The sequence below is a fragment of the Sus scrofa genome, chromosome 10, assembly GCF_000003025.6.
Source record: "Sus scrofa isolate TJ Tabasco breed Duroc chromosome 10, Sscrofa11.1, whole genome shotgun sequence".
NCBI classification, from domain to species: Eukaryota; Metazoa; Chordata; class Mammalia; order Artiodactyla; family Suidae; genus Sus; species Sus scrofa.
In genome coordinates this window covers 23,419,322-23,557,606 of record NC_010452.4, presented here as the reverse complement: position 1 = coordinate 23,557,606, position 138,285 = coordinate 23,419,322, and the positions used below count along the sequence as shown (strand labels likewise).

General features: G+C 58.6%; 3 protein-coding genes across 3 annotated transcripts in view; 2 read left to right on the top strand and 1 right to left on the bottom strand.

Annotated features, from left to right (window-relative positions):
- Positions 1–53,906, top strand: part of CACNA1S (calcium voltage-gated channel subunit alpha1 S) — a 64,097-nt gene extending 10,191 nt beyond the window's left edge. The window contains 46 exon segments of the mRNA XM_021064504.1: positions 6,016–6,155; positions 8,370–8,512; positions 8,628–8,780; positions 9,634–9,839; positions 11,033–11,136; positions 13,714–13,859; positions 14,291–14,372; positions 15,552–15,712; positions 19,052–19,277; positions 19,801–19,856; positions 19,859–20,007; positions 21,220–21,340; positions 22,010–22,124; positions 22,904–22,997; positions 23,623–23,692; positions 24,266–24,398; positions 25,293–25,422; positions 26,247–26,306; positions 27,527–27,581; positions 27,584–27,632; positions 28,054–28,141; positions 28,471–28,578; positions 30,465–30,517; positions 30,764–30,910; positions 31,311–31,512; positions 31,880–31,895; positions 31,898–32,037; positions 34,288–34,398; positions 35,317–35,400; positions 41,317–41,373; positions 42,186–42,314; positions 42,497–42,562; positions 43,167–43,258; positions 43,801–43,960; positions 44,881–45,008; positions 46,188–46,284; positions 46,653–46,755; positions 47,889–47,990; positions 48,225–48,349; positions 49,684–49,812; positions 50,408–50,658; positions 52,194–52,279; positions 52,995–53,086; positions 53,273–53,413; positions 53,514–53,709; positions 53,712–53,906. Coding sequence (XP_020920163.1) covers positions 6,016–6,155; positions 8,370–8,512; positions 8,628–8,780; positions 9,634–9,839; positions 11,033–11,136; positions 13,714–13,859; positions 14,291–14,372; positions 15,552–15,712; positions 19,052–19,277; positions 19,801–19,856; positions 19,859–20,007; positions 21,220–21,340; positions 22,010–22,124; positions 22,904–22,997; positions 23,623–23,692; positions 24,266–24,398; positions 25,293–25,422; positions 26,247–26,306; positions 27,527–27,581; positions 27,584–27,632; positions 28,054–28,141; positions 28,471–28,578; positions 30,465–30,517; positions 30,764–30,910; positions 31,311–31,512; positions 31,880–31,895; positions 31,898–32,037; positions 34,288–34,398; positions 35,317–35,400; positions 41,317–41,373; positions 42,186–42,314; positions 42,497–42,562; positions 43,167–43,258; positions 43,801–43,960; positions 44,881–45,008; positions 46,188–46,284; positions 46,653–46,755; positions 47,889–47,990; positions 48,225–48,349; positions 49,684–49,812; positions 50,408–50,658; positions 52,194–52,279; positions 52,995–53,086; positions 53,273–53,413; positions 53,514–53,709; positions 53,712–53,776 — 5,361 coding nt within the window. The 3' untranslated portion in view covers positions 53,777–53,906.
- Positions 66,526–112,610, top strand: KIF21B (kinesin family member 21B). Its single transcript, XM_021064269.1, is given in 38 exon segments — positions 66,526–66,561; positions 66,619–66,779; positions 80,014–80,063; positions 80,066–80,235; positions 80,625–80,807; positions 82,964–83,113; positions 83,193–83,265; positions 83,268–83,326; positions 83,635–83,796; positions 84,086–84,201; positions 84,635–84,830; positions 86,177–86,366; positions 86,749–86,812; positions 86,980–87,180; positions 87,503–87,584; positions 87,896–88,013; positions 88,695–88,886; positions 89,333–89,532; positions 92,962–93,069; positions 93,446–93,514; positions 94,397–94,629; positions 94,763–94,910; positions 95,014–95,208; positions 95,308–95,409; positions 96,488–96,653; positions 96,769–96,820; positions 96,968–97,025; positions 97,693–97,898; positions 97,986–98,060; positions 99,848–99,961; positions 101,302–101,340; positions 102,785–102,921; positions 103,986–104,166; positions 105,197–105,361; positions 105,571–105,688; positions 106,644–106,814; positions 107,310–107,509; positions 108,955–112,610. Coding segments are annotated over 38 exon segments (4,995 nt in total). The 3' UTR covers positions 109,010–112,610.
- LOC110255593 lies at positions 121,312–124,337 on the bottom strand. The gene is made up of 5 exons (XM_021064268.1): positions 123,964–124,337; positions 122,933–123,301; positions 122,661–122,819; positions 121,530–121,631; positions 121,312–121,443 (listed from the first exon to the last, which is right to left on the bottom strand). Exons 1-5 carry the CDS (start codon positions 124,192–124,194, stop codon positions 121,312–121,314), a joined length of 993 nt encoding a protein of 330 aa, XP_020919927.1. The 5' UTR covers positions 124,195–124,337.

Below are 138,285 nucleotides of genomic sequence, written 5' to 3'. Positions count from 1 at the left end.
CATGAGGATGTGGGTTTGATCCCTGGCCTTGCTCACTGGGTTAAGGAGCTGGTATTGCTGTGGCTCTGGTGTAGACCAGCAGCTGCAGCTCCGATTGGACCCCTAGCCTGGGAACCTCCGTATGCCGCAGGTGTGGCCCTAAAAAGACAAAAAAAGTAAAGCAGCAGTGGCCGATCAGCCGGCTCTGCGCACTGGCTGTGAGGACCCCCCGGTGCCCCCCCATCCCCCCCAGCCTGAGTTCCCTACAAGCACTGGCTTCCCTCCCCCTCAGTCAAATCCAGTTTGATTCATTGAAGCAGATGTGCCTTCAAGAGTTAACTAGGAGTCAGATGCCCTAACCCCCCAGCCCAGTGCCTTGACCCGAGGCTGGGAGGGGGCGCAGCTCCGTGACTGCAGTAGCCGGGGCTCCCCTGAACCCCAGCCCCGATCAGCCTACTGGGGTCTTTCCGTGGCCTCGGCAGGTCCCAGCCCTCCAAGGGGCTGCCAGGCCAGCCTCCTTCAGGCCTTAGTGCCGGGGTGGCTGTGTGGTTAGACAGGGAGACTCCGATGAGCAGGGGAGCCCAGCCCGCTCCCACCGCTTCCGCCCAGAGCCTGGGGCCTGCAGGGCCAGGATGGACTCTGGACATAGAGACCGTGGGAGGATGGGGGAGAGGCGCGGTCCAAGCCTGCTCTTTTCAGCCCAGGACTTTGGGAGGATCTGGCTTCCACGCCCCCAGGAGCAGGTGCAAGGCCTGTAGGTCGGGGCTAACCATGGGCCCCAGTGAGAGGCATGTCTGGGGCCGGATATTTGGTAATCAGGCCCCTTCCTTGCAGGGAGCTGGCATCAGAGCCCTCCCCTCACAGTCAGGCAGGCTCATGGCCCCCCACAAAAGTCAGGAAGCCCAGGGCAATGTCTCCCTGGCTCTGGTGTCAGAGCTTGGAGTCTCCCATCTCTCTTCAGGAATAGTGATCATGAGATGGCACCTGCCTTTGAAGTGAGCAGTGGCAGAGATTGTATTCTCCTTTGTTTGTTCATTCAACTAAGTTTTTCTTTTCTTTCTTTCTTTCTTTCTTTCTTTATTTATTTATTTATTGTCTTTTTAGGGCCACACCCATAGCATATAGAGGTTCCCAGGCTAAGGGTCGAATCGGAGCTGTAGCCACCAGCCTACACCACAGCCACAGCAACATGGGATCCAAGCCATGTCTGTGACCTACACCACAGTTCACGGCAATGCTGGATCCTTAACCCACTGAGCGAGGCCAGGGATCGAACCTGCGTCCTCATGGATACTAGTCAGATTCGTTTCCACTGAACCACAATAGGGATGCCAACAAACTTAAGCACCTACTGTGTGCCAGGCAGTACTGTGTTCTTTTTTTTTTTCTTTCTTTCTTTTTTTGTCTTTTTGCCTTTTCTAGAGCTGCCAGATCCTTAACCCACTGAGCAACGCCAGGGATCGAACCCGCAACCCTGTAATTCCTAGTCAGATTCGTTAACCACTGAGCCATGACGGGAACTCCTCCAGTACTGTGTTCTTTAGAGCAGAGCTCTGCAGATGATCTGTGAGGAAAGACCAGTTTGTTACTTTTAAATCTCAGCCAGGTGAGGACTGACCCCATTGCAGCAGGCGATGGGTGGGCAGGGGGGCACCGCCTATGCCAAGGGGGCCTCGCCCTGTGGCTTTCATGAGCCCAGGCTGATCTCTGCTCCACCGCGTGCCAGAGGTTGGGACATGTCACTCTGATGGTTTCCAAATGCTCCTTCTCAGAGTCTGCACATTGCTCATCTCAGTGTGACAACAGTGGACCAGGGGCACTACACCTGTGTGGCCGTGTGTTCGAGACGCAGGTGACAATGCAAAAGCTCTGGACTGTGCAGTCAGGTCAGGGGAGCAGTCAAAGGAAAGAGGGAGACGGGGCGTGGCCAACGGTGACACCTGCTGACAAAACTCAAGCAGAGAAGAAAACCTGTGGGGGAGGGGAGGAGGGTCTAGAGGGTCTTGGTGACAAGGTGACATTGGAGTTGGGGTCGAAAGAAAGAAGACAATAGCCATGGGGCTGGCTGGGAAGGACATTCCCGGCAGAGGGAACAGCAAGGGCGAAGCCCTGAGCCCTAGGTGTATTTAGTGGGGTGTCGGGGAGCCACGCCCAGGGAGACCCAGAATTTCCTGGCATGTGTGTGTGGGGGGGGTCCCAACCACAAAACCTCCCCTCATGCACCACCATGGGGACTCTAGAAAGCTGCCTGAGGGTGACCCTTGCCTCCTCCCCAAATCCCTTTGCTGATTGGGGGTGTTACCTCTTCTGCCTGGCAGAGAAACCATGGGGCCCCTCGCTGGGCCTCGTGGTCTCAGGCAGGCTCCAGTTTGAGGGAGCAGGACCATTATGGGTTGGAGGGGCCCAGGATGATCTTGCCTCGTGGGGTCAGAGGGATTTGTGCAGATGAGAGGGCTGCATGGATCATGGGCCTTGGGGACAGTCCAGGCAGAGGGGCCGCTGTGAGCAGGGACACAGGGACACCGGGAGAGCCAGGACATCACTTGGGACCATCAGTAGGCAGGCCAGGGGGTCAGGGAGTTGTGCGGCCCCAGACAGGGTTTGGGCCAGGCCATGGTAGGGTCTGTACAGAGCAGGGGCCGAGGTGACAGGGGAGCAGACAGCGAGTTTGGGGGCAAGTGGTGCGGGGCGCAGAATCCAGGGGGATGTAGTGGACATTAGGGCACAGAAAGGCCTGGACTCGAAGGGTGGCGGGGCCCGGACAGAGCAATGAGGGAAGACAGGCTGGGACTTCTGAGCCTCAGAGGGGTCGGGCGAGGCAGACACCCCCACAGGACAGCCTCCCCCCGACCCCCGGGCGACTCTGCAGGGAGCAGCCATCATCTCAGTTTTACAGATGAAATTCATGGACACTTCGGAGCTGCCCAAGGAAGCAGAGCTGCCGAGAGAACCGTTACACCCTAAGCCTCCTGTGTCCACCTGCAGGTGGGGGGCAGCCAGAGGAAGCGGGGGTGTTTCAAGTTCATGGCTTGGATCTTGGAGGGATGCCAGGGGCTGCCCAGATCATCCAGGGTAGGACTTGGTAAACCCCCTAGTGTAGACAGCACAGGCTGCACCTGAGGTGACACGGATGGCACCATTCCTATGATGACGCAGGAAGGGACACACCCCTGCCTCTCCTGAGGGCGGGCGCGGGCCACGGGCACACCCAGGGCTCCCACAGCAGGTGCTCTAACCCCAGGTGCTCCAGGGTGGGTGGGGGAGCTGGGGGGCCCCCGGAACCGGAGTGACCCCATCTGTAGCCCATGGCCCTTGACAACTCCCTGGGGGCCAGGCGGCAGCGGGACAGGCAGTGGCAGGTGCAGGCAGCCCTCCCGGGCACAGGGCCGGCCGCCGGGGCTGTGAGCTCTGCAACTATTTTGGGCCCTGTTTTCCCTCCCCCACCCCCATTTCTGCTGCCTCGCGCCGGGGTGGCAGCCACTTGAACACTTAAATGCTGACTTGACTCCCCTGCTCCTTTACCTTAAAGCTGTGTCTGACTCCCAGAAAGCCTGCCCTGCAGGGGAATGGACCCCCCACCCCACCCCACTCCCAATAGGGAGCTTCCTGGACCCCCCCTCCTTGGTAGTGCCTTTCCACAGAGCCATTGACCCCCAGTTCCCACCTAGTGTCAGGTCAGGCACAGTCCCTGCGTGGGCCACTTCGTAGACCGTGCAGCTTTGCCTTTAATCCTGCATAATTGTTTTCTTTTTCCTTTTAGGGCCACACTCGCAGCATATGGCAGTGCCCAGGCTAGGGGTCGAATTGGATCTACAGCAGCCGGCCTACACCACGGCCATGCAGCGGGGGATCCGAGCCACGTCTGCGACCTAGGCCATAGCTTGTGGCAACGCTGGATCCTTAACCCACTGAGTGAGGCCAGGGATCGAACCTGCATCCTCATGGATACTAGTCAGGTTTTTAACCTGCCGAGCCACAATGGGAATGTCATATCCCATATGATCATTTTCTGGAAGGAGAAAGTTTGGGATGGAATTAGGGGCGTGGTTAGGGAAAAGCAGGCTTTGTTTGCATATGCCTCTGTTTTCCTCTCTGTCTAGAAGCAGAAATTCAGGAAAATTCTCTGCAGACCAAGCTGGGAGTTTTTGGGGTCCTCATCCCTATTAATGAGTTATTGGGGACCTGGTTCCTTTCTTCCCAAACCTATCTGCTTAGACGGAAAAGCAGGAGTTCCTGTCGTGGCTCAGTGGAAATGAGTCTGACTAGTATCCATGAGGTTGCGGGTTCGATCCCTGGCCTCACTCAGTGGGCTGAGGATCCGGTGTTGCCGTGAGCTGTGGTGTAGGTCGCAGACGTGGCTCAGATCTGGCATTGCTGCGGCTGTGGTGCAGGCTGGCAGCTACAGCTCCGATTCTACCCCCAGCCTGGGAACCTCCAGATGCTGCGGGTGCGGCCCTAAAAAGACAGAAACAAAAACAAAACAAAACAAAAAAAGAGAAGTAAAAAAAAAAAAACAACCAAAAAAAAAAAAAAGAGAAGCAAAAGTTGAGTCCCTTCCAAGTAACTAGCGGGGTGGCCCAGATAAGTAGCAGCTTTGCAGTTTGCAGGGTGCTGGCAGAGAGGCCTGGGGTGGGTGTGGGTGACTGATGGTGACACAGGTGTGGGTGTGGGGCCCAGACATTCTCGCAGCTCGGCTCCGGGGGATGCGGTTCTGTTCTCTGTATGTGTTCTTGGCCGCAGCCCCTTCCGGGGCCGGCTGGCATAAGGAGGCCTGGCTGGGGCAGGCAGCACAGCGCTCCTGGAAGCTGCGAGCCTGGCTCGATGGCTGCAAGGACAGCGGCATCAGCCTGGAGCCCTGACAGAGTGACCTGCTTCTTTAGAAATAGCTCTCTCTCCTGGGCCCAGAGGAGAAGGAAGGGTGACCAGGCCAGGGACAGGGTGACCAAGAGAGTTGGGCCACAGCCAACAGCCTGGAGGAGTTGGCAAGGGTGGGGGAGGGGGACGGAGCAAAACCCTTGACCTCTGACCTGCAGGGCATCCTCCACGCCATGTACCTCAACTCCCCTACCCTGCGTGATAGTGCTGTGCCCTTTAAGTGGCTGCCTGCAGGCCGCCGGTGTGGTGGGTGGGTGGGCTGGGCAGGGGAGGTTACAGAAAAATGAATGAAAGCTAAGACCCTGACCAGCCAGGAGGGCAATCTGAAGTCCTGAAGGACCCCCCCCCCCAATCAGGCCTCAGGACAAAGGAGAAAAAAGATGCCCAACAGGAACCCCCTGGGGCCTTCACTTTGAGGACTGCCCAGACTGCTCACTGATTCGTTCAATTCTAGGCCCAGGAAGCAGAGTCATGAGAAAATGAATACAGGGAGTTCCCGCTGTGGTTCAGCGGGTTATGAACCTGACTGGTATCCATGAGGATGTGGGTTTGATCCCTGGCCTCACTCAGTGGGTAAAGGATCCAGCGTTCTGTGAGCTGTGGTAGGTCACAGATGCAGCTGGCATCTGGTGTTGCTATGGCTGTGGTGTAGGCCAGCAGCTGCAGCTCCAATTCAACCCCTAGCCTGGGAACTTTCATGTGCCACAGGTGTGGCCCTAAGAAAAAGCAAAAAAAAGAAAAAAAGAAAAGAAAATGAACAAATCCCCCCACACATGAAATCTATATTCTAGTGGGCGAGATAGAGCTTGAACCAGAGGGAGCTCCCTGGCGATACCGTGGGCTAAGGACCTGGTATTGTCGCTATTGTGGCACAGGTTCCATCCCTGGCCTAGGAACTTCCACGTGCCCCAGGTATGGCCCCAAACACACAAACAAAAGACCCAGCTAGAAACAGGTAGGACATTTTGGCCAGGGATAAGCTAAGAACAAGTGGAAAGAGGAATAGAAAAGCTCAGAGGTCACTTCCGTGTTGGGACCACGTGGTAAAGGGAGGGGCTGGCAGCGGGGGCGGCCATCCAGGCAGGGGTCGCCGGGAGCAGAGGCTGTGGTGTGTGGCCCGAGGAGCAGGGGGCAGCTGAGCGATGACCACCTCGCCTGCAGGAGAAGCTGGAGTACTTCTTCCTCATCGTCTTCTCCATCGAGGCCGCCATGAAGATCATCGCCTACGGCTTCCTGTTCCACCAGGACGCCTACCTGCGCAGCGGCTGGAACGTGCTGGACTTCATTATCGTCTTCCTGGGGTGAGGCCCGGGTGGGGATCGGTGGGTCCCGAGGCAGGAGGGGACCCAGCGTGGTGCAGGCCACGGCCCCACGTGGAGCCACTGGGGGCGGGGCAACCCACAGGTGCAGCAGGGGGAGGGGGAGGGCACAGCGGGCACAGCCTCCCCTGCCCAGGCACCGCCAGTGTCCTATTCTTTTTTTTTTTTTTTTTTTTTTTTTTTGTCTTTTTGCCATTTCTTCGGCCGCTCCTGCAGCACATGGAGGTTCCCAGGCTAGGGGTCTAATCAGAGCTGTAGCCGCCAACCTATGCCACAGCCACAGCAACGCGGGATCCAAGCCGCGTCTGCAACCTACACCACAGCTCACAGCAACGCTGGATCGTCAACCCACTGAGCAAGGGCAGGGATCGAACCTGCAACTTCATGGTTCCTAGTCGGATTCGTTAACCACTGCGCCACAACGGGAACTCCGAGTGTCCTATTCTGCTCTCATCACACGGAATTGCAAATGCCTGCATGGTTCCAGGGCCTGGCCGTTTCCGGGGGCTCATACGTTTCTCAGCCTTGACTCTCACCTACGCGCAGATTCCGTGGACCTGTATTGAGCGCCTGTTGTTTGCATCCTTTTTTTTTTTTGTCTTTTTGCCATTTCTTGGGCCGCTCCCGCGGCATATGGAGGTTCCCAAGCTAGGGATCTAATCGGAGCTGTAGCTGCCGGCCTATACCAGAGCCACAGCAACTCGGGATCCGAGCCACGTCTGCAACCTACACCACAGCTCAGGGCAACGCCAGATGCTTAACCCACTGAGCAAGGCCAGGGATCGAACTGGCAACCTCATGGTTCCTAGTCAGATTCGTCAACCACTGAGCCACGACAGAAACTCCCTGTTGTTTGCATCCTTGAGAACAGGTGTTTAATAACCTGTAGGAGCCTGTTCAGTGGCCATAACCAGATGCCACAGACTAGGGTCTAAAACCACAACAGTGTACTTCCTGGCAGTTCTGGAGGCTGGGGGTCCAAGGTCAAGGTGTTGCCAGGTCTAGTTTCTTGGGAGGGTCCTGTCCTTGGCTTACCTATGGCTGCCTTCTTGCTGTGTCCCTAAGCAGTCCTTCCTCCATTCACATGCACCCCTGGTGTCTCTGTATGCATCGAATTTCATCTTCTAAGGACACCAGTCAGATTAAATTAGAGCTCACTTTAACTGGCTCCTTCTCACTTCATTTCCTCTTTAAAAGTCCTGTCTCCAAATACGGCCGCATTCTGTGGTCCCAGAAGTGAGGGCTTCAGCAGGTGAATTGGGCGGTGGGGGTGGGGAGGGTCATGACTGAGCCCATAACGTCGTGTTGAATAATCACCACCTAATTATAGCAGCAGCGTTTATCAGGCACTGACTCTGTGCTGTGCCTGTAACATCTCATCTGATTCTTCCAACAATCCTCTTATGTTCTCCATTTAAGGACGCTAAGGCTCAGAGAAGTCTAGCACCTCACCCAAGGTCACACAGCTAGCCAGTGGCAGTGCCAGGACATAAACCAAGGCCCCCTTGCTGCCCTTCAATTCAGTAAAATTAAGTTGTCATCTGCTAATTGTCCAGTGCTGCTTTAGGCACAACAGGGAAAAGAGGGCAATTCTGGGAATCAGCCTCTGCCCTGATGGACTGACTGCCCTGGCTGGAGGCCAAGGCCAGTGTGTATAGATCAAGTGCACACAGGGCACCGTTGTCTCACACGCAGTGCAGCTCAGGGGCGGGGCTGGGGGGGGTAGTTCCGAAGAAGGACTTGAGATGACTTCAAAGGATAATGGCCATTTGAGTCAATTGGGAGCCAGGAACACAAGGGGCTTTGTCAGAAGAGCAGTGTGGCGGGGGCGGGGGGGGGGAGTGGCTGAGGGAGACCAGCCCACCAAGTGCACCTGCCACTGGGGGGCTGTATGCAGCCTGCAGGCCTGACTGGGGGTGCCTGAGGCTCACGTCCCTGCACCCTCTCTGGCCCCAGGGTGGACATCACATATGGACCCACCACCTTTCTCACTGCCTGGAATGTGGCCTCAGAATCTTTTCTAAAGTCCCCAGACAGGCATCCCCACATCAGAGCCAGTGCATCATCCGTGCCCCCCACCGCCCCAGCCTGGTCTTCCCACAGGTCCCTTGTGCATGGAGGGGACCCAGGGTCCTCGACCCGGCGCAGTGGCTTAGCTGCCCGCTGGCCCTCTGGCCTCCCTCTCGTCCACTGTAGGGTCTTCACTGTGATCCTGGAGCAGGTCAACCTCATCCAGAGCAACACAGCCCCGCTGAGCAGCAAAGGCGCTGGCTTGGACGTCAAGGCACTGAGAGCTTTCCGCGTGCTCAGACCCCTCCGACTGGTGTCCGGGGTGCCCAGTGCGTGGCAGGCCCCTCCCCCCTTCCCCCTCCCTACCCCAGGTTTTGGCCCCTCTCTCTGGGAGGGCCAGGAGACCCAGAGGGGAGATGAGCCCTCCCTGCCTTTCCCCCACAGGCCTGCAGGTGGTCCTCAACTCCATCTTCAAGGCCATGCTGCCGCTGTTCCACATCGCCCTGCTTGTGCTCTTCATGGTCATTATCTATGCCATCATCGGGCTGGAGCTCTTCAAGGGCAAGATGCATAAGACCTGCTATTTCATTGGAACGGGTGAGCTGCCGGGGCTGGGCTCCGGGAGGGCTCCTGGGGTGTCTCGAAGGGGGTCCACCCAAGCCACCAGAAGCCCCCAGGATCAGGCGGTTGCTCCCACACCCGGGAACCTGGGGACAAAGGAGATTGGGGGGAAACACCTGTCCAGGGTCCACGGTCAAGAGGAGTGAGCAGCAGGGGCCGGGGCAGAGTTTGCTCTGAGGCGCCCCTGCCCCAGATAAGGGCACTGTCTGGGCTCTCTGGTCACCCGTGGATTAAGATGCAGGCGGTTTGGGATCCACCAGAATTGCCATCTGCACTTGCCTGGGAGAAAAGGGACCCAGGATGTCATCCAAATGGCAGGATTTTAGGGACAATAAGAGCATCATGCAGGGGTTCCCTGGATGCTAAGGCAGACCTGCCCCGAAGCTGGATGTCTGTCCAGCACATCCCAGCCCCAGGGGTGCCCTGGTTTCAGTATCCTGGAAGGATGCTGGAGTGCCGGCAGAGGCCCCGCCCACAACTCCGCCCACAGCTCCGCCCAGCCAGGCGCTGCCTTCTTTTCCAAAGCTCTGTGGGTTCAATCACACCAGCTTCAGGAGCTGTGGTTCTAAAAGCTATGCCTCCAGAGAGGCCCAGGGTCCGAGCTACTGCCCGCTGGCTGTACCCTAACCATACCCCTATCCGCAGCCGTGGCCGTGTCCTCACCGCAGCCTACTGTCATTTATACCACGCTCTCCCGCAGTGCTGTCCGGGTCTGCCGGGGGCATCTTAGGCCCATCTTTCCCGCTTCAAACTGTTGTCTCGACCCTCCCCCCATTCCCCCCCTCTCCGGGCCTTGCCCGGGGCTCACCTGCCCTCCGCCCACCCACAGATATCGTGGCCACTGTGGAGAACGAGAAGCCGTCGCCCTGCGCCCGGACAGGCTCGGGACGCCCCTGCACCATCAACGGCAGTGAGTGCCGGGGCGGCTGGCCGGGCCCCAACCACGGCATCACCCACTTCGACAACTTCGGCTTCTCCATGCTCACGGTGTACCAGTGTATCACCATGGAGGGCTGGACCGACGTCCTCTACTGGGTGGGTCTGGGGCTTGTCAGGAGCGGGCGGGCCTGCAGTCCCAGGCTGAGGGTCTGCTGCTTCCCCTTCCCACCCCCCTACCCCACATCTTCTGGGCGGGGCCCCAAGGTACCACCTGCCAGCGCAGCCCCGAGATTGGGTGGGGATGGACGCCAGGCGCTCCCTGGGTTCTGGTCTCAATTCCTAACTTCTCCCTAAGCTTGGCTCTGGGTGGCTTACTCCTCCTGGCCCAGAGTCTCAGATTTCCTGAGGGAGGAAGGGCCCTTCGAGTCTCTTCTTGCTGCTGGACCAGACTGCTTCCCCATAAAAATACTACTGGACATCAGGTTCCCCTTCTGTACCATAAAAATACTAACTGCATCATAGGGTAGTTATGATGGTTAGTGGGGGAATAACTGAGTTACCACAGTAACGCACTCAATGCTGCAGAAGCTCTCTTCCTGGTGAAGGTTGCTTATTTTGTGTTACTAAGAGCTCGGTGGCATTTATTTGCTCCGCCAACAATGGAAGGCATGAATCCCACTTTCCAGATAAGGAAACTGAGGCTCAGAGAGGTTCGGTAACTCGGCCACTGTTGGACGGATGAGAGACAGAGCCAAGAATCAACCTTTAATCCACCTGGCTGAAATCTGAGGCTCCAGCCACAGGGGAGACACTGCCCTCGGGGGGATTTTGTAAACCTGCCAAATGCTTTGCAAATATAAAGGATTAGCATGACCAGTTCTCATCATGCTAATGACGGGATGATGATACTAATTAAATGTTTCCAAGGGCTGTCGGGGGTGTTATCTCACCTGTGACCAGCCTGTGAGGCACCAGCTCATATCCTCACCCCAGGAGGCAGAGGGGACAATGCTCAGAGAGGCCGAGTGCGACTTGGTCACAGAGGTGGTTCCTGAAGGAGCCGGCCAAGCGCAGGCCATGGCTTTTTAGTGTTTCTTCTACTTTGAAAAATCTCGCCTGTAAAGGAGCCGACTGGAGGCTTAGTCTTCAGGACAGGGCAGGACAGGGAGCCAGGACGGAGGAAGGGAGCCACCAGCAAGGCTACTGTCCCAGGTCCTCTGGCTAGAAGAGGCTCCCTCCTGGGACCAGAGGGCCTCTTTCCTTGCCTCTGGGGTCAGGTGCGGTGAGGGGCTGGTGTGAGAAGGGGTTCCTTGTGTTGGGGGTGGGACTCACACCTGCATCTGGACCAGGTCAACGATGCCATTGGAAACGAGTGGCCCTGGATCTACTTTGTCACCCTCATCCTGCTGGGCTCCTTCTTCATCCTCAACCTGGTGCTGGGCGTCCTGAGCGGGTAAGGGGCTCAGAGGCAGCTGGGAGAGGGAAGAAGAGGGGGAGGGGGAGGGGAGAAAGAGGGGGGGGGGGGGAAAGGGGGGAGGGGAGGGAGAAAGAAGGGGAGGGGGAGATGTGGCTTAGAAGCCCACTCCTCCCTGGGTCCCCTTTAGCCCAGCACATGCTCCCTATTAGCAAGGAGGAGAGCAGGAGCCCCCCCCCCCAACTCGTCACGTTTCTCTCTTCTCCCCAAGGCTTTTCCATCCTCTCTTCCTTCCATCCCCTGCATGAAGCCCCCAGGATCCCAGCCTCCTGTCCCTGCACGGGCTGGGCTGGGCTAGGGCTCAGCCCTGAGCCTGGCCTTTGGGTTGAGCACACATTCTCATGAGCAAGAGGGCCCAAGTTTAAACCCTTGCATTACTGCTTGGTGGCTATGTGACCTGTGCCTCATTACCTAACCTTTCTGGGCCTTATCTGTCACATAGGAATAATTCGGTTCCTGTTTCGCAGGGAGGATTACATGAATTAACATCTATAAAGCGCTTTGAACAGGGTCCAGCACATCATAGGCGCTAAGTATTCATGGGCATCATTAACAAGAGCTGTTTTCCTGTGACGGCTCCGCCCCAGCCGCAGCAGGCAGCCTGGAGTGGCCATCAGCCCCCTTCTGCCTTGCCATCATCCACTCCAGAATCCCAGGCGCTGGACACACAATCCAGGGGTCTGGGGACTTGGATGGGAAGAACTTGACCTTTATTTGTATTAACTCTCACTGAAATTTGCCTTTTCCTTTCATGGAGAATGCAGGCAGCAAGCCACAGTGGCAGCAGCACTGCCAGAGACTTGTCCTAATAGGAATGACAATTGTTGCAAAGAACACTGCTTTGAAATTGTGATAGTTATTAGACTTTCGACTACATCTTGCTAATTAATGAATTAATAAAGAAGCACATATAGGAGTTCCCATTGTGGCTCAGTGGCTTAAAACCCGACACAGTGTCCTTGAGACACAGGTTCAATCCCTGATCTTGCTCAGTGGGTTAAGGATCTGGTGTTGCTGTGGCTGTGGCTGCAGAATAGGCCTGCAGCTCCTATTCAACCCCTAGCCCAAGAACTTCCATATGCTGCAGGTGCGGCTATAAATGGGGTTGGTAGATGCAAACTATTGCATTTATTTATTTATTTATTTATTTTTGTCTTTTTGCCTTTTCTAGGGCTGCTCCGGTGGCATACGGAGAGCAGAGGCTAGGGGTGGAATCAGAGCCGTAACCACTGGCCTACTCCAGAGCCACAGCAACATGGGATCCAAGCTGCATCTGCAACCTACACCACAGCTCACAGCCACACTGGATCCTTAACCCACTGAGCAAGGCCAGGGACCAAACCCGCAACCTCATGGTTCCTGATCAGATTTGTTAACCACTGCACCACAACAGGAACTCCAGAAACTATTGCGTTTAGAATGGAAATGCAATGAGATCCCACTGTACAGCACAGGGAGCTATATCCAATCTCTTGTAATGGAACATGATGGATGAAAAATATCATGAGAAAAGGAATGTATATATGTGTATAACTGGGTTAGCTGCTATACAGCAGAAATTGACAGAATGTTGTAAATCAACTGTAATACAATTTTAAAAAAAAAAAAAAGAAAAAGAAAGAAGCAAATATAGGAGTCCTCTTTGTGGTGAAGCAGAAATGAATCTGAACAGGATCCATGAGGAAGCATGTTCCATCCCTGGCCTCGCTCAGTGGGTTAAGGATCTGGAATTGCCATGAGCTATGGGGTAGGTTGCAGATGTGGCTCGGATCCCACGTGGCTGTGGCTGTGGCGTAAGCCGGCAGCTACAGCTCCGATTCAACCCCTAGCCTCTGCTGCAGGTGTGGCCCTAAAAAGCAAAAAAAAAAAAAAAAATTTTTTTAAAGAAGCGTATATATTATCACAATTTCTTTGTATTTCAATAGCCACACTTTCATGAAATCCATTCCTCTGTCAGGCTGTGGTTTTATTTTGAGCATCTTATAACATAGGCTTCCTGGGATCACCAAAGGGGCCAGGGCACAAAACAGTGAAGAGCAGACCTGGCCCCTGCCCCAGGGAGCCCTGCCCGGCTGGATCCCCATCCACCCTGCTTGGGTGCCCAGGGCTGCCTCTGCTGCTGTGAAGGCTCGCTGACCCATGGGGGACCTTGTGTTCCTTTCCTTGCTGCTAGTTGCTTCTAGACCCAGGAGCATTCCCCCAGGCCTTCAGTCTGGAAGTAGAACTCAAATCCCCAGGCAGCTGAATGGGTCAGGGCAACAAGGGAGGGCAGAGGTCCCAGGACCGATTCTGAAAGCAATGGATGGTGTGTCTCTAAGCCCATGTCCAATGTCACCCAAAACAAGGAAGGAGAAATGAGCCGGGATGAGAAGAGATGCAGGAGTGGCCTGGGTCCCAGAGGGCAGGGCTGATGAGGGGGACAGGGGCTATCCCTCAGCCACCTCAAAGGGCCCCTGGACCCCAGGTGACAGCCGGGCCAGAGGGAGGCACACGTCCAGCCTGGAATGAGCCCCCTCATCCCAGAAGCATCACTCTCCCCACCTGCTCTTCCTGCAGAGAGTTCACCAAGGAGAGGGAGAAGGCCAAGTCCAGGGGAACCTTCCAGAAGTTGAGGGAGAAGCAGCAGCTGGAGGAGGACCTCCGGGGCTACCTGAGCTGGGTCACACAGGGCGAAGTCATGGACGTGGACGACCTGAGAGAAGGTGGCTGCTGCGGGTCACGGACGGCACCCCCACCACCACCAGAGCTGCCCTGGCACTTGGCACCCAGAGAGGCACTTCCCAATATGACCCCCCCCACCTGCGTCCTGGGCCCCTGGGGCAGGGACAACATCACCACTTCGCAGATGAGAAAGTCCTGGCCTTAGAGGGTGTGCCTGACACCTGGCAATGGGGGCGCCAGCTGGGCACAAGGCCCTCCCGGAGCGCAAAGGACCAAATTTCTGAGCTGTCCCTTGTAACCCTCCCTCCCGGCAGATGCAGGGGACCTGGAGCTCAGGAAAGCGCAGAGGGAGGGGTTCAGGCCCACCAGGCCCACAGTCACAGGTGTCCCCAGTCCATGGGCCCTTCCCAGGTGTGTCCAGCCCAGAGGGACCCAGAAGCCTGGCCAACTGTATGTACCTCTCTGTCCCCAGGGAAGCTGACTTCAGATGAAGGTGGCTCCGACACCGAGAGCCTCTATGAAATCGCGGGCTTGAACAAAATCATCCAGTTTGTGTGAGTACCAGCCTAGCTCCCGCTCCTCCCAGCCCCCCAGCTCCCCAAGACTTGGAGTTAAAGCGGGCACCTCCCCTAGGTGGCTTTGGGTCACTTTCCCTTAGTGCAATCAGAGGACACTCAGCAGCTGCCCTATTTAGACTCCGCATAAGGCAGGAACAGGGAGCCGGGGGTGGGGTGGGATGGGGTGGGGTGGGGGTGATTAGTCCTGAAAACCTCTGCTCCAGAGGGGGAGGCTGGGGCTATAGAGAAGCAGCAGAAGCATCTCAGGCAGGGGGCTGCAGACAGGATGCTAGAAGCTCGGGTGCCTTTGTCTCAAGAGGACCATGTGTTCGTTGATGGGCTGCTTCCTTTTGCAAATTCATACCTCATGGTGGTTTTGAAAGACCCAACAATAAATACATCAAAGAAAAGATGAGGGCCCCTCCCCTGCTGCCCTTCCTAGAGGTAACCATGGTAACAGATTCGAATCCCTCCAAGGCCTCTTCTACGCTTTCATCTCTCTTACACGGGCTCACACACGGGTGTGCACACAAACACACACCCTAGGTTTTTTTGGTTTTGTTTCCGCTTTTTGCATGGTGGGGTTTCTCATTTAACCACAGTCACTTTGGAGCCAAAAACAGTACCCAACACACAGCGGGGCTTGGTGGATAATTGAAAACGATCCACGTATAAACTAGTAACTGACATTTTTATTGTAAAATGATCTATGGATGGCAACTTTATACGCACATAAACCTCTTTTTTAAGACTTTCTCAGGAGTTCCCGTCGTGGCTCAGTGGTTAAGGAATCTGACTAGGAACCATGAGGTTGTGGGTTCAATCCATGGCCTTGTTCAATGGGTTAAGGATCTGGTGTTGCCATGAGGTGTGGTGTAAGTTGCAGACGGGGCTCAGATCCTGGGTGGCTGTGGCTGTGGTGGAGGCTGGCAGCTGTAGCTCTGATTCAGCCCCTAGCCTGGGAATTTCCATATGCCGCAGGTGTGGCCCTAAAAAGATAAAAGACAAAAAGAAAAGACAAAAAGAAATCAGTCTGCCTCTGCAGCTCACCTCGTTGGCTCCTCCGAGTGGCCAGAGGAGGGAGTGGGTGGGCAGGCTAAGCGTGGCTGGAGTTGGCTCCCCTGAAAGCAACCTCGGGAAGGTAACCTTGGCCCCATCCCCCCACCTCCTCCGCAGCCGACACTGGAGGCAGTGGAACCGCATCTTCCGCTGGAAGTGCCACGAGGTGGTGAAGTCCAGGGTCTTCTACTGGCTGGTCATCCTCATCGTGGCCCTGAACACCCTGTCCATCGCCTCGGAGCACCACCACCAGCCTCTCTGGTTGACCCACTTGCAAGGTGAGACATGCGCTGGATGCCCAGCCGGCGGCACCTCAGGTTTCGAAGAAGAGGTCAGTAGATACGGACATTGTTTTCTAGAAATTCTAGGCAGTGGGACTCTCCCCCTCATGACATTACTGGGGACTGGGGACAAGGACACCACCACTTAGGGACCAGGAGCTTGCTTGCCAGGAGTCTGGGTAAATGATTCCAGTTACAGACCCTGGATGCACAGATTACCGGCAATTGAGCACTTTGTGCATTCAAGTTCAAGTTCAACTCCAGAAACAGCGGTCATCTGCCAACTATTTATTGCACATATGCTCTATGCAAGGCCGAGAAAAGAACCTGAGATACACAGAGAGGAACGTACGGCTCTTGCCCTCGGAGGCTTTGTTAGCCAGAGAAGAAAACAGACTCCACTTACTGGTATCAGGTCGGTAGAAGCAGGGCTGTGATGGAGGGGAAGAGTTCCCACTGTGGCGCAACAGGATCGGCAGTGTCACTGCAGCACCAGGACGAAGGTCCGATCCCCAGCCTGGCATAGGGGGTTAAAGCATCTGGCGTTGCCGCAGCTGTGGCAAAAGTCATAACTGCAGCTTGGATCTGATCCCTGAACCGGGGGCTCCATGTGCTGTGAGGCGACTAAAAATGAAAAAAAAAAAAAGAAAAGGAAATTCCCATTGTGACTCAGCGGAAAGGAATCTGACTAGTATCCACGAGGACACAGGTTCAATCCCTTGCCTCACTCAAGTGGGTTAAGGAACCGGCATGGCCATGAGCTGTGGTGTAGGTCACAGATGTGGCTTGGATCTTGCATTGCTGTGGCTGTGGTGTAGGCCAGCAGTTGTAGCTCCGATTCAACCCCTCGCCCGGAAACCTCCATATGCTGCAGGTGTGGCCCTAAAAAGACAAAAAATAATAATAATAATAATAATGGAGGGGAGGTTGGAACTCTGTGAATTTTAAAGACTGGGTAGACAAGCCCCACCCTTGTCGAGGGTGGAGGGAATTCCCATGGAAAGAGCAGCAGATGCAAAGATGTGGGGACATAGGGCAGGGCGCTGAACCCAGGAGCCACAGAACTTGGTGTGTGACTGAGAGCCGGTGGCTGTGTTTGCTCACACACTTCGGTGAAGTGTCAGGACTTTAAACTGCAGCCACTGGGAAGCTGAGGAAGAGTTAGAAGCAGGAACGGAGTATGATCAGACTCAAGTTCTTGTGGACCGTGTGGGAGGTTGATCAGTCAGCGGGTTCCTGTAACAGGGGATCCTTGCATGGGGAGCTCCGGATGGTGACCAGGAGTAAAGAAACCTGTCCCCTGTCCCTCCAAGCACTGCCTAAGCCATGATAGCAGAATTCCAAAGAGAGAAAAGGAGGTCTCTGGTGGCAGAAATGAAGAAGCAACTTGGAGCTGCAGCAGGGGCTCGTGAGTTGACCTCCAAGAACATTCTAGACCTAGACCCCAAAGGAGGGCTGAACACCCACACAGAACAGGAGACAGGGCCAAGGGTCTGCAGAGGTGGGGCTGGGCTGACCACCACACAGAGCCTGGGCCGGAGGGGTGGGGGCTGCCCCAGGTGAGGATGTAACAATCTCGCTGCCCATGTCCGGGGACAGCTGGGAGCTTCTCCCTCTGGTGGCTCTGGAGGAAGGAAAAGCATCTCAAAGGAAACAGCAAAATCCAGTCTCTGCCTATGCAGGTGTGGGGTCCAGCTTGCACATCCCTTGTGGTACAGGGATCCTAAAGGCAGGACCAAGGAACATCAAAGCCTCGGGGCACACAAGTGAAACCCTGAGGGCACCCAGTGGAAGCAAACGTGATCCACCCTTTAAGGCCACTTTCCCACCAAGGCAGACAGAATTCCTCCAGGGAAAAGTGTCTCCCAAAGATGGGCTTGCAAAAGAACTGCCAACCAGATAAAGGGCAGGGCCACTCTAGGAAGAGTGATCAGCATGACCAACAGGAGCTAGTGACCCCAAGGGCCTGAGAGTAGAACAGCAAGGAAGACTCTATGTTTAATATGATGGCAGAGATTAAAAGAAGGAAAAGAGCTAGAAAAGAAGACTGTGTTTTTCTATGAGAATGAGATAGGAAACTACAGATCAAATGCAGGCATCTATGTATCCATCCATCTATTCGTCCTTCCATTATCCATCCACCCATCCATCCACTCATTATCCATCCATCCACCCATCCATCCCATCCATCCATCCATCATCATCCATCCACCCCATATCATCCATCCACCCATCCATCCATCCATTCATCCATCCCCATCCATCCATCATCCATCCCCCCATCCATCATTATCTATCTATCCCCCATCCACCATCATCCATCCACCCCCATCCATCCCCCCCCATCCATCCCCCCCCCCCCCCCCCCCCCCCCCCATCCCCACCCCCCCCCCATCCCTCCATCCATCCACCCCCATCCACCACCCCATCCCCCCCATCCATTCATTATCCATCCATCCATCCATTCATTATCCATCCATCCACCCATCATCCATCCATCCATTATCCATCCATCCACCCATCCATCCATTCATTCCTTGTAACCAATTTCTTGAGAGCCCCCGAATGTGTCAAGTATTGCCAATGCATTGTCCACGACCGAATGTGGGCAAGATGTGAACACTGCCCATTGAGAGGAGTCAGAGATGAATTTGAGTTTCCTGACCCACACAGATAAATGGATGGTAGTTCCCCTTGCTGAGATGGGGAAGGCTGTCAGTGACCAGGTATTTGGGGTGGAAGGAAGATGGCCAGTTCCCATCAGCTTAGTCTTGGGCATGTTAATTGAAGGTGCCATTGAGACATCCCAATGAGATGTTGAGAAGGCAGAAGGAAAGTAGGTCTGGGACTCAGTGGCGAGGTCTGGGTTGAAGAATTAAAATCTAGAGTATTGGTAGGCATGACCAATGACACTAGACATCACTAGCTCCCCAAAGGACAGCGTGTACTCATATACACGGCTAAGTCCAGCACTCAGGGGAACCTAGGGGATACACCTGCAAAGGGGCACAGGAGAAGTCCAGAAGGATGTGGTGTCCGGGAAGCCAAGGAAAGAATATTTGAAAAAGCAAGAGGCTGCTCACCAGTGCCCATGCTTCTAGGAGGATCCCAAGGAAACAAGGTTAAGATGCTCGCGGGATGGTGGGTGGGGAGAGGAGGGGTGTGTTTGCCAAGACAGGGTGGTTTAGCTTCTCAGAAATCTAGATTGTCCCTTCAATGGTGAAAATTCACCAGGTTTTACTGGATTTGGAGGGTAGGTTGCCTTGGAAACGTGGGGAGGGGGTCGGGGCAGGACGGGGAGGGAGGGTGGCACTGAGCCGCGTGGCCACCCCGCAGACGTGGCCAACCGGGTGCTGCTGTCCCTGTTCACGGTGGAGATGCTGATGAAGATGTACGGGCTGGGCCTGCGCCAGTACTTCATGTCCATCTTCAATCGCTTCGACTGCTTCGTCGTGTGCAGTGGCATCCTGGAGATCCTGCTGGTGGAGTCGGGTGTCATGACGCCCCTGGGCATCTCGGTGCTGCGCTGCATCCGCCTCCTCAGGATCTTCAAGATCACCAAGTGAGCGCCCCGTGCCCCCGCTCTGCCCCGCCCCCTAGAGGTCACCTCCGGCTCAGCAAGAGGAGGGACCTTCCTCTTTCAGCTTCTCTCTACTGCTCTCCTGCCTCTTGCCATGGGCTATGGCCATGGTGCAACGAGGGGGCGTGGAAAAGAGGGAAGAGGAGAAGATGAGACTGGGAGAGAGAGGGAGGAAAGGAAGATGAAGTGGGGGAGGAGAAGTAGGGGGAGCAGAGAAGGGGGTATAGGATCATCGCCTGAGCTGGGCTGCGCTGGGCACGGAGCTCAGGATGCACAGCCAAGAGTGGTCCTTCCCTCGTGGGGTTTGTAGTCTCGTGGTGGCAGCAGAAGCTAAACTGCCCTCATCCTACTAAACAGAATGAAATGACAGAATGAGCTATGGCGAAGAAGCTGGGCACCCCCTGAGATCCAGGCAGCCCCTTCCCCTGCGTCCCACAGCCCCAGCCTCCCTCCCTGCAGCCCCCCAGCCTCAGGAACCCCGGTGGGGGCCGCCCCCCTCCTGCAGGTACTGGACGTCTCTGAGCAACCTGGTGGCGTCCCTGCTCAACTCCATCCGCTCCATCGCTCCCTGCTGCTGCTGCTCTTCCTCTTCATCATCATCTGTGCCCTGCTGGGCATGCAGCTCTTCGGGGGTAGGTACGACTTTGAGGACACAGAGGTGCGGCGCAGCAACTTCGACAACTTCCCGCAGGCCCTCATCAGCGTCTTCCAGGTAGGCTGTGCCAGAGGGCCAGAGCCTGCTTCTCCCCCCTCTGAGATCAAGGCAGGTACCACCTCCTCCAGGAAGCCTTCTCTGATCCGATGTCCCTCTCCGCAACCCCTCTTCCCCACCACCGCATCCGCTGTCTGTCTCCTGCCTGTCTGTCTCCTCCAGGCTCCAGAGCCTGGTGCTGTGCCCAGTGTGTCCTATTTGTCCTCATCCCTGCCCCAGCAGAGTGCTGGCCCACAGTAGGACAACAGTGCATGAGTGAAGGGGTTGGTGGGTGGCAGCTTTCTCTTCCATGTGCTGACAGTATCTCTGAGCCCAAGGTCACAAGGTGGCCCGTCCCTCCCCAGTGAGAGCCCCAGAGGGACACACAAAGCACATCCTACTGCAGAGACACAGCTCAGCCAGTGCTCACTAACGCCACCTAAGGGAACGCGCCTGGACTTCCCAGGCCCTTAGGCCATAGCCGCCTCCCTGGGGAGCTGCCCCAAGCTAGAGACGCTCCTCTTGTCACAGCCACTGCTCAGGGGACCCTCCTCTAATTGCCAGCGGGAAGGCACTCTGCCAAAAGGCTGACCTGCCACCTGGCGCACCCTCTGTCTTCCACCCAACCCCAGCTGCTCGGACTTGGTGTCCTTCAAGGCACCTGACCGTTCATGTTCTTTGTGGCAGCTGGAGGGGCTGGAGGGACAGGGGTGCCACGGGGGCAGCACAGTTAAGCCTGGGCATTAGGAACAGAGTGTGGGGAAGCCGTGACCCCACCACCAAACCCCTCGGCCCAGAAGAGCCAGCAGCGAGGTTTTTGATGAAGTTGAGGAGAACAGGGACTTTCACCCTGTGCGGGGATGACGACGAGAGGACAGGTCTGGGGGCAGCTGCAGAGGTGGGAGGGGACTTTCAGACAAGGCGGACCTGAAGTTCTCATTGTGGCTCAGTGGTTAACAAATCTGACTGGTATCCATGAGTTGCGGGTTCGATCCCTGGCCTTGCTCAGTGGGGATCCGGCGTTGCCAGGGACTGTAGTGTAGGTCACAGATGTGGCTTGGATCCCGTGTTGCTATGGCTGTGGTATAGGCTGGTAGCTACAGCTCCGATTTGATCTCTACCCTGGGACCCTCCATATGCCACGGGTGTGGCCCTAAAGAGACAAAAAAAAAAAAAAAGCCAAGGCAGTCCCCAGAGAAGATGCTCTAGTCCCTCTGTGCCTCGTCCCGGCAGGTGCTGACAGGGGAGGACTGGAACTCGGTCATGTACAATGGCATCATGGCCTATGGCGGCCCATCCTACCCTGGTGTGCTCGTTTGCATCTATTTCATCATCCTCTTCGTCTGCGGCAACTGTATCCCCCCCGGACAGGTGCAGGGAGCAGGCAGAGCCTGGGGAGGGGGCTGGGCTTACAGTGGGGGGCAGGGTGCCCAGGCCCCCTGTGGGGTGCACTGGGGCTCACTGGATGGGGAGATAGGACTGGGCAGGTAGCTTCATGGGTACGGCTGCAGGATGGTGCTTCCAGCAGGGAAGCACAGGTGATGAGAGATGAATCAGTCCCAAGAAGAAGCGGACCTGGAACAGGAAGGACGGGCTCTGCTGAAGAGCCATGAAGGTGGTGGGACAGTCAGGGCCAGAGGTTGGGGGCAGGCAGCAAGAACCCAGGGACCCAGGGGGTTTGAGCGTGGTCAGGTGCAGGGGCGGGGGAGACGGGACAGGACAGCTGGCCATGCCCCTGGGGACTGATGCCTGCAGGGAAGGGAGGGACGAACCTGCCCTGAGCCTGTGTGACTCCCCTCCCCTTGCGGGGCCACTACCCCACAGCCAGCACAGGAGCTGGGGTCAGTCCTGGGCCGGAACAGAACAGTGTTCAAAGGCCACAGTGGGTGGGGGCCCATCATGGGCCCCCCGCAGGCTGCCTGCCCTGAGGTCCTACCCCCAGGCCTGTGCCCTCCCCCGGGGCAGCTCTGGAAGAGGGACCCCAATGACCCCACCACCAGAGCTCCTTAGCAGGCGGCCCCAGACATCCTGCTCAACGTCTTTCTGGCCATCGCGGTGGACAACCTGGCGGAGGCGGAGAGCTTGACTTCTGCCCAGAAGGCCAAGGCTGAGGAGCGCAGGCGCAGGAAGATGTCCAAGTGAGCCAGGCACCGCCCAGTGGGCGGGACCTGCGGGGCATTGGGCGGGGCCTCCCTGGGGGCAGACGCCAAGTCCCCTGGGGTGTCTGGAGGGCAGGATGAGAGGGAACCGGGGTCCAGGGTCCCTCCCGCCAGCCCTGCTGCAGAGTCGCTGCCCTTCCTGGCTGGGGTCCCTTCCTTGTGCTGAGTCCCAGGCTCCAGTGAGTTTGCAGGTTAACCCTTCGCAGCCTGGGACCCTCCCCCTGGGAGGCGAGGCAGGGTGGGTCTTCCAGACAGTGTTTCTCAAACTCTAACTGTGAAGGAACCGCCAGGAGATTGTATGAAAATACTGACTTGGATTCAGGGGGTCTGGGGCGGGGAAGGGTCTGCATTTCCAACCAGCTCCCAGTCGGAGATGCACGGAGAGGTTCTAGGCACAGACCTGCTTCCTCCAGTGTCTTTCCAGGGGGAGGAAGAGGGAGACAGAGGCCTGCCTTGGGGTCCAGACCTTTCCTGAGAGTGGAGCCCTCTCTTGAACCAAACCAGGCTCCCCATGTCTCAGGAACCAGGTCAAAGTCAGCTCCGCCCACTCGCCGCCCACCAGCCGCTGGCTGTGGCTGACTTGGGGCCTTGCCAGCCTGCTGTCCTGCTCCCCTCTCTGTCTTGCTCCTCCCTCCACGGCCCCACCCACCTCCCCAGCCCATGGGCCAGGTCTGCCGAGGGCATCATCAGGCCGAGCCCGTTCCCCAGAACCTTCTAGCTGGGGTTCCACTCTGGGCCTTCTTGGTCTGCTAACTCAGGGGGCTCCCTGACAAGTCAGAGGAAGAGAAGACGATGATGGCCAAGAAGCTCGAGCAGAAACCCAAGGGGGAAGGCATCCCCACCACTGCCAAGGTGAGCCCTTAGGTGCGGGGCAGGGCCGCAGAGGGCTGTGTGCCTGGGTACCAGCCAGGTGACGGCAGCTCTGCTCCATCCTGGGAGAGTCAGTGGCCACAGCTCCCTCAGGGAGTTCTTTGCACTGAGAGCCACAGATGCCCTAATCCGGGAACCAGACTTGCTCTGAGTCCCAGCGTCACACCCAAGTCAGGTGTCCCCTGCCCCCTTGACACCCCTGTTCCAAGGAGAGGAAGCAGAGCTCAAGTGGACCGGGTCCTGGCCTGGGGAGCAGAAACAAGCAGGGTGGCAGATGCACAGGCTCAGAGGGCTGGGTTCTGGCCTGGGGACCAAATATAGGCAGGGGTGGCAGGTGCATGGGCTCAGAGGGCCAGGATTCTGGCCTGGGGACCAGAAACAAGCAGGGGTGGCAGGTGCACAGGCTCAGAGGGCCAGGGCAGCTCAGGAAGCCTGTCTGATCTTTCTGGCCCTGGCTTCTCCTTTGTAAGATGGATGGACCTTAACAGCACCTGTCTCCCAGGCTAAGAGAGGCTTAGGTGAGCCGGCACCTGCGTGCCCTCCAGCCCACGTTCAGCACTGGGAACAGCAGCTTTGGTTTTCATCTTCCTCGTGTTCTTTCCTACAGCTGAAGATCGATGAGTTTGAATCCAACGTCAATGAGGTGAAAGACCCCTACCCCTCGGCCGACTTCCCTGGTGAGAGTCCTGGCACAGGGGTGGCACGTGCTGGGGGACTTCTCCCAGGACGGAATCCCTCTGTGTTCCCCACTGGAACAGCTTCTGTGCTGAGGACCTGGTTTTAAAGGAGCACAGACACTTGCAGGCATATGTATCTTCCAGTCCAGCCCCACCGGCCACATGGAGCAGATCATAGGTGGGGGGGCGGGGGGCTGGGGCTCAGGAAGGACAGAGGCCCGCCTGGTGACACGGAGGATCAGGGCAGAGCCAGGCCCAGAGGCAGCCCTCATCCTAAGCAGGGCCCCTCCTCCTCCAGCTTGTGAGCATCTGAGGGGGTGGGTCCAGCCCTGACACCATGCCATGCCAAGGCTCCTGACCTTGCTTCTGGCCCCACCTTTAGGGGTTCTGAGCCAGGCAGTTGAGTGGACAGCCCAGATCTGTGTGCCACAGGAAAGGGAGGTGCCTGGGTGCAACTCTGCTGGTGCCCTGGTGCGCCGGTGCTCTCTGATGCTTGCTGGCTGCTGGGGCTTCATGGCCCAGAAGCCAGCGGAGCATGGAAAGACACCCCAATTTCTCTCTCTCCTCCCTTAGGGGATGATGAGGAAGATGAGCCTGAGATCCCAATCAGCCCCCGACCACGTCCCCTGGCTGAGCTGCAACTGAAAGAGAAGGCCGTGCCCATTCCAGAAGCCAGTGCCTTCTTTATCTTCAGCCCCACCAACAAGTGGGTGGCCCCTTGGCAGCGGTGCTGGGTGGGCAGTGGAGCTCTCAGAGAGGGCTGCTTCCTGCTTTGAGAAGCCCCTTCTCCTGACTCTCTGGGCCTACAATTCAACTATGAGAAAGTCTTTCCTTTAGCTTAAGATCTCATGCCCCATTTAAAATGCTTGTATGTCCAGGGGGGAGGAATGCTTTCAGCCTCATCAGTTACTACACCTAAGAGGGTTACATATGGCTGTTCCTATCTGAGAGTCATTTTAGGTAGGACTAGGCAGTGAGAGCTGCTGGGGCTGTAGTTCTCACTAGCTTCACATTTTACATCTTTAAAATACAGACTATGGGAGTTCCCGTCATGGTGCAGTGGTTAACGAATCCGGCTAGGAACCATGAGGTTGCGGGTTCGATCCCTGGCCTTGCTCAGTGGGTTAAGGATCCGGCGTTGCCGTGAGCTGTGGTGTAACAGATGCAGCTCGGATCCTGCGTTGCTCTGGCTCTGGCATAGGCTGGCAGCTACAGCTCTGATTAGACCCCTAGCCTGGGAACCTCCATATGCCACGGGAGCGGCCCAAGAAATGACAAATAGACCAAAAATTAAAAAAAATAAAGTACAGACTATGGTACTCACGGCTCTCATCTGTCTGCCTCATGGGTGGAGGCGGACTGTCCATCCCGCTGTTCTGGTGGAAACCATGGGAGGGGGTGGAGTATTGGGAGAGGGTCTGGTCAGGGGGTGGGACGGGGACTGCAGGGACAGAATGTGGGGCCGGGCCCTGCACGTCCAGCCAGAGACCATCTGGATACGGCCTCTCCTCCTCCACTGACCGGGAGGGAGGTATCCAGGGATGGAGGCTGGTGGTGAATGCCCAGATCCCTGCCTCCTGGCCTCCCCCCGCCCCTGCAGGATCCGTGTCCTGTGTCACCGCATCGTCAACGCCACATGGTTCACCAACTTCATCCTGCTCTTCATCCTGCTCAGCAGCGCCGCGCTGGCCGCCGAGGACCCCATCCGGGCTGAGTCCATGAGGAACCAGGTGACAGAGGCTAGCCCAACACCTTCCCAACTCCAGGCCTCAGTCCCCTGCACTCCCCACTCGGATGCCCAGAGTTCAGCTGTATCCCCATCCAGGATAAGCGTCAGAGTCGCTTAGAGTTTAAATCCCTGGAGGGCCAAGACTGCCCAACCCACACTTCTGAACAGTGTTGTCACAACACAACAGCATAGACAGGCTCTTGTTGCTGGGTTTTAGAGGTGATGACAGTGGTAATGGTGATAGTGGTGGGTGGTGATGATGGTGATGATGGTGATGGTGAATGGTGAATGATGGAGTGGGTGTGAGGGGTGGTGATGGGGGTGATGGGGGGGGGAGGGGGGGGTGGGGTGATGATGGGGATGATAGTCGTGGTGATGGTAATGGAGGTGGTGGTGCTGATGATGAGGATGGTGATGATGATGGTGATACTGGTGCTGATGATGATGGGGGTTATGATGGTAGTGATGGTGGGGGTGCTGATGATAGTGGTGATGATAGTGGCAGTGATGGTAATGGAGGTGATGGTGCTGATAATGAAGATGGTGATGATGATGATAGTGGTGATGATGATGGTGATGGTGGGGGTGGTACTGGTGATGGTGATGATGGTGATACTGATGATGATGATGATGGGGATTATCTTGGTGGTGGTGATGTGGGTGGTGACAATGGTGATGATGATGGTGATCGAGGTGGTGGTCATGGTGACGATGGTGGTGGTGGCAGCAATGATGAGGTGCCAATGGTGATGGTGGTGACGCCGAGGAAGATAACGATGCTCTCATTGCTCTGCCTCTTCTCACTGACCCCTGCCCTGTCACCAGATCCTTGGGTATTTTGACATCGCGTTCACCTCTGTCTTCACTGTGGAGATTGTCCTCAAGGTGAGTGACAGCTGTGAGATCGCTGGGTGAGGGGCATCTCCAGGCCAGGGACCCAGACCTGTTTACACAGCTGCATTCCTTAGGGGCTGAATTGCAGGGAGGAAGGAAAAGCAGGAGGTGGCTGAGGGCAGCAGGGAAGGACCCACAGGACCCAGGAGACCGGGTGCTTCAGCTCACAAGCTGGAGTATAGGGGCCAGCGGGGGGCTGGGTGGAGGCACATGGTCCCATCCTTCTCAGCTGTGTGCCTCTCTGCAGAGCGCCCTCTGTGCCCGGAAGCCTTAGGCACTGTCTTCCACAGCGACCACACAGTTGCCTAAGAGTAGACCCAGGAGCTGTGATTTGTTCCCAGACCTTTGTTATCAGAGACTGCAAGGCGACCCCCAGGGTCCCAGAGAAGGGACCTGGTGGGGTTTCTGGCAGCTCTGCCCACTCGTGGCCCTCCCATCCCTCATCTGCAGCTCATCACCTGGGTCACACCATCATGGTGGGGGTGGGGGCAGAGGCCTCCCGTCTGTGACTGACACCCATAGCCCCAGCCTTCACCTCCATGAACCAGGAGGGGAGGGGGAGCTTTGTGGGGGGCAGTGGGACCAGGACAGGCTCAGCATGAAATCAAGACAGTCTCTCCTTTCAGGGCCGCCATTACTAAAGAGTTGAGCAGAGGGAGATGGTGGCTTCCCTAAGGTCCAGAAGACTTCCCAGAGGTGGTGACATTAGAGTTAGGCCTTGACGTTGGACAAGACTTTCCTAGGCAGAGAGCAGGGGCAGGGCAGGGGGACAAAACCATGGCAAATGCATTGAATGGCAATGTGGGGGACATGCTTGGGAGGAGACAGTGGCCCCTCTGAGCTGGGATACAGCAGGTGTGCAGAAGATGTGGGCTCCTTTTTTTTTTTTTTTTTTTTTTTTTTTTTTTTTTTTTTTTTTTGTCTTTTTGCCTTTTCTAGGGCCACTCCCGCAGCATATGGAGGTTCCCAGGCTAGGGGTCAAATCAGAGCTGTAGCCACCCGACTACACCAGAGCCACAGCAACTCGGGATCCGAGGCGTGTCTGCGGCTGACACCACAGCTCACGGCAATGCTGGATCATTAACCACTGAGCAAGGCCAGGGATCGAACCTGCAACCTCATGGTTCCTAGTCGGATTTGTTAACCACTGCGCCACAAGGGGAACTCCGAGGTGGGTTCCTCTTGACCCAGGACCCTGCCTGTCTCCCCAGATGACAGCCTACGGGGCCTTCCTGCACAAGGGCTCCTTCTGCCGCAACTACTTCAACATCTGGACCTGGTGGTGGTGGCTGTGTCCCTCATCTCCATGGGCCTTGAGTGAGCGGGGCCAGGGCCAGAGCGGGACCCCACCTGCTGTTGGCTTGTGGGCATGGAGATACAGGGGAGGGTCTCCCAGGGCCACTGAGGGGGTCGGGGGTCCTTGTTTTGTCACTGGCTGGACTGAAGTGACAAGGCTGAGTGGGCAGAGCGTGTGCTGGAGACCAGGAGGAGATGCAGAGAGGGGGGGTGGTCCTCCCCCCGCCAGGGGGCCCCGGCCCTGGTGCCTGGGTGCCCCAGTCTGCGAGCAGCCCTAGGGGAAGCCCTAATGGTGCCCCAACCAGTCCAGCCCAGGGGCAGGTGGCCCCTCCATCCTGGGGCAGAGCGCACGCGGCATTAACAGGAGGGACGGGGAGGCGGGCGCTGGTGTGCAGAGCTGGGGGCAGGAGGCGGCCCTCAGCCCCACCCTGGCTGCCCCCAGGTCCAGCGCCATCTCCGTGGTGAAAATCCTGAGGGTGCTGAGGGTGCTCCGTCCTCTCCGGGCCATCAACAGAGCCAAAGGGCTGAAGGTGACCCCAGGGAGGAATGGGGAAGGGAGGACCCTGGGGAGGGCCAGGAGGATCCTGGGGAGGGACATGCCCTGCAGGACCCCAGGGAGGGACAGGGATGGAGGACCCTGGGGCGGGGATGGGGCCGGCAGGCCTGACTCCAGACACGCAGCCCAAGCATTGTTGGGACCATTCCATCTCTTTTGTGTCCAAGGAGGTGGCTGAGGCTGGGCAGCCGTGCCCCCACAAGCCCCTCTGCCCCCAACAAGCTGGGCGCCCCCCCCCACCGGCCCTCTGGGCTGGGACAGCCCTGGAGGGCTGGGAGGTGCTGACCGGGCTTCCCTCCCCAGCACGTGGTGCAGTGCGTGTTCGTGGCCATCCGCACCATCGGGAACATCGTTCTGGTCACCACCCTCCTGCAGTTCATGTTCGCATGCATCGGCGTCCAGCTCTTCAAGGTGAGCCCCGCCTGCTGCTCCGGGGCCAGCCCTCGGCCAAGGTGGCAGCCGGTCCATACTCCCCGCAAGCAAAAGGGGTCCCGCATCTTGAAGGCAGCCGTCCTGCCGCACAAGCTTAGGGCTCAGCTCTCCTGAGTCTGGGTTCGGCTCCTAGGTGACACCCGCCTCCCCCTTCCCCGGGCTCTGCCAGCATCATCACCACGGGTACCTGCTGCCTCGCTGGCCCTCCCGGATGAAGGTCCACCTACCAGGCCTGCCGCACCCTCCCTGCTACCACCCACCGCCCCTCCAGTCCTGACGAATGCCGCCCTGCCCCCGCCACCCCGGGCCTCGGCACTGCGCATGCGCATACCCATCGTTGTGTCTGGCGTGGGTCGAATCCACACGGAGCCTCCGCAGGGGGGTATCCATCACCTCCCAGCCAGGAGCTCCCCTCTGGCTCTCACTTTCTGGGGAGAATCTATCTTCCCCCACGGAGCCCACCCCTGGATGCCTCTGGCTTTTAGATCACCTGCGGGATGCAGACATGGACACCTGGGGACACGTCCATTCATGACACTTCCTTCTAGGGCCTGGTGTGCTCCCGCCCCAAAGCACCATCTTTTAAATCAGGATTACGTACCTTGATCATTCTCCACCTGCAAGCGGCCCCTTACATTCCCTCACTCATTTAGCAAACACTCCGGAGACTTTTCTTGGTTCTGGGCCTCTACTAGGGCTTGCGGGCCAAAAAGTAAAGCCCACAAGGCCCTCCCTGTGGGCAGGGGTGAGCATTCAGGGTGGGGCTCCCAGAGGACCCTCAGGGGGGCCCAGTCCTGTTGGTCACTGTCCTGGAGGTGGGGAGCACCCGGGCTGAGATAGCTTAGCCTCAAAACCTAGCGCATCTAGCGCTCTGCATGTGGCCGTATCCCCAGCTCCAGCCAGCGGCCCCCCACCCTGACCCCAACCCCACTTCCACAGGCTGGGGGCCCTGAGACCACCTCAACCCCCAGCTCCCTCTGTGCATTCGTTTGTCATTACCGGACCCCCAGTTCCTGCTCAGATACCAAACATGGGGTATAGGTGGCATTTACATCACGGTAATGCCCTTGTCACGTGCCTCTGTGTTATATCAGGAGATTAACCCTGCTGTCCATGCTGGAGCCAGTGTTTGCTTTCAAGTGCCCAGAAACTGGCCTGCCTGCTTCTCCCCAGTGTCCCCTGTGTCCCCTTCCGTCCATTCGATCTGGAACATTAAGGGTGAGGTGGTAGGACAGGAGCCTGCAGGGAGGGGCGGCTGCGCTGTCAGCTGGTCCTGTGTCCTGGGCTCAGGCATCTTCCTCTCCGGCCTTTGCGGGAAAGATTCCAACTTAATTTAGCCACATTGAGACCTAACAATCAACTCCCTTTGTTCAAACAAATTCTGCGGGTGCCCAGTATGGGATGGAGATCAAAGGAGAAGCCACCCGGGCTGAAATCAGCAGAGGGATCAGAGCCCCTACCCAGCCCTGGGGTGTGGGGGGCTGTTGGGACGCCTGCTCCATTTCCAGATGAGAGATAAGCTGCGTCATCTGGGCCCAACTGGGCTCCATCCCTGGGCCACCCCAGGGGCCTGAGAAGGAAGGTGGGGGAGGAGGACACTACCTCTTCTTGCTCTGTGGGGGGAGACCCCGCAGTGGGGGACAAGGCCGGGGCTCCAGATGGGGGAGGGGAGCCCCAGCTGCACATGTGTTTCCCCTCTGCAGGCCCAGCCTGGGGCTCCCAGCAAAGCTCGTATCTAAGAAGCTGGCACCCAGCCTCCCAGCTGTCTGCCTGGCAGGGAGGGAACAGTGACCCAGGCCCTCCCTTCCACCCCATCCTTCAGTTCTGTTTCCATGACAACCTGTCTCCCTCTTTCCTGAATGCAGGGGAAGTTCTTCAGCTGCAACGACTTGTCCAAGATGACGGAGGAGGAGTGCAAGTGTGTGTGTTGGGGGGGGGGGCTCTGGGGCGGGGGCAGGCAGCCCTTCCGCTGGGGGAACTGGGGGACCTGAGTCCCTAGGCCCAGAGAGGTGCTCACAGAGGCCCCCTGCCTTGGGCACTGAGGGGAGGGTCCCTGGTCCCGATCTGCCCTGCTTCCGCATGCTCACCGCCCTAACCCAGAGGAGGCGGTGAGGGATGCGCATGCGCACAGCACGGTGACCCGGCCTCCCCACCCCCACTTCAGGGGCTACTACTATGTGTACAAGGACGGGGACCCCACGCAGATGGAGCTGCGGGCCCGCCAGTGGATACACAACGACTTCCACTTCGACAACGTGCTCTCAGCGATGATGTCACTCTTCACAGTGTCCACCTTCGAGGGGTGGCCTGAGTGAGTGAGGGCGGGGCCCGGCCCACACGGCCACGGGCCGGGCAGTGCCCACGGGCCGCCTGGTCTACTGCACCCCGGGGTGCCAGCGAGCTGCGCCGGCTCCCACGCTGTGTGCGCAGGGCTGCTGTGCTCACCTCACCCCAGAGACAGCCTGCCCGGGGCTCCCACGGCTGTGGCCCTCTGCCCACCGGGGGCCCAGCCGAGTGATGGGGAGCATCAGGCATCCTCAGAGAATGGCTGGCAGGCCCCTTCCAGGCTCCAATGCAGCCTTTCCTCACGTGGTCCTAACTTCCCCATCATGTGAGGGTCCAGAAGGCCCCCCGGGTCCCCAAACCTACCCTTCCCGGCCTGGCTCTGCCTCATCACACACCTCCCCCCTCCACCCCCCTGCTCGCCCCAGGCTGCTGTACAAGGCCATAGACTCTTACGAGGAGGACAAGGGCCCTGTGTACAACCACCGCGTGGAGATGGCCATCTTCTTCATCATCTACATCATCCTCATCGCCTTCTTCATGATGAACATCTTCGTGGGCTTTGTCATCGTCACCTTCCAGGAGCAGGGCGAGACCGAGTATAAGAACTGCGAGCTGAACAAGAACCAGGTGCCCGGCCACCTGCTCCAGGCCTCCTGCCTGCAACCACGGCTCTGGCCAGGGACAGGGGCCCTTGGGCTGGGGGGCGGGGGTGACCCCGGGCCCTCCCCCTGGACGCCCAGATCCCACTCCAACCCTTCTCTGCCCCGGGCGGTGCACTCGGTGGTCAGGGGGAGCCCTCGGGACATCCAGGGCCCAGGGCTGGGTGGGGGCTGAGCTGGAAATGGACCGTGATTGGCTCCTGGGGCACCCTCTTCCCTCCACAGCCCACAGGGGCCCCTGGCCTGTGGAAGGCAGGGTCCCCCAGCCCGGGGAGGAGGGAGGGGCGGGGGAGAGGGCCCTGGGGTGCTGACCGGCCTGTCCTGTCGTGTCTCAGCGCCAGTGTGTGCAGTACGCCTGAAGGCCCGCCCCCTCCGGTGCTACATCCCCAAAAACCCTTACCAGTACCAGGTGTGGTACGTGGTCACCTCCTCCTACTTCGAATACCTCATGTTCGCCCTCATCATGCTCAATACCATCTGCCTGGGCATGCAGGTAAGGGCCCTGGGACCAACGCCGACGGGCCCAGGACCCAAGCAGGGCAGGGGAGGCGGCTCCCGACTGGGGGCCCCAGCACACTCTTCCTGGCCCTGCTCTGTGCCAGTAACCACGGTGAGGTGCCCTACAGGTGGAAGAGGTGAACTAGACGCAGGCCCTGGTGCCAGGGGCTCAACACTTTCTTTTTTTCTTTTTTTTTTTTTTTTTTTTTTTTTTTTTTTTTTTGTCTTTTTCCCTTTACTAGGGCCGCTCCCGTGGCATATGGAGGTTCCCAGGCTAGGGGTTTAATCGGAGCTGTAGCCACCGGCCTATGCCAGAGCCACAGCAATGTGGATCCGAGCCACATCTGCGACCTATACCACAGCTCACAGCAACGCTGGATCCTTAACCCACTGAGCAAGGCCAGGGATCAAACCTGCAACTCATGGTTCCTAGTCGGATTCGTCAACCACTGAGCCACGACGGGAACTCCGGGGCTCAACACTTTCTTAAGGAGGTCACCCACGCATACACATGGTTGTGGCCATCCTAGAACCAGGAGAAGTCCAGGCAGAAGAACGGGGCCGTGTGGGAGAGACGAAGTGCTGCTCTGTTTTCCTCCTGCTGTTGCAAATCTGGAGGGTGGCGTTGATTGGAATGTTGACTCCAGTCCCGAGAAAAATGGGTTTCATGTTCACAGAACAGGTGTCTCTGAGATGAGCACCCTTTATACACAAGGTTATAATCAGCAGCATCGTGGGAGTTCCCGTCGTAGCACAGTGGTTAACGAATCCAACAAGGAACCATGAGGTTGCAGGTTCGATCCTGGCCTTGCTCAGTGGGTTGGGGATCCGGCGTTGCAGTGAGCCGAGGTGTGGGTCGCAGATGCAGCTTGGATCCCACGTTGCTGTGGCTGTGGTGTAGGCTGTGGCTACAGCTCTGGTTCGATCCCTAGTCTGGAACCTCCATATGCCACAGGAGCGGCCCAAGAAATGGCAAAAAGACAAAAAAAAAAAGTCAGCAGCATTGTTATCCAGCCTTAATTAAGCATCTGACCATGCACACCCTGTATAAATAGAATTGCACCTCGAGGCTCCCTGGCTCTGGAATCCCAGGTTCTCCCAACAACACAACTACACGTTGCCAGGTGGGGAGGATTGTAAAGGGAGCCATGGAACCAGCAGGCCCAGGGTGGACAGAGGCTTACAAGCCGCAGCTCAAGTTCAAGCCCGAGCTGGGCAGCGGAGTCCAGCAGTTCTGCCAAGACAGAGTAGGGTGAGGCAGCTGGCAGAGCCTCTACCTGGGGAGGTTTTGTGGAAGGAGTGGGGTTTTGTCAGCTTTCTTTAAAAGAGATGAGAGGGAGTTCCCATCGTGGCTCAGTGGAAACAAATCTGACTAGCATCTGTGAGGATGCAGGTTCAATCCCTGGCTTTGATCAGTGGGTTAAGGATCCGGCATTGCGGTGGCTGTGGTGTAGGCCAGCAGCTATAGCTCCGATTTGACCCCTAGCTCAGGACCCTCCATATGCTGTGGGGGTAGCCCTAAAAAACAAAAAAAAAAAAAAAAAAATAAGAGGGCATTCCCCTCGTGGCTCAGCAGGTTAAGAACCAATATAGTGTCCATGAGGATGTGGGTTCTATCCCTGGCCTCACTCAGGGGGTTCAGGATCCCGCATTGCCATGAGCTGCGGTGTAGACTGGCAGCCGCAGCTGTAATTCAACCCTTGCTATGGGCACGACCCTAAAAAAGATCAAAAAAAAAAAAAAAGTGATGAGGGATTCCTGGGAAAGGTTATAGGGACACAGATTTCAGGAGGGTGACAGAGGCAGGTGGATGGGGCTAAGGCCATTGCTTAGGGCTGCCTCTCAATCTCCAGGCCACACGCAGGCATGTGGGCCTGGTTATCTCAGGCCCCACCTGCAGGCAATGGTGGTCCCAGCCTGGAACCAGAGCTCTTCCCTCCTGGTCCTGTGCCAAATGGCTCCATAAACTCCTATAAGACTGTCCCTGAGCCCGCTAGGGGCCTCCCTCCTGGCTTCCAGAAACAGACGTGTGCGTGTATGGCTAACCCTGCTCACAGATGGGGGTCACCCCCACCCCCAACTTGGGGTCCTTCGGAGGAGAGGGTATGGCCATCGGACCTGGTAGGATTCCAGACGTGGCCGGAGCAGGCTCCGTTTTCTGAGATTAAAGAAGGGAGGACAGGGGCCCAGGAAGAGGGGGCTCCGGGAGTCATCCCGGCCCCAGCCCGTCCTGTGCCCCCCACAGCACTACAACCAGTCGGAGCAGATGGACCACATCTCAGACATCCTCAACGTGGCCTTCACCATCATCTTCACGCTGGAGATGATCCTCAAGCTCATGGCATTCAAGGCCAGGGTGAGTCCCGGGACTCCGGAGGAGCAGGTGCGGCCGGCAGGGTGGGGCTTTCCCACAGAGCCCTCCACAGCCTCCTCCTACAGGAAGTCCTCCCTCCAGGAGTGCTGCTCCACCGCCAACACCCCACCTCCCAGCCTGCCGCCCCTACCTTCAGCCATGCAGGCTGCCAGAACTGGCCACCGCCCCTTTTTGAGCCTGGCTTATGTCCCCGCCTTCCCTAAGCTTCTGAAGAGCAGCCCTGGGGGCTGAGGGCTGGGCAGGGTGTTGTGCTATGCCCTCAGTTCTTTTTTTTTTTTTTTTCTATTTCTTGGGCCGCTCCTGCGGCATATGGAGATTCCCAGGCTAGGGGTCTAATCGGAGCTGTAGCCACCGGCCTACACCAGAGCCACAGCAACGCAGGATCCGAGCCGCGTCTGCAACCTACACCACAGCTCATGGCAATGCCGGATCGTTAACCCACTGAGCAAGGGCAGGGACCGAACCCGCAACCTCATGGTTCCTAGTCGGTTTCGTTAACCATCTGCGCCACGACGGGAACTCCTATGCCCTCAGTTCTCAAGTCCACTCCCTTGTGTTGGGTCTGCCTATGATCCCCAGGCCCGGCTTCCGGGGGGTGGGGGTAAAAGACTCCCTCGTATGGACCAGGACCCTGACTCCTAACTCCCAGTTACACTGCCCTCCCCTGGGACCCCTTTATGCCCTGGAGGAAGGGGAGCCCCTGGAGCATCCATGGAAAGTGGCCTCACGGCCCACCCCTACGGGCCCAGCCCTTCTGCATCCTCAGACATGGACCACTGCCCTCAGCTGTCAGGGGAGCTGCTTCCCCCACAGCTCACCCTGGGGACCCCTCCCCTCGTGGCTATTTTGGGGACCCCCAGCCTCTCCCCCACAGCTCATCCTAGGCCCCCCTCCCTTTAGGGCTATTTTGGGGACCCCTGGAACGTGTTTGACTTCCTGATTGTCATCGGCAGCATCATTGACGTCATCCTCAGTGAGATCGACGTGAGTACCGAGTGGGCGGAGCCATCGCTGGGGTGGGGGCTGAAGGGCTTGTTCAGGGCACAGACACTTGTGGGGTACCCACTGCCTCTCTAGCCCAGCACCCTGGGTGATAAGGGCTGTGATCCTGCAGAGCAGACGCCTCAGATGTATGCCAGCACCATAGTGGAGGGGAGAGGTCCTCCCTGCTTGGGGCAGTCAGGGAAGGCTTCCTGGAGGTGGCGCCATCTGAGGGGGGACCTGCTGGGTGGGGCAGTCAGGGAAGGCTTCCTGGAGGTGGCACCATCTGAGGGGGGATCTGCAGGAAAGGGAGATGGAGAGGGGAATGAGCACCACAGGCGGGGCTGCTGCAGGAGGGGCCCAGGAGGGAGACGGAAAAACAGAAGTTCAAGCACGTGAGGCTGAAAAGGAGTGAAGGGGACACGGTTGAGAGGCAAGTGGAGGGGCTTGTCTTGTGTAGCTGGCGGGGGCGGGGGTGGGGGGTCACTGGAGGCCTTTGAACAGGGCGGTGGAAGGACTGAAGCTACACTTCTGATATGTTTATCTGGAGGTGAGCTGCAGGAGGTGAGAAAGACGGTGACAGGGTTAGGGAGGCGGTCACCCATTGACTCTGCAATACTACTGAGTGCCTCCCGTGTCTGCTAGAGATGTGCTGTGAACGAGAGTGTGGGCAGAAGCAGTAAAGACAAACCCACCCTGTGGCAGGTGGGGCCAGTAGGTGTGAGGAAGAAAAGTCCAGCAGGTGGAGACTTGGGGGGAAGGGGTGGAGGTGGTGTCGGATGGTGCAGAGGGCAGCCCTGCAGGAAGCATGCAGTGGTGGCCGGGGGGTGGTCACCCTGCAGCAGGAAGGGAGCCACAGCCCGAGAGGTGTGGGAACGTGTGGGCCAAGTGTGAGGACCAGTGGGAGGCCTGGCAGCCGGGGTGGAAACTCAGGGCAGGGCCAGATGGTGCGTATGATCTTAGGTTCTGTTCTGAGGGAGCTGAGAGCCTGCTGTGACTTGAGTCCCCAGAGGATCCCTCCAGCGGCTGTGTTGAGAGGAAGCTGCAGGGGACACTAGGGTGACCCAGGGAGAGTGGTCAGGAGGCACTGTGATGACCCGGCCAGGGATGGCGGTGGCCAGGCGCGAGCTGCACAGGGGAGAAGTGACTTCAGGGTGAGAGGAAAAAAATCAATGTTGATGAGAAGGATTTTGCCCAAGAAACCAAGCTTCCATCTAGTGAGATGTGGAGACTCCAGGAGGAGCAGGTGTGGAGCAGAAAGGCGGGGTCCTGCTTGGGGCATGGCACTTTAGGATGCTGTCACCCCGCAACTTACTGATGGTGCCCTAGTCACAAACCCGTGGCCTTGCTGGCTTGACTCTGGGGGGCAAAGGGAGACCCCGAGCAGGCTTGGATCTGAGAGCCTGCAGCACAGAGGCTGCGCCTGCTGGAGATTCACCTCCAACTCTAGAGTGAACTGGCACTTGGAGTCGAGGCAGTGGGTGAGGTCACCTCCAGAGAGACGGCGGTGGCGGGCAGCCCGGGGCTGCTCCAGTATTTAGGGGCTGGGAGGGAGGAGGGGAGGGATGGGCCACTGACGCAGGGGGATGGAGAGAGGGTCCCAGAATCAGGAGCCCAGTGCATGCGGGAAACCGAGAGAAGACAAAACGGGCAGACAGGAGCTGAGCGTCTGCTCCATTCGGGCATCGGGGCCAACGTGCCCTGGGAATCTCGGGGCAGCACGCCCGGCTGAGTGGTTTAGGAGAGGCAGGGCAGGGTGCCGTCTGGACCAGTCTCTCTGGCTATTTTGTGACAAAGAGAAACAGCCTAGCAGTTGGGGGAGAGTGTGGAGCCAAGGAGAGTTTTCCTGAAAATGGCAGAAGTGACAGCACCTCCTGGCAGGTGGAACTAGGAGGCAGTGAGGATGTAAGACCCTGTTGTGGGGCGGAGGGGGGGAGGGGTCCTGTTCCCAGAACCGTAGTCACCCTGGCAGGGTCAGGGCTGGACGTGGGTGGGAGCATGTGCACCCCCCAGGCTCAAGGGTGGGGGGCAGGCAGCGAGATGAGTTGAGGGCCGCCGGGGCCTCCGGGAAGGAAGCCAGCGCGTCCAGGACACTCAGTGTCTCAAAGGGAAGAAGGACTGGGGGCATCCCCAGGATTCTGCCCTGGCACTGAGGATCGGGTGCTGATGTGCAAGTGGGGACGGGCTGCCTATCGTTGGGAACGTAGCCCAGGAGCTGAGGGTCACCGCCTCCAGCACGTGGCAGCCACTCCATAAACAAAGCCAGGGTGGGGCCAGATGGTGCCCAGTGTGGAGATGCCGCCAGAGTTCAATCCAAGCAAGGCCACGGGTTTGTGACTAGGGCGCCATCAGTGAGCTGCGGGGTGACAGATGGCGACCGTGGGGCTGGCACCAGTTTTAAGGACAGAGGGTGACTCGAAGGCCAGGGAACAGCTTCACGGGAGTCTGGAGGGAGGCGGAGACTGCAGGTAGTTCATTTTAGGGAAACGGAAGCTGTAGGTGGGGCCAGTACAGAGGAGCAATTCAAAATCATGAAGAAGAGGAGTTCCCATCGTGGCGCAGTGGAAACACATCCGACTAGGAACCATGAGGTTGTGGGTTCGATCCCTGGCTTCGCTCAGTGGGTTAAAGAGCCGGCGTTGCCGTGAGCTGTGGTGTAGGTTGCAGACGCAGTTCAGATCCTTTGTTGCTGTGGCTGTGGTGTAGGCCGGCGGCTATAGCTCCAATTCGACCCCTAGCCTGGGAACCTCCATATGCTGCAGGTGTGGCCTAAAAGGTGAAAAAAAAAAAAATGAAGAAGAGGTTGTAGTGGAAAGCTATTAGGGTTTCATAGGAGGCAGGAAAGGACATGACTCAGAACACTGGAAAAAGATGCATGTAAGACCGAGGCGGTGAGAAATATGAAGTGGGGAGGGGGCAGGGCATGGGGAGGGGGCAGGGGGGCGTCCATCCTGGGTGTCAGAGAGCAGGCAGAATCCTTGTGGGAGGCAGGACAGTGGGTGTGACACCACTCTGAGGGACAGCCACCGTGATGAATCCACTGCAGGAAGAGAATGGGTGGCCAAATGGCCAGGAGGCAGGGACCAGGGGTGACTGCTCAGTTTCTCCCTGGAGTCACACTTGGCAGCCCTGGAGTCTGGGACAAAGGATCAGATTCCAGCATCACTGTGGGCTTGAGGGCCAGCATGCTGGGTCTCTCAGTACAAGTTCCCAGTGCATGGGGCCCAGGAGCCGGACTGGGAGGGGACAAGGTCCAAGAGCTGGACCAGGAGGGGAAGAGGCCCAGGAGCTGGATCAGGAGGGACGGGGGCCCAGGAGCTGGACCAGGAAGGACAGTGGCCCAGGAGCTGGACCGGGAGGGGAAGAGGCCCAGGGGCTGGACCAGGAAGGACAGTGGCCCAGGAGCTGGACCAGGAGGGGAAGAGGCCCAAGGGCTGGACCAGGAGGGGAAGAGGCCCAGGGGCTGGACCAGGAGGGATGGGGGCCCAGGAGCCAGACCGGGAGGGGAAGAGGCCCAGGGGCTGGACCAGAAGGGACGGGGGCCCAGGAGTTGGACCAGGAGGGATAGGGAGGTGGGGAGCAGAAATGAGGCCTGGAGTGGGAAGAAAAGCAGCAGGGCACCAGGGGAAGTTTCTGCCAAAGGTCCACATTAAAGATCCCAAGGATGGAGCCCTCCAGGGTAGCCTCCCGAGGATCTGAAGCTGAGGTGGCTGCTGGGTGAAGGAGAGGAGCAGGGGAAATCAAAGGCAGCTTTCCCCCAGGGCTGAGCACCTGCCAGCTGCATCCCGGGAGAGGGTGGGAAAGAGCAGCATCCTTCCCAGCCTCTGACAGTGGCCGTGGTAGGTCTGCCCCAGGGGGCTCAGGACAGGACCAGCTCCAAAGCCAAGGCTCCCCGATGAGCCAAGGCTGAACCTCCTGGTGGGGGAGGGGAAGGAGAAGGCCAAGGATGAGGGAACAGCAAGGGACAAGTCTGGAGGCTGTGAGGAAGGGGCCCCTGCTCCTTAAAGGCAGAGCCTGGCAGGGAGCGGTGACTTCTGACTGTCAGGGGCAGGCCTGGCTGGGGGTCTTGTTCACCCTGTGTGCAGGGACAGACAGAGCTCCATCTGTGTCTAAGCAGGCCTGAGGATGGCACAGCCGATGGGGATGGGGTTCTGGGCAGATCGGGGTGCCCTCCCTGTCTCTGTGTGCGCATCTTTCACGCTCAGGTTTCGCTGGGAACCAGCACCTAAAGCCCAGGGGTTCAAGGCAGCATTTCTTGCCAGCACAGTCACAGCCCAAATGACAAACAGTTACTCCCTGGGGTTTGAGGTCCGTGGGGGGGGGGGCAGGACAAATCAGAGCAGTTTCTTCGGTGGAGGAGGGCTGGAGGGCACTGTCGGTCACCATTTGAATTTTAGGGACAGCAGGTGTCTCTTACCAGTACCGTTTGCTTGAAGTCACGTTAAGACTTTGAATTTAAATACTGATTTTTGGTGTTTCCTTTGTGGTGCAGCAGAAACGAATCCTACTAGGAACCATGAGGTTGTGGGTTTGATCCTTGGCCTTGCTTAGTGGGGGTTAAGGATCCAGCATTGCCGTGAGCTGGGGTGTAGGTTGCAGACTTGGTTCAGATCCCGTGTTGCTGTGGCTGTGGTGTAGGCTGGTGGCTACAGCTCTGATTCTACCCCTAGCCTGGAAACCTCCATATGGCTGCGGGTGCGGCCCTAAAAAGCAAATAAATAAATAAATACTGATTTGTATCGTTGCATATATCCAGGGAACAGCCTAGGGCAGCACTGTCTGTTAGCATTTCCAGCGATGAGAGCAATGATCCACTTTGTCTGGTGCAGTAGCCACAAGCCACACATGTCTATTGGTCACTTGAAATGTGGCCATTGCCACTGAGATGAATTTCCAAGTGTGTGTGATTTTCACTGCAATCCAAATAGCCACGTGTGCCTGGTGGTACCCTGCTGGCAGCACAGGCCTGGAACACGGCTTGTCACCCCCGGCTGCACAGGGCTTGTCACCCCTGGCTGCACGGTTAAATCGCCTGGAGTTCATTTACACCTCGAAGCCAGGTGCAGCCTCCAGGGGCCGACTTAATCGGCCGGGGTGGGGACCCAGCAAAGGCGTATATATTTTTAAAATGCTCTGTGTGATGCTGATAGCAGCCTGGGTTGAGATGCAGTGGTCCTGGTAAAGGCTGCCCGGGAGAGTGTTGCTTGGTGGGGAAACCAGCATTCTGGGAAGCAGCCTCCTCCCCACAAAGACCTAGAAGATACAACCATGCCTACCCCATCCCAGGACTCCAGAAACAGGGCTTCTCCTGAAATGGGGCTGAGGGAGAAGCTCAGAGTAAACAGGGAAAAGGGCTCCCACACACCCCCGCCTGCCCTTTAGAAGCCCCCGAGTTGGAAGCCTTGGTCCTCCTCCCAGGCGGAGGCAGAGGTGCATCCATCAGCTGGGGTTCTCAGACACCCTCACAGGGCCTCTGCCCCTGGAGGATGGGTCCTCCGTAAGGGCCTGAGGGGCACAAGGGCGCTGGCCAGCACCCCTGGACTTGGGGCGGTGGGTGTGGCTCCCCCTGTGACAATGAGTACTAGGTCCCCTTGTGCCCCACCCCACCCCGATGGCCCCAGCATCACAGGCCCCAGACACTTGGGCTGCATCTTGGAGGGACCTGTCCGATTTCGGTCCTCCCTCCTCTTCTGCTCCCCTGCCCCCAGCCTGTCGCCTCCCTGTCCCCAGCTTCATCCTCACACCCACTGCCCCTGCCCCTACCCTGACCGGCAGCCTTGGGGTCTTCGCCCCCCTGCCTCTCTGCCTTGTTCTCTCTTTAACTCTTCTGTGGTCTGTCCTTTCTGACGCCTCTCCTCACCTCCCACCGTTTCCTCCTCCTCCCCTCTCTCCCCCCTCCCCTCCTCTCTCTCTCCACAGACTTTCCTGGCCTCCAGCGGGGGACTGTATTGCCTGGGTGGCGGCTGCGGGAACGTTGTAATTCCAGGCTGCATGAGCCTGCCCTGCTCGCCCGCCAGCTCTGCCCTGCAGCATGCATGCGCCGGCCTGGCCGCTGGACTGCATGGGGCGGATGCACTCAGGGTCCCCTTTCCCCGAGCAGGCCCCAGAGGGTCCGGGTTGGGGTGGGAGGGGGTCTGTGCCACTAGAATGTGCATGGATGCAACAGCTTTCTTGGAGCCCTTGGAAATGGGGCCTCTGCTGGTGGGAACATCCAAAGAAAACCAGATGGCACAGACCCTTAGTGACAGGTCGCCAACACCAAGCCTATGGGGACACAGGAAGCCGGGCAGGGGTCTCTCCCCAGCCAGAGTCATCCAGTGTCTAAGGCTGGCACGGATTCAGAGGCCGGTGGGCTGGGACAGCCATGTGCTGGGCGGTGTAGGGCGGGGAGGGCCATTGGATTGATGGCCACTGAGAGCTGAGCTTTGGGGAGACTGTGCACTGGGGGGGACCCCGGGGAGCTCCCGGGGTCCTCAGCTGAGTGGCCGCTTGCGGAGGAGGCGAGATGAGGCAGGAGCCCCAGAAGGGCAGGTGCTGGGCCTGGCTGCCGCCTCCCCGCCAGGGCGGAACGCCTGTCCATTCACCTGCACTGCTTGGTGCTCAGGCCACCCCGTCTCCAGCTGAGCAACCCCAGGGCCCTGAGCCCAGGGAGGGTCAGCAGGGGCCACGGGGAGGCTGGAAGTGCCCCCACCACGACCTGTCCCCCACACACTGCCCCTCCCGCTCGCCTGCCTCCACCCCTGCCCCCTACCCCCGCCCCGGACTTACCCTGGGGCTGCGCCCCGCAGGACCCCGACGAGAGTGCCCGCATCTCCAGCGCCTTCTTCCGCCTGTTCCGGGTCATGAGGCTGATCAAGCTGCTGAGCCGCGCCGAGGGCGTGCGCACGCTGCTCTGGACCTTCATCAAGTCCTTCCAGGTGGGCGACCCCGCCCACACCAGGCGCCCCGCCCACCAGGCGCCCCGCCCACCGACTCCACCCCGGTCTGCGGTGGCCCTGGAGCCTCTGTAGACTTCAGTGCAGTCCAGGGAGCAGACTGGGGCGCGTGGTGCCTGTGAGCTAAGGGAGATGACCCTAAGCCTGCGTCCCCACTCCCGCAGGCCCTGCCCTACGTGGCTCTGCTCATCGTCATGCTCTTCTTCATCTATGCTGTCATCGGCATGCAGGTGAGGAGCCAGAGTGGAGGAAGCAGGTTGTCCCCAGCGTTAGCTGGGCAGCGTTAGGCAGAAGCAGCCCAGGAGGGACCAGCAGGCAGCCCGACAAGGGCCAGATTGGCCTCCAAGCCCCTTCTAGAAGCTCCGGTGGTCTTAGGCCACTTTTCCTCTCCTACTCAGCTCTCAGATGGGAAAACTGGTCGTCCCTCCCCCCAAACTCCCCCTCCCCCGATTCTTTGGCTTGAGGGGAAGAACTTCACCCAACCTCAAAAATGCAGGTGACCTCGAACAACACAAGTGTGAACTGCCTGGGTCCACTTATACTTGAATTTTAATAAACACATGCTACGGCACCGCATGGCTGGTTGAAGTTGCGGATGCGGAATCGCAAATATAGAGGGCCCAGAGGCTGACTCTAAAATTATGTCCTTGCATTGCTCAAGGGTCAGCCAGCCCAGTTACTTGGCTTAAGGTCTGACATGGCCTGAAGTGGAGGTGCTTGGAGGAGGCCGGGGTGGCGGGGAGGGGGCTGGGGGGCAGTGGGGAGTAGGTCAGGTGAGAGATGAGCTGGGGGAGGCCTACCCACGGCCAAAGTCGAGCTCTTTGTGGTTTGCAGATGTTTGGGAAGATCGCCATGGTGGACGGAACCCAGATAAACCGGAACAACAATTTCCAGACCTTCCCCCAGGCCGTGCTGCTGCTCTTCAGGCACGAGGCGCCCACCCCTGATCCCCGCTGCCCTGATCCCCCTGGCCTGGCCCTGCTCTGATCTGCAGGAGACAGGCTGGCTTCCTGCTGGGTCCTGCAGCTCGAAAGGCCCAAGACTCTGCTGTCCTTTTGCAGGGCAGCTGTGCTTAGCACTGTACAGCCAGCACCACTCTTTAAGTCATTGTGCCCTGGGCCCTTCCCGGGAGCCAGCCAGTCCTGAGTAGGGTCTTGCAGACCCGCAGGCTTGTTGCACTGAGGTGGGGAACAGGTGGAATGTCCCTGGGTGGGAGGGTGAGGTCCTGGGTCACAGCTCCCTGGGTCAGCGCTCTTCCTTCCCCACCTGTGACTTGTCTTGTGCTGATTTTGCCACTTTTCTTTGCTCAGCTCCTGCCTGAGGTGCCCCCAAGAGGGGTAGAGCTGGGGGTGGGGGCACAGGGGAGGAAGCATGTGAATCCTGGGTCCCAACCCCTGCTCCCAGTGGCTGGGCTGCTGGCCTCCTGCGGGGCCACCAAGTGAGAGCCAAGGGAGCCTGTGCCTTCCAGGTGCGCCACGGGTGAGGCGTGGCAGGAGATCCTGCTGGCCTGCAGGTATGGGCAGCTGTGCGACCCCGAGTCAGACTACCTCCCTGGGGAGGAGTATACCTGCGGCACCGACTTCGCCTACTACTACTTCATCAGCTTCTACATGCTCTGTGCCTTCCTGGTGAGCGCATGCGCGGGCCGGGCGGGCAGCCCAGGTGAGCCCAGATGCACGGAGATGCACCTGCTGAGGCAGGAGGAGGAGGGACTGAGCACCTGGACACAGGAGACCAGGGCTCTGGCTAGAGTGTCCCTGTCCTGGTCATCCTAGGTGTGGCTTCATTTTCTGAGTGCTTCTGCAGGCTCCATAGGCATTGCTAAAACGGTTTCCTTTTTTTTTTTTTTTGGCTTGCAATTAGTAAGCAAAAACATTTAGTGAGGTTCTGCCCTAGATCGGTAGGGGCTTCCAGTAAATCGGCTTGCTACACCCCCTTCCTTGAGAGAGAGGTTGCCGCCTGTGAGGAGGGTGAGCCCTGGAAACCAGATCCCGCAGGAGGTCACGGGGTTGGAAGCAGGGCTGCTGTCTGTGCACGGGGGAGGCAGAGTTCCCCAGCGGCCCCAGCCCTCGCCCCTCCACTCCTTTTCTTTCCTGTGTTCATTCCACTAAAACCATGTTTGAGCATCTGATGTGTCTGAGGCCCTGGGCTCAGTGCAGGGGACAGAAATATGACTAGGACACAGCCCTGGCCCTGAAGGGGGTCACTGGGTGCCAGGGGTCCGGGTGCATGAAACCTTGCATTTCAGAGGCACACCCGCCAATATAGGGCAGGCAGGAGGAGCAGGGGCAGCGTTCAGTGGGGACTGGTGTGGCTCTGGGTGTGGGCGAAAGCCCGGGATTGGGGTTTAAAGGATGAGCCCAAGAGTCCCAACAGAGATAGGACCTGGACTGGATCAGAGAGAACCAGGCTGCCCACATGTGGATGCCGTTGTCCAGAAGGGCCTGGGCCCCGGCAGGGACTGTGCAGGGAGAAGCCGGACCCCATACTCATGGATACACCCAGCCCCCGCCCCGTCCCTGTGCCACCCCCTGTTCTCCTCCTGCAGATCATCAACCTCTTTGTGGCTGTGATCATGGACAATTTTGACTACCTCACCCGGGACTGGTCCATCCTGGGCCCACATCACCTGGACGAGTTCAAGGCCATCTGGGCAGAGTACGACCCAGAAGCTAAGTGAGTCTAGTCTCAGGCTCTGTGCTGGGCCCTCCCTCAACCACCTGCCCCTGTTCTAGACCCTGTCTGGGTGTCCGGGTGTCCGATGTCCGGTGTCCAGCAGGAAGTCACTCTCCTGTCTCACAGGAAGAGCAGGCTTTCCTCCTTTTATGGCCTGAGGCCCCAGATCAGAGGATGGAAGTTTCTCAGGTCAGGGGGGCATCCCCCAGCCCCCAAGCACAGAAGCCCCCTTGCCTTTATTGGGAAGTGGCCATCCAGCTTCACTTGGACACTTCCAGGAGCAGGGAACTCACTCCTTTGCCAGACACTCTAGGCCTGGCTACTCAGCATGTGGTCCACTGGCCAAGCAGCTGAGCCCCTGGAGCCACCCCAGACTGAGCGAATCAGAACTCGCATTGCCCTTAACCAGACCCCTGGTGCATCTGTCTGCCCTTTAACCCTGGGGAGCACAGCGGCCTTAAGTTCTTCCCAAGAACATGATACGCTCACCTCTGATGACCGTTTCCCAGGTGTCAGGTGCTGTGCCAACCACGACACACTCCTTACAACTCTTGACACCACCTCTCGTCTCCACCAGTCTCTGGATGTGGGTCCACCTCCCTTGATCCATACCCTCTACTTCTATTAATACAACCCAAGAGCCTCCCGTCAGCTTGACTAAAACTCAAGGAAGGCTCCACTGTGGGAAAAATGAAATCCAGGTTCTAGGCTCAAGGTTCCTTATCTGAAGGGTCTCTGGCCTCTTATCACCCCCACCCCCCAAAAAGAGAGCCCATTCCTGGTGGAAATACTGTTTCTTCTTTTAAAAGGAACCTTGGTGGAGTTCTCGCTGTAGCACAGTGGGTTAAGACTCTGACTGCAGCGGCTTAGGTCACTGCAGAGGTGCGTGTTTAATCCCCGGTGCAGCACAGTGGGTTAAAGGATCCAGTGTTGATACAACTGCAGCTTGGATGCAGTCCCTGGCCTGGGAACTTCCATATGCCACAAGTGCAGCAATAAAAATAATAATAATGAAAAATTTAAAAATAAAAAGGAAAGTTGGGGAGTTCCCTGGTGGCTCAGTGGGTTAAGGACCTGGCCAAAAGAAAAGGGGGAAATGTGGGAAGAGATCCCTGGCTCCCCTTGATTCTCTGAGCAGGAAGGGCTGCCAGGTACACCAGTCTGGGTGCCCTCCCACAGGGGCAGAATCAAACACCTGGACGTGGTGACCCTGCTGAGAAGGATCCAGCCCCCTCTGGGCTTTGGGAAATTTTGTCCACACCGGGTGGCATGTAAGGTAACGGGGAGCTGCCAGTGAGGGGCGCCTCGCCCCGCCCAGCAGGAGGCACAGGTGTCCTGGGGGTGGGAAGCTGGCGAGGCCAGGTCAAATGAGTCATTTCAGAGCAGTGGTCTCCTGGGGGCCCGCATCCATCCCTGGGACCCGAAGTCTAGGTAGTGTCCCCCCACTCACCTTCCCCTCCCCTCCTAGGGGACACCCTGGTTGGTCAGCACCTCAGCCCTCCTGTCCCCTCCCCTCCAGGGGACACTTGGTTGTCAGTCTCCCCAGCCCTCCTGTCCCTGCCCCTGCTGGCCCTCAGACCAGGTAAGGATGACCACCTGGCCTGGTGGTCCCAGCGCAGCAGTGAGCCCCCCTCTCCCACACAGCGGCTGGTGGGCATGAACATGCCCCTGAATAGCGATGGCTCGGTCACCTTCAATGCCACCCTCTTCGCCCTGGTCCGAACAGCACTCAAAATCAAGACGGAAGGTGAGGGCCTTTCACGGGGGCTGAGTTTTTAGCAGATTCTACCAGGTTCTCTGAGCTAAAGGTTGGAATCAAGAGTCGTGGCTCAGTGGTTAACGAATCCGACTAGGAACCATGAGGTTGTGGGTTCCATCCCTGGCCTTGCTCAGTGGGTTAAGGATCCGGCATTGCCGTAAGCTGGAGTGTAGTTGCAGACGTGGCTCGGATCCCGAGCTGCTATGGCTGTGGTGTAGGCTGGCAGCTACAGTTCCAATTTGACCCCTAGCCTGGGAACCTCCATATGCTGCAGGAGAGGCCCAAGAAATGGCAAAAAAAAAAAAAAAAAAAGTCATGGGGGAGTTTCCTTGGGGTGCAGAAGATTAAGGATTTGGCATAGTCACTGCAGTGTTTCGGTTTGCTGCTGTAGCGCAGGTTCGATCCCTGGCCTAGGAACTTCCACATGGCCAGGAAAAAAAAGTCACAGGGAGGAGCAGAGAGAGGACACAGGCTATGGTCGCCAAGTCCTCATGCCCTCAGGACTCAGAAGGAGCCCGAAAATTCTGCAGGACCAAGGTCACCATAGATCTGTTCCCACACAGCTGTGTCTGATCAGGGCCGGGGAGTGAGTGCACAGGCGTGGGGCCCCCGGTGCAGCTCTGGACCAGAGCTGCTGGGCAGCTGCTGGGCTCCCGCTTGGCCCCTCAACCCTGAACTTGCAGGTGCCCACCTGCCAGCCAGGCAGCGGGGTGGGAGGGGGAGAGTCAAATGGGGCTGCCCCTGACCCCTCACGCAGGCACCAGCCGCATCAGAACCCCTTGCAGGTCGTGGGGACCATGGCAGGCATTGAGGAGGCCAGGTCAGGGTGGACAGAGGCGGCGCAGCAGGAGGGCTCCCTGGTGGAGGCGGGCGGAACAGAGGCATGGAGCGGGGGTCAAAGGCTGCTGGGGAGAGGGCCGACAGGAAGGGACAGTGGCCTGTGGGATCACTGTGTGACCCAAGGTCGATCCCTGCAAAGCCAGTGCCCGCATAGCAGCTGCCACGAGGGAAAACCCCCCAGCATGTGCTGAGTGAGAGGTCAGGAGTGCTAGGTGGCTTTGTCAAGCTCCATCGGCTCGGCTGGGTGACTTCAGGCTGCTCCGCCTGTCCCTTGCTGGCAGGTAACTTTGAGCAGGCCAACGAGGAGCTGAGGGCCATTATCAAGAAGATCTGGAAGAGAACCAGCATGAAGCTCCTGGACCAGGTCATCCCGCCAATTGGAGGTGGGTGCGGCATGGGGAGCCCCGGTCTAGAGGCAGCCGAAGAAGGGGGCCGGGCGCCTCCAGGGTGCCCCTTGGGAGTCTGCTTGGTACACCCCCTGGCAGCCTCAGGTGCAAACTGCCCGCCGGCCAGTCGGCAAGAGGAGGCTGGCCTGGGGCGCCCGGTCCCGGCCTCACGTGGTCCCCATATGGACCCCGGCATCTGATGCCCACTGGCCCCTCTTGGCCCCTCTGCAGATGACGAAGTGACAGTGGGGAAGTTCTACGCCACGTTTCTCATCCAGGAGCACTTCCGGAAGTTCATGAGGCGCCAGGAGGAGTATTATGGGTATCGGCCCAAGAAGGACACCGTGCAGATCCAGGTAAGCCCGGATCCAGCCCCCAGCTCCAAGGAGCTCCAGCTGCTCCCTGTCTGTGTTCTTGGGGACCAGGGGTGAAGGCCAGAGGGTGGGAGGGGCCAGGACGAGGGGTGTCAGGTGACAGCCCTGGATGGCCCACCACCGTAGATGCTCCAGCCTCATGGGAAGAACTGGGAACCCTTCCATCCCTAGATGATACAAGAGAGAGGCTGGGGTGGGATCAGAGCAGTGGTCCACAAGGAAGGCAGATTTGCTGGGGGGAGGGGAGGTGCTTGAAATGACCCATTGGGTATGCAAAGAAATGCAGAACTCTGTTATACTGCCTGTTTTTATGTGATGCATAACGCACCTGATGGATGCAATTATATATTTGGATGCAAATTATATATATGAATGCAAAAATATATTTTCAATTATATACTGAAAAAATATATAATGTATTTGGGCTGTGTATTTCACAATTTATTTCAATTTTTGCTTTACAGAAATCTCACAAGTGTAAACATTGCACGTATAACACAAAAACCTTCTTTTCACGGATCGGATATGGTGTTGCTATGACTGTGGTGTAGGCCAGCAGCTGCAGCTCCAATTCGACCCCTAGTCTGGGACTTCCATATGCCAGCAGTGTGGCCCTAAAAAAGCAAAAAAAAAAAAAACACATTTTTTTTCCCCAGAACCATTTGAGAGTCATTCCCAGTGTTCCATCAACCCAGAGCACCTTAGCCTGTATTTCCTGCAAACCATGATGCATACGCATGAAGCAGCCATGAAAATCAGGAAACCGATGCACTGCTGCCACAGAATCCTCAGGCCCCATGCAAGTGTCACCAGTGGTCCCATAATGTCCTTTGTGGCAAAAGGGTCCAGCGTTGACAGATCAGGGGCGTGCATCTTGGACAGGAATGTCCCAGAAGTGAGGCTGTGTTCTCATTGCAGACTGTCAGGTGACACCAGTCTTGTTTTGTCCTGCCACCGATAACAGGAAGTTTGATTAGCTCAAAAAATGGTACTTAGGTCACGTGCAGTCAAAAGAGGTCCTTTGTTCAGAAGATGGTACTGAGTGAAAGGATGTCCCAACCCAGAGGCCTGGGCAGCTGCAAAATCCCCCGTGACGCCCAGAGAAGATGCCTCTCGGGAGCCATGGGGGTTGGACTGAACCCGAGGCCAGAGCCGGAGCCCCGGCACACTGAATGAGAAGGAAGTGGTGGGGCTGGAGCTGGCCTTCTGAAGGCTCTGGTTGCTGAGTTAGAAACCAGTGTGGACTCACTCGTGGAAAGCAGTCTCTTCTGCCCTCTTGGCCTGGAGGAGTCACTGAGTCCCTTCTCTGTCCTCAGGCTGGACTGCGGACCATCGAGGAGGAGGCGGCCCCTGAGATCCGCCGCACCATCTCGGGAGACCTGACCGCGGAGGAGGAGCTGGAGAGGGCCATGGTGGAGGCCGCGATGGAGGAAGGGATATTCCGGGTGAGCGAGGCCATGGCCTCCCTGGGACCTGTGTGTTCAGGCACAGGGGCAGCAGAAGGCTGGAAGCCCAGCCTCACAGAGGGGAGGCTGAAGACGCCCGCCGCCCACATCAGGGCTCAGCATCCACGATCCACCTGCTTGAGGGAGGGGGGTCCCATAGCGTGCCCTTCCCACCTTCCTGTGCCAGCCTGCCCCCTCCCCACCCCAAACCCCAGGCGACATCCATCCATCAGATGCCCTGCCTGCCTCCCATCACACTGGCCTCAACCCTTAGCTCTGTCTCTGTTCCTTGTGACACCAGAGACCTGAAGGTCCTTCACGACCCCCTAGTTAAACCTCCTTGGGTTATTGGTGAGGAAATGGTGCCCCCAGTAAGTTACCCTCGGAGGTGAGAATAAAGCCATCCCTCCAGGCCATTTGGGGCTCTGTCACCCTGCATGTCCCATCCGGATGGCTGGTCTCCCCTACGGTCCCTTTGGTCTCCCCTGTCGACCCCATGAGACTCCCACAGCCCAGTCCATTCTCCTCTGACCTGTTGCCAGTGCATCATCCAGGGTGGCCCTGCTCTCAACCCCTCCCTCTGCTCCTCCCCCAGCGGACTGGAGGCCTGTTTGGCCAGGTGGACAACTTCCTGGACAGAACCAACTCTCTGCCCCCCCACATGGCCAACCAGAGGCCCCTCCAGTTTACTGAAATCGAGATGGAAGAGCTGGAGTCCCCCGTCTTCTTGGAGGACTTCCCTCAGCATCCAAGCACCAACCCCCTTGCTCGTGCCAACACCAACAACGCCAACGCCAACGTTGCCAGTGGCAACATCAGCCATAGCAACAGCCAGGCATTTACCAGGTAGTGGTGGCAACTGTCAGCCTGGGCTGTAGGGGCAGGCATGGTTAGTGGGTTCTGGGCCTCTGGGGGGCACTGCAAAATGTGGAGGGTGTGCTTTGCTTGCCTTTGTGCCCTTCCGGACCCAGCCTGAGCCTTGAGTCTGGCCTGGAAGGCAGAGATGCCTGTGGCCAGCAGGGGGCAGCCTCGGGACAGCATTGGCTGCAGCATCTGGCAGTTCTGTCCTCTTAGCAGGTGTGGGAAGGAACACGCTGGGTTAGGAGAGGAAGGGTACTTTGTGCAAACACCTGAACAGTTAAGGCACAAATGTTGGATCTGGGTTCCAGGCGGCCCCAGTCTCGCCAACCCCAGGCTATAGACTGAATATGGACCATGATGACACAAGTGTCGGGAGAAACGGGATCAGCCAAGGGTCTCAGCGACTGTAGCCTCTGGGGTGGGCTCCAAGCTGAGCTTCTGTTCTGGACAGGAGGCCTGAGGACTAGGGGGCCCTCTGGCCTGGTGAGGCTGGGGTCCCCCCCCCAACCCCATCAGGAACAGGTGGGACACAGTAGGGGCCAGGGGAGTCAGTACTTCCCAGGTGGGGCTGCTATACCCTCTTCCAGCCAAAGACCCCTGGAATTCAGCCCACAAGCCTTGAAGGGCACCTGCACCATGAGGTCACACAGACCCGGGCTCCGCCCTTAACGTCTTCTTGGGGGATGTGTCACATGATCCGACGACAGCCAAGTAACATCAGAGTTGGTCCTGCAAAGGCAGAGGGCATCCATCACCATGGGCCCAGGACACAACCACTTAGGAACATTGAGGGGGCTTCCAGAACCATGGACTCGGGGTGGGACACCCCACGGCCAGACCTTAGAGCTCCAGGTGACCCCACGCACAGCCAGGTTAAGACGCAGTGTCCTGGAGTTCCCTTTGTAGTCTCCTATGTAGAACCAGATGTAGTCTCGGTGAAGATGTGGGTTCCATCCCTAGCCTCGCTCAGTGGGTTAAGGATCTGGAGTTGTTATGGCTGTGGCGTAGGTTCCAATTCGACTCTTAGCCTGGGAACTTACATATGCCCTAAAAAGCAGGAAAAAAAAAAAAGAGTTCCCATCATGGCTCAGCAGTTAATGAATCTGACTAGCATCCATGAGGACGCAGGTTCGATCCCTGGCCTTGCTCATTGGGTTAAGGATCCAGCATTGCCGTGAGCTGGGGTATGTAGGTCGCAGATGTGGCTCAGATCCTGCATTGCAGTGGCTGTGGTGTAGGCCAGAGCTGCAGCTCTGATTCGACCCCTAGCCTGGGAACCTCCATATGCTGCGGGTATGGCCCTAAAAAACAAACAAAAAAAAAAAAAAGTGTCTTCAAGAGTGTGAGGCGCATCTGGGCAGGTTTGGGAGGGGCAGAGGGAAGACCAGCCAGATGGGTGGGCATCGAGCAGAGGATGCAGGTCTAAGAGAGGAGGCCGGAGGGGGGAAGGGTGTTGGGGCCACAGAGGGCAGGGTGGCAGGGGGCCAGCAGCCCCACTCAGTGCCCTGCTTCTTTTCTAGTGTCTGCTATGAAGAAGAGTTCCCAGGAGAGACAGAGACACCTGCTGCCAGAGGAGGAGCTTTCAGCCAGCCCCGGGGAGCCCTGGGTCAGTGTCTCCTGTGCTCCCAAGGTGCTGGCCCCCTCCCAGAGAGACCAGGGAGCCCTGCTCCTGTGTACAGCTGGGGAGCCTGTTCAGCAGGGCTGGGAACCTGTGGTCATGGGAACCAGCGCCTCACCCAGGCGAGGACGGGGGTGCCAACTGAGCAAGGTCCTCACCCGGGGCTGGGGGTGTCACCTAGAGACTGAGCGAGGCCCCTAACCAGGCAGAGGGGGGTGCCACCTAGGGACTGAGGCTGTAGCGAAGGGGCGTGCACTGCAAAAGGGCCCTCCCCGCACAGCCAAAGGACCACCCTGGGCACACTGGCACCCAGCTCTGCCCTTCGGCAGACAACCTGGCAGTCTCTCAGTAGGTCCCAGACTGCTGTGTGTGACAATGGGAGCCCTGAGGGTGCCTGTCCTGCTTCCCAGCACACACACACAGACATACACACATACATGCATGCACAGACACACACACACAGGCACAGACAGACAGACACACACACACACACATAGACACACACAGAACAGCTTGGCCAATGCCGGTCAGACTCTGGCCTTGATCCGCCCCAAACCCTCAAGAATAGACGCTGGATTGGCTGGGTTTCTAGGACCTCAGGAGTCTCAGGATGGGGCTGGCCGGCCCAGGAAAGCTCTGTGGACCCAGGGCTGACCAGGGCCAGGAGTCAGCAGCCGTCTTGCCCTCCCCCGCCTGCCCACAGGACCCCGCAGCACCTCCCATGTGGACAGGCCACAGGGACGGCTGGCCCAGAGACCCACGCCCGGAGCCCAGGCACCTCCCGCCCCCCGTCAGGTAACAGGGCAGAGGCAGGAGTCAGGTCCACGCAGAGGCCTGGAGGGGCTGGTTCAGTGTCTGTAGCAGACGGCACAGGACTGGGACCTTTGCTCCCTGGGGTCCTGGCTGGGGCTCCTTCTGAAGAGGCGGGGCTCCTGAACCCCGCATCCCTGAGGGGACTTTGCTTCTGTGCATTTGGAACAGCACACAGGGGCCAAGACTCCGGTGCCCAAGGCGAGGAGCTGCATGCCAGGCTCCCTGCCAGAGGAAGCGCCCCCCAGAAGTAGGACCGATGACGGGACCCCCCAGAACCCTGCTCCAGCCATGGCCCTGCTGATCCGAGAGGTAACAGGGGAGGGCTGGAACCGGGCTGCACCCCAGGGTGGCCTGGGGTGGCGGGGGTTGGGGATGGGCTCCCACGACCCCACCCACCTCCTCCCCACAGGCTCTGGTTCGAGGGGGCCTGGACACCTTGGCAGCCGATGCTAATTTTGTCACGGCCACGGGCCAGGCCCTGGCAGAGGCCTGCCGGATGGAGCCGGAGGAAGTGGAGGTGGCAGCAACAGAGCTTCTGAGGGGCCGGGACCAGGGATGCCAGGCCTCGGAGGGCGTGGCCCATGCCACGGGCCCGCGGCGCCCTGGTCCTCCCTGGACAGCCTGGACCAGCTCCAGGGCTCGCGGGAGACACTCATTCCCCGCAGGCTGTGAAGCCTGTGGTCCCCATGGGCTCAGAATCCGTGAGACCAGGTGGAGGGCTGGGGTGGAGAGGGGGAGCCCAGCACAGAAGCTCCCCAACCCCACCAGCTAAGGGGACAGGCCGGGCGGGGGTTGGGGGAGGTCAGGAACCACCTCAAGTCAGGAGGGAGCCTGACAGCCCCTCCCCCACCAGCTAGAGGCCTGATTGGGTGGAGCTTCTGGTGCCACTGGAAGGGGCCCGGGCAGTGCCAACAGGATATTAAAGTCTCCAGGCCTGTGACAGGACACCTGCCTCTGTTTGTCTCCTTGGGGGGGAGGTCCTTCTATACTCTCTCTCCCCTCCCCCACTCCCGCAGAGGGGCTTCTGGATTGTCCTGCAGGAGGCAGAGAGGGCCCATTGCAGAGAGCGAGGTTTCTCCTGAATGCCCACGGCCGGCTCCACCGACCATTCCTGCAGCCTCGACTGGACTCCACTCCCAGCCTTGGAGAGCAAGGCACCAATGTCCACCTCCCCTCCCCTCCCCACACCGGGGAGCAATGAGTGACAGGGGCTGCTGGCCACGGAGTCCCCCTGCATGCCACCCACGCCGGGCTCAGGATGCCCTATTGGCAAAGCACCTTCACACACAGTCCACTCCATTCTCCCTCCAGCCCGCGATGGGGGTTTAGATTTCACATTAAAGAGGCAGCATCAGCATCAGCACAGAGAGGTGGTGAGACGGGCCGTGTCACTTCGCCCGAGAGGGGCAGAGTCAGTCCTCCCCTCAGCAGCGCCCCCAGGTGGGCTCCTGGCCACCCCAGACTTGGACTCGCATCCCCGCGGTGTCCTGCAGAGATCGGGCCCATCAGAGCAGCCACATCCGCTGTCTCCATCCCCAAACCTCAACACCAGCCACCTGCCACACTCCACCCTCAGCGAGAACAAGTCCCCTCCTGCACAGCTGAGGTCCCTGCTTCAGCGTCTGTCTCCAAACTGAGGACAGCCCGCCTTGCATCTCGCCCCCTTCCCTTGACCCAGGGGGGCCGTTTCTCCTCTTCCAGCCCGTCCCACCCCCTCCTCACCCGCCTTCCTCCATCGGCTCTCCACAGGGTGTTTTTTTGTTTGTTTGTTGTCTCTTGTCTTTTTTTAGAGCCGCACCAGTGGCACATGGAGATTCCCAGGCTTGGGGTCTAATCAGAGCTGTAGCTGCCGGCCTACCCCACAGCCACAGCAACACCAGCTCCAAGCTGCATCTGCGACCTACACCACAGCTCATGGCAATGCCGGATCCTTAACCCACTGAGCGAGGCCAGGGATTGAACCCACGTCCTCATGGATGCTAATCGGGTTCGTTAACCACCGAGCCACAATGGGAACTCCCCAATAGGGTGTTTTCACCAAACAGCACGACCCGGAAGCCTGCTGTCCACCCACCCACCCACCCGGTCTACCTGCCATCTGCCTGTCATCTATGTGCCATCTATCCTCCTGCCATCGTCTGTCTAGTTTGTCCCTGAGGACTGAGCCTCTCGCCAGGGCCATCTCCCTTCCCCATCCCACGTCTCGTCTGCCTCCTGCCCCATCCCTTTGCTGAAACGGCGGCACCCAGGCTCTGAGGCCCCACAGTCCTCAGCTCGCTGGGTTTCTAGGCAATGTGAGGTACCATTTGCCTCTCCCTGCAGGGCCTGCGTGCCATGCCTGGGATCGCCAGGGTCCCTCCCCTTCCCCATGCTCTCCCCACCCCATAACCTCCCGGCCCTTCCGCCTCTGGGGGAGGACCCCCCAGGATTCTGTACGTCCCCCTTCCTGCTGGGTGAGCCCCTGGATGCTCCCATCAGCCTCCCACCTTAGTCTGAGGGTCCCCAGCCCATCTCTTCCAAACCCTGGATCTGTGCAAGTTCTGCTGCTCCTGGGCAGCTCCGCAAATGTCCTGCTTGTGCCCTGAGTGGACCTCATTGTCATCATTGTCCCCAAACCCTGCCACCCCTCATGCTGTGGACCCCAGGGACCCCTCGCTGTTCAAACCGAGATTCAGTGTTGCTTGGACTCCTACCCTCCCCCACTGTGCCCCACGGATCCCCTCCCAAGCATTCCTCAGACCTGTCCCCTTCCTGGTGACTTCCCTGACAGCCCTCCTCCCTGCCCCGTCTGTTGTGACAGCCTCTGAATGAGCTCCCAGCCTCTCTCTTCCTCTCGTCCTGAGCCTCGTCCTTATAGATGGAGAAACCTACTGTCTCATCCCCTCGCTTAAAACCCTTAAGGCTCCAGCCTCAGAATGTCGCACAGAATGCTTGCCTGGGCTGACAAATGGCTCCAGATCCAGCAGGCCCCCGCTCCCGCCCCCTGCCCTCACCTTTGAGCACCGGTCCCCACAGGGAAACTTCCAGAACCCTCAACCTGGCAGACCCCTCATCACCTTCCACCTTTCGGCCTCGCCACTGCTTCCTGCAGACAGCGACCCCAAACGCCCCCAAACGCTGCAGCCAGACCCAGTGACAGGCACACAGTTCCCCTTCGAGGCTGGGTCATAACTGCGCTGTAACAGCAGTTACTTTACACCTGCCTGAGGCCAAGTTCCACGAAAGCAGGACCAGGTCCACCAGGTCGGTGCTTAACCCCTGCAGGAAAATGCTGAGAAGTGTGTCCCCCGCCTGGGGACGCCCGGTCCGGTGTCACCTGCTCAGGGCTGCAGCCTTGCCGTCCTCACTGTCCAGGCCCCGGGAAAGAGGGGGTGGTGGGTGGGAAGAATCTGCCTCCAGGGGCGGAGGCTGACTCCTGGGCTCCACCCACACGCAGCTGCTCACTTCCCCGGCTCCACTGCTGCAGAAAATAATCCACTGCCCAGGATGGCTGAAAGCCTAGATAATGTGGTACATACTGAATGCGCTTTATAAGCATGAAACGTCTGCAAGAGGATATTTCCATTTACAGGTGGGACTGGAGCCCCTTGTAGCCATCCAAGATCTACGGGATAGCAACTACCTGGCAGGCCCTGTGCCAAGTGCTCTGCATATATTAATTTTTTACTCCTTTTTTTTTTTTTTTTTTGTATTTTTGCCTTTTCTAGGGCCGCACCTGTGGCATATAGAGGTTCCCAGGCTAGGGGTCTAATCAGAGCTGTAGCCGCTGGCCTACACCACAGCCGCAGCAATGCGGGATCCAAGCCGCGTCTGTGACCTACGCCACATGGCAACGCCGGATCCTTAACCCACTGAGCGAGGTCAGGGATCGAACCCGAGACCTCATGGTTCCTAGTTGGATTTGTTAACCACTACGCCACGACGGGAACTCCTCCAATTATTTACTCCTCTTAATAAGCAGTAATTTTATCTTCATTTTGCAGATAGAACATGGAGAGGGTGAGTAACTTGTCCCGGGCCCCACAGCTGGAAAGAGGGCCGAGATGGAATCGGCTCAGGCACTGTAACATATGGCTCCACGGCCCTAACGGCTGCACCATCTGGCAGGTCTGTGGGGGGCCTCCCAGCATGAGTGACGGGTCTATGCGTGCACACCGGCTCTAAGGAGCCTTCCTGCCCACGTCTCCCCCCGCTGCCCTTTCAGAAAGTTCAGGAAGTTTCCTCTGCAACACACAGGACATTGTAATTTATCAGAATGTACAAAATCTTGCCTCTCCTCAGCTCCCCTTCAAATAATCTGTGAGCTAGGAGTTCCCATCGTGGCACAGCAGTTAACAAACTAGTATCCATGAGGACGTGGGTTTGATCCCCGGCCTTGCTCAGTGGGTTAAGGATCTGGCGTTGCCATGAGCTGTGGTGTAGGTCGCAGGTGTGTCTCAGATCCTGCGTTGCTGTGGCTGTGGTGTAGGCTGGCAGCTGTAGCTCTGATTCGACCCCTAGCTTGGGAACTTCCATATGCCCAGGGTGCAGCCCTAAAAAAAGACTAAAAAATAAAAATAGAAATACAAATAATCTGTGAGCTGCCAGGATTATTTACTCAAATAAGGCACAAAAGGAGCACAGTGGGGAAGGCTGAGGGCAGGTGGGGGGAAGCAGGGATGGACACTGAGAGGGGGTGAGCCGGCGGGCCCCCTCCTCTCCACATGGACCACCCAAAAGAGTGTCCCCAGAGGGGCTGTGCCACCTTCTGTCTCCTGGGGCTACTGGCCAGGCAGTGTCTGCTGCACCCCTAGCTTCTCCCTTCCAGTTCCTGCAGATTTGGGGACTTGCTTCTGGGTGAGAGATCTGCCGGAAGGGGCGGGGTGAGCTGGCGGGAGGGGTGGGCACAAAGCTGGGCACAGGGACCAGGGCAGCCCTCCCTCCCACCTGGAAGGGGCAGAGCTCAGATCTCTGGAAGGCCAAGGAGCCCAGGCCCCAGTGCCAGTCCATCCTCAGAGGGACAGATCCCTGGCTCTGGACTTCATTTCCAAGTCCTGCCCTGGACGGGCTGAGAGAGTCTCAGAGGAGGGGTGTGTCCGCCCTCTGCCTGGTGACAGAGCAGAGCCATTCAAGCTCCTGCTCCCCCTTCTGTAAAATGGGGACAATTGCTACTTCCAGGCACCTGGAAGGCATGACTGGCACCTTGGGACGATCCAGCCCCTTGTGAGATGAAACGATGCTGTTTTGATTCCTTCAGAGGCTGGCTATTGAAGGAGCCAGATGTTAAGACGGGAGGGGCTAGGAGTTCCCTGGTGGCCTAGGGGTTAAGGATCTGGCATTGTTGCTGCTGTGTGTGGGTTCCATCCTTGGCCTGGGAACTTCCATTTGCCTTGGGTGTGGCCAAAAAGAGAAAAGGTGGGAGGAAGCTGAGCTCACAGGCATCCTGGGCCTCTCACTGGCTGTTCTTGGCACCCAGCAGGTGGCAGTGAGGGGGAAGCTCAGTACCTGTATTCACTGAGAGGGAAGACCAGGGGGTTGGGGGAAGAGGGACATGGCACTGTGACTTTAACTGTCCATCCAGGAGGCTTCTTCCTCCCTCCAGGGCCCCCACGTCTGTTCTTTCCACCCCCAGGCTGCGTGGTCTGGGGTCGGGGACAGACCTGGGCCTCCCCTCCCTCCGGGCTTCTGCTAATTCGTGTTCTGACTCAGAGTGGTGCCACCCAGTGCTGGCCTTCTCTCTGGAGCCTCCATGGCAGCTTGGAAATCAAAGAGGAGGAAAGTTACTTCATGCATCTTCAGACTGCCACCCCCTCCCCCGCCCCCGTCCCTAACTTTCCTCAAGGCAAAGGTCCCCACTGTCAGCTGTCCAAGCATCAGGAATGTGGGGGAGCTGGTGGCTGGGCAATCCAAGGACACAGATGGATTTTTTTTTTTTTTTTTTTTTTTTTTTTGCTTTTTAGGGCCGCACTTGCAGCATATGGAAGTTCCCAGGCTAGGGGTCAAATGAGAGCTACAGCTGCCGGCCTACATACACCACAGCCACAGCAACACCAGATCCGAGCCACATCTGAGACCTTCACTGCAGCCCACAGCAATGCTGGATCCTTAACCCACTGAGCAAGCCAGGAATCGAACCCACGTCTTCACGGATCCTAGTCAGGTTCGTTACCGCTGAGCCATCATGGGAATTCCAGATTGAATGTTCAAGAGATAATTTCACCCCATGCCAATGCAGGCTGTCACGGCCTTTGAAATTTCCCCAGGACCTTCGGGTAAGATTCATTGCCCAGGCTGCCTGGGGTGCCATCCTTACAGTTTTCAGCCTGGCTGCAGGTTTGGCTAGCTGGCGCTTCAGAGGTTAACCCTGTGTGGGTCCCCCCCCACCATCACCCCCATCCATCTCCTCCTATTTTTAAAGTGGGAAATGCTTCTTTGCCAGCAGCCTGCTCTGCAGTGTCTGGCTGAAGCAAGTATCTATTAAAATCCAAGGAAATGATGCATCCTCGGGGACTGGAAATCAATGCTCAGAGGCAGGGGGGTTATTTGTTAACAAGAAGTGAGTTCCTGTCGTGGCTCAGTGGTTAGTGAATCCAACTCGGAACCATGAGGTTGCAGGTTTGATCCCTGGTTGCCGTGAGCTGTGGTGTAGGTTGCAGATGCGTAGGCTGGCAATTAGACCCCTAGCCTGGGAACCTCCATATGCCGTGGTGCAGCCCTAGAAAAGACAAAAAAAAAAAAAAAAAAAGCTAAAAAAAAAAAAAAAGAATAGCAGTTCAATCTTATTTTTATTTACCATGCACATATGGCTACATGCTTATCATGAATATGTAGACTTCTATTCTTCTTCCTTTTTTTTTTTTTTTTTTTTTTTGGTCTCTTTAGGGCTGCACCTGCGGCATATGGAGATTCCCAGGCTAGGAGTCAAATCGGAGCTGTAGCCGCTGGCCTACACCACAGCCTCAGCAACACCAGATCCTTAACCCACTGAACAAGGCCGGGATCGACCATGCCTCCTCATGGATGCTGGTCAGATTCACTTCCGCTGAGCCACGATGGGAACTCCTAGACTTCTATTCTTAAGGAAGATACATACACATGAAGAATCAGTCAGTGAAAAGTTGTAGATTATTACATGAGTTAGTAAAAGATTGAGTTTCCTCATTCTAAGGGAAGGAGTGTTTTCTCAATTGAAATATGGTTGATTTACGGTATTGTGTTAGTTTAGAAAGTGACCTCTTTTGAAATCATTTTGGTAAGTGATAACATCATTATCTGCACAGATGGCACAACTGGATTTTTTTGTGTTTTGTTGTGTGTGTTTTTAGGGCCAAACCCGTGGCATATAGAAATTCCCAGGCTGGGGGTCGAATCAGAGCTAGAACTGCCAGCCTACACCACAGCCACAGCTACAGCAGATCCGAGCTGTGTCTGCAACCTACACAACAGCTCACGGCAATGCCGGATCCTTAACCCACTGAGCGAGGCCAGGGATCGAACTCACAACCTCATGGATACTTGACAGTTCATTAATGCTGAGCCTGGACAAGTCTTTAAACAGCATCCCTTTCCATCACATGGTGCTAAAGGCGGTTCAAACCTGCGTCCTCATGGATGCTCGTCAGATTTGTTTCTGCTGAGCCCCACCAGGAACTCCACAACTGGGTTGTTTTGAAAGATGTATAGATGGCGGAGACATGGGCACCACTGGAAAGGATATGCCCACCCCTCCCCACGATCTCTGGGGCCTGTTGTAACCCGCCCCTCCCCTGATGGGCACCCCTGCCAGGCTGCTCCCTGTTGGCATCTTCTAAGCTTTCACACCAAGGACTCACACAGCCTGGGTTCTTCCTGGGCAGGTTTTCTGTGATTGTCTTGCTATGTTAGGTACCCTTGTCCTGTCCCTTCCACTGCTGAGTAGCATCCATCGTGTGACAGCCAGAATCTACCCTTCATCTGTGATGGACATTTGGGCTGTTTCCAGTTTGGGGCCATGAAAAGCTGCTAGAGCATCCACATCTGAGTCCATGTGGCCCTTGGCAGCAGGTGGCTTCCTAGGACCCTCTGCTCACTGTCCCAGCCCAGCAGCTGCCAAGGCCTCTCCATCCTTCTCCACTGGGATCCGACACAGGAGGAAGCAGGAAACCAGCTTGCTTGGGTCGGAACCCCTTCTGCCTCTGGGGGGCGCGACCTTGGGCAATTCTCAGTGGCCTTGGTTTCATGGAGATGATCACTGTCTCCCTTTTCAGTGCCCTGTGTCACCGAGGACTGAGTGCCAAGGGAAAGAGTGACGTGACCAGGCCCAGGCTTTGGGTTGGGGTCAGCACAGGTGCCTCTTGACATCCACCTGCAGGACCGCTTCCTGGACCAGCGATGGGACTTTTCTTTTTTCTTTTTTTTTGTCTTTTTGCCATTTCTTGGGCTGCTCCCGAGGCATATGGAGGTTCCCAGGCTAGGGGTCGAACGGGAGCCATAGCTGCCAGCCTATGCCAGAGCCACAGTGATGCGGGATCCAAGCCACATCTGCAGCCTCCACCACAGCTCACAGCAACGCCGGATCCTTAACCCACTGAGCAAGGCCAGGGATCGAACCCGCGACCTCATGGTTCCCAGTCGGATTCGTCAATCATTGAGCCACAATGGGAACTCCCAGACTTTTCTAATTGCTTCTCAGAGTGGATTCTGAGGGTCCCCCAAGGCACAGCCCAGCTGGCCGAAGGTGGACATGAAACTGTGCTCGTTTCTAAGTCCCTAGGGCCCAGCAATCTGCGAGCATTATGGGGATGGGGCCAGGTGGAGGCAGAGAGGTCGCTGTCCCCTCCGCCTGCCTGCAAGGGTCTGAGTTGCCCAGGAGCCCCAGCGCCCTCCATGCGTCTGAGGTAAGCAGGCAGCATCCTGGAAGGCTCTGAGCCCCTTGGCACCTGCACAGACCGGAATTCTGGCTCCGAGCTCTACTCAGGATGAACATCAGTCAGGGCAGGGCGGGCTGGCTCTGCCAAGGCAGCCCACAGCTCATGATTTCAGAGGCTTCGAACAATAAGTTCATTTCTCACATACGCTCCAGAAACAACATGAACCTGGCGTAAGGTGCCAGGGTGCGGAGCTTCCATGGAGATGTGGTACCGGTCCTGCCCACATTGGGCTAAGGATATCACAGGCCACCCCTGACATGACAGGGAGGCCACGCCAGCCCGCCTTGTGCCACAAGGCGGAGGGCCGGAAATATTTGGTGGAAAGCAAAATGACCGCGACGCCAGCCAAGTGACCTCTGAGCCCATTTCCTCTTCTGCAAAATGAGGGCAAACAGTATTTGATCCCAATTGTTGTGAGGATTCAAAGAGGAAACCCTTGACACAGGGGAGCACCGGGGTGAGTAAAATAAAACTCAGATGCCTCCCAGGTGGCCCCCATCCGTGATCTGACCCTCCCGCCTCCAAGGGCCCCTCCATGGAGAGGCCAGCAGAGCCTGGACGCTGTCCCCTCCCAGATCGGCGCTGACCCCTCGGGCAGGCAGACTTCACCCCGTGTCCTCACTTCCTGTCCCTCAAAGGATGTCTTGTGACAGATTCGCCCTCTGTGCTGTCAGAGGGCAGGGGCGCACAGACGGGATGGAGCGTCTGGGGGAAACGAAGGAAATTCATCTCCATCCTGTGAGAGGAGCCTTGAGCTGGTGGCCCAACCCAGGTCACCCCATTTTGACCTCATAATAGCCCTGTGATGAGCGGGTGTGGCAGTCCTCATTTTGAGGGGAACGTCGCCAGGGGCAGTTACATAACTTGCCCCAGGTCCCACAGCTCCAAGTAGCAGAGCTGGAACGAGCCCAGATCTCTGACCCGGAGACGCCACCCTCCAGCTCCGTCTTCTGTGACTCGGGTTCATGCAAACCGTAAACTCACATGTGGCCCCGTCTCGTGTTCAGCCTTGAGGTCCTACCATGCTGTGGTGGGAACTGCCCCCTCGGGGACGCCTAGGGCCAGCTCAGCAGTCACTGTGAGACTCTGGACACGTCTTGTCTCCTCTCTGGGCCTCATTTCTGCACCTGAAAATGACGCGGTTGAACCAGAGACTCTTGGGCTCCAGGTTTCTGGGATGTGGCGACTTGCCTGCACCCACATCCTCGGTGGCCCTAAGCCTGCATTCTGAGAAAGCGCTGCAGAGCAGGAAGATGGACAGCGATCCCGTGCTTGAGGATATGTGGTGTATCAAACCCTTGCTAACATTAGAAACCAAAAATAGTTGCTTTTTCTCTATTTTTTCCTAAAGCCTTGGGGGGGAGTTGTAATCCGCAGGGCTCTCTCTTCTCTGCTATTTATAACAAATTCTGGTTTCCTCTAAGTCTGTCTCCTGCAGCAGAGGAAGTCAGGCTGAGCCCTCGCTGGGCTGAGGCCCCTGTGTCTGCACCCCGATAGCCCCTGTCTGGGGTTCTGAGCCCAGGTGCCAGGCAGGGCTGGGGCTGGAAGCCAGGAACCCTGAACTCCCCATCCCTAGAAGTTGAAGTCAGCGCTCAGAGTTCCCCCCAATGCCAGTGCCTGGTGCTAATTCTAAAGGGGAACCACAGGACGGATTCAAGTTCAGAAACCACCTCTGCATCATTTCTAGGGCCTAAGGACAGCTCTTGGGTGTGCGGATTTGTTACTATAGGGTTGCTGTGAGAACGAGGGATCCGGGCTCTTGGATGGCTGCCCCCAGTTGCTGCTGGAGTATTTTCAACACAGCAGCGTGGGAGTTTCCCAACTCAGAGAGGGCCCCCCAACTCCTCAGGCTCCCATCTGCCCAGACGCCCACCGCTCCCTGCCAACAGCTCCTGTCAGCAGAGGTGATGGGGGCCCAAGACGCCTGGGGGAGGAGCTCGGCTCAACTCCAACTCCTGTCCCGTGGGGGAGGAGGGCCAAACATGGGCTAGCATGCATGCATCTGTGTGTGTGTGTGTGTGTGTGTGTGTGTGTGTGTGTGTGTTGGGGGTGGAGGGACACATGCATACGGGCAGCTGATGTAGAGAAGCCTTAGGATTTGGGAAGGAGGAAAAAGGAGAAGCAAACAGGAGGCAGAGGGGGTGGAGTGGGAATGTACAGAGGAGGAAGCTGGGCGCTGCTGAGGCTGGACACAGGCTGACAGGGCAGGCACATCCTAGTGCCAGCCCCCCCCCAACCCCCCCGCCACGCTGACTCTCTTAACTAAATCTGCCCAGGCTGCAGTTTAAGCCTCTTCACTACCAACTCAGATCCCTGTCTGATTTCCTCGCCTCCAGCAGCAGCGCCCGAGAGGCAGCCGCCCAGAGGCCCTGACCTCTGGGAGGCTTGAGTTTCCAGCACACGTGCCTCCCAGCTCCTCCTGGTTCGACACCCCTGTGACCTGGAGGGATGTGGAGGGGGTGGGGGCAGCGCTTCTGGCGCCATTTCCCAGCAGTGAATCTATGAGTCAGAAGGGTCACCTACTCTCAGAAGTCAGAGGGGACTTCCTGGAGGCAGGAAACCAGAGTTGGGCCCTGGAGAAGCCCAGAGTCTTGTGGGCAGGAGGGCAGCTTTGCAAAATACCGCACGAGCCTCCAAGAGGACAAAGCCTGGAGTCAAAGCCTGTGTCAGCCCAGCTCTGTCCACCAGCCCAGCTCCCGTCCCTGCACAGCTACTGGAAGGGATCTGGGAAGCCTGGAACCGGATGCAAAGTTCAAATCCGGGATCTGCCGCTTATATGCTGGGTGAGACTCAGTTTCCCCATCAGCAAAAATTAAAAAGAATACAGCCTAGCTCACAAGGTCATGAGCATGAAATGAGAACATCCACGTCGGGCTCCTTGCTGGTTGGAGAAGCTCCTCTCATATTAGTCTCCGCCCATCTCTCACTTTGGTTGGATGGACTCAACACTCTGCTGGCCTCCTGCCCCGGGAGGGGCAACTGCTGGCCCCAGAGAGCCCGTCCTCCAGATTCAAATGCTAGTGAAAGGTGTGGGGTCCCCCCCAGGACCTTCCCTATCCCCCTGCCCCTCCTCCATCCTGGAAACTGCTGGCAGCTGCCGCCTGTTTGCCAGAGGATGGGGTGGAGGTGGGGAATGGGTTTGCTCTTGAAATTACTTTGGTTTGGGGGCTACGGATGGAGCAGTCATCTGTGGGGTGGGTGGGGGGAGGGAACGAGAGGAGAGTGGCACCCCAGACACTGCTCATCCCCTAACCCACAGGCTTTTCAAAATCTCCGATGTGGTTTCATCAGCTGAGGGTGATGCAAGAGGCCTGGAGCCAGGCTCCCCTTCCTCCCTTCCCCTAGAGAGCTTCTTCCACATCTGGAGCTGCAGCTGGGTCCTCCTCTTGGGCTCCTTCCAGGGAAGGGAGCTGGCTGAAGTGAGAAAAGGGAGGGCAGCTGGTGAGGGGCCCCGTGAATGGCCCCAATGTTGGAGGTGGGGGGCAGGGAGACGGGCGAGCTCAGAGGGAGGAGAGGGGGACTGGAAAGGCACCTCCGACTTTCCAGGGCAGCCTCCTCCATCACCGGGCCCGGGGCTCCCTTAGTCTTAAAACCCACTTGAAGGCAGAAGGCAGCAGCCCTCAGTACCCCCCTCCCACTGCCTCCCCCTCAGCCTCTACTCAGGTGCCTGGAGCTGAGTACTCCCTTTGTTTCTGTCCCCCAGGGGCAGCTCAGGCCTCCCACACTTACCCTCTGCCCCAAGGCCACTCAAGCAAAGGGGTAGGGGGAAGGGGGTCATCTATGGGTCAAAAAAGTCACTGGAGCCTCGTGGTCTCGCCGAAGGGAGGGGGGGACATCGGGGCTAGGAACTTGGCCCCAGATCAACCTGAGATGAACTTTAAAAGCTGCAGGGTGTGGGTGGAGGGAATTTCAGTGAGACAGTAGCAAGAAACCCCCTCCGTAAAAGTTGGCAATTCACTGTAATACATGCAGAAGGGAGGCTTTCCCGGCGGGCGCCTTCAGAACACAAAACCGCCAGTCGCTGGGAGACGCTCAGCAGAGAAGCCCTAGGCCGGGAGACCGGGTTCTTACCCACGCTTAGCCACTAACTCCTGTGTGACCTTGGTAGTTCCCCTCTCTACGTCCAGGCTTCCGCATTTAGGAGCGGGGGTCCCACAGAGGCTGCAGGTGTGCATCCCTGGGGGCCTAGGCTCCAGCGTGGTCAATTCTCGGCCGGCGTCCTTCCAAGCCCCAACCCTGGCCATCCAACCAACCCCCCCAACAAGTGCGTGGACGCGAGCCGAGGGGTCCCTTTAAAGGCTCCGGCCAGCCCCTGCTGCCGGCTCTGGCCTACGATTGGTGGGGCGGGCCCAGGGGCGGGGCTAGGGCGGAGCCGAGGCTGATTCGGGGGCGGAGCCTTCGCCGGGCCGGCCCCCGCCCCCTTTGTTCCGCGGCTGCAGGCGGCGCGGCGGGGCCGGAGGTGCGCGCGCGGCAGCCGCGCGGTTGGAAGCGGGTCGCGCCGCGGGCTGTCATCTGGCTCCGCGCCGCCGCCCGATGGCGCGAGGGGGCGCGCGGGCCTGGTTCCGGAGAGCCTCCCCCAGCCGCGGGTGAGCCCTCCGCCGGCCCCCGCGAGTATGTCACCTCCAGCCGCAGCAGCCTCCGTCCGCAGCACCCGCGCCCCCGCCTCCCGCAGCCGCAGCCGCCGCCCGGGGCATCGGCCCCCAGACCCCCGCCCCTGATCGACGCGGGACCCAGCGCCGGAGCACCATGGCCGGCCAGGGGGACTGCTGCGTCAAGGTGGCCGTCAGGTAGGACGGGCGGAGGGGCGCGTGCGCCGAGGGCTCGGCTTTGTCTCGCGTGGGCGCGGGACTGGACCCCGGAGTCCCGGGGCACCGTTCGACCCACCGCCGGCGCCCGCTGAGGTCCGGCGGGCCGGGCTGGAAGGCGCCGCGGGCTGGAGGGCGCCTCGTGCTGGCCTGGCCCCCGCAGAGATCCGCGGTCCCGGGGCGGCTGAAGGTGGCTTTGTTTGGGTGGTAATTTCGAGACCCTCTTGGGAGCCCTTAATGATCAGAAAATCGAATAAACAAGGAAATCCGGTATTTCACACCCAGCCCTGGCCCAGGCCAGAGCGTCTGTGTGTTTCCTCTTCGCCTCCCCACGGGCTGCTGTCTCATGCGGGGACGTTGGATGGGGGGATATTTCCCCGCATCCGCATGGGCCAGCCGGTTCTGCCCGCTCTTTCCAGCTGGGAAGGCAGCACGCCACCCGGGGCTGGTTCCACAGACAAAGATCGAGTGCAGGACGAATGGGAGGGCTGGGATGGGGCCTTGGCCCTCCTAGGGGAGTGGCGGCTTTGGAGAGAGCCTGGGGCCGGGGAGGAAGGATGGGGTGTATCTGAGGTTCTGCCTCTGAGAGGGCAGGATGCTGATGCCAATCCTAAGGCCCTCAGACAGAACCGACTAGGGGAGAGCCTCAGTGGCTTACCTGGGACTTAAAGGGACATCCTGGCAGAAGTGAGGTGGGCAGAGGACAGGACACCCAGAGGTGCAGGGTGAGAGAGACGGTGTTCTTTGTGTTGGGTGGGGATGCTTCACACCACGGGCGTCACTCTTCCGGTTTTTGATTTGGTTTTTTCTCTCTGAGAGGCTCTCTTGGTGGGAGAGTGCCAATCTGGGACTGGTCACCAGCACAGGCAGTGGTACAGAGCATCACCCAGCCCTGTGTGACAGGGTGGGGTCTGCATCCCGGTCCAGGGTGGGTCTGAGACAGGTCTTTAAGCTTCCTTGGTTGTAAGTGACCCAGATTCTAGGTTTCCGAGGCCATCACTCTGAGATGCCCTTTCTGCTCCAGGACAGGTGCCCCTCCCCCCAACCCCAGACACCTGGCCAGCCCTCTGCAGCCCCAGAGAGGGTCAGTGGACCGCTGATCATAGCTCTGGGGTTGAAGGAGAGCTGCCCAGGTGCCTTTCCCCCTGCACTCCCCGCTGCAGTCAGAGTATTGCTGGGCCCTGGACAGCCCCAGACAAAGAGGGGCCGCAAGGTGCCTGATGGGCCGCCCAGGGCGGGGCCGCTGCAGGGCTGACTTGGTGGCGGGATCCTATAGAAGCCTAGGGCCATGTGCACGGTGGGGTTGGGAGTGAGAAATGTAAATGAGACAGCTGCAGCAGAGTGGGGGAGCCTGGGCATCATAAAAGGGAAAGTGAAATCCGGCTGGGAGGAAGGGGGCTCGGGGTGCCCCTCCCAAGGGGCTTTCCTTCAGACTCCATCTTACTGGAGAGAGCCGAACAAAGCCCCCCTCCCCCACCTCCGTCAGGGCCCCCAGGCTCGACTGGGGCGTGGTAAGGTGGGGGGAAGCCCCTGGCCTTGGCCCTCTGTGCACAGGAGTGAGGGACAGCTGGTGTCCCCTTCCCACCACCATCACCAGAAGGTTCCCAGGACCCGTCCCACTTAGAGGGCATTGTGCCTGCCCACATCTCCCAGCAGGAGGCGTCATCTCTGCTTCCACTTGCCCTGGGGGTCCAGATGCCCTCACCCCTTACCTCCCTTGCTGATCTGGATGGAAGGGTGAGGAGGTTTGAGCATCAGAAGAGTCAGGCTTTCAGGGGTTCCTGGAAGGTGAAGGTCCCGCCCATGCCCCCCTCCAACCCCAGCAGAGTGTCCAGCCCGGTACACGCCAGACCTCAGTGGGCAGCTGCCCGTGGAAGGCAGACAATGCCTGGACAGCACCCAGTTTCCAATCAAAGAGCTGAGGACAGGACTGGACTGGGGCTGGGGCTGGGACCGGGAGCAGATGGTGCCACTGGGGGGCTGCAGGGGAGAGGTCTTCATGTCTTGGGATCTCCACCTTTCCCTACCCTCGGAAATCACTTGTCCCACTTAAAGGGCTGGGTGGTGGGCCAGAGCAGGGCACTGCTGGGAAGGCCAAGGATTTGGCATTGCCAAGGGCCTGCTGGGCACCACATTCAGCTGTCTTTCTGACTTGCTGAAAGCCCTTTCTTATCTCTGAGTCCTCATGAGAATAATTTATGGCCAGCCCTGGGGCCGAACTCTTAAGACCGGGAGGCTTGGAAGGAGACAGACTTGGTCTGGTGTGTGTGTGTGTGTGTGTGTGTGTGGAGGTCAGGGGCTGCTAGCCTAGGGAAGAAGTGCCATGCCCAGGGCCCTTGGCCTTGTCACCTCTGGATGAGGGTCAATGCTGGCTGTCTGCAGATCGCTGTGGAGGAGGGGGAGGCCAAGGCTGGGCAGGGCCAGGGGTGGCCACTTCAGGACTTTCTCGGGACCTGGGGCAGTGGGATAAGAGAGAAGGTTAAGATGTGAGCAGACCCCAAAGCTCCACCCCAGGCCACCCTGGAGTCTACCCGGCTGCCTCTGAACTCTGCACCAGGGATTGGCAGGCCAGCCCCTCCAGCCTGCCCTGTGATCCCTTTATCCATTAATCCCCTTGTAGATAAGGACTCAGCTCCCTGGGCCCTCAGCTGGCTGCCAGGGAGGTGGGGGGCAGCCTCTACCTGGGGTGGGGGTTTGCAGGGTGATGCTGGGGAGAGCTGACCTGCCTGCAGAAATGCAGGCCTGCCTAGTAGGGGTGGGGGGAGAAGGGGAAGGGGGTGGCGGTGAAGAAATGCAAGCAGGCAAAGTCGAGACTGGGGAAGGAAGTCAGGTCACGTGGTGTGTTTCTTTAAAACTAAGACCCTTTCAAGCCCCAGCTCTGAGCCCCCAGCATGAGGGGAGCCCTCAGTGTGGCCTAACCCCCTCTCCCCTTATCTTTGCCTGGTTTCCTTAAGTTTCCTTCCTTCGTCAGCTAAGAAGGGGGGTGAGCTCTTGGGGCCCCCAGCCCTCCATCCCTGGACACCACAGGGTCAGGCAGGGGCTGGGACACGCCAGTCAGGAGCCCAGGGGCAGTGCTGGATGGCAACCTCCCCCCCCACCCGCCTTGCTGCCTCCCAGGGGTTACACCTGCAGTTAATGCCCTGGCTCCAGGCTCCTGTGAAGTCAGTGTCTGAATTTTGAATCAAGAGAATTGATGGCTTGAGACAAAGACACTGGAGACAGAAAAAACTGAGTGAGGCTGGGGTTGCGGTGCTTTTGGAGCTCCCCCCTTGCTCTGACAGAGCCCAGAGCCACTCAGGGCCACCCAGTGCCCTCTGCGGCCCCTGTTGATCAGTTCAGAGCTGGGAAACAGAGGCCCAGGCAGAGGAGACCTGAGCCGTCTCGGGGTGGCCTCCTGCAGCAGAAATAGGGCTTATGTCATCACCAGGAAGCGGAGTGTAGAAACCACAAGGCCCCGGAAACGTGCCCCTGCCCTGCACGCCTGATTGGCTCTCAGCCTTTGAAGACCTCATGGGGCGGGGTCGGCAGGGGCTGAGGAAGTGGCAGAATGACATGTGCCTGGCACTCTTACCCTTAGGGCTCTGGGGCAGAGGGCAGGGCTGGGGCCCACGAAGTGCATCATTCCCTGGGTCATGGGGGTCATGGGGTTCCCTTTCTGTTTCTCCTTCTGGGCCTCAGTTTTGCCCGCTGTAGAATGGGAACGGCCGGCTTGATCTGGTTTGTTCATCTGGGAAGAGCAGCACTTTGGATGCAGGGAAGGTAGGATCCTTAAAGGCTGAGTCCTGGGGAGTTGAGTTTGAATGAAATGTTTTAAAAACAAGCCCTGGAGCTCCCATCGTGGCTCAGGGGAAATGACTATGACTAGCCTCCATGAGGACGCAGGTTCGATCCCTGGCCTCGATCAGTGGGTTAAGGATCCGGCGCGTTGCCGTGAGCTGTGGTGTAGGTTGTAGGTTGTGGCTCAGATCTGATGTTGCTGTGGCTGTGGCATAGGCTGGTGGCTACAGCTCTGATTCAACCCCTAGCCTGGGAACCTCCAGGCATGGGTACGGCCCTAAAAAGCAAGTAAATAAACAAATAAATAAATAAATAAATAAAAAGAAGCCCTAACCCAAAGCATACCTAAGAGGTATCTGGGTTAATCCACAGTTACTGTTAGGTAAAAAGAATTCACCTCGAGGAGTTCCCGTTGTGGCACAGTGATTAACGAATCCAACTAGGAACCATGGGGTTGCAGGTTGGATCCCTGGCCTTGCTCAGTGGGTTAAGGATCCAGCATTGCCATGAGCTGTGGTGTAGGTTGCAGACATGGCTCGGATCCTGCATTGCTGTGACTGTGGCGTAGGCCGGTGGCTACGGCTCCGATTAGACCCTTAGCCTGGGAACCTCCATATGCCGTGGGTACAGCCCTAGAAAAGGCAAAAAGACAAAAAAAAAAAAAAAAAAAAAAAAAAGAAAGAAAAAGAATTCACCTCAAGCCGGGATTGACTGATTGACTGATTGATTGATTGACTGACTGCAGGAGGGACACTGAGCTGGGAGAGGGCTGAGCACTTACTTCCTGCACACTCCATGTGTGCCAGACGTTGTGGTGTTGTCCCACTCAGCCCCATGGGAGCCCGTCGAGGTGATGGATGTCATTCCCATTGGAGAGATGAGCACAGGTTCACAGCACCAATGGAGGCATCTGAACTTGAGCTTGAATGTGAACCCAGTCCATCTCCTTCTAGGCACATGCTCCTCGCACAGGGGATTAGCTCTTTGCTGTGGTCCCTGTGCCACTGATTCCTCCTTCCTCCGATGCTTTCTGCGTACAGTTGCTGTGACTGTGAACGTGGGAGGTGCTTGGGGAGGCCTGTGGGGCTGTGCACATGTGACGAGTGAGGCGGTCCGGGCCTTCCTTATGGGGCTGCCTGTCCCCGTGTGCCCTTGGCTCCCCACCCGTGCTGGCCGCCCCTGCATTTGGGGTGCTCCTCCCTCTCCACTGCATGGGAGCCTCCCTTTTTCACGCAGCTAGCTGCCCGTGGAATCTGTTTTCCTTCCTAAGTGCCACCTTGACCCTCCCCAAGGAAGTTCTGGGATAGCCAAGTGTCCTCTCACTGCCCTCAACCCCAGTGTCCTTGGGCTCCTCTCAGTTTAACCTCCAGACAGGCAGCTACTTAGGAGGAAGCAGGGCCTGAGAGGCTGCTGGGCTGGGCTGATCAGCTACACCTCTGTCCCCTGGTGGGGGAAGGGATGGGGAGTGGGGGGATTGGAGGTGAGGCGGTCATAGAGCTTGTGGGGGATGCTGGCGGGTGGCAGCACCGTTGGCTGCAGGGTCCTTTCCTCTGGGGCAGGCCCTCTCCCCGTCAGCTGTTCTGGAATGCAATGCCACCGAGTCCTGTCCCTCTGCTGTCCTCACTGGAAGCCTCCATCACAGCCACCTCTCCTTCCTCTAGGCTGGACTGGTCCTTCCTGAGGCTGGAGTTAAGGTGCCCTGAGGGAACCCGGGCCAGTGGATGGGGAGAGGCCCAGGCCCCGCACGGCCGGCTGCTCAGGCCAGGCGCCTGTTGCTGTGCATTCCTCAGCAGGGGAGGGTCCCCAGGGCCCAGTCCCCACTGAGCTGTCCCTACCAGATGCAGATGCCGGCACAGCTCAGGGCTCTGCAGCGTCTCCTGGGAGGTCATGGGAAACCCCTGCCAGATGCCCCGGAGGCGGGGGGGAGGCGCGAGAGTGATGCTGAGCAAGTCTGAGCAGAACGCCCCTTCCCAGGCCCGGCTGCCTGCGTGGCAAAGGACAGGGTCTCCCCCCACCCCCACCCCGGCTCCTCCTTGCACCCCTGCTCCAGCCCCTGCCACCCCACCCACTCTGTCCAGCTGCTTCCTCCCCTGTGCCCACTTTAGCGTTTCCGGGGTCTTAAGCTCAGCTGAGGTCCTGAACCCAGCTGAGGTCCTGAGGCGGGGGGGTCGGGGGTGGGGGTGATGGGGGGGAGGGGGAAGACTCCCTGGCCCTCCCCCGTTGGACTGCTGGTCCCAGGCATTCCTCAGAAGTCAGTGGCCAGAGCCCTGGGATGCACGGAGAGAGGGCAAGGTTCAAGGCTCTGACCCCACATCCTGGAGGGGGGGAGGGAGGTCTGAGGCTTCCCTGAGTAGGTTTCCTCTGAGTGTCCGCACCCCTACTCTGGGAATGTGCATGGGGGCAGAAGCCAGGCAGAGGGGCAGGCAGACCCCTTTCACCAGGCAGGCCGGGGCCTTGGAAACCCATGCTTTGACCCCACCGTACAGAGCCTTCTTGTTTGGGGGTTCAGAGCCAGTCTTCTCCCCGCAGGCAGCCTCAGGAGAGTTGGGCTGAGAGAGGACCTTAGAAGCCCGGTGGGGAGTTCCCGTTGTGGTGCAGTGGTTAACGAATCCAACTAGGAACCATGAGGTTGCGGGTTCGATCCCTGCCCTTGCTCAGTGGGTTAAGGATCCGGCGTTGCCGTGAGCTGTGGTGTAGGTCACAGACGCAGCTCAGATCCCGCATTGCTGTGGCTGTGGTGTAGGCCGGTGGCTATAGCTCCGATTCCACAGCTCCATATGCCGTGTGAGCGGCCCAAGAAATGGCAAAAAAAAGGCAAAAAAAAAAAAAAAAAAAGAAGCCCGGTGGGAGGCCACCAAGGCCCTCTGGCCCTCTCGGGGCTCCCACACTGCACCCCTGCAGCTGAAAGGGCTGGTGCCCCACGCTGGTCCATGTTGCAGCGAGGACCCGCCTCCAGGGGAAGACGGCTCCCCTGTGCCAAGTCAGCTAAAGCCCCCGGGTGTCTGGGAGCCAGACTCCCCCGAGAGAGCAGGGATTTCGCTTCCAGCCTCCTTCCCAGAGCTGGCAGGCTGCCATGGGGGAGGGGGAGGGGATGCCCTTAAAGTGGGTGCACGCGGCCTCTTTGTGCCGCGGAGGACTCAGCAGCGAGGCAGCCTCCTGGGTCCTCAGCCCCTGCCGCCACTGCCCAGGCCCCAGCTTTCTTCTCTGCAAAATGGGAAAATGCCCCCCACCCCTCACTCCCGCCCCCAGCAGCCAGCTCTGGGACTGTGGGCAGCTATGGGCAGATGCTTTCATGCCAGCCAACCTTTCTCCGGGCCCGGGGCTGCTTAGAGGATGCAGTGGGGCAGGCACAGTCAGCTTGGTTTGAATTTCATCTCCACCACTGAAGTGTGTGACTCTGGGAGTTCCCGCTGTGGCGCAACAGGATGTGCAGCGTCTCTGCAGCGCCAGGATGCAGGTTCGATCCCCGACCCGGCACAGTGGGTTGAAGGATCCAGCCATGCTGAAGCTTGGGCAGAGGTCACAAGCGCAGCTTGGATCTGCTCTCTGGCGCGGGGACTCCATATACACGGGGTGGCCAAAAAAAAAAAAAGTACGTGACTCTGGGCTTGTTAAAATTCTCCTTTCTGAGCCTCAGTAACATGGTCATTACATGTGTTCACCCACACAAAGGACCACATGTAGAGTCTCCAGAGGTCCCAGGCATTGTCCTCATCAGATGAGCATGCATGGTATCAGTGGCTGTGATTCCAGGGGAAAAGGGTTGCAGACGCCAGCACCCCTCTTCCCAGGCAGGAAGGCCCTTCTGCTGGCTTATCTGAATCCCTCCCTCTGGAGCCAAGCTCCCTTTCAGGCCGGCTCTGCCAGTGATGAGGACAAGCTGGTCCCTGGCAGATCAGCCATGACTCAGTGACTCCACGTGCCAGGCAGACAGGAGGTCACAGGGCTCCTCCTGGTGTCCCCACCACACACACACACACACACCACACCCTCCCCATGCCTCTGACCCACACACATACACACACACTTCCACGAAGGAGGCCACAACAGCCTGGCTCTAGCTCAAGCATGCCGACTGCAGGCTGTTGTGAGGCGGGATGCTTGTGGAATTTGGGAGCCGTAGAGGCAGCACACCCTCACCTGTCCCGGCACCCCTGGGCTGTCCCTCTCACCTGGGGGCTCCTCTTTAGGGTCCCAGCTAGGAATTAGGGGGTCCTGAAGGAGGGAAGAGCAGATAGGCTTATACCCCTGGGCTTTTTCCAGAGGACAGTGATCTTGGCCATCTAAGGCAGATCCTGGTCCGGGTCCGTGGTTCTTCTCAGAGTCTTCAGGGTGGGGCCTGGACAGTGTCTCCCAGCCTGGAAGTCAGAGTGACATTCCTCACCAGCTGCCAGCTGCAAACGGGCTGGTTCTCCCCACCCTCCTTCTGCACGGAAGGGCTAGGAGAGGTGGGCTTCCTAGACCTTGTTACTGATGACCTCTGTGACCTGGAGCTAATTTCTCCCTGAGCCTTCATTTGTCAATGGAATGTGTGAAAAGCGTCTTAGGTACAAAGCCTAGCAAAGAGACATCTTGCTCCTTAAGTGCGGGTGGTTACTCATTGGGGAATTGAGTCTGCAGGAGGCTGGGGGGCGGGGGGTGTTCCAGGTGCCAGCAAAGAAGAAATTAGGAATCACAGCCCATACACCATAATTGCATGAATTTTCTAGGATTCTGGACCAGTTCTTGGTTAGCTATTTTCCTATCACAGCCTGTGACCTCTCAGCGACAAGTCACATTCTGCATCCGCCTGGGGCGGCTTCCCTGGGAGCTTGGGATAGATTTGGGGGCTGGTCAATGAGGGATCAAAGGAAGGAGTGTAGCGCGCTGACTGGGCAGGTCGGATTTCACCTGAGAGGCTGAGCCACACCCACCGCTCCTCCCCCTCCCCCAGCCCAAAGCTACTGGGCGGAGCCCTGGGTATGATTGGCCGGCTTTGTGTGATGTCACTAAGGATGGGGTGGGGGAAGGGGAGCTGGCCTCCTAAGCGGGGGGAGGGGAGGGCGGGGCTCCCCGGCTACCCTTTGGGGTGGGAGCTTTTCTCCTTGGCAGTCTCAGCATCCCTCCCGCCCCCTCCCGCCTCCTCCTGTCCCCTCCGTCCTCTGCTTCCGCTCTGTCCTCCTGGCTCCCCGAGGAACCCAGAAACTGCTGAGCTCAGCTCTTCCCGCAGCGCTGGGCTGGGGCTCAGGGCCTTTGTCCCCCGCCACAGGGACAGAGCGCGGTGGGGGCGGGGGGCACCACTGACCCCAGCACAGCAGCTCCGCCTCAGTTGCGGACAGAGGAAGCCCGGCAGCGCTGTGCCAGATTCCGCCTCTGAAAAGCTCTGGCCCCTTTCTCTGCGCACCCACCCCCCACACCCCCGCCTGCTCCCCCACCGCCCTCGTGGGGTTGCTAAGTGGCGAATAGACCCAGCTCTGTTCTGCGAGATTCCGGGCCTTTCTGAGCAGGGCTATCTGCCGGCCCCTCGCTGCGGGACCTGGAGGAGTGATGGGAGAGGTGGCGCTTGGGGTGAGGTGCCCATGGGTGACATTCGGGGGCCTCTGGACAGAAATGACCCTGGACATTGCACCCACAGCACTTTACTGATAAAAACAGGGAGCACAGTTTGTCAATCTGAGTTTTGCAGATAGTGCGTTAAATTGTACTGGGTCACTGAGTTTCTTCACGCCCCCAAAACCTTGCCCTGGAGGTGGGTACCTCACTGATTGCAGCCTGGTTCTGCATCTGCCCCGAAGCTCCTAGCGCCTACGGTTTCCTTGGATGCCCCTGGCACCTGGTTTCCCTCCCTGCGGCCCTCCAGCACCCCAGGGATGAACAGGGCTGGAGCAGGGCACGGGGTGGGGGTGGGGGTCCTGCCCTCCTGCCACCCGGTGGGGTGGGAAGCCCCCTCCTCCTCCTCATCTGGGCTGCTGTTGCTGGCAGAGGGCAGCCCACAGAAGTGACCTCTGGGGGCGGGGCAGGAGAGGAGCTGCCAGAGGGGAGGGTGATGGAGTTCTCAGAAAGCTAAGATGCTGGAGTTCCTGTTGTGGCTCAGTGGTTAACGAATCTGACTAGGATCTGACTAGGATCCGACTAGGTTGCTGGTTCGATCCCTGGCCTTGCTCAGTGGGTTAAGGATCTGGCATTGCCATGAGCTGTGGTGTAGGTTGCAGATGCAGCTCAGATCTGGTGTTGCTGTGTCTCTGGAGTAGGCTGGCGGCTACAGCTCCGATTGGACCCCTAGCCTGGGAATCTCCATATGCCACGGGAGCTGCCCTAGAAAAGGCAAAAAAAAAAAAGAAAAAAGAAAAAGAAAGCTAGGATGGGGAAGAGATGGTCCAGATGACCCAGGAGGAAGCAGGGGCTCCTGGACCACAGGAGGGTGGGGCAGAGGTGCCTCGGGGCCGCCTTTCTCTCCCAGCCCGGTCTCCTGCCCACGGGGCTGGGGCTGGAGTTCAGGTTCCCCAGGGCAGAGTGTGGTGAGAAACTCCAGCTGGTCTGTGGGCCCCTGAAGGTCTGGTGCCCAAGCCCTGGCTGACACATGCAAGTCGGCTCCGGCTCCAAGTGGTGCTGTGGAGGAAGTTTATGTATCAATCTGGGGATCAAGTTTCCCGGGCAGGAGGCAGCTGGAGACATGAGGAGCCAGGCTTCAGGCTCAGTCCTAGCAAGAGCCGATGCCCAATTTGCCTGTATTTGCTGTGTGTGGCTTAACTGCTTCAAGCCTCAACTTTCCTCTATGGACAATGGGTGTTGAAATCCTGAGATCGCATTCAGTATGGGAGACAGGCTGTGGCAGGTGCCTGACAACCATGCCATCTTCACCCACTCTGCTGCTGTCCCTAGGTGCTCGTTCAAGGCCTGTTCCCGGGACTAAGGCTGCCCCCTTGTCCCAGTCAGTGGCTCATCCTGGGCTCCTGTCCTCTGTCTCCCAGCTGGTCCCTTTCTCTGGGTAATAGTACTCACCCCCTGGCACCTGCAAAGCACGCTCGTGCTTAAAATGGGCCCGCGTGTAGCTGGCCGGCTCTCTGATCACATCAGACCTTGTGCCAATGTGCTAGGCCGGCTGAGGGCCCCAGGGTGAACCACCTGGGTGACCCCCCCCAACACCCGGACCCCCTGGGGCCCCGACCTCCTCGCTCTGTCCACAGACTGCTCCTCTAGCACTCTCTTGGTCCTGGGGCTGGTGGGTGGAGCAGGAGGTGGCCCCTGGTGGACAGGCTCTGCCCAGCAGGCCTGCTGCTCCCCACCCACTCCCACCCCACTCCCACTGTCTCTAGGGATCCTGATTCAATTTCCTCCCATCACCAGCATTGCCATCTGCTTGTGGTAATTAAATGGTATTTGAACTGGATCCAGAAATCTCATTGCAGGCGGCCCGCATGGCAGGGGAGTGTCTTTGGGAGCTGCTTCTGACCAGCAAAGCTGGAGGGTCCTCAGAGGCTGCCCCCACCAGACCCTCAGTTCCCCTGGGGAGGAAGTGTTTGGTCCTGGGTTGCACAGGCCCAGCTCCTTATTCCCACCAGGTGCCCGGTCCCCTCTGAGGTGTGCCTGCCCTCCCCTCGGCACACTGGGCCCTGCCCCTCAGCCACTGGATGCGCAGGAGCATTGCAGAGACAGGGCATGTGCTGGGCTCAAACCCCGCACTGTCCCTGCTGCCTGGGCGTTGTCCGTTTCCTCGCGTGCAACGGGGACAGGAATGCCCCCTTGGGTGTGGTCGTGTGTGTCAGCGTTTAGCGGTGGGAGCACTGTGGGCTGAGGGTCTTACTGGCGGGTCAAGTTTCTGGTCTGCAGGTCCAGAAGCGACAGGTGGAATCCACACCTCCCTTCCCAATCAAAGCCATTCGGGGGCGGGGGTTGGTGACTGAGAAGCTGGGTTCTAACTTCAGCCTGGCTTGGAACAGCTTGGGGTGGGGAGGGGTGGGAACCACCCTGGGCATCAGGTCCCTGCAGCCTCCATGGGGAAGGCCAGGCCACCATCCAAGGGTGTGAATTAGGCCTGGTGTCACCCGCCCTGGCCCCCCGGCTGCCAGCCCCTCACAGCAGAGTACAGGTGGCACCTCACCTGGACTGCGGCTCTGGGCAGGCCTTGGGAACAGGGACAGGATGGCGGCTGGAGGGCCCAGCTCTGCCCGAGGCGCCCCTGGACCCTGGCCGCCTGCCGGCCTGGCCCTCACTCTTTTCTTCTCTCTGTAAACGTTGGCTTAGGGAGAGGGTGGCAGACAAGCAGCCCATTGTGAGTGCCCGGCTGAGGGGCTGAGTTGCACCAAGCCCCTTACTGTAGGCGCTGGGGGGTGCTCTCTGCCCGCCCCACACACGCATGCTCACTGACTCACACTTGGTTGCCATGGGGACCCCATCCGGCAGTGGCTGCTCTGAAGAGGGGAAGGAGTGGGGGACGGAGGCGGCTCTGTCCCGGGCTGCGCCCACTTAGCCCTGATGCCACTTCTTGCCGCTTTACCAGGGAGTCCCCAGGGTCTGGGATGTGGGCCTCCCTGTGGCTGGTGCCCCTGCTAGAGGTCCCTGCCCTCTGACTTGCGCTTGACGGGGACTGCAGGGTTGTGCCTGGTCTGGCCCTCTTGGCTCCCAGAGAGGAACCAGAGCTTGTGCCTGAGGTGTACCTCTGGCATTGGGGTCAGGGGGCTTCTGAGCTGGAGGATCCTGCAGCCCTGCAGGCCTGCAGAGGCCCTGGCCTCCTCCAGAACGCAGCCCTGGGCCTGGCCCTTCCTTTCCACACTGATCCTGGGCTCTGCCTCCCCGGAAGGGACCAGCCCTCTTCTGTCCCCCGCTTGGTGGGGGGGCACCCCGTTCAGTCTCAGGCATGTGCTTTGATGTCAGTCAGACCTGACTAGCATCCTTGAGGATGCCGGTTCAATCCCTGGCCCCACTCAGTGGGTTAAGAATCCGGTGTTACCTTGAGCTGTGGCGTAGGTCACAGACATAGCTCTCTGGATCCTGCGTTGCTGTGGCTGTAGGCTGGCAGCTACAGCTCCGATTCGATCCCTTGTCTGGGAACCTCCACATGCCACGGGTGCAGCTGTAGAAAAGAAAAAAACAAATAACAAAAACCCTCTCAGCCTCTGTTTTCTCATCTGTAAAATCAGGCCAGTAATTCCTTCCTGCCAGGTTTATGGTAAAGAATATCTGAATTCATGTAGGTCAAATACCTGTGACATCGCTTCGAAATATAGAGTGCTTCTAAAATGTGAGCAGCTGCTGGCTTGGGCCATGATGACATTGCTATTACTCTCCCTGTTATTGTATGATTACAAAGCCACCCTCCGCCTCAGCTTCCTTCCTCCTCCCACTTGTGGGGCAGGAGGGGTCTGGGGGAGCAGGCGCTTGGCAGGGGGAGCAGGGAGAGCCGCTGACATCCCCCCCCACCTGCCAGTGGGTCTGATCCAGGCCCCTCCCACTCCGGCAGGATCCGGCCCCAGCTGTCAAAAGAGAAGATCGAGGGCTGCCACATCTGTACCTCGTCACCCCGGGGGAGCCCCAGGTTCTCCTGGGGAAGGACAAGGCCTTCACCTATGACTTTGTCTTCGACCTGGACACCTGGCAGGAGCGGGTCTACTCCACCTGCGTGAGCAAGCTCGTGGAGGGCTGCTTCGAGGGCTACAATGCCACGGTGCTGGCCTATGGGCAGGTAAGCCGCCTCCCCCACTGAGGTCACCCCAGCTCTGGGTCTGCTCTCTGAGCAGGAGAGCGGGGGAGAGCCGCCCTCAGAGCAGCTGAGATGCAGCTGCAGCTCTGGCTGTGGTCGAGGGGCTGCAGCCGCTGGCCTTGGGGGCTTGGGCAGGGGGGTGGGGGGGCCCGTCGGTGCGAACAAACTGGCCACGGGGCCGGAGGACTGTCAGAGCAGACTCCGCAGAGGGTGGCTTTGCAGCCGGGCTGGGTGGGGACCCCCGCTGGCTAGGGGAGAACTTAGCCAGAGTCTGGGGCTCGCTGGCGCCTCCCCCCACCCCACCCCCCGGGGTGCTGGGTAACCCTCCTTCCATCTTCCCTCTTCCATCTCTTCCATCTTTACCAACGCAGACGGGGGCTGGGAAGACGTATACCATGGGCACTGGCTTCGACATGGCCACGTCGGAGGAGGAGCAGGGCATCATTCCCAGGGCCATCGCGCACCTCTTTGGGGGCATCGCCGAGCGCAAGCGGCGGGCACAGGAGCAGGGCGTGGCCGGGCCTGAGTTCAAAGTCAGCGCCCAGTTCTTGGAGGTACCGTGGCCTCGCGGGGGGAAGGCAGGGGTGGCAGGACCATGGAAGCTGGGCTCCCCGCCAGGGCTACGGGAAGAGCCCTGGGAGCCACGGGGCGTCTGCAAGTGATGAGTTTCAGTCAGTGAGGACCTGTAGGATCTCTTCACATCCTGACTGGTTACAGCTGTGACACTTACTAGCCCCGTGACCTTGGGCAGGTCATTTCACTGCTCGGCAAAATGTGGGTGGTGATGTCTGTTTCCTTGGGGGTTTTAGGGGATGACAAGGAAACACATGCCTAGCACCTGGTGACAACTCCGGTTCTCACCCCTTCTTCTGGCCCCTGCTGGGTCCTTCCCAGCCTCGGAGTGCCTTGTCGTGTCTCTTCTGGCTCAGGTCCTTCCTGACACTCTGAGCTTTTCTGACCCCAGGGCTGTAAAGTGCTCCAGAGGGGCCTTTCTTGCATCCGGCCCTGCCTCTCTCTCTGAGAGAACATCAGGGCGCCGAGCTGGGCTTTGGGGGTGGGGAGGGGACCTTTGGCCTGAAAAGGGGCCACTCGGAAGCATATCTAGGAAGGCCGGTGGATCTGGGTACTCCTCAGGAGTGCCAGGTTGACCAGGGTCCCTCTAGGACCCCTGAGCCAGGCAGCCACAGCATCCGAAACCCCTCCCCGCAACCCCTGCCCAGCCCTGGAGCATTTGCTGGGTGTGGGATTGCCCTGAGCTCTCGCCCCCTGTCTTGTGCTGGGACTGCACCCGAGTTGTCCTCCTGTGAGGGACAGACATGGCCCCAGCCCTCTCTAGGTCCCCGTGTCCCACCCCTGCCCCCTGCCCCAGCATTGTGTTCCCTCCCCCCGCCCCACCCCGGGGCATACAGCATGGCTGCTTCCCCTTAGCAGACCTGTATTTAGACTTGAGAGTTTCTCTCTGTCCTCCTTCTGATAGAGTCTGCCTGTGTGTGTGTGTCATGTGTGTCTGTGCGTTTAAGTGTGTGTATGTGTATATACATGTGTGTATGTGTGTCTCCATGTGTATGTGTATGTATACGTGTGTGTCTGTGTGTACGTATATGTGTATGTGTGCATGTGTGTGTCAGTGTGTGTATATGTGTCTCTGTATGTATGTACATGTGTGTATGTGTACATGTGTGTGTCTATGTGAGTGTGTGTCTGTGTATATGTGTGTTTGTCAATGTGACTGTGTGTCTGTGACTTTGCGTGTATATATGTGTATGTGTGTCTGTGGGTCTCTGTGTGTATGTGTATGTGTGTGTCTCTGTGTGTATATGCGTGTGTGTGTGTGTGTGTGTGTAAGTTCCCTCATCTCTGTTTTCCCCCTCTCCATCCTTCTGCCATAGACACCCCAAAGAGCAGGGCAGTGCCTAGAAACCCCATGCCAAAGGGTGAGCCACAGGGATTCAATGATGCCAATAGACAGACAGACACCAAGCCCTCCACATCTGCACCAATCCCTTCCGTTTCCTCTTCCCCTTCCTGTGGGGTATTTCTGTCCCTTTAAGGCCATCAAAGCCTCGGAAGTCCAAGGGCTATGGCCTGCCCCCTCCCCTCACCGGCTTCTGTGGGCTGCTGCCCCGCCCCTTCCCCGCCCCTCCCTGTCCCCAGCCCCAGCCGGGGAAACTTTCCCTGCCAGAGATTCCAAAGGCATGAGTCGCCAAGACTGAGACATCTCTAGTGGGATGGCCGCTCCTGGTTATGCCACCTCCTGCACGGGTGTCCCCAGGCTCCCCAGAGGCCCTCTATCCTACATTACCCAATCCCTAGGTCTCCACTGAGCACCCCCACCCCTCTCTGGAGCCATCATCCCACCCCCTCTTTCCCACCCAGTCACGTCACAGGATGTCCCCTTACCACTGTCACATCCTCTTCATCTCCATGAGGATTCCAGCCCCCTGTCCCCTGCAGGTCCTTAGCCCCTGCCAGGGCTGAGCGCTGAATGCTGCTTCCTTGGGGAGTGGTGGGACTCTGCCCAGCGCCCAGCTGCCCCCACCCCGTCCAGGGCAAATATCCCAGAGCCCAGAGAGGACCAGGGGCGGCCAGGTAGTCTCCCAGAGCCTGGCGGCCACACCTGAAAAGCAGAGCTGGGGTGTAACACGGGAAAGCCCAGTGGGCCCTGGGCCACGCGCCAGGTGTGCCCAGCAGCTGTCTCCCTCCCACGCAGCTCTACAACGAGGAGATCCTCGACCTCTTCGATAGCGCCCGCGACCCTGACGCCCGCCACCGCAGGTCCAACATCAAGATCCACGAGGACGCCAACGGCGGCATCTACACCACCGGCGTCACCGCCCGTCTCATCAGCTCCCAAGAGGAGGTGGCATCTGGGAACGCAGGGGTGGGGGGCGGGGGAGCGGGACCCCATGGCCAGGGTCCTCACGCCTGCCTCTCCCTAGCTGATCCAGTGCCTGAAGCAGGGCGCCCTGTCACGCACCACGGCCAGCACCCAGATGAACGTGCAGAGCTCCCGCTCCACGCCATCTTCACCATCCACGTGTGCCAGATGCGCCTGTGCGCCCGTCCTGACCTGGTGAGGAGCCCCCGACGTCTGAGGTGTGGGGCAGTGTGGGGACCCAGGCTCGCGCTGCCCCTTGTAGACTTTTCTTTCTTTTCTTAAGCCTCAGTCGCCTCATCCGTACAGTGGGGTGGCAGCACCTCTGTCGTTGTGAGGATTGAATGAGAACCGGGCACGCGCACGCTGTGCGATGCTCTGCCTGCGTGCGTGCTCGTGAGACCCCCCACGCTCCGCCCCAAATGCACGCAGCCGTCAGAGGGCGGGGCTGGGAGCAGAGGGGCAGAGGTGGGCGGGGCCGGGGAGTCACAGCAGCTTCCTGGCAGGTGAATGAGTCCGGGCTTCCGGAGGGGACCGCTTCCGCGGGTGAATATGAGACGCTCACCGCTAAGTTTCACTTCGTGGACCTGGCTGGCTCCGAGCGGCTGAAGCGGACGGGGGCCACCGGCGAGCGGGCCAAGGAGGGCATCTCCATCAATTGTGGCCTGGTAGGCCCTCGGGGCCAGCGCCGCTCAGCCTCAGACCCTCCCCAGGCCCCACGACCCTCAGCTGCCCTGTCCCCCTTGGGCCTCTGGCCAGCTGCTGGCTGTGGCACTGTATGTCACTACTGTTGGGCCTTTGGCCCTTCACCCTCCCTGCCCCTGTCTGCCCAGTGTCACCAGTGACCACATCTGCCTCTAAACCCTTGGGGAGCCTGAGGGGTGCTGGGGTTAGCTCAGGGATCGCCCGTCCCCACCCCCTCCCCGGGTGCCCCTCGAGCATCTGTGTCTCCTGCAGCTGGCCTTGGGCAATGTCATCAGTGCCTTGGGGGACCAGAGCAAGAAGGTGGTCCATGTGCCCTACAGAGACTCCAAGCTCACCCGGCTCCTCCAAGACTCGCTGGGCGGCAACAGGTACCCGGCCACCAGCCTGGACGAAGGGCGGGGGCAGGAGCATGCGATGGGTCAGGTGGGGTGAAGTGAGTGCCCCTTGGACAGAGAGCCCTCCCGCCCCTGTAGGCTGCAGGCCTTGAGGCGACCTCAGCTTCCTTGTCTACACAACAGAGGTAGTCCTAATGGAAGGGCTGGAAGCCCAGGGGAGACTAGACGGGAAACCAAGGAGATGCAGGGCTGTGACTCTGGCAGTAACACACCATAACCTCCCCACTGTGCTAGCCGCCTTCCCCGTGGTCACCACTGTAGGCGTGGAAATGTGGCCCAGATGGTCCGGGTCCCAGGCTCTGCCCAGGTCCTCGGGGCCTCCAGGCGGGAGCAGGAGTCCACTGTGAAGTGACACACCTCAGGCTGGCGGTGCCCTCATCGCTCACTGTGCACCCTCCCTCCCCAGCCAGACCATCATGATCGCCTGCGTGAGCCCCTCGGACCGGGACTTCATGGAGACGCTCAACACGCTCAAGTATGCCAATCGTGCCCGCAACATCAAGAACAAGGTGGTGGTGAACCAAGACAAGACCAGCCAGCAGATCAGTGCGCTGCGGGCGGAGATCGCGCGCCTGCAGATGGAGCTGATGGAGTACAAGGCGGTGAGCTGGCCCCATCCCCTCCCAGCCCCACCTCACTGCTCCCTGGACATTGTCGAGGTCTGGTGCCCAGTGAGGGGCTCCCCTGATGACTCCCAGGAGCCCTCGGGGCATAGAACATAGAGGGGAAGAGTGCTCTCCTGGCTGCATGGATCTCATGCACAGGGCAGACACTCTGCTACGGTTTCCCGTGTGCTGAACTGCTGTGTTGAACCAGGTGAGATTCATAGGCTGCAGCACAGAGTGAGGATAGTGGATGGGGCCACGTGAGTGAGTGGTCCAGTGTGTTCGGGGGATGCTATAGGGCAGAGGGGAGTGAGAGAAGGCCTCATGGAGGGAGCATCCTCTATATGGATTTTTTTTTTTTTTTGTCTTTTCTAGGGCCGCACCTGCAGTGTATGGAGGTTCCCAAGCTCTAATCAGAGCTGTAGCTGCTAGCCTACACCACAGCCACAGCAACGTAGAATCTGAGCCACATCTGAGAACTATACCACAGCTCATAGCAATGCTGGATCCTTAACCCACTGATTGAGGCCAGGGATCAAACCCACAACCTCAGATGGTTCCTAGTCGGATTCGTTAGCCACTGAGCCATCACAGGAACTCCGTCTACATGGATTTTGAGAAATGAAAGAGATACCAGCAAAAGGAAGTGGAGCAGGCATCCCAGGCTTCCAACAAGTCACATGCAGAGAAACAAGAGATGGGAAAGATGAGTGCCTTTGGGGAAGTGTCCCATTCTATGTGACTAAGACAGAAGTCACCAGCTGTGGCCTCTGGCCCAAACCTGGCCCAGAAGTGGCTTGTGGTTTGACTTGCCCTTTGACTTCAAAGAATGCAACATAATTGCCAACCTTTTTGAACCTTAGGGAGTTTCCTTTCCTCTCAAACTTTGAAGATCATGTTTGGCACCAAGCTGGCTAGAGTGGCACAGTGGTGCCCCTTTTAGAGTGAGTGTGACACTTTGCTCCAATCCCCCCCTCCAGCGTACCCCCCCCCCAGTCATCTTACACCTAGATGGCCTTTCTCATTTATGCCAACCGCCTGGGCCCTTCGGGTTTTGACCCCTGAGTCAGTGTTTCCGGAGACAGGACAGTGAGCAGGAAGGGGAGCGGGAGTAAGACCGCGGTGGCCTGGAGTGGCCGGTCACAGAAGTTGGACTTTTCTGCTGTCACAGGGGCCATGTAAGGTGTCTGAGCACCAGGAGACAGGAGCTGTGCTTTAGGAAAACCTGGGCAAGAGGGAGACGGGCAGGGCTGCAACACTGAGGAAGAGGCCAGGGTTGGGGGGCGGTGAGAGTGTCTGCACCCCCTCCCCGCCCCTGACTGCCCCCACTGCCCCCCTCCCAGGGCAAGAGAGTGATCGGGGAGGATGGCACCGAGGGCTACAGTGACCTGTTCCAGGAGAACGCCATGCTACAGAAGGAGAACGGGGCGCTGCGCCTGCGGGTGAAGGCCATGCAGGAAGCCATCGATGCCATCAACAGCCGCGTCACCCATCTCATGAGCCAGGAGGCCAACCTGCTTCTGGCCAAGGCCGGTGAGTGGGCAGCAGGCCAGCGCTCCTTTTCTTTCTCTGCAAATGCGATCATATGTGTCATCCTAGAACGCTCCTTTTCACTTGGTGTTATTCCGCTGTATGGATCCTTCTGTATTAAAACACACAAGCCTTCTTCATTCCCTTAAGCCTCCCAGGGTTCCGTATGTGATGGTGACGGATAATTTATCGTAACAGCCTCTATGGAGGGACATGGGCTTGTTTCCAGGCTCGCTGTTGTGTGTGTGCATCCAGGCAAGCCCCTCTTTGATAGAGGGTCCTTCCTGGAAGAGGCCCGCGTGCTGCTCTGTTGGAGGCACAGACACAGGATCACTGGCGTGGGGCTCAAGGTCCTCACTGTACTTTTCTGAACTGTCCCGCTCAGGTGATGGCAACGAGGCCATTGGGGCTCTGATCCAGAACTACATCAGGGAGATAGAGGAGCTGCGGTGAGTGAGCCCCACCCCGGCAGTGGCGGGGGGTGGGGGGTGGGGGGTGGGCTGGGAGCCCGAAGCAGCGCCGCTCACCTGCACCCCACCCCACCTCCAGGGGCTCTGGGGGCCCGAGGCAGTGCCACTCACCTGCACCCCGCCCCCCACCCCCGTGCCCCCTGCAGGACCAAGCTCCTGGAGAGCGAGGCCATGAATGAGTCCCTGCGTCGGAGTCTCTCGCGGGCCTCGGCCCGGGGCCCCTACTCCCTGGGCGCATCCCCAGCCGCCCCGGCCAGCTCCATGGAGGATGCCTCTGAGGTCATCCGCCGGGCCAAGCAGGACCTGGAGCGACTCAAGAAGAAGGAGGTCAGGCAGCGGAGAAAGAGGTGAGGGGAGGCCCCCATGGTGGCCCCCAGGACCCGCCCTGTGCAAGGCTGCATTTTGGGCAGAAGCCACCACCTGTCTCTGCTACTCTGCTTTTCCAAGGAGAGGGAGGCTGAGCCCACCCATGGCTAATTCTGGGTGCGGGGGGTGCGGGGGAGAGAGAAAAGCAGTGGATCCCTGCCGAGCTGGAGCCCAGCCCGGGCCCGTGCCTTGGGGACAAGACACTGCTGTCCCCCCACCCTCTCCTGCGCCCTCCACCACACCTCACCCACACACTCAAGGCAGGTTAGTCCCCTAACCTGCCCACCCTTCGCTCCTGGGCAGCCCAGAGAAGGAAGCCTTCAAAAAGAGGGCAAAGCTCCAACAGGAGAACAGCGAGGAGACTGATGAGAATGAGGCCGAGGAGGTGAGGACCCTCGCGACACCCCCCCCCATGCTACCCCCATGTCCCTACTGGGGTGGAAGTCCCCCATGACATTCTTGTGTGGGGTCGGGGAAGGGCTGTGGTCAGCCGCCGGTTGATTCTTATACATGGTCTCTGGCTGGTCACCATGGTGACGTCCATCCTCCAGCCCCTCATCCCAAATGAGTGGGTGATGGGGGCAGGAGGCTCCCCTAGAGGGGTTCTGCCTAGGCTGCGGGGGAGGTGGGCAGAGACACCCCCCCCCCACCAAGGCCCATCTCTCTCCCCATCCTCCTGACGTGCCTGGTGCCCAGGAGGACGAGGAGCGGGAGGAGAGCGGCTGTGAGGAGGAGGAGGGGCGCGAGGACGAGGACGAGGACTCGGGCAGCGAGGAGAGCCTGGTGGACTCGGACTCCGACCCCGAGGAGAAGGGTGTGTGTTGCTGGCTGGGGTACCCAGCTCGGGGCAGTGGATGTGGGGCGGAGTTAGGCATGAAACCAGTAAGAGCAGAAGCAGCAGTGATGCAATGCTGGAAGTGAACTGACTGCCCACCACGTGCCCGGCATTGAGCTGAGCCAAACCCTTCATGTGCCCAGCCCTCTCCAACCTCACCATCACCCTGGGCACAGGCGTTGGGACCCCTCCCTTTGTTGCCATCGAAGAACAAGCTGCCCACCCCACTCCACCCCACGCTCCGCGTGGCAGGTGCAGAGCTGGGTGGTGGGCCTGGGTCTGGCTGGTCCAAAGTCACTCCTCTAGATGATGGGACTGGTGCCCCTCAGCTCTGCCCTGCTTCCACCTCTGACCCAGAGTCCTCTCAGCCCCTCTGGGTCCTCTCCCTTCTCCACCCCCAACCCCTCCCTCCCCAGCCCTGCTGGCTCCCAGGTCTTCTGCCTCTGGGGCTCAGCGGGGGTGCGCGGGACACCAGCTCCCCAGCCCAGCCCTGCTCTTCCAGGGCTGCTCTTTAAAGGTGTCGCCCACCTGGCAGCACCTGCCCGCGGTGGGCTGTCATTTCCTCTCGCCATTGGCCACTGGCTGGTCAGGGCTGGCCGGGGGAAGGTCCCATCCCCTCCTCCTCGCCCCTCACCCCTGCCGGGGCCTCTGCTCCCACAGAGGTGAACTATCAGGCGGACCTGGCCGACCTGACCTGTGAGATCGAAATCAAGCAGAAGCTGATTGACGAGCTCGAAAACAGCCAGCGGCGGCTGCAGACGCTCAAGCACCAGTACGAGGAGAAGCTGATCCTGTTGCAGAACAAGATCCGGGACACACAGTTGGAGCGAGACCGTGTGCTGCAGAACCTCAGTGAGGCCCCGCCCCAAAGCTCCGCCCCCTAAAAGCTCCGCCCCCAGTCTCTTCCCCAGACCCCCTCCTGGCCAAGAGCGAAGTGGCAGGGTTACCTCGGCCTCTGGGCAGGGCCCCCTGACCTGACTGTGCTCTTCAACCCACAGAAAGTTCTCGTATCCAGACCTAGACCCTAGGCCACTTTTTCAGTTTATTATTGCTATTATTTTTATCATCACCTTAGGTATTAGAATCCTATCTCCAGGCATATGAACATGACACCTCTCAGCCTTCTTTTCCCCCCGAATTCGCTCCTTGGGTGTTTCCTTGGGTCCCATTTACAAATCTGCATCTCCCTGCGGTCGCGCGGTGCGCCTGGAGCCCAGGCCTCTCCCCTGTCCGAGCCCACAGCCACCCAGGGCACCAGGGCAGGGGACCTGTCACCGACCGCGGCCCGCTGTGCGTAGGTACCATGGAGTGCTACACGGAGGAGAAGGCCAACAAGATCAAGGCGGACTATGAGAAGAGGCTGCGGGAGATGAACCGGGACCTGCAGAAGCTACAGGCCGCGCAGAAAGAGCACGCGCGGCTGCTCAAGAACCAGTCTCGCTATGAGAGGGAGCTGAAGAAGCTGCAGGCCGAGGTGGCCGAGATGAAGAAGGCCAAGGTGGGGGCCCCGGCGGCGGGGCTGGAGGCTGAGCCCCAAGTCGGAGCTTAGGGCGGGGCCGAGGGTGGGGCCAAGAGGCGGAGTGATGTCAAGGTGAGGGGAGGATTGCGCTGAGAGGAAGAAGGCAGACGTGGGGCTGCAGGGCCCAGGCAATGAATGAGGCCACAGCGGGGGGCAGGGCCAAGATGGGGGCCGGGCAGGGCTGGAGTAGCGCCAAGGTGAATAGGGGGGCGGGGCTGGGGCGAAGAAGGCCAAGGTGGGAGTGGGGGGCTGAGGATGGGGCAGTGGGGTGTCTCCTTAGACCCACTTACCATATCAAAAATAATTGTCTGGAGTTCCCGTCTCTGCGCAGCAGAAACGAATCCAACTAGGAACCATGCGGTTGTGGGTTCGATCCCTGGCCTCTCATTGCCAGGATCCGGCATTGCCCTGAGCTGTGGTGTAGGTCAGAGACGCGGCTCGGATCTGACATTGCTGTGGCTGTGGTGAAGGCCGGCGGCAACAGCTTGGATTAGACCCCTAGCCTGGGAACCTCCATATGCCACGGGGGCAGCCCTCAAAGACAAAATAATAGGTTAAAAAAAAAAATTACTGTCAGCGTGGGCGATCGTCTTGACACACATTGCCTGGTTCAGCCCTGTCCTGGTCCTGGACACTGTCCTCTCAGCCAGTGTGTTGTCCTGGTGGGGGCCGGGGGTGAAAGCACCTTACCCCGTAGCGGGGCAGGTGAGGTCCCCAAGGACCCCGCCCCCTCGCTGTAGCCTCCAGTCCACGTGCAGTGTGTGAGGCCTCTCCTCTGTGCTGCCTTTGCCAATCGTAATAATAGCAGTAGTAGTGACAGCTGTGCGGATGTGGCTTTAGCCCAGTCCAGCTGCACCACAGCCACATTCAGTCCGGAGGAGAAGCTGGAGAAAGAAGCCCGGGTGGTGCTCCCACTTTGTGCCTGGGAGAGTGGGACTCAGAGAGTGAATCCTGCCTGGTAGAGCAGCGCTGGGATTCAGACTCACTACTCTATCTGCTGTCTGCCTCCACTTCCTGGTGGGCCCTCATTCTCTTCTGGACCCTCAGATCCGTGCTCACGCTACATCCTCCGTCGTCTGCCTGGTCCTTCGTCCTGACCTGGCCCCAGCTCCCCGCAGCCCTGAGCCAGGCCCTGGACTGGACTCCAGCGAGCCATAGAGGGCTGGGCCTGAGAACAGACCCCACAAAGGGGAGCAAGGATGCCATCACAGCTGCGTCCTCACTGCCCGCTGGGCTGGTGTTGATCAGCAGGCAGCAGAGGGAGGTGATCCAGATTCTGAGAGGTGGACTTTCAGCCGTCACGCCAGCCACCTCCCCTGGGCAACCTCTGTCCCCAACCAGGCCCGGGCTGGGAGCTCAGGGCCCATCAGCCAGGCCAGGGTGGAGGCGGCCGGTCTTGCTCAGCCTGGCAAGCCTGTGCTGGCCTCAGGGAGCCGGTTTGCCCTGGACGCTCCTCTTGCAGATGCGGAGGCGAGGCTGCAGGTCTCGGGAGTTGGGTTCACGGGCGCCCTCTGGCGGTAGGAGGGAGAGACGGGGCCTTGGTCTTCCCCGTTGAGATTTGCACAGTGCAGCTCCAGTAGCAGCTCTGGGGGTCTGCCTGCATCTGTACTCTGTCTCCCTTGAGGCTAACACCTCTCGAGGTGGCCCGGGCCAGTGCTGGTGAGCTGTCATCTTAGTAGGAGGTGACCCTACTCTGGAGCCCTATGACAAGGATCCTCCTATGGCCTGAAAGGACAATATAACAATGCCCAGGATGCATGGGAAGGACAGAGGGTCCTGTGTGGTCGCAGGTTTAAGTCTCGTCTTGCTGGCCCTAGAGCCAGGACCCTGCTCTGCCTGGCTAATTAGTGAGCCTGGGAAAGGCTGAAAAGAGTACCCTTGCCATCCCAGGTGCCCAGGAGGGGCCCAGGGTTTCTGTCGGGTGGACAGAGGGCAGCAGCCAGGGATGCTAATCAGATGCCGCCATGAGAGCCAGCGCCGAGAGCCTCCCACCGCAGTTGAGGAGCCGGGCCCCACACTGCAGAGGTGTCCTGGGGAGAGAGGTGCTGCCTTCTGCAGGTCTCAGAACCGCGCTGGCATCGGGCACTGTGCCTTCCCTGTCTAGGGTGTTCCCAGCCAATCTGAGGCCACCCCTGTGACAACCTGCAGGGGCTCAGCCCCACATTCAGACTTGGGCAGTTGGGCGCTTGTCCAGAAAGACATTTTCCCAACCAAGAAGCCTCTGGCCAGGCCCCGGAAGAGAGGTGCCAGCTTGGAGGGCACGCCGCTCCCAGTGTGCAGGAACTGGGTCCACTTCCAACCAAGGCCTGGATGGCTCTCGTCCAGTCCATCCCAGGCCTTTGGGGGAACATTCCTTCTGGACCCCAAAGGCCCAGCAGCCTGGGGCCCGCCAGCTCTCTGTCCCCCCACCCCACCCCCCACAGCCTTTCTTCTGAGGGAGAAGCCACCTGCCCAGGCACCCTTCACGCCCCTCCCCCTCCCTTCCCAGCCTGGGGCAGGCTGGTGACATTCCTGGGGTGTCTGGGGCCTCAGTGGCGGGCGAGGGACAACCTCGCCTGGTGCTCGTGCTGCCGTGGCGTGGAAGGGAGTCTGACCCCCGTGCCCTTTGGGCTCTGTGCCCTGGGCACCAGGACTTCAGGGTGGAGGGCAGGTGCCACAGGGCAGTGTGACTCCTCACAGTGCTGGGACATCTTGGGCCACCCCGATGGTGCCTTCTGTGCCTGCAGCCGGGCCTCCGAGAACTGGACTCCAGGCTCTCTGCTGGGCCACCTGCTGTGGGGCCATCCCTGTGGATGTGGTGAGAGCTGGATTCCAAGGTGAACAACTTGGGCCGGGGTCTGGCCACCATTACTAGTTTTATGACTCCAAGTCACTTTTGTCTCTCTGAGGCTCAGCGCAGATTTATAAAACAGGAGTCGTAACACCTTGTGTGGTTATTGCGAGGACAGGGCCCCGCGTAGCGTGGTCTCTGTAAACAGTGCGGGTTTTGCTGTCATCCCGGGAATCTGGCCGGGAGTGTGCCTGTCAGTGGCTCGGCTGAGGGTGGAGACGACTGTGGTCCTTCCAAGCAGGACTGTTTGCCTCCAGCAACTCGGGCTGATCCCAGAGTGGCGGGACCCAGGCTTTGGGTGAAGGGCCCCAGAAACTGTGACATTCCAAGCAGTGGTGGCTGCTGCTGGACCTGGCAGAGCCATTGCACCTGCAGGGCTGGGCTGGCGGTGAGGCCCCTCCTTTTTGGAGGTGGCCCAGGAGGTCCAGCAGCTGCAAATCCTGTGGACGGACGAGTGGGGACCAAACTCTTGAGCCAGTGCTGCCTGGTGACTGTCTCCGCTGCCTGGTGACCTCAGAGCAGGATGCCAGCCTCCCTGCCCCCAGGCCCGGCCTCACTGTCGCCCCTGCCTGTCCCAGGTAGCCCTGATGAAGCAGATGCGGGAGGAGCAGCAGCGGCGGCGGCTGGTGGAGACCAAGAGGAACCGGGAGATCGCGCAGCTCAAGAAGGAGCAGCGGCGACAGGAGGTGAGGGTGGCCCTGAGGGTCCCCTTGAGCCCAGCCACCCCTCCTGACCACATGGGCTTTGGCGCCCAATGTTCTGAGCCACCAGCAAGCCAGCACCAGAACGGGCAGCTTCTAGGCCTGCAGAGAGGCCCCAGCAGGTCCAGCCCTCTGCCCCTGGGCCCCTCGCCCACAGTGGGGAGACCAGGCCGAGAGACCTGCCCATGTGCAGAAAGGGGCCTGCACTCCAGCCTCTGGGAACCAATGCTGGGTCCCCTTTACCAGCGAGCTTTGGCCACACGAGGCTCTCCCTGCAAACCAGGCGCTCACTTCCAGGGCCAGCCCGGGTGGAACCAGCTTAGGGCCTGAGTGTGAACCCCACCTCTTCTCCCACCCACAGTTTCAGATCCGGGCTCTGGAGTCGCAGAAGCGGCAGCAGGAGATAGTCCTGAGGAGGAAAACCCAGGAGGTGAGCGGGGCCCCCCACTACAGCCCCCTATCCTGAGAGCAGCCCCCCTGTGGCCTGGGTCCCCCTCACTACGTGCTGGATTTGGGTGACCTTGGCAAGAAAGCCAAGGCTGGGGGCAGGCTGCAGGCTCTGGTCTAAAGCCTGAGGTGTTTATTTTAAAAGAGGGGGAGGAGGAGTTCCTGTCGTGCCTCAGTGGTTAACGAATTGGACCAGGAACCGTGAGGTTGCGGGTTCGATCCCTGGCCTCGCTCAGTGGGTTAAGGATCCGGCGTTGCCTGTGAGCTGTGGTGTAGGTCGCAGACATGGCTCGGATCCCAAGTTGCTACGGCTCTGGCATAGGCCAGTAGCTACAGCTCTGATTAGACTCCTAGCCCAGGAACCTCCATATGCTGTGGGTGCAGCCCTAGAAAAAGGCAAAAAGACAAAAAAAATTTTTAAAAAATAAAATAAAAAGGGGGAGGAGTTCCTATTGTGGCTCAGGGGGTTAAGGGCCACACGTTGTCTCCATAAGGATCCTGACCTTGCTCAGTGGGTTAAGGATCCACTGTTGCCGTGAGCTATACCTTAGGTTGCAGATGTGGCTCAGATCCCACTTTGCTGTGGCCGGGGTGTAGACCAGCAACTGCAGCTCCAATTTAACCTCTAGCTTGGTGGCCCGGGATCTTCCATATGCCGCAGGTGTGGCTTTAAAAAGCAAACAAACAAACAAAATATGTGGAGTCTCTCGTGTCATCCCAACCAGACCCTTGGCCCTTTCTCAGTGCCAAACCCAGGTCCGGACAGAGTGGCCTCTGTCCTCTCCCAGCCTGGCACCCCCAAGCTGAGCCTTTGCATGGCTCGGGGGGCGCCCTGCCCACTGGACCCTCTCCTCTGGGCCCTCAGGTGTCTGCACTGAGGCGCCTGGCCAAGCCCATGTCTGAGCGGGTGGCAGGCCGAGCAGCACTGAAGCCACCCATGCTGGACTCGGGGGCTGAGGTGTCGGCCAGCACCACCTCATCTGAGGCCGAGTCAGGGGCCCGCTCCGTCTCCAGCATTGTGCGCCAGTGGGACCGCAAGATCAGCCACTTCTTGGGGAACCATCCCTCGCCCACTGGGCCGGGCACTCGCCCTGCCAGGTGAGGTGGTCTGTGCGGGCGGGGAGGGGCAGACGTGCAAGAGGCAAGTTCAGGGTTGGCTCGGGACGGGGGGGCTCCATGCAGCTGCAGAGGCTGAGCGTGGTCCCGCCTGGCCCTTTGCCTCTGCCCTCAGAAAGAAGTTCCAGAAGAAGGGGGCCAGCCAGAGCTTCAGCAAGGCCGCCAGGCTCAAGTGGCAGTCCCTGGAACGAAGGATCATTGACATTGTCATGCAGAGAATGACCATTGTCAATCTGGAGGCCGACATGGAGCGGCTCATCAAGGTGCACCCTTCCCTGCCACCCTCCCAGTTCCCGGCTCTGTTCCCCCCGCCCCCTGCCCTGCTCCCTTGGGGAGCTGCAGCCTGAAGCCCCCTCCATCCCCCAGAAAAGGGAGGAGCTGTTCCTCCTGCAGGAGGCGCTGCGGAGGAAGCGGGAGCGGCTGCAGGCTGAGAGCCCGGAGGAGGAGAAGGGGCTGCAGGAGCTGGCGGAGGAGATCGAGGTGCTGGCAGCCAACATTGACTACATCAACGACAGCATCGGCGACTGCCAGGCCACCATCGTGCAGCTAGAGGAGACCAAGGTGCCCTTGGGGCCGGGCAGCGAGGTGGGAGGGGCACCTGGGCGGTGGGGCAGCCCCGGTGATGCGAGCTCTTTGCCCGCCCCCCCACCCCCGGTCCAGGAGGAGTTGGACTCCACAGACACCTCGGTGGTTATCAGCTCCTGCTCCCTGGCCGAGGCGCGCCTCCTGCTGGACAACTTCCTCAAGGCTTCCATTGACAAGGTGCGCCAGCATCTCACCTCCTGGCCAGCCCTGCAGCACTAAGCCTCTGTGACTTGCCCTGGAGGCTCAGTACACGCGGCCTGGCTGTACTGCATCATTCCCAGGAGAGAGCCAGCTGCCACCCTCCCTGCCCGACTCTGAGGCTGTAAAGCTGGGGTGGTGCAGCGAGGGGCTTGGCGTGGCTCCCAGCTCATAACAAGGTCTCTATCAGGGGTGACCCTGGGGTCGGGGGTGACCCATGCATAGCAGGGCTGGGCCTGAGTCTTGGAGGTGGAGGGAGCCCTGTGTGTATGTGTGTCCAGTGGGGATGCAGGAGCAGACAGATGGACAGATGGACATGCTTCCCCTGGGGGCTTGGGTTTTGTGCTGGGACAGGTCCTGTGGCCTGTCTTGGGTTCCTGTCCCCGACAGAGAGCTGGTCACACAGTGGCTTCCTTCCCCCAGGGGCCCCGTGTTCTTCGAGAACCCCACTGCCTGCAGGGCGGCTCCGGGAAGGGTCAGGAGACTGGCCGCCTTGATCCCTCACCCACCCCCAGGGAGCTCTCAGCTCTGCTTTGAGGCTCAGAGTCTCAGGTGTTCCTATGCTGGAGTCGCCATAACCAGCATCCATGGCCTCTGCTCTCCCAGGCCTGGCGGTGGGGGTCCGAGATCAGGGTGCAGGCAGGCTGCCCTCCTCTGTCCTTGGTGGTAGACGCTGCCTCTCCTTTCACGCGCTCATCCCCCCTTGGGTGTATCTGTCCTGATCTCCTCCCACGGGGATTAGGGCCCACCCTAGAGACTTCATTGTAACTTGATCATCTCTTAAAGACCCCACCTCCGAATCCGGTCACATTTTGAGGTCCTGGGTATGACAGCGTCAACACACGTGCCTTCTGGGGACACGATTCAGCCTGTAATGGGGAGCGTGTCCCAGGGTGTGGATGTGGGGCACATTAAGGGGCAAGGGTACCTCTCAGGCTTGGGAGCTGGCGGGGAGCCCCTCAGGCCTCCTTAGGGAGCAGATTCTGCGAGGGCCGTGATGGGGTCCCCGCTGCCCAGGCCGAGAAATGTGACCCCAGGCCTCGCTCCCTGCCCTCAGGGGCTGCAGGTGGCGCAGAAGGAGGCCCAGATCCGGCTGCTGGAGGGCCGGCTGAGGCAGACAGACATAGCCAGCTCCTCCCAGAACCACCTGCTCCTGGACGCCCTGCGGGAGAAAGCCGAGGCGCACCCCGAGCTGCAGGCTCTCATCCACAACGTACAGCAGGGTACGGGGTGGGGGCCAGGGCTCCCTGCCTCCCCGTGGAGGCCGATCCCGGAGGGTGGGGGTGGGCAGGAGGCCACAGCCCTCCCGTGCCCCTCACTCGGCCCCCTCCCCCACAGAGAACGGCTATGCCAGCACAGATGAGGAGGTGTCTGAGTTCTCTGAGGGCAGGTGAGTATGCACACGTTTCCAGGTGGGGCGTGGGGCGGGGGGCGGGTCCACAGCACCTGCCTGGGGCTGGGGCGAGGGGTTCCCGGAGGGTCCAGGGAGCCCGGACACGGGCTGTCAGCACCCTGACCCCCCTTGCTTCTTCCTTAGCTTCTCCCAGTCCTTCACCATGAAAGGTTCCACCAGCCACGATGACTTCAAGTTCAAGGTGCACCCCCCCACCCACCCGCAGCCTGCTCCCCACCTTCCTGTGGCCCTGCCCTCACCCCCGGCCCCAAACCAGCATTGCCTCCAGCTGGGATGCACGTGCCAGGGAGGGTCTAACCCGGAATGGGGGGTGGGGGCAGACGGGTGACCTGCCAGAGCCCATTCTTTTATGTGGGTGGAGTGACGTCACCGTCACCCGAGGCCCCGCTTTCAGAAATCTCCCTCTGCCCCACCCACGGCCCTGCCTCCCGCTCTGAGTCAAAGAGTAACTCTGGGTGTCTAGTCGTCTTGCATGTGAACTACTGATGCAACAGGGAGGGAGCAGTTCCTAGATGAGACGGAACCGGGGAACAGGACTCACTAGAGTTGAGGGGACGCCCTGCAGGCAGAACCCTGACTTGAGCACAGCTTCTGGGGAAGCAGACTCACTGGGGCGCAGCGAAGAGGCCAGGCTGGGCCTCGTGTTTGCAAAGTCTGAACCAGCACACAACAGGCATCCCTGCTGGTTCGGATGTTCCAGAAGCCTTACGAGACGGCGTCCGGATGATGTCAACCTGGCCCTCCCCCGGCTCCTCTGATGGCACTTTGCCCCATGCCCCCCCCACCAGCTCCCCATCCTGGGCCATCGTGTTCGAGCAGGATGGCCCACCCCGTCCTTCCTGTCCCAGGGTGAGCCCAAGCTGTCCGCCCAAATGAAGGCGGTGTCGGCCGAGTGCCTGGGGCCCCCGCTGGACGCCTCCACCAAAAACATCACCAAGTCGCTGGCCTCCCTCGTGGAGATCAAAGAGGACGGGGTGGGCTTCTCCGTCCGGGACCCCTACTACCGGGACAAGGTCTCGCGGACCATCAGCCTGCCCACCAGAGGGAGCACCTTGTAAGGAGGGTGCCAGGCGGGGCGGAGGGGGAGCGGGGGGCACGGGCGTGGCTGGGGGGGTCTGGCCTCACGGACCTTCCGTTCCAGCCCCCGGCAGTCTCGAGGCTCAGAGACGTCCCCCCTGACCCGGAGGAAGTCATACGACCGAGGACAGCCTATCAGGTGAGGCGTGTTCTGGACCTGCCCAGCAGGGGCACTTGCCTTCGGCTCCCCCCACGGCCCCCTCCCCACTCTGACCGCAGAGGCCCCCGGGGACAATCCTGAGCTGGCAGGCACAACCGCTGCTAAAAGCTACGGCTGTGAGCTCAGTGTGGACGGCTTTGCGGTGGCCTGGCTTGGTCCTTGGGCTGATGTGCTTCAGCCCTGCTCAGGGCCGTGGGTCCTTGGGGGCTCAGTCCTTTTCAAGGTCTTGTCGTGGGCAGAGTAGAGAAGGACAGTCCAGAGAGGTGATGTAGGACTGAGAAGGGACCCAGGCCGGTTGGCCACTCATGGGGCCCCGCAGGCTTTGCAGGATGCCTCCCAGGGTCACCTTTGCTTTCGGGGATGAGTGGTGGCCCTCAGGTCACACAGCGAAGCAGAAGGGCAGGGGCTCCAGGCTACCTCGTGCACCTGCCTCGGTGGGTGAGGGCTTGCTGCCGCCCCCCCCCCCGCCCCCCCATGGAGGTGCTCGCACCCGGGACCTCAGACAGAACTTCGATGGGAGAAGTGGCAAGGTCACCTGTGCACCTGGGGCCAGACCGCCCGTCACCCCCACGGGGAGAACACGCTGAAGTTGCCATCAGAGGGACTGAGCTGACCCCATGTGACCCTCCAGAGGGAGGGAGGACTCAGCTGGGCCAGAGGCCTCTTTCCAAAGAGGGGGTCATGGGTGTTGGAGCAGCGCTGGGGGTCTTGGGCTCTTCCCTGGAGATCCAGTCCCATCGCTGGCAGTAGTTGTGTGGTCAGGTCACCGTGAACACCAGCAGTGACTTCCCTGAAACGTTGTCCCTGGGACAACACAGGGTTGGCTTCCTGGGGGCCTCTGGTCACAGCATTGTCATCAACCCAGCCTAGGAGTTTCTGTTTAAAGGTCTTACTTAATACGGGCTAGGGTGTCAACTCGCTCACATTGAATTCCGGGCCTGCTGTCCTCGAACTTGCGCCTACACCAAGCTCCCCTCACACGTTTCCTGTGTTTTCGTCATAAGTCATGTTCTGTCTTCCTTCAGCTCAGACCCCAGACAGCCCAGCGGCACAAGCTTGGGGGCATTTTGTTTGTTTGTTTGTTTTTGGCTTTCTAGGGCCGCACCTGCAGCATATGGAGGTTCCCAGGCTAGGGGATGAATCAGAGCTACAGCCGCCGGTCTACAGCACAGCCACAGCAACGTCAGATCCGAGCCGCATCTGTGACCCACACCGCAGCTCACGGCAACACCGGATTCTTAACCCAGTGGGCGAGGCCAGGGATCGAACCCATGTCTTCAGGGATACTAGGCGGGTTTGTTACCACTGAGTCACGTCGGGAACTCCTAGGGGGTGTTTTAAACAATGAAATCGCCAACAAATGCATGAAAATACGAAAAGCGCAACACTAAGTAGACTGTGGAAAGGCCACCTGTGTCCCATATGCGGAATGTGGAGGCCACCTCTTTTGACCTCAGCTGGGAGCCTGTGCACTTGGGGACTCGCGTTTTTCACTGCTGTCCTCCCCACATCTGCAAGTGACCAGGAAGGCCTGCGGGTATTGTCTGGGGTGAGAAATACCTTGTGATGAGCGGGTGACTTCCCAAACATGGAACCCACGAACAGTGGGGACCAGCGCCTGGGGGCTCCTCGGGAGCTGGGCTGTAGCATGACCTGTGCCGTGGGCCCTTCGGCCAGACAGACGTGGTGCTGGCGCCCTGCTCGGGTGTGCCTGTGGGCACAGGCGCAGTTACTGACGGTGCTGCTCTGTCCCGCTCGCCCGCCAGGTCCTCGGACGTGGGGTTCACGCCCCCCTCGTCCCCTCCCACTCGTCCCCGCAATGACCGGAATGTCTTCTCTCGTCTGACCAGTAATCAGAGCCAAGGGTCAGCGCTGGACAAGTAAGAGCCAGGAGCCACGGGGGTGGGGAGACTGCCACAGGGACAGGGAGCCCACGGGGCCAGTCCTTGTCACGGGCAGGCGAGGCAGCGGGCAGACCCTGGCCATGCTGTCCTGGCTCCTCTCCCAGCACTTGTGCCCTTTCTGTGCTGATGGAGCATGCAGGGCCTGCAGGAGAGGGTACGAAGGTACCACAGGCTGAGGCCAGGCAGTCCGGTGGCCTCCCCAGAGCTGCCCCTGAACCCCCTCTGCTGACTCTGATTCTCCTCTGAAGGCCCTTCCTTCAGCTTCAGATGCCCCTCCCACCGCTAATGCTCAGGCCCCGCTCCAGTGCCCTTGGGAGCTTCCCCTACCCCCGCCGCAGGAGGCTGTCACCCTCACAGGGGGCTCAGGTCGGCCACCTCCCAGTGAGCTGGGCGTCACCCCCCGCTGCACCTTGCCTGTGCGTACGTGCTCTCGCTGGAACCATAAAGCAGCCACAACAGTCGTCTTCCCTGCTTTACTAAGAGATGAGGCTCCAAGAGGCCCCGGACACCCACCTAGATAGTGGCCCAGCGGGGCTGAGCGCTGGCTCCTGGTCCCAACTGCGGGGCTCAGCTCCCCACCCTCTATCCCTCCAACTCCGCTGCCTCCAGAGGGCTCCTCGGCTCTAGCAGCCCCATCTGGTTAGATGGGGCGGTGCTGTCCTTTCGGGGGGCCCAGGCTCCTAGGGGCTAGTCCTTGTCTTGTCAGCCCCTGCCCATGGACGTGCCCCATCCTGGGTCCTTTGCTCTTTCCCCGAACCTGCTTGGCTCCCCTTGCAGGAGGAGGGCACCAAGCCAGCCCACACCAACCGAGGCTCCCACACCTTCACGGTTACAGGTCCCTTTCAGCAGCCCTGGGAAGGACCCTGGCATCCCAGTCCTGGAGGCTTGCAGACCTCCGTCCCGTGGCCCCAGTATTGGGCCCATGTGTATGCAGAGCCAGCCCCCAGGGACACAGGACGTGGGGATCCGTGGGACCCAGAGGAACTGCTGGGAGTGGCCAGCTCCCCGGACGGGTGGGAGTGGACACAGCGTCGCTTAGGGGACAGGGTGCCCCCAGCTTGTACAGCGAGGTGGCCAAGAGCCTGGGACCCGCAAGGCCATCTCCACGGCCCCTTCCTACCCTTTAGCTGAGGGGCGTCCCCAGCTCCCAGGCTGGCTCCCCAGCTCCTCCCCCTCATCCCTCCACCCTCCTTCCTCTCCTCTCCGCTCCCCCGCAGAGAATAACCCCCCTCTGACCTCCTCACGCTGCTGCCGCGCCTCTGCTCCCTCGTGTGTGTTCCTCTCTCCCCCTAATCCAGCTAATTTTCTGCCCCCAGGTCTGATGACAGCGACTCCTCTTTGTCCGAGGTCCTGAGGTACACAGAGAATGGCTCACGGCCCCCTCCTCCCTGCACCCTGGCCTCAGCATGCGGCCCCCCCCTCCGCGGCTCCCCAGACCCCCTCCTGCCCTTCTCACCTTGATTCCTCCCTCGTGGGCGCTTCGTGGCCTCTGACTGCGCCAGGCTGGAGCTGGGGGCTCAGGGAGGGTGTGGCTGCTGGGGGCTGGTCTCCTGGTGGGCGGGGCGGGGCCGGGAGCCTGGGGGCCTGGACCCCTGTGAAAGGCCAGGCGGCTGCTGGAAGGGTCAGGCCGTGCTGGGCTGTGTCAGTGGCATGCGCCGACCTTGGTTCTGAGTAGGAGTGCAGGAGACCTCCCCCCAACCCCTTGCCCCCACCATGGGAGCGAGCCCCAGGAGCTGGCAGCCCTGAGCCCTGCTGGGAATGGGCCCCCGGCCACTGCCCTCCCAGGCACCTGGGGGGACCCATCGCACCTGCCTTTCCCATCTGAGGAGGGCTACCCTCTGAAAACATGGTCTCCCCGCATCCACCTTGGGCTCCCCACCCCAGGCCACACGGTTGGAACCAAACCAGCTTTGGAAGCGGGGAGGTTGGGTGGGGGGGTGCTGTTCATGTGCGTGCGAAGCCTGGGGTGGCTGGATCTGTCTGAGCGCCGTCCTCGGGGGAGGGCTAGCGGAGTCCTGGGCGGTGGGACGTGGTCACGTCAGATGCTCTCGGCCACAGCATCACTGCCAGGGCTGTGCTCTCTTTAGAAAGAACTAGGACATACTTTCAGACGTGCACATACTCAGCCAGGGGCTGGTTCCCCAACACCCTCACGGAGGAAAAAACCCTCATTCTCAGAACCTCCGGGAGGCTGGCATGTACCAAAGTCCTCAGGCCGCTCAAGACAGGCCCGGTTCCCTGAGTATTCGTGGGGAAGGGGGCTCTTCCAGCTCCCCAGAGAGGCCCGGACATTCTTCCCCAGAGCTGAGCAGGGTCTCTAGAGGGGCTTAGCCCTTTGTAAATGGCAGTCCCAGACCTGACCATGCTGGTCCAAAAGGCCTTGGGTAGGGGTGTGTATGCACCTGCCTGCATGTCTCTGCATGGGCGTGGCAGCTGGCCCTCCCTCTCTGCACCCCTCACCTCTCCCTGGGGTCACCGACACGGCTCAGAGGAGCCCCTCCAGCTCTGGGGCCTCTGCCCTGCCGGCTGGGGCCTGGGGCATGTGCATCCTAGGTTCCGGGTCAGGCAGGCGATGGAAGGGAACGGCCCAGTGGGGCTTGCTCCCCGCGCTGCTCAGGATGGCGACTAAGAGGCTGCTGGCCGTCAGGCCCCTGCCCACGCAGCTCTCAGACCTGGGGGCTGTGGCTGGAGCCCATGGCAGCCTGAGTGCCCCTCCGCCTGTCCCCTCACCCGGGAGCCTCGCACAGCCTGGCCATGGTCCCTGGGCTGACGGGCGCCTCTCCCCTCTCTCCCGGGAAGGGGTGTCATCACACCGGTCGGAGGAGCCAAGGGCGCGAGGACGGCCCCGCTGCAGTGCGTGTCCATGGCCGAGGGCCATACCAAGCCCATCCTCTGCCTGGATGCCACGGACGAGCTGCTCTTCACTGGGTCCAAAGGTGCGTAGAGCCCAGACCCACCAGGTGGGGTCGTGCCCCGCCCCTTCCTTCACCAGGGCGGGCTGTCATGGAGATGGGAACCTGAGGGTGTGGGGTTGGCTGGCTCCCCACCTGTCTCGGGTCTCTGGCTGGAAATCGGAGCTCCCTACCCTTGGCCTCCCCTCCTAGCTGTCCCCTGCTTGGGGCTCCATCCAGCACCCACTTCCAGACCTGCCTTAGAAACACCAGGAAGCTTGTCAGTTGCCCCACCTGTCTGCTCATCTCAGCCCCCACCTCCACCCCAACCCTCACAGCTATGCATTTCCTATGGTCTTGGCAACAGGAGTCATGGTTACTTAATCACAACGACAAAGTCAGAAAAGGTTGCCGTGGTGCAGTGGGTTAAGAATCCAACTGCAGCAGCTCGGGTCGTTGCGGAGGCTCGGGTTTGATCGCTGGCCCAGCGGCGTGGGTTAAAGGCTCTGCATTGCCGCAGGTGCGGCATAGGTTGCAGCCGTGGCGTGGAGTCAATCCCTGGTCCAGGAACTTCCATGAAAAAAAAAGAAGTCAGAAAACATTACCAGCAGAAAGAGCAGCTGTGCGGTCACAGCTAACAACGCGTCCACACACCTACGTGGCGCGGTCACAGCTAACACGTGTACACATACCACTTGGCGAGGTCACGGCTAATACACGTATACACACATGCATGGTGGCAGAGACATAGCTGTGGGTCTGGGTCAGATTGATTGATTCCAAGTTTTTCCTCGAAGATTTTGCTTGCCTTGCTCATGGGTCAGCTCAGAGCAGGCGTGGGAACTTTATTGTAGCCTGGCACCCTGGCTGTGCTGGCAGAACTGGGGTGGCTGTGGGGCATTTGCCTGCGAAGCCCTGGTTGCAAGGTCTGAGTTTGTCCAGCATGCGCACCCTGGGAGCAGGTGCGGCCGTGTTCCCCCCCCCCACCACGCGGAATCCCCTCCTCTGGGCATCCAGGACCACATCCCCCAGCTGTGGTGACCCCAGGGGATGTCAGGATGGGCCTCCCCGGCCCCCACCATGACCCCTGCCCCTCGGCTCCCACGCAGACCGCAGCTGTAAGATGTGGAACTTGGTGACGGGCCAGGAGATTGCGGCTTTGAAGGGTCACCCCAACAACGTGGTCTCCATTAAGTACTGCAGCCACTCCGGGCTCGTGTTCTCCGTGTCCACCTCCTACATCAAGGTGTGGGACATCCGGGACGCGGCCAAGTGCATCCGGACCCTCACGTACGTTCCCCAGCGGCGGGGTGGGAGCCAGGGCCCGGCCCCCGGGGACCCCTCGGGATGGAGGCACTTTAAAAGGCCATGGGTTTGACTCGGAGGGACAAGGTGAGATCCCGGGCTGGGGGCGGCTCTGGGCCAGCAGTGGGGTCCAGGCCTCGGCCTGCCTGGCTGCTGCCTTCGTCCCGCTCCAGGCCTGCCCTGTGGGCCTGAAAGAACAGCTGGAGTTGGGGTGAGACCAGCCGGCAGCAGTCCCCACACGGTGCTGACCACTGGCTGCGTAAACGGTCCCTGGGTCCTGTGGCCAGAGCCTGACTCAGGCAGGTGGATGGGACCAGACCGAGATGAGGGCGCCCGCAGGACAGGTTGTTTCTCAGCAGAACAGGTTACGTCTCACCTGTTGTGTAGGCTGCAAGCTCCAATTTGCTATGGAATCCGATCCTTAACAAAGTGTCAACAGAGGATTCCTGGGTCAGGAAAGGATTCTGTAAGGTCCTCACACCTTCTTCATCCAGGTGCTCAGAACGTACCAGCAGGAGTGAAGCCTGGGGGCTCTGGGTGATGGGGACATGTCAGCGCAGGCTTGTCCATTGTCATCACTGCATGTCGGGTGGGGATGGGGGCAGGAGGGCAGCGCTGTGCGTGTGCAGGGGCTGGGAGCATCTCTCTACCTTCTGCTCAGTTTTGCTCTGAACTGAAGCTGCCCTAAAAGAAATAAAGTCTTTAAAACATGCACAGAGTAGACAGAATAGGAGTGATCAGCCCTTTTCCCAGAAGAGAGGAGACCCAGAGAGGTTTAATGATTCCCACAAGACCTGGATTGAAACCCGCCTGGGGGCTTGGTCTCTCTGAGCCCGGGCCCATGCCAACCTGGGCTGCAGTGGAGCTCACTCCAGGTGAAGCTGTTGCTTCTGTCAGTCAGGGAGGGCTTCCTGGAAGAAGCAGGTCATCAGCCTGCGTGAGGCTTGCCAGGTTTCCTGGCTTGTGCAGTGGGACGGCTTTGACTCCTGACTCTGCCTGTCTCCCTCTGGGGCAGGTCCTCAGGGCAGGTGGTCTCAGGGGACGCCTGTGCCGCCGCGTCCACCCGCACCATCACCAGCGCCCAGGGGGAGCACCAGATCAACCAGATCGCCCTCAGCCCCTCTGGCACCATGCTCTACGCTGCCTCGGGCAACGCTGTCCGCATCTGGGAGCTCAGCAGGTCAGAGAGGGTCAGAGGGGTGGAGGGCTTGGTGCGGGGGCGGAGAGGCACCCCCCTCCCAGGTGCAGGTATCTGGACCAGGGCCTGGGTGTTGATTTTACCCTGAAGGGGAAGAGCACCCAGGCTGGCATATTCACCCTGGGGCAGACCCCCAACCCCACCCCAGGGTCCCCGGATCCACTTCCCCAGCTGGGCCTCTCCCCCAACAGGTTCCAGCCCATCGGCAAGCTGACTGGCCACATCGGCCCTGTGATGTGCCTGACGGTCACCCAGACCGCCAGCCAGCATGACCTGGTGGTAACCGGCTCCAAGGACCACTACGTTAAGGTACGGGGACAGCCTTGACCTGGAGGCTGGGGTGGGGGGGGGGGTCATTCTCAGGCTCCTCCTCCTCCTCGGTACCCGCCCCCCACCCCGCCCCTCGCACTCAGGTGCCTTGAGACTCATCAAAAATAAGTGGATTCCTGGGATTTATGCAGAAAAGTAACTCCAAAGGAGCAAGGAGGGGTGTGCGGAAGGTCAAGATTGCAGCCTGATTTTGTAAATGGTGAAAAATTAGAGCTTCAGTGTCTACAGGTAGAATAACAGTCAAGTAAATTAGGGAAAACCCGCACGGGATGCTATGCAACTAATCACGTGATAAAAACAAAAAGCAGGAGTTCTTCTCGTGGCTCAGGGGTTAACAAACCTGACTAGCACTCGTGAGAATGCGGGTTCGATCCCTGGCCTCGCTCCGTGGGTTAAGGATCTGGTGTGGCTGTGGCTGGGGTGTAGGCTGGCAGCTACAGCTCCGATTCAACCCCTCGCCTGGGAACCTCCAAATGCCGCGGGTGTGGCCCTACAAAAAACAAAAGACATTAAAAAAAAAAAAAAAAAACTCGAGAAACACATACATACAAAGGGCACAAAACGCAGCACTGATTCTGTTTGCTCCCTGGTTACAGCACTAAAAACAGACCTGCAGGGTCAGAGACGGGAAGCAGTAGATAAAAAGGCAGAGTGTGGTGGGATTAGGGCGAATGCCTGTATTTAAAGTACAAGTAGTAGCATAGGTATTTGTTTAAAAATATAAACATTTCAATAAGAGGCTGACACCTAAACCCACCTTCCTCCCTAGCAGCCATGTGCTGATGGTGGGTCACCCCTGTGTTAAGTCAGTCCCCCTTCCCCCAGCCCCCACCTCCTGAGCCCCTCTCCACCCTAGCGTGCCGGCCCCCCGGGGACCTCATTCTGGGCACCTGGCCTCCCCTCCTCCTGGACTCCCTCCACCCTCTCTGCGCAGATGTTCGAGCTGGGCGAGTGCGTGACAGGCACCATCAGCCCCACCCACAACTTCGAGCCCCCCCACTACGACGGCATCGAGTGTCTGGCCATCCAGGGGGATATCCTATTCAGTGGCTCCCGAGACAATGGCATTAAGAAGTGGGACCTGGAGCAGCAGGAGCTCATGCAGGTGCCGCCTAGGAGGAGGGTGGGAGAGCTGGGCGAGGTGGTCCCCCAGGAAGGGCCTGGGGACCCTGCATCCTAGGCCAGGGCCCCCAGGCCTGCTTGGTCTGCACCCTCTTCCCTGCCCACCCCTGTGCCACGGCCACCCCATGGCCGGCATCCTCTCCCTCTCCCCCTCCCCCCATACCCACCCCCTAGCCGGCCCCCTCTCCTGACCCCACCATCCACCTTCATGTAGCAGCTCTCAGGAAGGGGCTGCCCCCAGCCCCGGTCTGAGCAGTCACTCCCTTTTCCAGAATGGTTCTGGGGTCCCCTGACCCCTCTGAGGGCTGGAGGCGCTCAGGTTTGAGCCTGGGAGGGCGGCAGGAGGACAGGCTCTGGCCCCTGCAGCCCCTGCACAGCCCAGCAGGCCTGGTTTCTGGACCTGTGATGCTGCCTGGGGAGGGCTCTGGAGCCGGGGCAGGTCCCCCGCTGCCCACCCTCACGGCTGCTCCTCCTGCAGCAAATCCCCACGGCGCACAAGGACTGGGTGTGCGCCCTGGCCTTCGTCCCCGGCCGCCCCATGCTGCTGAGCGCCTGCCGGGCTGGCGTCATCAAAGTCTGGAACGTGGACAACTTCACACCCATCGGCGAGATCAAGGGCCACGACAGCCCCATCAACGCCATCTGCACCAACGCCAGGCACATCTTCACGGCCTCCAGGTGGGCACTGGCGCGAGCGCTGCTCCTGCCCCCCACCCTCCCCCTGGCGTGGGCGGTGGCGGTGGGGGGCGTGTGGCAGCTGTCTCCACAGGCCTAGATCCCAGGGCGCCCTTGGCCCTCATGGAGCGGCCCCTGGGGGTGGGGATGGGAGGGTGCCGCCCAGGCAGGACCGCCCCCTCGTCTTCCAGCCCGTCCTTCCCAGCACAGGCACAGCCGTCTTGATCCCATCATCCAGGCATCTCAGACAGAGCAGCCCCCACCACTCCGGGCCCCAGCCTCCTGCCCCAGCTCTGGTCCCGCCCGCCCGGGATGCCCAGGCCCGCTGTCCCGGGGCAGCTGCTCAGAGGGTCTCTTCTTTTTCCTTCTTGTTCCCACCGCGTCCCTTCTCTCCGCCTCCCCTTCCCACCTCCTCCTGCCTCTCCCCCAACAGTGACTGCCGGGTAAAGTTGTGGAATTACGTGCCTGGACTCACCCCCTGCCTTCCTCGCCGAGTCCTGGCCATAAAGGGCCGAGCCACCACCCTGCCCTGACCTCCCTCCCCCTCCTCCCTCCCCCCTCCCCCACCTCCCCCATCTCCTCCTCCTCCCTCCCTCCCATCTCCTCCCTCTCCTCCCCCTCCCCCCCACCCCTTCCCCCACCTCCCCATCTCCTCCCTCTCCTCCCCCTCCCCCACCTCCCCCACTCCTCTCTCTCCTCCCCCCTCCTCCTCCCCCCTCTCCCCTCCCCCCTCCTCTCCCCTCCTCCTCTTCTCTCCTCCCCCCACCTCCATCTCTCTCCTTCCCCCTCCTCCTCCCCTCTCCTCTCCCCTCCCCTGGCTTCTCCCCCCATCTCCTCTCTCATCCTCCCCCTCCTCTCTCCTCCTCCCCATCTCCTCCCTCATCCTCTCCCACCTCCCCCATCTCCTCACCCCCCTCCTCTCTCCCTCTCCCTCCCCCCTCCTCATCCTCCCTGTCTCCTCTCCCCCTCCCCCTTCTCTCCCCCCATCTCTCTCATCCTCCCCCTCTTTCCTTTCCCCTCTTTCTCCACTTCGATCTGAGCTGCTTCTTAACGGTACGAGATTATTTTACTCCCTCCTCTCCCTCCACATCCTGCTTGCCCCACCTGCCCCCCCGCCTTCCGAGCATGAATGGGGGACAGACCCCCCCCAGGAGAGGGGTGCCTGCTAGCAGAGAGCAGAGGGGGCGGCATTCAGGCCTGGACAGAGCAAAACCAAATAGCAACAACAAAGAAAACCATGATAAGAATCCTGCTGGGGCCTCGGTGACTGCAGGCCCCCTCCCTCTGCCCAGCACCCCTCTACCCCTGCAGCCACCCTTGTCCAAAGCCACGCTTGCCCCTGCGCCCCAGCCATCCCGGGCAAGCTGGGGAATCCTGCTCATCCTTAACTTGGGGATAGCCAGCCAGCCCCCTTCCAGAGCTGACCGGCCTTCTCTTGCCCCACCCAGTGACCTGACGGTGAAGTTCTGGAGTGCCCGGCGCTTACCCAGCGGCTCCACCTAGGACCGAGGTCAGAGGATGGCCTGGCCCGGGCCCGGCAGCCTGGACAGCATGGAGGGGAAGCTGGGGCCACTGGGGCGGCGCCCTGGGACAGAGGGTGTGGCCTGCCCCTCCTGTCCTCCTTCCACCACCATCCCCATAGGATACTGTCCCCCACCTCCACCCCCACCCCGCCTCTTAGGGACAAAGAGGTGGGGAGGAAATTAAGCTGTGAAGCCAAAGGGCGGTTCCCCTCATTTCTCTCCCTGCAGTACCACCCACGCTGCCACCTCCCCAACGTGGCCTCGTTTTCTCTTGCCTATCTGGCCGTGCCCTTTGGCCCAGGGGGCCTGAGGCGGAGGGAGGCAGCCTGCATGCAGCATGCTCCTTCTGTAGGCAGGTATCCCCTCCATCCTTGGCCCAGCCACTGCACCTGCCTCTGAGCCCAAAAAGCTAGCCCTCAGGTAACCATGGAAACCAGGTGTAGGCCACTGGTCCTGCAGTTGACACGTAGCCCCTCAGCCACCAGTAGCCGCTCCCCTTTGACCCCAGCCATCCCTGGGTCCCTTTCTGATGGGGCCACGGTGGAGCTGCCAGAAAGATTCCTTTGGGGAGATGGCCAGGATACTTCAGTTATTTAATTTATTTCCTTATTTTTATTTTTGCTGTCGCCTCCTGGAAACTGACTTGAAGTTTCTTCCCACATGTTTATTCCCTCAGCTCTGGGGGGGGGAAACGCAGGAATCCCGAGGGGGACCCACCCCTGCCTTCCCAGGCTGCCCCTCCGTTTGCAGAGGAGGCAGCGCCCCTTTGACTGCAGCCTGGGCCCATCCGTCCCCACCTCGCCCTGGGGCCACCCCCCTGCAGCCGCCTGGCGCGTCAGTGCCTTCCTCCGTCGGGGCCTGGCGCCCATCCGGCAGCCTTACACCAGCCACGCCCGCGGCGCCACTCGTGTCTTCTCACCTCGGGGCCCCCACCCGCTGCCCCCACTCCTGGAGCCCTGTGTGGCCACGTAGGAAGCAGCTCGAAGGACTGTCCCCCAGGAAGGGGCTGGGATGGTGCACCCGGCCCGGCCGTCCCCGTCCCCTGCGTCTCACCCCAACCTGGCAGAGTCCCCGTCTTTTTCTGGTTCTTCAGGGGACACACGTTCACGCCTTAACCGGCACGGCGAGGGGCTCTCCCTCCAGGGCCGGCCGTGAGGATGGACTTACTGAGTTTCTTTTTTTCTCGGGGCTGAGGACCCCCTGCTCCTGGGATGTTACTAAATCTGCATCCTGGTAGCAGCACGCTGTGCCCAGCCCTCCTCTGCCCAGACTTTTTCTGACACTTACGGTCTCGTGCTTTCTGGCCTCGGTGTGGGGGCCGGGCCCCAGCTCTGTTCAGAGGACGCAGTGACTTTTGGATCTCCCGGAGGTGGCTCTGTGGGGCCCCAGTGCATGGGGCTGCCTGGCGCACAGGGTGGAGAAGGGAAGAACACAGCCTGTCACCTCCCCTGCTCCATCGTCCCCCGCTGGGAGCTGCCCCTCTTGCTGTGAGGGGCCTCTGTGGGATACGGGGGCGACATCGAGAAGCAGCAGGGACACGCTCAGTGCCCGAAGCCCGGGACAGTGTCTCCAGGACTGGAAATCCCTCCTGCTCAGCCCCCCCACCCTAGGGGTGCCGGGAGCCCCAGGGCAGTGTCTTCCTGCCCCGGCCCCCTCCCCAGCTCTACCGGAAGCTTCAACCTTACAACCTGGAAGAAAGAATCTGCATGACTGTTTACAAACTGTAGAAACAAAAGACTGGATGCCCGGCCCAGACACCCCAGCCTGGGGCCACTGGACCATGGCTGCGAGGCCTGCCCGTGCCCAGAGGAGCCTTCGGCCGCGAGAGATGCTCGGCGTCCTTGCCTGTTTCTGCTGTTGTGACGGGTCCGCTACCTCACGGCGAGGCCGGCTCTGCCGTCCTGGCTGGAAGCATGGAACTCGAGGTCTGGGGACCAGTCCCCAGCTGTGCTCCCTCTCAAGTCCTCCTGCTCCTTCAGGGATGTCGGGAGCTCCCAGCGCCCCTCGTTGCACAAGCACCCTAAATGTTGGAAGCACAAAACGTGACTGGAGCACAACGCAGGGCTCGCAGCAGGTGGCAGGTGGCCTGGTAACTGGGCACAGGAGGCTCCCTCCTCCCCCGAGGCTCTGCTGAAGGGGGTGGGTGGGGGCCACCGGGGATGCCTGGGGCTGCCCTCACCCAGGCAGGGCTTGGGCCACGACCTGTCCTAATTCTGGGACCCAACCTACTACGTCTGCCCTTGTGTGCCCTGCCCCTCATTGTCCCCCCCCCCACCCCACTCCCCGCAAGGCTTGAGGCTGGCCCTGCAGGCAGGCCACACAGAAGGGCTGGGGACCCTGGAGCCACCCCACCCCCACGCCCCAGATCCTTAAATACCTGAGCCCAGGCTCATCCCAGCCCCACTGAGCCTGACAAGCCTGGACCTACATCCCGTCCCCGGGCTGAGCCCCAGGAAAGCTGGTGAAGCTGGTTGGGGATCTCCCCAGATCGAACCCTCTTCCATCCCCACTGCCCGTGGCCTTCCCAGCGCAGTCCAGCCAGGCCTCTGTTCTCAGTGTTACCCAGCCAGTGTTCGCTGCCTCCTCCAGGGCTGGCCGAATCCCCGAGGCAGCAGCTGGAGGTTGCCAAGGAAGGCGAGGCTGGCACACCCAAGCCTTTGAGGGGGTCAGGGAGCCGCCCTCAGGCAGGGCCGTCTGTGGTCTGGGCTGGTCTCCCTGCCCACTGCCCCCGCCACTGTTCGGTCCCGGGAAAATTTCCAGCCTGGTCGTCTGGCCCTGCTGCCCAGAAGGCTGATTAAAGCACAAAGCACCGTGGGGAGGGAGGCTGTGTCATCCAGACCTGCCGCCCAGGGTGGTGGAGATGCAGGCCGGCAGCTGCTGTGAAGTGGCAGGTTCCTGGCCTCTCCCACCGCGAGGCCTCAGCTCCCGGGCAGCCTCCGAGGAGGCTGGGCTGGATACCGGCTCATCCCTGGTCCTTCAGCCCCCGCCTGGGCCCAGCGTGCTCATCTCCATGCTGTGTGGCCAGGGCCTGCCCTGCCAGACCCTGGGCTCCTTCCCACCCAGGGGCTCAGCCCGGAGCCTCTGTCCCTCGGCCTCCCTAGGCAGGAAGCAGCGCTCCTTGCAGCTCGGCCGGGCCTCCGGGTCCAGGCTCAGGAGCTGGGGCTTGGCCGGTGGCTCCCAGACCCTGCCCTGCCTCTGATGTACAAGGATAGAGTCCACAGAGATGGTTCTGGTTTTTCTAAAACATCTGTGTTCTCTCCCCCCTCCTCCCTCCCGGTGCGCAGAGGAGCCCCCAGCACACCCCAGGCCAGCCCTTGGCCCCAAGGGCCTCGCGGGAAGCAGGGACAGCCCTGGGAGGAGCCAAGGGTCAGAGAAGAGCCCTGATGGAAGCCCTGCCCTGCCCACCAGCTCTTTTCTAGCTGTCCCCTGCCCACGCAGGGCGGGAGCACCGGTGTATATGTGTTTTGTACGTCTGCGAGGACTGTACATAGTGTATGGATGTTATTTATGCTGTACATTTCTGTTCCAAGACTGGATGTGTGTTCTAAGAAGCCGTCGTAAATAAAACACGAACGACCAGAGTCTGCGCTGTGACCCTGAGGGCAGCGGGTGATGTGCTGCTGGCCCTTCCCTGGGTGGGGGGTGGCAGGGGCTGGTGGCAGGTGGGGCAGGCTGCTGGGCCGGGCCCAGCCCAAGGGTCTCCTGTGCAGTGAGTTGGGGGCTCACTCACCGAGGAAGCGTGTCAAGGGAGCTGCTCTCTCGGGCCCTCCCCGGCCCCCGAGTCGCCTCCTGGGACAGGTGCAGAGCTGGAGGCCAGGACGCCAGCGTGTCCTGTGAGCCTGCTCCCTTCCACACACTGTTCCAGGCACCCTGCCGTGGGTCACCACCCGTGGATCAGGCAGAGGGCGTTTTTTGTTGTTTTTGTTTTGTTTTGTTTTGTTTTTTGTCTTTTTGCCATTTCTTGAGCCACTTCCACGGCATATGGAGATTCCCAGGCTAGGGGTCTAATCGGAGCTGTAGCCACCAGCCTACGCCAGAGTCACAGCAACACAGGATCCGAGCCGCGTCTGCAACCTACACCGCAGCTCACGGCAATGCCGGATCCTTAGCCCACTGAGCAAGGCCAGGGATCGAACCCACAATCTCAAGGTTCCTAGTCAGATTCGGTAACCACTGAGCCATGACAGGGACTCCCAGAGGGCTTTTTGAAATGAGCTCTGTTTTGAAATTTCACTTGAAATGAGTTCAAGTCTCAGGAAGCATCTCGTCTGCGATCCCACCTGGCAAGGACGTCCCTGTCCCCAGTGTAAATTCACCTGCTCCCTTGGGCAGGAGGCTCTGTGGGGACTGCACCCCAGACACAGTTCTGTCCCTCCCCCGCCGCTCAGGAGGAGGGGACCGAAGCAGAAACGGTCACGGAGGGAACAGCTCCACCGGACGGTGTGATGGCCAGATCATTGCTTCTCGGTCTTCAAACTTCATATTCCTTTGTTCTTTCACCCCACCCCCGCCTGAAAAACCCTCTGTGCTCTGCCTAGAAGCCCCGTTCTTTTTCACAGAAAAATATCTTTGGGTCTGTGAGATGGCAAACAGCTCCAGAACACGCCTCTCACCCTGCAGGACACAGAGCTGTTAGCGTAAAATGGAGCCGCATCCTGCCCTTTAGGCTTTCTGGGCATCGGCACCTGTAACTTAGGGCTGTACCTCCGAACCCACAGTGCTCTGATGCCTGCCTTTGTGGCAACAGCAGCCTGCATCAGCCCAGTGTGCGATTAGCCACCCAGTCAGGTTTAGCTCTACAAAGGAAACATCTTTCAGCAGATCCCTGGGTTCCTTTAGGTGGCTCAGCAGGTTAAGGATCCCACATGGTCACTGCTATGGCGCAGGTTCCATCCCTGGGCTGGGAACTTCCACATGACGGGCATGGCCAAAAAAAGAAAAAAAAAAAAAGAAAAGAAAAATTTTTTTTTGTCTTTTTAGGGCTGCACCCGCAGCATGTGGAGGTTCCCAGGCTAGGGGTCGAATTGGAGCTGTAGCTGCTGGCCTACACCACAGCCACAGCAATGCAGGATCTGAGCTGTGTCTGCGATCTACACCACAGCTCATGACAATGCCAGATCCTTAACCCACTGAGCAAGGCCAGGGATCGAACCTGCATCCTCATGGATGCTAGTCAGATTCGAAGAAAATATTTTTATAACGGTATTATCAAGATATAATTTCCCTCCCATAAGACTTACCCTCTTTGGGGCAGCGGTAATGGCCTTGTGGCCATAGATGCTGAACAGACTTTTAGAGAATGAACGAAGCAAAGACAGAACTGCAGTCTCGAGGGTCGAATTACGAGCCGTGAGTCACTAAGTGTCTAAAGCTGAGCTTGGATCATCACACGTCACCCCACAGCCCCAGGGCGCAGAGTCTGCACCTTCCCCACCCCATACCCTGCACTGGAAAGCCATCCTTTCTGATGCTTGTACTGAGACAATAGAATCTCCCTTTGCTCTGTTTTCTGAATACAAAACCAAGCAGCCTGTCAGACTCCAAGACCAATCTGGATTTACAGCCGGTGACTGATGCCACCAGTGGGGCTGTGAGTCTGCAAGAGACACGAGTCCTTGTGGTGGGAGAGCTTGAGAAACGAGGGGACCCTGAGCCAGTGCAGGAGACTCACCCCAGCCCTACAGCGGGCGCAGGGGCCTTGCTGCCCTGGGGAGCTGGTAGTTTCCAGCTGCCCACCGAGCCCCACCCTGGTGCTCTCCCATCCCAGACCAGCCTCCTCCCCACAGGCCATCTTTACATGGGAGCCTTTCCTAGGGGACAAGCCCATTGTCAGCTGGGAAGTGACAACTGGGCATCGCCAGCAGCAGGGAGAGGGCAGTATGCAGGGGAAACCCAGGCCCAGGTGTTGCTGAACTGGTCAGGGTGGGCCCAGGGGCTCACTCCCCAGGCAGCTGGCCACAAGAGGTGGTTTTTCCAAACTCGGGGTCTTGAAGATGCCCAGGAACTTGGGGGTGGGGAACGGGGTGTTAAGGGACATCCCTTTTTATTCTCACGTGGGATTTGTCTTTCCAGATCATAATAATAATAACGACTTCTTACAGAAAATTTGGAAAGGAGTTCCCATCGTGGCGCAGGGGCTAACGAATCCGACTAGGAACCATGAGGTTGCGGGTTCGATCCCTGGCCTTGCTCAGTGGGTTAAGGATCCGGCGTTGCCGTGAGCTGTGGTGTGGGTTGCAGATGAGGCTCGGATCCCGTGTTTCTGTGGCTCTGGCGTAGGCTGGTGGCTACAGCTCCGATTCAACTCCTAGCCTGGGAACTTCCATATGCCGTGGGAGCGGCTCCAGAAAAAGCAAAAAGACAAAAAAAAAAAAAAAAAAAAAAGAAAGAAAGAAAGAAAAGAGAACTTGGAAAAACAAATGAGTATGAAGAAGAAAACTTCTGTTGAGGATATAAGTTCCCAGGCACTTTCCTGGACAGAAGGAATTGGCACCTCTCAGAATTTTTTTTGTTTGTTTGTTTTTTAGGGCTGCACCACAGCCTATGGAGGTTCCCAAGCTAGAGGTCAAACTGGAGCTACAGCTGCCAGCCTACACCACAGCAATATCAGATCCGAGCCACATCTGCGACCTACACCACAGCTCATGGCAACACCGGATCCTTAACCCACTGAGCGAGGCCAGGGATGGAACCCGCAACCTCACGGTTTCTAGTCGGATTTGTTTCTGCTGCGTCATGCCGGGAATTCAGGCACCTCTCAAAATTTGCCAGGGCTGGGGGGCATCTTAAAAGATAGTTTTTCCCAACTCTCACAATTTACAGATGAAGGGAATTGAGGCTCAGGCGTGGCCAAGATGATCCTGGGACAAGAAGGCCCCAGAATCCATTCACTGCTCTGGCTGGTCTCTGCCCCTGTGCCCTTCAACTTGGCTCCACCAGGGCCAGGGGAGTGATTGGTGGGGGTGTTAGAACAGTCTCTGAAGCGGGTCCTGTACCAGTGCCCCTTGACCTCTCTTTTGTCGTTGCTTATAGCAAAGTGAGACTGCTCTGGAGGGCGACGAAGGGACTGAGGCTTGTGACATTGTCCACACACCTCCATCTACAACAGATGCAGCCCATAAGGCCTCTAGTGACAGCTGGTGACAAGGGCCATGGGTGGAAGAGCCTTCTGGCCAATGCAGAGGTCAGTGTGGGCTTTAACGCTGCCTCGGAGGTCTCTTTGCAAGGATGACAGTGACGCCAGCTGCTGTGCAGGCTCAGATAACACGGGAGCGTGGCCACCCCTGAGAGGCAGGCATGGAGGGGTGGAGAGGGCCACCAAGGGGGAGCTCCACACTTTCCGCAAGGGTTCAGGGGCAGGTGACAGAGGCTGGGCATCTGCCTTGCTGTGGCCAGAGCTCACGCAAGTCAGCAGGTGTGACCACAGGGACCTGCTCATTAGGTCACTGGCTCCTTGCCCCCGCACCCAGAGCTCTGTCCAGGGCCCCTGCTGAGGTCAGGGGTAATAGGACACACCCCAGCTCTGAGGTGAGGGCAGTGGTGGCAGTGGGGACAGACAATGACCCTGCATGGACTCGGAGCTGCCCCAGGACCTTGGGACGGACTGGGTAGGGCTGCTTCCAGCATGAGACAGTGGACACTCGCCAGGTGGCCCCTCCGCATGTCAGGAAGGAATATCCAGCTCTCAGGAGGATCAGTGGCCTAACTGCCCGTGTCCAGGCCTGAGCACTGTCACCTGGCCCGTGGCCTGGCTGCACCAAGGAACAGCCACAGCCATGTTTTTATCGAGCCGCCTGTGCCTGGCGGGCAGCATCCAAACTCTCTGATCTGCCCGGGTATTTCCCGAGCTGACTAATGCCCTTTAATAAACCCCTTTCCTGCTTAAACCAGCCAGTGCGGACTCCGTTGCCTGCGGCCGGGGAACGCTGCCCACACCCCGTCCATCCCAAGCCTGCTTTCCTCCCAGCATGCAATTCAAGTTCAAGAGTCTCAGGGCCTCAGGGCCCTGGGCTGAGTCGGGGAAGAGTATGGAGGGAGGGGCAGAACCTGGACCCAGAAGTTCATGGCCAGGAAGGCGGCTGCCCCACGTGGCACGGACGGACTCTGGGGACAGACAAGGGACACCTCCTGCCAGCAACCGCTTCTTTCTCCTTTTATTACAGAGCTTTGTGGGGACACCCCCACATCCCCAGCAGGGCTCAGGCACCAGGCCACGGTCACGGCGGCTGCAGTCTCGTCGGGCCTGGATGCAGGCTCAGAAGTAGTCCTTTCACGGCCGCCTGATGCAAAAGCAGGAGGTGGAGCTGGCGACTGGCCTCTTCTCCTTGGCTTCCAGGACGTAGAAGGTCTGCACGGCCAGGCAGCTGACGGCGGGGTCGGGGTCCTCCTGCATGTCCCTTAGGGCTGTGACACAGAGATGGCCGGGCAGGGGCAGGGGACTGCAGCTGATCAAATGAGAGCAAGAATCCCCTCCGGGAGCGCACACGGCCGGGCCTGGAGCAGAACCACACACCCGCCACGGCCTCCGGGAGACATGGCCCCTCCCTGCTCCTGGTCCATGTTGGGGACCAAACCCTGAGGTCCTGTCCGCTCCCCAGCCCTGGGTCTGCCGTTCTCTCCCAGAGACGGCCCCTGAGCGCAGGCTTCTGATTCAGGAGACTCAGCCAGCCTTGGGGAACCTAGAGGCAGGGACTGGTGCCAGGGGCAGGGGAGGGGGGCGCTCCAAGGATCGGGGGATGCCAGGCTGCTGTCCCTCCTGTAAAAAGCTTGAGGAACCCTCCCGGTTGATGACCCGCTGGAGCACAAAGGCTTGGGGGTGTGGGTGGACCAGAGAGAACCCCAAAGCCAAAGGCCTGGGGGAGGCCTCCCCCGACCCCCCACAGCGCTCTTGGCGAGCTGTCTGCCCCTTGGCCCTTGCTTCTGAGCCTTCCCCACCCACACCTGCCCCCCTGGAGCTGGGGGGGTCACCACTGACCTGTGAAGGCTTCTTCCACCTCCCGGGCCTCGGCGTCACTCAGGGTCTGGAGGATCTGGCCTGCGGGGCGCAGACAGCACCTCACTGGCCCCAAAGAGGACCAGAGGGCCCTACTGGCCCAGTGCCTCCGCCCCAAACACCCGCCTTTCCGGCCCTCTGTCTGTCCCTCCCACCACTGGCCTTGGCCGCCAGCCTTGCCAGCCTCGGTCCAGACTCCGTGAAGTCGAGGTGATGTCCCCCCCGCTTGTCAAAGGTCCCAAGCAAGCTGGGCTGGGGAAGGGGAGGGTAGCATCTGCCCAGAGGAGGCTTTCCTGGGGCTGGGGGGAGGGGAACAGTCTCTGGGCCCCCAGGACTTGGCTCATTTTGCAGACAGGAAGACCTCCCAGCCCAGCCAGCAGCTTCCTGCGGGGAGGGGAGGGCAGGGCAGGTGCAGACCCCTCCAAGGTCACCACCCTCCAAGGTCACCAGCCCAGGCCCTATTTGCACGCTGTCCCGGCTCCTCGGCTGTTTGAGGGATGCAGGGTCAAGGACACGGGGGCCCCGCGAGGAGGGCTCTGAGCGCCCTACCTGCAAACCACACGGCCGCCTGGCGGATGGGGGCCTGCGGGCTCCTGAAGAGGGTCACGCTCTGCTTCAGAAACCAGAGGGCCTTGCTTGCCTCTTTCTTCAGCTGCAGGAGGCGGTGCTGCGTGGGCACGGTGCCCGTGGCCAGTTCTTCCGCCCCCGCCCCCCAGCAGTCTTGAGACCACGCTGGAGTCATCAGGGCACACTGCCCCCAACCCCTGATGCCTTATTACTCTGAAGGCTTCCTGGATGGATGGAGCCCTGGGGGCGGGCATGCAACTCCAATGGATACATCCCAAACTTTGGCTCCCACGTTTTCCCTCCTATCTCGTTGTTTCTAGATTGCTGATTTACACCTTGGCTGACAATCTTCAATCTCAAGGTCAAAGGCTGCAGGAGAACCCACTGCGTCTATACCACTTGGTTGAAACAGGGACCCTAGGGCCATGTGTAATTAAGTGTTGGGTTTTTTTGGGTTTTCTGTTTTTGTTTTTGTTTTTTTGGCCAAACCCATGGCATCAGAAAGTTCCTAGGCCAGGGACTGAATCTGAGCTGCAACTGCAACCTGCACCACAGCTGCAGCAATGCCAAATCCTTTAACCCACTTCACCAGGCTAGGGATCAAACCTGCACCTCCACAGCAACCCGAGCCACTGGGGTCAGATTCTTTTTTTTTTTTGTCTTTTTAGTGTCTCATCCTTGGTATATAGAATTTCCCAGGCTAGGGATCAAATCAGAGCTGCGGGTCTACACCAAGGTCACAACAACATGGGATCTGAACCACATCTGCAACCTACACCCAGCCCGAGGCAACGCCGGATCCTTAACCCACTGAGCGAGGCCAGGGATGGAACCCGAATCCTCATGGATCCTAGTCAGGTTTGTTACTGCTGAGCCACGGTGGGAACTCCTGCAGTTGGATTCTTAACCCACTGTGCCACGATGGGAATTCCCGTAATTAAGTATTTTTCTACCTTCCTCCCCGGCTGGGCACACACCCACTTCTGTGTTCATCCAGACTGCCTCCCTTGAAGGTTCTGGGGACGATGCATCCTTCATTTTGTGAAGGCCACCAGCCCTAACCCTGTCTCCTACTTTTCCTTCCCAGCTACAGCTATTCTCTTTTTCACTCTGCATTGTCATTCCAAACCTCCACCACACAGTACGGTCCAATCTCCTGCTTCCTGTTCTGTGCTCCTGGGGCCGGAACTGCACACTGGCAGCCAGGAGCCAAAACCAGCCTACAGATTTTGTTGGTTTACTTCACACAATGTTTTAAACATTCTATCTCAATTGCCAATTTAAGGTGGGCAATTTCACCTAGCATCAGGACTTCCTACAAAGTGGGAGGCGTGGCAACCCTGAGCCCAATTTCCCTCAATGGCGCGGTCAGCCAGTCTCAGCCTTCTAGGCTGTGCCGTCTGGTGGGGGAGAGGGGGTTGGTTTTGGTCGTCAAGGTGATGAGAGGAGGCACACCCGTTCCTACTGTCCCACTGCATATTTCTGCCGATCAAACCCTATTTCTAATCGTCTGTGCTCAGAATTTGACTGTCTTTTAGAAACAGATTCCTTTTTCATGGTTCAAACACATGCCAGATTTTTCTAGGGACACATTTATGATATAAATCAAAGCAAGACTGTACTTTTTTCGGAACGACACCCAAAACTGTTCATCACTTTGGAGATCACATCTCCATAGCAACAACTCTCAGGCTGCTGTCTGTGTCCTAACAAGGAGTCCTGTACCTGCATTTGTGACAGGTGTCTTCACAGACAAGAGGCCTCATGTCACATCACCTTAAAGGTGCCGGGGCAGGCACGGCTGCACTCATATCACGGTCACGTTCTGCCGTGTTTTCCAGTCACGTGACAGCATGTTATATACGTATTTACAAACTGATTCTATTAAAATGTACTTGCATTTCTCCTTCGGAGTTGGGGCTCTCCAGCTATCGATTTTGGGTTTTTTGTTTGTTTTTGGTTTTGTTTTTGTTTTTTAGGGCACGCTGGAGGGATATGGAAGTTCCCAGGCTAGGGGTCGAATTGGAGCTACAGCTGCCAGCCTACAGCACAGCCACAGCAACACCAAATCCAAGCCGTGTCTGCAACCTACACCACAGCTCACGGCAACGCCGGATCCTTAACCCACTGAGCGAGGCCAGGGATCAAACCTGCAACCTCATGGCTCCTAGTCGGATTCATTTCTGTTGTGCCACAATGGGAACTCCCTCTATCTATTGATTTTGGAAGTCTGCAGAGTTGGATGAAATTTCCCATATAGTCCATCTTATGGCAGTAAGTTATCAAACACGTGCTCTAACAAGGCCACGCTGCATCCACGGTGCCCAGACGCACAGCCAGAGCTGGACTACGACCCTGGGCCCTCTAGGCCCGCCTGCTTCTCTGGCTAATGTCTCTGCGTGGCCCGTGGGCATGTGGCTTTTCTGCTCAGGCTCTGATGCTTCCCAGCCACTTGGGGCTCCTGACATGCCAGGCGCTTGCACCCTCATTTCTCCTTATCAAATCCTAGGAGATGAGGTAAGCCTGGTCCCTGCTCCTCACCCCATGTAGGGAAGCACCCCTGCTGCCTTCCCTTCATCTGGGTGCTCCCTCACCTTCACTTCCCCCCCAGACGACACCTCCTCCAGGAAGCCTTCCTTCACCTCCCAGACTGGGCCGAGTGCCCCTCCTTGCACTAGGAACTATACTCCTCTCTCAGCTGTTCCTGAATATTCCGAAGTGATCTACCTGTGTGCCTGGACCCCCAGCTCAGACAGGACGCAGGGGCGGGCAGGAGGCACATTTAGGGGCTGGGCGCAGAGCACATGGCCAGCAGCCACCTCATTTTTGTACCCTGTGGCTGCAAACCCCAGAAGCTGCAGAGAGATGACGCCGAAGACAGCTGGGTCCCCCAACCCGGGCTCTAGGTACAAGAGCAGGACAGCGGGTGACCCTGACTTACCAGGGCTCTCAGGATCGTCCAGGTGTCTTTCTCGGCAAATATCACTTTGAGCTTTGACCAGCGCAGCACGGTGGCCGTGTGGCAGAGAGCGGGCCGGGCGATCTGGAGAGACAGGAGGGCTCAGCTCCAGGAGTGATGGGGGCGGAGTGATTGGGGGGGCAGCAGGGGCGGGGGTGGGGTGGGGAGTGATGGGGTGGGAGCGATGGTGGAGGAGGGGGACTGCAGGGGGTGGGGAGGTGTGACGGGGGCAGGCTTATGGGGCAGGCATTGTGGGGCAGACCTGGAGGGGCACAGAGAGAGGAGGCAGAGGCAGCAAGGTCAGCCTTGGTGGGATGGAGACTCAATGACCCCAAGGACCGGAACAGGTGCGTGGGGGAGAAAGGCTGGCCCGTCCTGCTCTTTGGCCGGGACTGCACCCTTTCTCCCACCGATGGGACGCTTAGCGATTGTGGTGATAGCAATTCTCCCAGGGGCTGTCACGATCTGAGACCCACCTCCCAGCCCGTCTGCCCTCACCCCACCCTTGGCTCCCCAGCCCCCAATAACCCCTCAGAGAAGAGTCCCCGGAGTCTTGATCCTCTGACTGGGCAGTCACTCCTCTCACCAGGGTTGGCTGTGACAGAGATATTACTGCCGAGTTCATTGGGAGACCCCAGCCACGAAAATAACACCCAGCCCTGACGGCTGGCTCAGTGCCCCCTGCGCGCCAACCCCCACCCCATGTAAACCAGTGGTGCAGCTTCTCCCAGATCACGCCCCTGGGCTCCTGGGCTCAGAACGGGGCCATTTACCCCAGAACGTGGCCCAGCACGGGCCCCCGATGTTCCACCTGCAGTGCTGCCCCCGTGGGTGCCTCCCCGCCTGGAAACCCATCTCTGGTCAGTGGCAGAGGGCAGAGAGGCTTGGAAAGAAAGCCAGGGACAGCAGGGCTGGGAACCTGGGAGGGAACTGCAGGGGAGGGGGCTTTACACCCACCCCCACCATGGGCTGGCAGCCGGCTGGGGAGAACTGGGGCCTGAGGAAGGTGTCTGGTCACCCAGAGCCTCCTCCAGCCCCTCCCCGAGGGCTCACTGCATCCTGTCAGCCTCCGCCCCCGCCCCACCTGAGCTGGGGCTGAACTTCTGGCCTCACCTGAGCCACGCTGACGTTCACGTCCTCCAGGTGGAGCACGAGGAGGATGAGCAAGTTGAAGACCTGGTGCCTCAAGGGGAAGACAAGGACCCTCCTGCTGACCTTGGCCAGGAGAGCACCATAGCTCTCAAAGGCCATCAAGCGCAGAAGCTCCGACTCCTGGGTAAGAATGCACACGCACACACGCGCGCGTGGGAAGGTGGCTCCGTCTGCACTCGCCTCCCAGGATCGGGTCTCCGAGCCCCTCCATCCGTGCACATGCTCCCCCCCACCCCCCGCCAAAGGATGTGCTCTGGCTCCAGGGCGTCACGCCACTCCTGCCACCGCCCTCTGCTCTCTGTCCAGGTCACCCTGTGCAAGCCCCAAACTGGCATCACACGCCAGCCGGAGGCCTTGGAGACAGTTCCGGCAGCTCCCTTACTTGACAGAGGCCAGAGAAGGGAAACAGGCGTCGGGGGCCTCACCTCCTCCAGGAAGGGCCCCAGCGTGAAGGCCAGCTGGATCAGGAAGGCAGAGGAGTGCTCCCAGGTCAGCTGCTCCACCAGACACTTCAGCATCTTGAAGGTCTCAGCCACGATGCCGCTGTCCTCGGAGTAGCAGCAGTTGAGCACGTAGGGCTGCAGAGCGCGAAGCTGCTTCCCCTACAGAGCACGGGCACTCAGGGGAAGGCCCAGACCCCCAGACCCTCACCCACTCCCACCCTGCACATGACCTGGGCTGGTGCCACCTCTCACCCAGACCTGGGGCAGCGGCAGAGAGGGTGTGGGCAGAGGGGGTGCAGGCAGAGAGGGGCAGTGGCAGAGGGGGTGCGGGCAGAGGGAGTGCAGACAGAGAGGGTGCAGGCAGAGAGGGGCAGTGGCAGAGGGGGTGCGGGCAGAGGGGGGCAGTGGCAGAGGGAGTGCAAGCAGAGGAGGGCAGTGGCAGAGGAGGTGAGCGCAGAGGGGATGCAGGCAGAGGGGCTGCCCCAGAGGGCATTGGGCAGCAGGTCTGTCCTGGCAGGAAAGGGAGAAGACAGAGGACACCCTGCCCCCTCGGCCCCATTCCACGCTTCATCCCTGGGAGCTGGGCTGGTCTGAGATCCTGGTCTGGTGCAGGGAAACCTCCTCTCTCCTCCCGCAGGAAGGATCATTCGCAGCTCCTGTCCCCAAGCCCCTCCTCGGTGGGCTGCCTCATGAGCGTTTCCTGGTCTGACTCTGGGAGTGTGGTCCACCCGGCCCACCATCGGTCACTGCGAGCCTCCAGGTCTCCGCGGTTCCTTCCCCGGATGCCAGCATCCCTGGGAGTCTGCCCACGGCCGGCTCACCATGTTTCCGTGCATCGCGAGGATCTCCACTGCCCGCAGCAGCAGCTTCACCACAGCCGGCTCCTTGCACTGGAACCAGCTGGCCAGCATCCTGAGCGTGACCTCGTCCACGATGGCCGCCATGTCCGGGGACCAGAGCAGCTGCACAAGGACACCAAGAAGGTAGGAAATGATGGGCCAGGAGGAAAAGTCCCCAACAACTTTGAAGCCATGGTCCCACTTGTAAGTCATGCTCCTTGGAAGAAGGGCTGGAGGCCAAAGCTGAGCTGAAAGGTCTTCCCCACCCCATCATTCCCAAGTCATCGCTCCAGGCAAGTTATCCCGAGGTACCTTTTTTTTTAATTTGTCTTTTTGCTATTTCTTGGGCCACTGCCACAACACATGGAGGTTCCCAGGCTAAGGGTTGAATCGGAGCTGTAGCCACCAGCCTACACCAGAGCCACAGCAACGCGGGATCCCAGCCACATCTGCAACCTACACTACAGCTCACGGCAACCCCGGATCCTTAACCCACTGAGCGAGGCCAGGGATCGAACCCGCAACCTCATGGTTTCTAGTCGGATTCGTTAACCACTGTGCCACAACGGGGAACTTCCCGAGGTACCTTTGATAAGGGGCCTACAGGGGATGAAGGAGGAAACCATCCATGTGTACAGAAATAAGAATGTATGGAAGGATGTGTCTTTGGTTGCTTGCATCCGAGAAGCGTGGGGGTGGTGCCGATGTGGCAGGAGGGAGAGGCAAAAACAGGGGAGGAAACCAGGCAATTTTGGAAGGCTTGGCCACCGGGGACCTGCTGTGCAGCACAGGGAAACCTACCCAATATTCTGCGATCATCTATGTGGGAAAAGAATCTGAACAAGAATGGATGTGTGTACGTGTATAACTGAATCACTTTGTTGCACAGCATAAATGATCACAACTTTGTAAATCACCCCTTGAACAAAACTTTAAAAAATTTAAAAGATAAGGGAGTCCCCGTCGTGGCGCAGCGGAAACGAATCCGACTAGGAACGATGAGGTTGCAGGTTCGATCCCTGGCCTCGCTCAGTGGGTTAAGGATCCGGCGTGGCCGTGAGCTGTGGTGTAGATCGCAGACATGGTTCGGATCTGGCTGTGGTTGGCTGTGGCAGTGGCGAGGCCAGAGGCTACAGCTCCGATTTGACCCCTAGCCTGGGAACCTCCATATGCCGCAGGTGTGGCCCTAAAAAGACCAAAAAAAAAAAAAACCAACACACATCCCTCCACTCAGGCCAACAAGTGTGGTTTCCTCCGGGCACCACAATGATTCACAGTTTGGTACTTTTTAAGATTCTTTTCCATGTTTCCTAAGCTTGCTATGCCTTTTGCCTGCCAGGCGGATGAAATGCATTGAGCCCATTTGTGGCGCTGAGCAGGGAGAGTGTGAACAGCTGAGGCGGCTGCAGGGAGGAGCCGTGCAGTCCCCTAAGGCCTGTGACTCAAAGGAACACAATGTCCCTGGGCCCCATGTGAGGCCACCAGTGAGGCAGGTCATGGGTTTGGAGAATGACCTCCCAGAGGGGGCCGCCCTCACCTGCCCGCCCCACCCCTCTGAGAGCCCCTCACCTCCGTCAAGAACACAAGGGCCGTCAGATGGTTCTCGTGCTCCAGTTCCTGGAGCATCCTGACGACCAGGCTGAAGATGGGGCGGTTGTGCCAGCAGTTCTTAACGACCATGGCCCTGCAGCAGGAGCAGGGTGCTCGGGGTCAGGCCTGAGCCAGGCGGGTCCCCGGACGGGGTGTCCCAGCCAGGCGCCGCCCCAGCTCACCTGGCCAGCAGGGCCACCCCCTCGTGGTGCCTCTCAGGACTGGTGAGCAGCTCCCAGCCCCTAAGTTTCTGAATGTAAGACACGAGGTCGCTGTAGCCTGTGCTCCTCATCAGGGCCTTCAGGGCCTCCACGGTGGAGCTGGTCGAGGGAGCACATGAAGAGTGGGGGGGGGGGTCGTCCTTCTCACCTGCTTGCCAGCTGCCTATGTCCCCAATCTCCCTCCAGCTGTGACCCACTGGGGGCCGGATGGCCCTCAGAGACCCTGGCCATGGTGCACTGTCTGGGTGCCTGAGGTCCAGAGAGGCGTGGTGCCCATGGTGACACAGGTGACGCAGAAGGTGGGGGGCCAGGGCTGGGGACTCAGGTGCACCATTTCACTTTTGATTTTGCATTGGTGGGAAGCCCGGCATCAGCCAGAGATAAAGGAGGGGTCTTTTGTTTGTTTGTTTGTATTTTTAGAGCCACACCCACAGCATAGGAAGGTTCCCAGGCTAGGGGTCGAATCGGACCTGAAGCTGTGGCCTACACCACAGCCAGAGCAATGCCAGATCAGAGCCACATCTGGGACCTATGCCACAGGCCACGGCAACACCGGATCCTTAACCCATTGAGCGGAGCCAGGGGTCGAACCCGCATCCTCATGTATGCTAGTCGGGTTTGTTAGCTACTGAACCACGATGGGAACTTCAGGTGTCTTTTCTAAAAGCCCAGCAGCAAGAGCCGCTGAAGGATGTATGGGGAGCACACCCAGGGGCTCCGGCAGAGGGAAAAAGGGTGGGGCTGGGGGCGGGGAGATGACAGACAAGGGCCCTAAGCCACGGCCCTGGGGCACAGTCCCTCGTAGCCCTGGCCCGAGGCCAAGGGTACCTGATGGGGTCCACCCACTCGGTCACGTGCTGCTGGTCCTGGAAGGCCTCCGCGGCCCCCTCGACCAGGAGGGTGGAGATCTGGAACAGGAGGGCCATGAACAGGGGGGAGTAGAAGGCCTGCATCTCCATCTTCCGGCTGGGCTCCAGCAGCAGCTCGTGGATGGCCCTGGTGGCCTGCAGGGGGCGGAGAGCAGGGCCAGCATCACCGTCACCTTCCACGCACAGCCCCGCCACCAGGAATCTGCCACAACCGACTACCCTGAAGGGCTGGCCCGGAAAGCCCACTGCTGAGTGTGGAGACCAAATCAGTGGGAGCAAGGGAGAAGGAGGACCGCGGCTGGGATGCTGTCGTTTTAAAGTGCTCCTGGAACCCTGCTGGTGGTCTCACCACACATCCTTGAGGGCTCAGGAGGGGCTGGGGTGATGGTCTCACCCAACTCCACCCAGAAGCCTCTCTAGGCACTTCCGGTTCCCTTCTGGGCAGAGCCACTGGGATAACCCTCCCTCCCGCCCCACTGGAGACTCAGCCACGAGGATGTCCAACTTCCACTGTAAAAGGCAGGGGCCTGAGAGCTCAGGACAGCTCAGGACCACTCCCAGGGAGCCCCTGGCCAGCCCCCAGCCCCCTCCTTGGGCCTCATACAATCAACGGAGAGATGGCCACTCTGCGGCTGGGCTCCTGGCCCCTGGACTCGGGCTGCGGACTCAGCCTCTGCAGGAGATATTCCATGATCACTTCATAGCCTTTGGGGAAGGATGCCAGGATTTCCCAGGGCTTGCGAGCCCCCCTGCAGAGAAGCAAGGTGTGTCCAGGTGCCCAGCGCCTCAGCCCCCACCTCTCCTCTTCCTTCCCTCTCTCTGTTCTCCTCTCTCTTTCCCTCCTTCTGTCCAACTCATCACCGCCAGACACCCCTCCTCCCGGCCTCTGCAGCTCACTCACAGCTGAATCTGAAAATGTTCACCTGGCCCATGAACCTGATATGAGAAGATATCTGAGATCAAAGACTTTCTGGCTGGGAGTTCCCATCGTGGCACAGTGGTTAAGGAATCCGACTAGGAACCATGAGGTTGCGGGTTCGGTCCCTGCCCTTGCTCAGTGGGTTAACGATCCGGCGTTGCCGTGAGCTGTGGTGTAGGTTGCAGACGCGGCTTGGATCCCGTGTTGCTGTGGCTCCGGCGTAGGCCAGTGGCTACAGCTCCGATTCGACCCCTAGCCTGGGAACCTCCATATGCCGAGAGAGCGGCCCAAAGAAATAGCAAAAAGACAAAAAGACTTTCTGGCTGGACTTCAACACGTCAGGTCAGCCAGAAGGGCCTCCTCTTGGTGGCCCTGACTGAGCTCTCAGTCTTCCAGAAGGTGGCCCAGTGCTAGCCCATCACCCCTGGGACCAGTCCAGCTACCTGCCCGCACAGCGCCCTTCCAGCCCTGCCCCAACGCACTGGCTCTTCTGCCAGTATGCTTTTCCCTTTGCCTGGAATACCTTCCCTGCTCATTTGACCTGACAAAGTCACTGTCAGGAAATCTCAGGAAAAGGATACGTGTGAAACATATTTGCTACACGGAGTTCCCATCATGGCTTCCTATCATGGCTCAGTGGTTAATGAATCCGACTAGGAACCAAGAGGTTGCAGGTTCAATCCCTGGCCTCAATCAGTGGGTTAAGGACCCGGCATTGCCGTGAGCTGTGGTGTAGGTCGAAGACAGGGCTCCGATCCTGTGTCGCTGTGGCTGTCGTGTGGGCCAGTGGCTATAGCTCTGATTCGACCCCTAGCCAGGGAACCTCCATATGCCACAGATATGGCCCTAGAAAAGACAAAGAAAAATTTTTGCTACAAATAACATGCCATTTCAGGGAAGTCTGCAGTGTCTTCAAGAATGAGGAGGAGAGAGCAATGAGGGAGATTAAAGATTAAGAGGCTAAAGGCAAAGATGAAGACACTCTTCCTGACAGCAACGCAGCACCTTAGATCCATCCCCGAGAGACAAAGACCAAGGGAAGAATCCAGAGAGAGGATCTCCCATTGTGGCTTAGCCACTTAAGTAACTGGCTATTATCCATGAGGATGAGGGTTCAACCCCTGGCCCTGCTCAGTGGGTTAAGGATCCAGGGTTACTGTGAGCTGCGGTGTAGGTCACAGATGTGCCTCAGATCTGGTGCTGCTGTGGCTCCAACTGCAGCTCCAATTCAACCCCTAGCCTGGGAACTTCCATATGTGGCAGGTGTGGCCCTAAAAAAAAAAAAAAGGAAAAAATAAAAGGAAAAAAAAAAAGAAGACATCAGACATCTACAAAAAACCTAGCATCATACTTAATGGTGAAAGACTGAAAGCTTTTTCCTAAGACTGGAAACAAAGCATAAATGTCCATGCTCACCACTTTTCCTCAGCATTATACAAGGAGTTCTAACCAGCGCAATAATGCAGGAAAAATAAATATAAATTGGAAGGAACTATAAATTGTCCCTATTGGCAGATGATATGATTGTCTACATAGAAAAGCCCAAAGAATCTACAAAAAAGCTCCTTAGAACTAATAAGCAAGTTTAGCAAGATCAAAGGATATCAGGTTTGTATACAAACATGAATGTTATTTCTATGGACTAGTAATAAACTATCAGAATTCAAAAAAAATTGTATCACACTTGCACCAAAAATTTCTTAGGATGAAACTAACAAAATATTTGCAACATTTATATGCCGAACATATAAGAGGAATGAAAGAAATCAAAGAAGACCTAAATAAATGGAAAGGCATACCATGTTCATGGATGCAGAGACTCAATATTATAAAGTGTCAATTCTCACACTTATCTATAGAGGCAACACAATCCCAATGAAAATGCTGGCTGGATTTTTTTTTTTAGGAAATAACAATGCCATATACATTTTGATATGGAAAAGCAAAGGAAATAGGGTAGCTATAGCATTTTTTAATAAGAGTTTAATAATTGGAGGACCCACACTATGTGATTTCAAGACAATATAAAGTTAGGCTATCAAGACAGGGTGGTATTGGTGACAGAATGAAAACTTAGATCAATGGAATGGAATTAAGAGGCTGCAAATAGATGCACACAAATATGGTGAGTTGTGTTTTGATAAAGATGCAAAGGCAGAGACATGGAGAAAGCTTAGTTTGTTCACCAACTGGTGCTAAACAGATGTCTGTATGCAACAGGCTGAACCTAGACTCATCCATCATACTTTATAAAGTTAACTAAAAGTGACTCATACACTCAAATATAAAACTCAAAAGTATAAAGCTTCTAGGGGGAAGCATCAGAAGTAAATCTGTGAACTTAGACACAATGAGAAGAGAAAAAGATAAGTCAGACTTATCAAATTAAAAACGTTGCTCTCAAGAGAATGGAAAGGTACTCCACAAAAATGGGAGACATGTTTGAAAATCATATATCTGAAAAATGACTTGTATTCAGAATAAAGAACTCTTAACACTCAATGATAAAAAAACAAGCCACCCAAAGAACCCAATTAAGACAGGGGTAGAAGGTTGGGATACTTGACCAAAGAAGATAAAAATACAAATAAAAACATGAAATCATGTTTAACATCATTAGTTGCAGTTAAATTAGGGAAATGTAGGAGTTTCCTGGTAGCTCAGTGGGTTAAGGATCTGGAGTTGTCAGTTCGATCCCTGGCCTAAATAAATAAATAAATACATAAATGGGGAGATGCCAATAAACACAACAATGAAATGTCACCACACACTTGTTAGAGTGGCTAAATTTTTCTTAATGACAATACCAAATGTGGACAAGCATGGTAGCCACCACAACTTTCGTAGGTTACTGGTAGGAAAGTGAACCCTATAGCCATTGTGGAAAAGTTTGGTGTTTCTTTTCTTTTCTGTTTTTTTTTTTTTTTTTTTTTTTTTTTTTTGCTTTTTAGGACTGTACCTGAGGCATATGGAAGTTCCCAGGCCGGGGATCAAATCAGAACTACAGCTGCTGACCACACCAGAGCCACAGCAACCCAGGATCCCAGCTGTGTCTGGGACCTATACCACAGGTCATGGCAACACGGGATCCTTAGCCCACTGAGGGAGGCTAGGGATCAAACCTGCATCCTGACTGGATCCTAGTCAGGTTCCTTAACCACTGAGCCACGAAGGGAACACTGTGGTGGTTTCTTAAGTTAAACACACACAACTCCCATATTGCCCAGAAATGAAACCCCAAGGAACTTAGCCAAGAAAGATGAAAGCTAATGTTTGCACAAAAACTTATGCACAAATATTTATAGCAGCGTTATTTGTACAGACCCAGAATTGGAAACAAGTCAAAAGGTGACTGGATAAACAAACTATGGCACAGCCACACAAAGGGACACTGTTCAGCAAAGAAAGGAAGGGACGGACCGTTGACACACCCACCAACCTGGATGACCCCCAAATGCTTCGCATAAGTGAGAGAAGCCAGACTCAGACTGATTCTGTTTCAGACAGTGTGACCCGTACTGCGTGATTCTATTTCTGTGATATTCCTGGAAAGGCAAACCTTAGGGATGGAGAACGGGTCAGGGGCTGCCAGAGTTGGTGTTGGGGGAAGGGGCCACTCCAGGAGGTTCCCAGACTACGGGTCTAATTGGAGGTACAGCTGCCGGCCTACACCACAGCCACAGCAACGCCAAATCTGAGCCTCCTCTGCGACCTACACCACAGCTCATGGCAACGCCCGATCCTTAACCCACTGAGTGAGGCCAGGGATCGAACCCGCAACCTCATGGTTCCTAGTCAGATTCATTTCCTTTGAGCCACGACAGGAACTCTGGAAATACTTTGCATCTTAATTATGCTGGTGATGATTTATATATTCAAGAAAACTTGTAGAACTGTGTAGCGAAAGGGTGAATTTTATTGCATGTAAATTTTTCTTTTTTGTTTTTTTTTGGTTTTTTTTGTCTTTTTTTAGGGCCGCACCCGCAGCATATGGAGGTTCCCAGGCTAGGGGTCTAATCAGAGCTGTAGCCACCAGCCTACACCACAGCCACAGCAAGGGCAGATCCAAGCTGAATCTGAGACCTACACCACAGGTCACGGCAACATCAGATCCTTAACCCACTGAGCGAGGCCGGGGATTAAACCCGCCTCATGGTCCCTAGTCGGATTCATTAACCACTGAGCCACAAGGGGAACTCCTACTGCATGCAAATTTTTAATTAATTCGTTAATTAATTAATTGGTCTCACCCGAGGCATGCAGAAGTTCCCAGGCCAGGGATCAAACCCGCATCACAGCAGTGACCCAAGCCACAGCAGTGATAGCGCCGGATCCTTAACTGCTAAGCCACCAGGGAACTTCACATGTAAATTTTAATTTTTTTTTATTTAAAAAAAGTACAGCATAGTATAGCCATACAATACGATATCAGGCACCCATTAAAATTATGTTTACAAAAGGGTGTGAACTGGGAAACTGCTGTGAGAAAATGTTAACGAAAAACATGTGCAAACTGGTACATACAGTATGAGGATGACCATACATTTTTAAAAAATCTTTCTGTGTGTGGTTTTTTGTTTTGTTTGTAAACATATGTTTTTAAAGGTGGGGAAATTATGGAATTCGTGTGGCAGCTCAGTGGAAATGAATCTGACTAGTATCCATGTGGACACAGGTTCGATTCCCGGCCTTGCTCAGTGGGTTAAGGATCTGGCATTGCCATGAGCTGTGGTGTAGATCACAGATGCAGCTTGGATCCTACATTGCTGTGCCTGTGGTGTAGGCCGGCAGCTACACCTCCTGAGTCAACCCCTAGCCTGGGAATCTCCACATGCCATAAGTGCAGCCCTAAAAAGACAAAAAAAAAAAAAAAAAAAGATGGGCAAATTATAAATTTATTTTATATATTTACATATATTATTATTTATTATTATTAGGCTACATTTTTTTTCTTTTTCAAAAATGTATGCTTTACAGAGTTCCCTGGTGGCCCAACAGATTAAGGATCCGACATTATCAATGCTGTGGCTTTGGTCACTGCTATGGCGCAGATTTGATCCCTGGCCTGGGCACGTTCTCATGCTGCAGGTGTGACCAAAACAAAAAACAGGGCATGCTTTCCAAAGATTCTGCGAGAAGCCCATATTACTTTTACAATGACCTTGCCCCAAACACATAAGGTACTTGCTTGTACTGAAAATTAGCGATATTGGAAGAACAAGCAAATCAAGAGTGTTGGGGACGCGCTCGCCTGGCACTGAGGGCGCCTCCTACCTCTGCGACTGATCGTCTATTTTGAACAGCGTCAGGATAACCTCGTCGGTGTAGGTCCGGGCCAGCAGGTGAAGAATTTTCTTTACGGTCTCCTGGGCCGTGGCTTCCGTGATGCTGTTTATATGGAGGTAAATGAAGGTGACGATTTCTGGCACCTGCGGTGGAGGGAGGAGAGCGGGTTCTTCCTGGATGCTCAACATCAGCTCAGCGGGTGCCCACATCAAGCTGGGGCCACACACAGATGCGGGGCTGGGGCCGCCCGCCTGCCTCCCAGGTTTAAGAGGCACAAAGTAGGAGGAGTTCGATCGTGGCTCAGTGATTAATGAACCCAACCAGCATCCACGAGGATGCAGGTTTGATCCCTGGCCTCACTTGGTGGGTTAAGGATCCGGCGTTGCTGTGGCTGGGGTGTAGGCTGGCAGCTACAGCTCCCATTCGACCCCTAGCCTGGGAGCCTGCGTATGCCGCAGGTGCAGCCCTGAAAATACAACAGAGAGAGATGCCACTTCTGCTTCATTTTACTGAGAGCCTGCCCCACCCTGACCGAGGTCCCTCCTGGTCCCGGGAGCTCACAGGGGACTCCTGCTTTGGCTTTGACCCTTCCTCTTCCCGGAGGTAGGGGCTGGGGGTGGGGGTGGGGTCCACCGGGCAGGGCTGTCCACACAGCACAAACGACTCCCCCATTGAACTCTTCTCCTCTGGGTTAAAGGATTGCAATTCCTCAACCCTGATCAGTAGGAAATGAATGAAAGCAAGATCCAGAACGGAAGAGAAAGGAAGAGCCCTGCGATTGACCTTGAACCCTCAGCCCTGCAGAGCGGCTACCTTCCCGATTTCTGGCAGAGAGAACTTCAGGATCATCCTCAGCATCTCGGAAGCCGCCTGGGCGTCGTGCCTGCTGGTGCTGGTCAGAGCCCCCATGGACACCACCAGCACGTCTGCCCGCTCCTCGGGGGTCAGGTATTTCTGGAAGGACTGAGGAGGGAAGCGCCCCCACGCCGTCTGTGAAGCATCGGGTCCTGCTCTGGGACAGCCCACAGCTTCTGGACCCCAGGGACCAGCAAGGCAGGGTTCTGCACAGGCAGCCCCGCCAGCACCTGGCTATTCCGTGTCACGCCATGGCCAAGCTCTCGAGGTGACAAGTCCCCAGGTGGGATCAGTGGTCCGGACAACGACACACAGAGAACAACAGCTAACATACAAAAGCTAAAGGCATCTGTGTCTTGAATTTGGAACACAAGGGGATTCCCTTCGGAAGTGAGTTTAGGGGTTTACAGCATTCCCGGTGTGGCCTCCGGGGTCCAAAACAGATGTGTGGCGTGTCCCTGAGGCCAGACATTCCTGGGACGATCACTCACTCCGACAGCACTGAGTCCTGACTCCGTGTCTGGCTCTACTGCTGGCAGCCGTGGAGGCCCCCAGACCAGACGCCTCTGCCCTGGAGGCACTTACTGCCAGGGCAGGGCATGGAGGCAGGCAGGCCTGTCAGGGGCAGGGTGGGCGTCAGAGCTGGACAGAAAGACCAGGGAAGGCTTCCTGGAGGAGGCGCCTGGTGAAAACAGGGGAAGCGTTCTAGGCAGAGGGAACAGACTCTGCAAAGGCCTGGAGTGGCTGGTGTCCTACAGGGGAGACCTGAGCTGGCGGGAAAGGCAGAGGCGGGGAAGAGGGGTGAAACTGGAGCAGATCAGATAGGACTCGCTGAGGGTGTGAAGTCGGGACTTGAGTACACATGCAAGGTCTGAATGGGAGCATGGGGTGCCATCTCTTAGAAAAAAATTCTCTGGGCGTTGCCACCATGGCACAGCGGGTTTAGAACCCAACCGCAGTGTCTCGGGTCCTGGCAGAGGCTCGGGTTTGATCCCCCGGCTGGCGCCCTGGGTTAAGGATCTGGTGTTGCTCCAGCTGTGGCGTAGGTGGCAGGTGCAGCTCAGATTCAACCCCCGGCCTGGGATTTTCCATATGCCGCAGGTGTGGCCAGAAGAAAACAAGAAAGAGAAAGAATTCCTTGACTGCAGTGAAGAAGAGGGTGTGACAGGGGCACGGCTGGAAACCAGAGGAGCAGGACCCGGCTGCAGCTGACTTGGGGGGGGGCGGGGAGACGGGGGCTGGAGTGGAGTGGATGGATGCAGGAGATTTAGGAGGCGGGATGGACAAACGTGGGATTGAACTGGGTGTGGAGAGGGAGGGGGAGGAAAGAGCCGAGAGTGGTTCTTGGGTTTCTCGCTGGAGTGGCTGAGCCCCGGACATTCCACCTGAGCCCAGCAATCCACCTCTGCTGGGACCACAAGTGGGAGTGCCTGGAGGGTACCCCTGACTGCATCATATTTTCAAAACCCTCTCAGGGACTCAAACATCGGTGCACCCAAGTGCAGCCAGCGGAATGGGCCTCCCGCTCCTCATGCTGTCCACGAGACCTCGAGCCCTAGGGCTTGTCCCCTGCGGGGGTCGGTGTGGGGGGGTCACTCCTCCGTGCCCTGGCCAGCCCTCTCCACCGCTCCTCCCCTCAGCTCTCTGCCCCCCTGCAGACACGCCCATGCGGGCATCCCCTAAGAGCGAGGGTTACCATGGTGAGGTCCTGTATGTTGGCAAACCACTCCCCGCGGAAGTGCTTCTGCAGATCCTTCAGAATGATCTCTGTCTTCTGCTTCATACCTCCATCCAAGAACAACAAATCAGAGGCAGGGCCCTGGCTGGGAAAAGGAGCACACCCTCCCTCCTCCCCCACACCTCCGAGACCGAGAGGCTTCAGCAGGTGGCATCACGTTTGCCCCAGCGCCAGGCGGATGGGCGGAGGGACAGTGACTGGGAGGCATCCGGTCCTCTAGCAGCCGCTCACTGTCCTGTATCACATCCCCACCCTCTGCTAAGCAACCAGGAAATAACCCTATTCAATCACAAAAAAGCCAAGTTTCTGAAACTCCCTTTGGGGGGAGATTTGCAAATTCCTCAGACACCTCTAAGGGTGTGGGGCTGCTGGACCTTTAGCTTCCCTGCTAGAGCAAGGGATTCCCAGGTTGTGCCCTGGGAAAGGAGCCTCCCGACCTGAGTACACCCGGAAGCAGCAGGGGAGCCACAATGACCCCACAGGTGGCGGCACGCTGAGCTCCCTTTATGCCCAGGAATTTCCCAGAATCCCTTAGATGGCACGGCATCTCCCTACACATGCAGCTCCTCCAGAGACTGCGTGTTCATTGCAGCCCCCTGCGGGAGAGGCCAGTCCTTTGGTGTTCCCCACACCCTCTGGGGGCTCTGTGACAGGTGCTCCTGCGAGACACTGGGCCTGCAGCCGCAGCCACGAAGAAATGCAGGCTCCAACCACTTACTTCTGTGAAGCACAAGGACTTTGAACAAGTAGTGCAGGGCCTCCGAGGCCCCCATGCTGATCTCGTAGTTGGAGTTCATGCAGAAGAGGCCCAGGGTGCCCATGAGTTTCCCGCTCATGGAGAACTCGGCCACGTGCTGCAGGCGGAGGACTTGGGTCATGCCCCGCCATCCACAAGGGAGGCTCCCCCACCCTGGCCGCCATCACCTTCCCCCTCACCTCCCCAGCTCGGCGCCATCCTGGCAGGTGGGGGGACCTTCCCAACCAGCACCCTGGGGACCCCTGAAGCATGCTACCCCGTGCCAGCTGCAGACCCCGCCCAGCCCTCCAGGCCCAGGGCCCCCCACAGGACTGAGATGCATCTGGCCAACGGGAGGTCACAGGTGCAGGGGAATGAAGACACGCTGTGTTCAGCCTCCAGGGAGCCCCGCAGAGGCTCGGACGAGGGTGGCCCGCGTGCAGAGGGGCAGGGCCCGCAGGGTCAGCCTTCCCTGTTCCCCTGAGGCACTCACCGACAGCTCAGGGAAACTGCAGATAGATCTCAGCATGCGGGAAATGGTGCCCAAGGCCCGGGTCTGTTCGTGCACTTTCTCCGACTCCACCAACCAAGGCAAGATGATCTGGAAAGGAAATAAAGAGACTCCATCAACACCTCCTGTGGGAGCGCCCCCCCACCCCCAAGTCTTCAGTCCACAGCCCGACCACCTCAGAGACAAACAGGGGCTTCCTCCCGAGGCACAGATGCCAAAAAGACAGTGAGAGATAACGGGGCCCCAGAGTTTACGTATTTCTTTCTTTCTTTTTTGTCTTTTGTCTTTTTTTTAAGGCCGCACCCACGCCATATGGAGGTTCTCAGGCTAGGGCTCTGATTGGAGCTGTAGCCGCCAGCCTACGCCACAGTCATAGCAACACCAGATCCGTAACCCACTGAGCAAGGCCAGGGATTGAACCCAAAACCTCATGGTTCCTAGTCAGATTCGTTTCCACTGTGCCACGACGGGTATGCCGAATGTACATATTTCTAGTTTTCTAAAAATGAATGTGTATAGCTTGTAAACTTAGAAAGAAAATAATCGATGTCATTAAAAATGGAAAAAAATACAAGAAATTATACATTCCAGAAGAACTCTGTCCTAGAGTTCCCTGGTGGCTCAGCGGGTTAAGGATCCGGCATTGTCACTGCTATGGCTCATGTTCAATCTCTGGCCCGGGAACTTCCCCTTGCCACAGGTGTGGCAAAAAAAAAAAAAAAAAAAATTACTGAGCAATCTCGTTTCCTTATTTTCAATCACACCAACTGTTTTACCCCACATTATGGTATTCTAATTAATTTCCATCTTGTACATGACACTTGGTTTCAAATGACTCTTGGCTATTCCTTGAAGTCAAACTCTCCCTTGAGAGTGACCATTTATCAAAACTAAGAATATCTAAGGCTCTGGAGTTCTCATCGTGGTGCAGTGAAAACGAATCCGACTAGGAACCATGAGGTTGCAGGTTTGATCCCTGGCCTCGCTCCGTGGGTTAAGGATCCGGTGTTGCCTTGAGCTATGGTATAGGTTGCAGACACAGCTCAGATCCTTGTGTCTCTGTGGCTGTGGTGTAGGCTGGCAGCTGTAGCTCCGATTGGACCTCTGGCCCAGGAAACTCCCTATGCTGCGGGCGCGGTCCTAAAAAGCAAAAAAAAAAAAAATTTAAGGCTCTGAAGACAGAGGGAGGGGCAGGATCTGTCTCCAGGTGACCGTCATGCATGCTGAGATTTGAGGACTGATGGCCTTTAGCCACAATGTCACCCTGACAGTCATAATGTCCCTTTCCGTCCCTCCCAGCACATAGGATCTAACATGGGGTTGCAGCTTCCCTGACTTCTGCGGCTACTCACCTCCAGAAAACTCTGCAGCATGACCATGCTGGGCCCTGCGTTCTCCATCATAAGAGCTTGTACCATGTCATCCAAGGCCTGGATGGTCTGGCAGGTGGGGGACGTGCAGTGTAGGAGGCTGGGCGGCTCCCGGGCACCCCATCTCCTCAGTCCCCTCCCTGGGGGACGGGTGGGGCTAGGGCAGCTTTGCAGCCACACTTCGATCCGCCCAGGTCCTGGCCTTTCCA

What these genes read in the sequence shown, in the direction of transcription:
- LOC110255593 (XM_021064268.1), bottom strand. Translation starts at nt 124,194, where the DNA reads ATGACTTACAAGTGGGACCATGGCTTCAAAGTTGTTGGGGACTTTTCC. An exon ending in AGCACATCCTTTGGCGGGGG is followed by an intron (nt 122,820 to 122,932) that starts GTGGGGGGGAGC and finishes ATTCTTACCCAG; the next exon opens with GAGTCGGAGCTTCTGCGCTT. An exon ending in GGACGATCCTGAGAGCCCTG is followed by an intron (nt 121,444 to 121,529) that starts GTAAGTCAGGGT and finishes ATCTCTCTGCAG; the next exon opens with CTTCTGGGGTTTGCAGCCAC.